The sequence below is a fragment of the Chiroxiphia lanceolata genome, chromosome 1 (genome assembly GCF_009829145.1).
Source record: "Chiroxiphia lanceolata isolate bChiLan1 chromosome 1, bChiLan1.pri, whole genome shotgun sequence".
Taxonomy (NCBI): domain Eukaryota; kingdom Metazoa; phylum Chordata; class Aves; order Passeriformes; family Pipridae; genus Chiroxiphia; species Chiroxiphia lanceolata.
In genome coordinates this window covers 29,657,570-29,793,904 of record NC_045637.1, presented here as the reverse complement: position 1 = coordinate 29,793,904, position 136,335 = coordinate 29,657,570, and the positions used below count along the sequence as shown (strand labels likewise).

At 40.9% G+C, this 136,335-nt stretch overlaps 1 protein-coding gene across 5 annotated transcripts; it reads right to left on the bottom strand.

Moving 5' to 3' along the window:
• Window positions 1-19,760: 19,760 nt before the first annotated feature.
• PAG1 (phosphoprotein membrane anchor with glycosphingolipid microdomains 1) lies at window positions 19,761-124,009 on the bottom strand. 5 transcript variants are annotated; one of them, XM_032696762.1, is made up of 9 exons: window positions 71,679-71,934; window positions 70,481-71,465; window positions 58,652-58,716; window positions 34,124-34,335; window positions 31,534-31,585; window positions 30,957-31,053; window positions 27,411-28,000; window positions 22,876-22,935; window positions 19,761-20,889 (listed from the first exon to the last, which is right to left on the bottom strand). In XM_032696762.1, the coding sequence occupies exons 4-9, from the start codon at window positions 34,246-34,248 to the stop codon at window positions 20,539-20,541; spliced, it is 1,275 nt and encodes a 424-aa protein (XP_032552653.1). In that variant the 5' UTR covers window positions 34,249-34,335; window positions 58,652-58,716; window positions 70,481-71,465; window positions 71,679-71,934; the 3' UTR covers window positions 19,761-20,538. The 5 variants fall into 5 exon arrangements, with proteins under 5 accessions (XP_032552653.1, XP_032552668.1, XP_032552660.1 ...); XM_032696777.1 differs by lacking the exons at window positions 70,481-71,465; window positions 71,679-71,934 and adding an exon at window positions 123,828-124,009; XM_032696769.1 differs by lacking the exon at window positions 71,679-71,934 and having other exon boundaries at window positions 70,481-71,632.
• Between the last annotated feature and the right edge of the window lie 12,326 nt (window positions 124,010-136,335).

Below are 136,335 nucleotides of genomic sequence, written 5' to 3'. Positions count from 1 at the left end.
AGCCTTGTGAAAGAGGGTTGGGATAATTTTTATGACATAGCTAAGTGTTCTGAAGATACTAGATACAGCTGTTATTAAGTTTGGATTGTTTTCTTTCTGTGTCTCTGTTTCTGTGGTCACATTTCTCCTTGTGTTGCTCGGAAGTTCAGCTGTCTGCAAACCCCAAACTTAGAAGACTTGGGACCTAGAATACCATTTTCCTACAGTAGCATAAAGTTCTTACAGAATAACAGACACTCATTTTAGAGAATTAACCTCTTCTGCCGCAGAACATTAGGTGAGCAGCCTGTCACATGAATTATTATTTTGAGTGTTTTAATTTTAATAACTAAAGTGTAGCATAGTTCTTTCAAAAAGGAGATTAGTTAACTGACACCATCTAACCCTGCTAGTTATATGCAAGTAGATTACAGAGAATGATACTCCTTTTGCACATGCATTTTGCATGTATTCCTTGGTTGTAGTCTTTATTTTGCAAATTGCCGACATTGAGATGAAGGGGCTATAATTTCCTAGCTTGCTTTTCTCTTGGAACACTGGTGCTGCACTGGCACGCATCCACTTTGCTGTGACTTCATTTGAATACAGCAAATTCTTTATTATGATGAACAAAGGGTTGCTCTCCGGTCTGCTTTGAATCTCAGTCTGCTCATGGAGATTAGTGGGTTTTGAGCAATGCCAAGTCACTAAATATCTCCGCTTCACTGATCTCAAAGACATTTGTGACAATGGATTTAGTAGTCATTTTCATGCATGTCTTATCTTGATGTTTATCATGTTACTTTTGTCAATGTATTGAACAAAACCTTCTATAATAAAGCAGGATCCTGAAATTACAAATTTTAAATTTTCTCCAAGGATGGTGGTCAGCATTTTTCTGCTTCCTAAAAATTTCTTAGGGAGTATTATTTTATCTTGATGTATGAGACAGAAAATGAGAAACCCTTCAAAAATAGTGGGTTAAATTTTCCAGCAGCAAACAGATCCCAAAAGCCTTGTCTTGTTACCAGGTCAAGCTGTAGACTTCTCGTTTAGTTGCTCCAGGAGAAGAGCAATTAATCTCCAAAGCTGGGACTGGTTTCAGAAAATGGATGAGCACAGTAAATTCCTTATTAAACTAAAGAAATTTACTAAACCAACTTTTTCGAAAGAGTAAAAGCAAAAATGTTCAGTTTACAGAAAATTCAGATCCACCAACACAGACAAAAAATAGGTAAGAGAAATATTAAATAATGCTGAAAAAAAAGAATTAGACCTTAATGCTAGCTTCTCTACAGTGAAGTTGATCCCTGCTCAGGATTTGACTACCACTCCATGCACAGCAAAGGATAGAATTTATTCATAGTGTTTCAGTGTTTCAGAAGTTCCTTCTATGAGAATCTTTGAAGATTTGTCGTACTCATTATCTTTACCTGCATTCCAAAGGCCTATACTGTTCTTTGTGGTACACATTTACAGTGATGAATTCAGAGGATCAGCCAGGGTCTTTGCTTCTGTACGTAACACACTTTGACATCAGCAGCATAAAACCAAAGGAGGTGACATAAAAACCTTTCAAGAAAGCGGTGTCAGTGCTGTGCTACACTCACAGGCAATAAGCCATGAAGAACGTGTTCAAGGGTAACAGCCTGCCTGGGAGAATTGCTGTCACTTCTCTCTCACTCCAAGTACCAGATCAGCCTGAGCTGAGAACCACTGATCACTTCCACCTGCTATTCGTGATGCTGAGCGGGAAAGATACCACGGCTTTGAGCAATTAAATCTAGGGCAAGGTTTCACTAGAGGCAGTGTCTGAACTGCCACCTAGCAATGTGAGGTCACCCTGCATCATTACTTGTCCAGGGATGTACTAAATCTTGCTCAGTGGGATTTGTATTGTTATAAAGTGTTAAGAAACTGGGATTTGTTTTTGTACTCAAATAGACGTTTTTCTGCAGTGGGACTCTGGTGTTTGCTGCTCAGGTAACCACTTCGAGCTCTTCTTACCAGACCAAGAGTTTCTACATACTTGTTTAGGGCTGTGCTCCACAGGGATCACATCACCATTATAGATTTACATAGCTTCCAGCACGAGTCACCCTGTAGCTAAGACATCTTTCAACTGTGGGCATTTCCATCCCAGGTGAAAAAATACAGATCTAATCCCTGAGTTCTAATTATGCTCCAGCCACCTTGGTACCAGTGTGTTGACCTGGTCTGAGGATGCAGGTGATGGCAAGAGATATTACTATTTTGGTGTGTTTCTTCCCTCAAAGCATGATTGTAAGCCACAAGTTTTGCATGTAGACATGTACCAGCAGGGGCTGGGCCTGTTGAAATTTTTCTGTTTATTGAACTTGAATTCCATTCACAATTACAGTCAGGGAAGCAGCTTCCACTGTATACATAGAACATTTGCTTGATAATGAAGAATTTAAAAACCTGTCCATGAAACTTTGTAGTACTAGATGAAGTCAGAAGGATTATTACTTCATCTACCCAAAATTCCGACTGCTGGAAAGAGCAAGGTGATTGAATAAAAGGCAAAATTTTCCAGTTTGCTTGTCAGCAGTTATGAGGAACAGAAGATAATGAGTAAGAAAGTAAAGGCATTCATTTCAGGCCAGAGCAAAAAAAAAAAACCACTGTATGCTTCATCACAGGGCTAATACTGTATAATGATTGATGATTCTGTAATCAAAGCCCATATAGAGAGAAACAGGCTGTAAATTAAATGATAGAGTATTTCACAACTGGCTTGGATTTGTAATGCAATGATCAAGAATTTACCAAGACTTTATGCCCCTTTTTAACAAGCTGCAGTGCTTCTAACAGAAATAATTAGGGTTCTGGCAGTGCATTTGTTTGAATGAAGGATTGAGTTTGACCATAAAAAAATAGCTTGTAATTTGCATGTCACATGCAGCTTTCTAGTGACACACAAACTCCTGGTCTAGTGCCCCAGCCTTCACAGCAAATTAGTCTCAATTTTACTGTATTCTTTAACCACACCAAGTGGTACCTGGAGAAATACAGTTCTTTTACTATGTCACTGCCATTCAGGTAGCTCTTACAATTGAATCATAGAATGATTTAGTGAGTCTTAAAATAAATGTCTACTATGGTTTGTACTTTCTTTTTTAGACTTAGTAATAAGGAAAAAGGAGGAGGAGAAGGAATCCATTTCTTTTTCCTTTTTGAAATCCCCAGTTTGGCAAGCCAATGGCTTCCTTGAGCAATTCACTGCAATTCCTTCCTGAAAACCTTCCTTCTCTCTGGAAGCAAAGCACCCTCCTTAGCTTTCCACAGAACTGGAAAAGTGCATATTGAAAGTAAATTACGGTGTTCATTTGAAGAAGTGAGTAGAATTATGGTTGGTAAACTGGACTAACATGAGCAAACATGCACCAAAGACTCCATATCAACTTGAGCTGAACAAAGCATGTGCTATATCCAGCATATGGGCAGATCAGCCATGCAGCACACATAATGCCTCTGACACCTCTAGGAAACACAGGGTCTGTTGTAGCCTTCCAGAAAAGTTGAGATGTCCATGAATTTGTTTTGACTGTGTTCCACATAGCACATGTAAATGTTTTATTTGGGAAATCCCACTGGTAGCAGCCCTGATTCTTTCTAATGTTAGGTGTCACAGTGCAACTGATTTCTTTCTTGAGGCATCCTAAGATGCATTACAATTGCCACTTCTCAGAGGTTCTGAACAACTTTCCAGCCACTCATCAGAAAACTGGACAGTGTTATTAACCAGCTCTTAAGCATTTGATAAACAGAAACGAATATTCCTTTCTGTGATGGCTTGTGTGATCATAGAGTCTATCAAAATACTATATCTGAGTTACTTAAATGTTACAAAATGGTCCCCCATTCTGGAGGCCAACCTAGTAGTTTCAGATGCAGAAGAAGGTAATTCCAGCAATGACTACTTCTGGGCATTCAGAAGCTGCTCTCAAAGAAGTCTGAGTCTCTGCTCAAGTTGGGGCATTCCTTACCAGTGAGAAATCCATCTTAGTGAGAAATTTATAAGCCTGCTTTTGTCATTCTGTTTTAATAATGATTTGTAACAAATTTCCTAGCTCTTAAATATGTGATACAGTTCTTGTCTATTTGTGGACAAAAAAACCCAATCCTTTAACATTTAATTCAATGATGTACCTACTGTGTTTTTGACTTTTGATGAGTATTTAATGCTCTCATGATTGTTTTAGGGCTAGAGAAAATTTTGAGGGGTGTTGAGACAACACTTTTCACACATATTCAGTTTATTTACACTGCAGCTTGTTTCGTGCATTGCCTACAAAATTATGCTTCATAGAAGAAAAGCCTGGCAACATGAGGGAAATTGTTGTAAACAACCAGAGTGAACACTCCAGCCTGTGTACAATAGACATACTAGAACTCAAAATAGCACCAGAGGAAAAAAACCCTCCCTTAACAAACAGTAAGAACATTGTTTGTTTTTAAGAAACACTGAGCTTTGTTTTCAGTTTCTAGATTAAGCCCAATTGCCAAAAAAGCCTTTGTTACTGCCTAAACCAAACTCAAGTTGGGAAGCGTAGCCAATAATTATTTCAATTAAGAATGTACCGTCAAAAACCCAAGGGTGGGAATGCAAGAAGCGAAAAGTTGTTCAAAATTAAGAGCCTCATCCTCTCCCTGTCCTTTCTCTCTTTTTTCCCAGGTGTAGGAATTGCAGCTTGAATGAACAGCAATACAAACTGAGTTTCCGAGAAAAACTGAGTTTCAAAATGGAGAGCTTTTGGCAGCAGTCCCCCTCCCCCTCTTTTTGAGATCCTTAACACATGCCGAAGTTTTCCTCTTAACTATTGCCAGGGCTATTGAATGCTGAAGTCACCGTTTTGAACTTAAAACCTCCCAGAACTCTGAGACCTCTGTGTGGAGGGTGCTTGCTGCCCTGCATATCTGCCAGAACCCAAAACTGAAATTTTAATCATAGATTCAGCTTTGCAGTCTTAGAAATGAAAATTATCTTGACTGTGTTCTGTCTCCCATCGTTTTCCCTCCCCTCCTGGCTCTTCCACCCCATCGGGCACAAACAATAGAGTTTCTTCTACCCTGTAGTTCCCACCTTCAGAACACTTGGCAATCTCTCTGGATGGCCATGCTGGTCCAAAATTGTCTCTGAGGCACATGCTTTCTTTTGTGGTCACTGGAGTGAGGGGTACATCCCTTGCAGCACAAATATTGCTCACATTAAAATGGGCAGGACCAGAAATTGTTTACTAGTGGCTGTTCCTACAAGCGAGTTGGGTGCATGTTGTATAAAATAAGTATGCTGAAGCTGTCCAAGGCCATGGATTCTGGGGATTACCTCTCTTCTCATCCATTTGTTACTGAATCTGTGCATTAGGTACAGAAATGAGTTAGGGAATTACTGTAAACTTCATGGCAAGTTTTTTATTTATGCCCCAACAGGGAGTGCAATCCATGAGTTAAACGGCCCTGAGGAAAGCTATGTAGGGACCCCAAAACCTACTTACAAGGATGATAGTACCCTCAGGAGTGCATTGAGAAGAGTATTTGAAGTTCTGGACCATGCAGAGACCACTAGTGGATTCAGAGCCAATAGTGCCAAGGGCTTGCAACTGTCTAGGAAAGAGAGAATAGTTTCTCAGTATGGTGAGGAAAGGCAAACATGAAACAGCAGATACTAGATAGGCTTTTGGTGTCAAATTCACAAGCTGAATGTAGTAACATGGCAGATGTTGGCAAAGTCTGTCTGAAAAAATTCTTGTAATTTGTTCACCTACCTTAAATTGTCCTCTCTGCCTATTCAGAAGTAGTTTAGCAGTAGCAAGAACCCCTTGTAATGTTTTTACATTATTTTTCCGTTGTTGTTTTCCTTTGTTTTTCCTTTGTTGCAAATGTACTTTACAGAGGAACAAATGAATTAACTTCATTATGAATTAACTACAGTTCAGATGGCACTGTTTGATTTGCCTGGTTTTCAGTGCTGCAACTTTATTCTTCCTGCAGTATGAAAATTGCACTGGGGACAAATCCTTCAAGATGCAGTTTCTGTTGTTATTTCTGAAACACTAGAGGGAAATCTGGACTTCACTGGAATCAATGAGAGATGTCCTGGCCTGACCAGATCTTAATCTCAAATGAGTTCGAGCATTCCTCTAAATCAATTCTGAGTGCAACCTAAAGTGTTACACAGCACTTTACATTTCTCAGCATACTATAACGGAGATGACACGTACTTTAAAGCATTGGATTTATGCAGATTTGCCAGTAGGCCAATGGTGCACAAATAGAGATGTTTTTAACTGAAAGGACATGTGCTCCCCATAGGATGCAGTCATGGTTGCTTAGTCTCTGAATGAGTTCATACTTGCACTTCTCCAGAAGAGAACATGTGCTAAGTATTTCTTCAGGCTAATTTTTTCATGCTACAAATAGTAGTTGTCATCATCTGAACCAACACACAGGTTTCAAGACACAAGCTGTCAGAACAAACTGGAATGGTTTGTGTCTGTGAAAGATGACTGCCAGGAAGTACCTGCCTATCCTAGGCTGGGCTGGCAAACCTTAATATTGTCATTTGTGTTCCTCACTGACTCCCTCAGGCAGTTTGTTCTAGTCCATTGCCTGTTTGAGACTCCTTTGAAGTCATCTAACTCCATTAGTGGTGCAAGGGTCCCAGACACTCACCTCTTAATTTTGTGTTAAGCATCTAGGGCTATGCTAGCCTCATGAGTATCCTCCATACACGTTAAAATGGTTTGGGTTTTTTTTTTTTAAAGCAAATGGAAAGTTGCTTGGCTTGGGTCCAAAAAGGAACAATTTGTATTTTGAAGGGGTTTTTTTAGATTAACCTAAAATTATTTAATTTATTAAGAACATGCCGGTACAGCCACCTCAGGCACCAAGACAGTAATTTTGGTCTTAATTTTTTCATGTATGTGGCTGAAAGGTGCAGGATAACCACCATACCATCTTCCCCTCATGACTGGGGCTGCTGTTGCTGTAGCATCTCATAGTGCTCTTGCCTTCAGCTCACACATTTCCAGTGGTAGAGTTCTCTTTTTCCAAACTCTCTTCTTCTGTGAACCACACTGACCACAAACAAACTGAAAACTTTCTCAGGATGAGAGGCTCTTCCTCCATTTTCAAGCTAGCCTGAGATTGCAGTCAGCTTTCACTATAGGCCATGCTCAGACAATTCCACATAGAAAAGTGCATTAGAAGAGCTTTGAAAAGGGAATTTACATGATACCAAACCTGTGATTCTCTCTCTTCTCCTCTTGACACACAAGCATACACATATTTAAACAAATAAAACCACCTATTTATCTCCCTTACATGTGCTAATTACCTAGTTTGTGGCCAACAAAGTTTGTAGTGCTGATGCAGCGACCTACCAGTCCCATCTGCCTGGGCTTGCTTGGCTCGGTGGAGGCTCATTAGCTGGGGCTTGGTGCTGGACCTGGAGCTGTGCTGAGGCAGCTCAGGGGATGTTACCCTGTGTGGCAGAGCTGATGGTATCTTCTGGTAACATGGGCTGCAAAAGTGGGCTGTATTTGGGCTGGGAGGCTCACTAGGCACCACATATATTCGAGAGGACTGTAGATGAACGCAGGAGGACCAAGTGGAAATTTGGAAGCCATGGAGAAAAATAATGTCACTGTTTAGAGTATCTTAAAGATCCTATTACAATGAACAACAGAGAATGGACTTTACTCCCACTCATCTCTTTGCACTCATCTGCCCAATGAGTATTTTAGCTGCAAATTATGAAAGACAGGATCCTTGTCATCTTATCTTTCCACTTCTCAGGCTTTAATAGTGTGACCTACAGATGTGTCAGAGACCTGTGGCAATTAACATCTTTCAGTCATGTACCAAATCTTTAAGTGTTATCTAGGCTGCAAAATCTGGAGAGAAAGAAACTTCAGATTTACAAATACTTTCACATACTTCATACAACTTTGTTCTTTATTTTAATGCTTAAAACTCACTGACACAGTTTCTGTGGGGGGAAAAACCCCACAATTGATCAAGCAATTAAAGACAAAGTAATTGAAAATAAGGGCACAGTACTACTTTTCCAGAAGGATCCCTTAATTTGGTGAGTGAAGTGGCTGGATGTGATCTCCTTGACAGAGTCCAATGGGACAAGGCCCTGGAGGGATCTAAGAAAGCTGATTGATATTCAGGCTTCAACTCCTCCAAGGTCAATAGGGGTCCATCCTAAGGAGCAGGAAGTCAGGCAAAAATGCCAGGAAGCTTGCATGGATGAAAAGAGAGCTCATGGAAAACTCACACACACAAAGAAGGTGAAAGCATGGACAGGAAACCTGTGAGGAATATAGCGACACTGTCCAAGCATGCAGAGACACATTTAGGAAAGCCAAAGACCAACTGGAATTAAATCTGGTAAGGGGTGTCAAAAGTAACAAGAAGGGCTTCTGTAATTATATCAGTGGCAAAAGGGAGAATGTGGGCCTGCTACTACTGAAGGTGGCAGGGGTCCTGGTGACACAGGACGTGGAAAGGCTGAGGTACTGAATGCCTTCTTCACCTCAGCCTTTGTGAGAAAGACCAGCCTTCAGCAGTACGAGGACCTGGAGACAGAGGGAAAGTTTGAAGCAAGGAAGAAATACCCTCAGTGGAAGAAGATCAGGTTAGAGAATACTAAAGCAAACTGGACATGTGTGAGTCTGTGGGCCCCAACGGGATGCACCCAAAAGCGCTGAGGGAGCTTGCTGATGTCATTGCATTTTGACTATCTTTGAATGATCATGGTGACTTGGAGAGGTGCATAAAACTGTCAGAAAGCAAATGTTACTATCTTCCAAAATAACCTGAAGGAGTACCCAAGGAACTAGGTATTGATATTTCTCTTCTCTAGCCTGAGACAGCCTCAGCCCTTTAACCCAGAACATTACTGGTTCTACTGCTGGGTTATAAGATTCATTACATTACTTGGAGCAGCAGCTGTTTGCTCTCTTCAGATCCCATCCAGACAGATTTTGCCCAGATCATTTTTTTTTTCCTTTATACTTTGCTGCTGGAAATAACCCGCACATGAGACAATAGAAAGACCTCTGAACGCTAGTTTGAGTGCCAGCCTTCAAGTATCTACTGAACAAGGCTTGACTGTCTGCTGGTTGACTGGAGACACAAATGCAGCCTAAGAAGGTTCAGGTTCAGGAGGTTGTTTTTTGTTTGTTTGTTTTTGCAGGCTCCCATAATTTCCCAGAAAAATTAAGGAAAGAAAACAGTAACTTTTAGGATAATCTGACTTTTGTAGCTCAGCCAAACCCTCAACAGAATTTTATGAGACAAAGGAAAAACACAATGCCAGTCTTAGACTTTTGCCCTTGCCAGATTTCAAAGATTAACTACATAAATATGGGGCACATTTGTGCTTCTCAAAACAGGTCACACAAAACTTTTGCATGATAGAAATAGTCCAGCAGTTTAAATATAGAGATTACTACAAGATCTTCCTTATTTCTTGTTCATCTTGTGGCAAACTGAAATCTTTAATAATAATGTTCCTTGTTATTATTATCTTATGTTATCCTAAAAATCCTTAATTACATTAACTGCTGATGGGATTTACATTCCACTTCAGTCACAGCTGTAAATATGCAGATCTTGATTACTTTGGTCAATAAACTCTTTAGCAGAAACCATTTCAGAAGTATCTGTTGTAGCTCCAATATGCCTTTTAGCACGATGACACACACAGGATCCCTATTTTCTGCCTGAACTGGCAGTTCTCTGTTCTTGCCTATCAGTCTTTCCACAAAGGCTGCACAGAAATTCCAGTTGTGTGAGTTATATGAAGGGTCAATCTCATTTATGTAATAACCAACTGAGAAGTGCTAAAGTATCGTGCTAGCTAGAGTGCTAGAAGATCATGTCACTGCAATTTTGGGCTTTTGAAACAAATCTGTCAGACACATTTGCTACCAAGTGATGTCAAACCACTCTTTAGCTCCAATGCTTTCTAGTTCTATTTAATACTATGCTTCATGAACAGAGGGTGAACTGTGAGTCTTTGAGTGAGTATGTACCCAATTAAAAGTAAATTGTCAGCCACACTTCACAGGGAATAATTCTGTTTTAAACACCAGGTGTCACTGCAGCATACTCCTGATTCCATACCGAGCTCCCATTAGGTTAAAGCTTTACTTTTAAGTGATGTCAAAGATCAGTGGAGATCAGTGGAGAGAAAGTGCTTGCACTTTCTATTCCCAAGTGTGTGCATGCAGCTATGTGATTAGCCAGAACCTGGGCAAATTGTTCAATATTTCAACCAGTCACATTTATAGTTCTGCATGGTTGGCCTAAAACCTGAAGCTAACCATTGTAATAGAGCTATTTTATGCCTGATAGCAACTGTTCAGAATGATGAACTGAAAAAAAAAGGTATCTGTGATACAGTACTCTTGACAATAATAATGCATGCATTTTTCAGAAGAATAGCCTGTATTGGGTAATATTCAGTAGTTACTTAATGAAAAATTTATACTGAATTACGTATTTTGCAGTTTCTTGGTCCATGAACAAATGTTCAATAAAAAGCAATCTTCTTTTACACTTTTGCAATCTTGAATGATTTTTCACATGAAATATTCCTTATTTTTACAAGTCCTCTATTTGACCTGTAACTTTATATCTTTGGTATTAAAATACACTTACCCAGATTAAACATTAAAGAGCCATCACTTTGACAGTGAACAGATGTTATTTGCCTGTATAATTTCTTCAGCCTCTCAGCCCAGCATAAAACACCCCTATCTGCACTGTGAATTTTCCAGGAACCTGTTCATCAGTAACTGCTTAGTACTGAATGAGTAAAGCTGCTCTTTTCTTATATGTAATTAAAGATAATGAGGAGGAAGGTGCCAGGCATGGAGAATGCAAGTCTCAGCAGGCTAGGGACTATTTCAGCCTCATGCTCTAGGGTACAGCAGCTTTCTTCCAGTGGCACATTTAAAAGATGACGTTTCTTTGTGTTAGATTTACATGCAGAATCTGTGTTACATACTCAGCTGTGGTACTAAGTCAGCTGCCTCTGAAATGCTTCAGGATGCTCTTAAAGTATTTCTACACAAATGAGTGTCTTGCTGTTGACAGAACAGTGCAGCAAATGGCTGGGGAACGTTACCTAGAGAGCTTCTTTAGCAAAGAAAAGGAATCAAATGCCACAGCAATTTCAGAAGATAATCCATAAGGCTGGTAATTGCAACCCTTTAAAAATACTGAAAGCTGCACAACTTTCAAAGGCTCAAACACAAAAATCTTATCTGCATGAAAGAGCATAGTGTCACAATATTCATGGAAGTTCCTGCTTTAGTCTAGACACAACTTAAAATTGGTGCTTTTATGTGCATGCTTGAATCTTGACTGGACTGTGGCTTTGGGAAGAGTAAGGTGCTATATAGTACAACAAAGGCTTAATATTTCTTGTCAGATAATGAGATCGACACAAAATTCCCAGAGCAAATAAAATTCTATCAAATAATGCAGATTTTAAGACCTGCAAGAGGAAGTGACTACAAGGACTGAATAAAATATTTGTTAAGAAAACAACAAAAAGAGGCACAGGTAAAAACAAACAAACACTAAGCAAAAGACAAAGCTTATTTATTGTGGTTTATTCTGTCTGGCAATTGAATTTATATATAGATTTTGATCCAATTATTTTTGCCAGGATTTCTGAATTCAACTCCTTTCATTGCAATGTAACATGTTTCCCATTTGACATAATTTACATGGATTTCCAATAAATTCAAAAGTCATTTGCTGCAAATACATTACCAGAGAAAATGGCAGAGCCTCTCTTAAAAGTACAGTACAGAATCTTACGATTTTTTTTCTACATATAAACAAGTAAATATTAGGATACCAGTGTACATAAATAAAATCTGTATTTTATATTATTGACCTGTGTTCTTAGTTTTAGATAACTGCCTCATATGTTCATGTAGCATTTTTACCCCTGAAATATTTACATAAAACTTGTCTACATTTACAGTAAATAACCATAATTGCCTACTGTGCTTTCAGCAGCCAAAAGCTGAATTGGCTAGAAACATCTGATGAAGATTCTTGGAATAAAGGTATGACTAAATTACATCAACTCCTGTATACTATTACAAAGCGTTGAGAGGAATTTAATGGCATTTGTTAATTTACAAAATGCAACTTAGTGTTGGATCCGAACTGCTCTAACAGTAGGATAAGCCCTGCAGTTACAGTCAAGCTACAATTTATGGAACATACATTCTACAAAACTACAATATTTCAGTGTCTGCAGTGGTGTTGATAAAACTGTGTTGGTTTCAAACAGGTAGCAAGCCAAATAACCTTTCATGTAGCAAACAAGCCTTAGCTAGTGCCATCTTGGAAGTCTGCATGCATTGACTCCAGCTTTATACAGCATAGTCATTTAAGCACTGAACTGCTCTCACTGCCTACAGATCTGAACTTCACAGTATATTTAACTGTATCCACTCAAAGATAGCCAGAGACAGTTCTAATCCTCTCTTTTCACAAGCTCATAGTGGTTTGAGGATGTTTTGCAGTTCTGTGTCAGTGACCAGAGACTCAAATGGTTGTCCAGAAAACACATTTTGTTGCTAGAACATTATGTAAGAGAACATTGCTGGGAAATATTCCAGTAATACATATTTTTTCCATTCTAAAACAATGGATAAAATAAATGAAAGTGTTTTTAATTACAAATACTTATTCACTATGTTCTAAGCAATGTTCCATTTGTAAAGCAATTTTATGCTGAAGCTCCTATAGCACCCAATTTTAAGTGACTCTTACTGAGTCATGATTTAATAATTAGCTATTTGACATAATTATCCGTATACTAGACTATTCTTTGTTTTTCTTATGAAACCCATATCAACTCACTAATATAATAGAAAGAAAATATATTTCACTGAAAACACAGACAAAAATACCTAGCACAAAACCAAACTTCTTCTAAACTCAATCTTAGGGCCCAATCCTTCACCCTCAGCTCATGCAAATTAAATGAAGTAATCCAATTAGGGTTGGTTTTTTGTTTCTTTGGGTTTGTTTGTTGTGGTTTTTTTGTTGTTTGTTTGTTCAGTTGGTTGGGGTTTTTTGCTCAAAACCCTCCATCTGTGCAAGTCCAGATCTACACGTGGCTCTTAACATTAGTGCATCTACATTTGTCCATGTTGGGTTTATGATTGAACAAAAACAAGTATTTAGAGTTTATTTATTAATTTCAATTCTGTTGATACTGAGACTTGATAAAAGATGATCCAACTGCATCATGTTGGGCAAAGAGGACTTGCCCCTGCCTCTCTGGGTATAGGGAATACTGAGAAGAGTAAACAATTCCATCTGTCTCCTGTGAGATTCTCGGCAACTTGTCCCTTAATTATAATCTCTTCTACTGTAAAAATATTTCTAAACAGCTGGTCTCTGAGATGGGTGAAGTGCAAATGAAAGTTAGCTTTTGTTCAGTTACCTCTCTCTTCCTAGCAGCTGCAGTGGGCTGTACCTGTCTTGCCCTGACAGTGAATGCTCTTTTCTGGGTCTGCAGGCTCTTAGCACACTTTCCTGAGGAGAAGAAGCTCACATCTTTCCTAAGTTAAAGAGGTCAGGACTGTGAAGCAAAGGGCCATTCCTAAGTAGTCATTGCCACAGAGACGAAATAGGCCCTGCTGGAAATAATGAAGGTAGTACGTGCAGAAACTCAGGAGCCACCAGCGTGACCCAGACATCATTCAAAGACTTGTCTGCTGGTAGGATGTTCTGAGGAGACTTGTTATGTGACCCTTCTCAAACAGTTTCAGATATAAAGACCAAATTTCGGTATCCTCAGACATGTGAGAAAGAAGGTTGTGCTCTTAGGTGTTTTTTTAATAATACATTTAAACATTGTGACAATTCACATTTTACATACATCTCTGAATGTCAGGTGAGTGCTTGCAACCTACAGAACTTCTTGCCTTGAAAGAAAGTGAAGACCAGACCTCCACAGCTATCCTCCAGACAGGATGCCATTTCCCCAAAACATCTGACTGAAGTCCAGGCTCTTAAATCTCATAGGTGCATTAGAAATGTCCCATTCAGAACTGTTCTGTGATGCAGTTTTTGTGCCCTCTGTACAGTTGTCATATTTCACTAAGGACAGAAGAGATACTCAGATGGTGACAGCTGAATGTAGTGGGGAAGAGCAGTTCCATAAATAAGAGGGTAGTCCAAATCCAGCCTATGCTGGAAGTTAAAATATGAGTCTCTTTGCAGACATTAAGAATTCAAAACATCAGCACTGTCATTTTTTAAGTAATAATATTTGTAAGGTTTAAAACCCCCTGGCCAATATTACAAGATTAAAAGGACAAGAGTTGATTACATTGTCTTGCAGTGAACAGGAGGCATTCTGAAATCTCCAATGAAGCATTCTGAAGTCAAGTGATACTTACATACTTTATAAATAATCTAAGCTGATTGTTGCATTATCATAAGAAATAACACAGTTGCTTTCTAAACTAACAAAAATCTTGTTTTATATTTTCTGTACAAACATATGCTAGTTAAAATTAGCCAGTGAATTTGCAGAGAAAAACCCTTGTCAGACTGTGCCATTCTAACAATAAATAAACACCACAAATGAAAGCCAATATTTAGGAATGTGCTTGGCAAGAGAGTACCACATACAGTAATCAGGCAGCTGTGCAATAACAGTGAACATGTTTACCTTTACAGAGACATCTGTATTTCTAGGCACTTTGCTATCATGTTTGTAGTGACGTGGCCAGTTTAAAACTGAAGACCTCCAAAAACAAAACCTTGGAGCTTGAAAAAACAGAACTGTAAGATTTGTATTATCTATAAAGTGGGCACAGGCCAATGGGTACATAATGCCAAGATAATACAAGCATTTGCTATGGAAATTGGGGTGCCAGAGTAAGCTATGTGAGCAGGTCAGACCAAGCATTAAATTGTTCTGATGATTCTGCTTACAACATCTGAGCTGGATCATTTAGAGTTAGGTTAAATATATCTACATTGTGTAGACACACTTGCTGAACTTTGGATTGTATGTGAAGTAAGGTTTATCAATAAATCAATGGAAACCTTGTATTACAAATAAGCTCTCTCATCTTTCTGCTGTCCAGAAGAAAAGAACAGTGTCTAGTGTATGTGATATCCTAATGTACTCCTGGAAAATTACCACATTGGCAATTAATTTCTTTAATACTTTTTGTAAGCCTGGGATTGTTTGGCCCAGGCAAAAGGGATTCTTTCTCCTTGAAGAAAGGGAACCCTGTGTTTTTATCACTGTGATGTTCCATTTGTAGCATTTATCTTTACCACGATCCTGAACATATTTTGCTAGCTAGCAAGGGATATATATTTTATATAGATTTTTTTTTCTTCCCCTGAGGCTGAGATCTGCTCTGGCAATGTCTTCAGCTGTGACCATCCCAGAAGAGATGCTACAAATCAGCTTCAGCACCAGGGTATGAAATTATATAAATAGTAATTATGTTCCCTGCTCCCAGGAAGAGACCTGCCCTTGAAAGTCTTCAGCACATCACCACATGAGCATCTGTCAGGCTGAGCATCTTTCTGCATTCTTCTGTTTTGCAATAGACTACACACACCAAGTTACTCGTGAAGCACATAACAGCCTTATCCAGGCGTGTTTCAACCTAAATAAATAACACTCATCTGAAATAACTGGTTATTTGCCTAACAGCAAAAGTCCCTCATTAGAATGTGGCCCAAATTAAAATGTTGCAGAAACAGATTTCTTACAGTCACATTGCAAACAAATGTATGTGCACAGTAGAAGACAGAAAAAAGTCCTTGAGCTGGGCTCTGGGATGTTTCCATCCCACGGTGCACAGAGAGTCATGTCTCTAGCTGCTTCCAAGCCAGATCACCTGGCCTGAATGGCTGCTTTTAAACACCCATGGCCCAACCTAGGCAGGCCTGTTACACGTGGTAACCCCACTCTGGCGGTGTGTGGGATGAACAAGAGACAGGGCAGCACTGTCAGCTTTTGTAGTCAGTTAACACTAAGTTCTGGGAGGCAGACAATACCAGAGGGAGCACTCTGTGCCACAGCTTTACACACCAGCTTTCAGAAAGCACATGGAAACCATTTATCCAGCATCTTATAAAAGCACCATTGAAAGGTTGAACAGAGAGCACCACATATACAGAATTGTGATCAAAACAGCAGACAGGAGCTGCTCAGGGAGCCATGGAGAAGCACACAGCCCAGAAGGATCCCAGCACGATGGATTCCCTGAAGGCACAATAGATGAACAAGGCAGCTGGTCATCAGCCAGTTGCACCTGTAGAAATGGTCCAACTCTGTGTGACTCATGAATATGAATCCCCACACATACTCATCCCTCACCCCATGAATCCTGCTACATGTAAGCAAGCCTGCCATTTATATTACTAGAAAGACTGAAGCAAGTAATTGTTCACAGTTGACATGGACACCACCTCCCTGAATGCTCACTATTGAAAAACTTAGGTTCTTCAAAAGAAGACTGATAATTCTTATTGCAAAGCTTAGTCATCGTAGCTACATTACTGGGCTTTTTAGAGGATGTTTGTGAGCTACTATTGCTATTGTATGGCCAACTGAGTTCCAGTACATTAAATGTCTCTATAAAGATATTTCCAACCTAGACAAGTAATTGTTGGGATTGTCCCTTTGTACTTTTGAGTTAAACACACACAGTATGGAAAAGAGTATGGAAGTACTAGCTACTTTGTAAAAAAGGCACTATAACTGATTTAACTGTGGTAATTAGGTACATGCCTGTGCTACAGGTATCTGCAAAGAATCTGTTCCTCTCTGTGACTGAGAAAGTGATTCCACACTCACGGTAGAAAGGAATGACTGGTTTATGTATGGGGTTAGTACTGGTTTAAGTATGTGGTAAGACCAACTCCCACAGGAGACACAGATTCATGGAAGAGATGTCTGAATTGCATTTCCTATTTCTACCACTTCCCAGAGGAAAATCAAAAAGACCTTTTCGCTAGTGTAGTTATACACACATTAAAGCATCTCTTGGCCCTACTGTGGCAATTTGATGTGAGATCTTATTATATAGTTATGCCAAAAAATGGAAAAAAAGAAATAGACTGTGAAGCTTCCCCCAAAAAGATCACCAGGTAACAAATACTGCAATAAAGGGACTAACAGAATAGACTCCCCTTTCTTTACAATCAAATTAATCTATTTGGGAATTACTGTTGGAAAAATCTTTCTATGTGATATATTAGTGAAAAGGAAGCATTGGCAACAGCTATAAAGGAACAGATCTTACTTCTGGGAAGAAGGAACTAAAAGAGAAGCTTGATTCTTTGTCAAGAGATGTAATTATTCACGTAAGAACCTTGGACTGAGTTATAAAATATTCTTCTTTAGCATTAGACTACATAATGGAGATTTTAGGGGAGTTATGGACTCCCCTGTCCACGCTTTTTCAGGAGGGTAATTATTTTTTGCAGCTCTGAAGTCCAACGCGTGTGTGTGTGTGTCTCAAGGCTGAAGGCAGGTACACATCCCACAAGCAGCAATCCAAAATTTGAGCTGCTTCTCCATGAGGCTGAGGGTCTGGTTGACAATTAAAAGGCTCTCACCAGCCTGAGAGTCATTTAAACAGGAAGGAGTGTGCCAGTACCACAGAACTGTAGACACAGTACCAGCTCCCAGTGTGAGGCTGTATGACACGGGTTAAAAATAAAAAACAAAGAAAGAAGAGAGGAGCAGGGATTTCACTGTGAAAAAGGGAAGTCTGGGGGGTCTCAAGGTGCAGCTGTCAGAACAGAGGAAAGAAAGGAAGGAAGGAGCTGAGTCTTGTGTCCCTTTGTCCAAACCAACATTCTTGATCCAGCTGTGAAAGACCACAGAGTGACAGGACAGTCCTCCACCATCCTTTGACTTGCTGATCTAGAGTGATGTTTGCTTTTCTTTTGCACCTTAAAATTTTACAATCAAGAGATCAGTGTTATTCTTTGCTATCAAGTGGCATTATCTCTGTCTTTGAATTGGTCTTGAAATTGAAACTGGAGAACCTGGCAAATCTCATGTTCCTACTGTTTCTCCAAAAGCAGTCATCCATGTAAAGGGATAACTACATCTTAGGTATTTGGGAATTTCAGGAGTTGAGGTATGCCTGCCACTAAGCTGCAGGAGTCATATGGAGGACTACATATATAAACCAGTGCCCCTGAGCAAACCCATAGTTAAAGACTTCAGAAATTCTCCAGACTTAGCACAGCAGATCTTCTGAAATGTGGTGCATCTTATCTTTGGCCTTAAATAGTGTGATGTAGAAGGAGAGAACATTCAAAGGCGAACTTCATGAATTCACATTCAAGGGAACAGAAACAGAAACTTTTATAAAGGTAAAAACTCTAGAAAGGAAGACCAGAGTCAGCTTTAAAGAGCACTGCAGTGGAGTGGAAGCAAAGCGTTTGCTGCAGCTGTCAAAACATGGCAGCATGGCCAAGAACAAGATGGATGTAGACTGGTCTGAACCACTTCCGCTTCTCCTCCAAGGATGAGAGTTATAGATCAAGTGTGTTGCACTGTTGCATGAGGTCAGGATTCATGAAGTTTGAATCACCCCGTGGGCAGTTTGACTGCGCACTTGCACTGCTCCTCAGAGCTATACTTACAGGCAAAGCCCATAAATCAGCACACTTCTTTGATCCGTGTTTGCTCTTTATAGTACCAAGTAATGTTGAGCACTGGCCAGTGATCCGAGAAGGACTCAATCTGGTGTATCAAAACCCAGTGCCAACTGAGCTGAAACTAAACCTGCTTTGGCTACTATGGAATAAGCCAACCTCAGTTTATGTTCTGTTTATTTTGAATTAAAAAACCCCTGCTCTTCAAGCACATGCCATATATTACATATGTGTATGTTACCAAGCTTGGACTATAATTTATACTTGTGTCCAAATTACAAGTGTATGTTTATATACATGGGAATATGCATACACACGTACACATGCATATCACACAATGCCAGTTCTCTACTGTTGGACTATTCTTGTACCATTGTACTATTTATTGTACCATTCTTGAGTAAAAATACGTACCAATCCAGTACCTACTTATTTCATCCAAGCACTGTACTTTGTTTTTCATAGTAACAGAATAACTTGGCATCTTTAAAAAGCCAGTGGCTTTCAAACTAAGAAAGTCTTGGTTGCTCTCGTGCTCCTTTCACCAGAAGATTAAGTGGCTCTCCCTGACTAAATCCCACTGTCTCTTCTGCCTCTTTTTTTCCCTTTTGGCCGTGTTCTTTTACATAGACTCCATTATTTTGAGCTTAAAAACGGAAAGGCAGATTCCACATCCTTGCTCAAGGAGACAAAAAACCCAACAAAACAACCCTAAATCAATTGTTCACTTACCCACTTCTAAAATAGGAAAAAAATTTTAACGAAAACCAAATAAAGCCCAAACAAAGAATGGGATTCTTCCTGTTACAAAAGCCAGTAAGTTATCTACAAAAACTTTGAAGATGAAAAATATGTTGTAAAAAATAAAAATATTATCCACTAAACACAGTACATAAATCTTCCCATATAATAAACTACACAAACATATTAAAATATTTTAAGTCTTAAAAAAGGGCAAAATTCTTAAAAAAACGACTCAACACTATTAAGGTTAGACTAAACATTATGCCAATGCATTCATTTGCATGACTTTTTGCAACATGACAATTGTCTGGGGCGTGCGTGGGTAGGTATTTATCTGCATGTAAGGGAAACATGGCAAGAACACTAAGGCTGACAGTTGCCATTTTCAAGTGGTATTTCACAAATAATCAAACAAAACCCCTACAAATACCAGTACACATCTCAAATACTGCAGGTCACATTCTACAACCCTTGACATTAAAAAAAAAGAAAGAAAAAGCCAACAGAATTAATTCAAGTACATTTGGAGTAGGTCCCTTGTGAAGTACTGTTGTTTGCACTTTAGTTGCAATGAATGTGGACAGAGCTCCGCAAAAAACACAGAAGTGAGTGCACCTTCCCCAGCCTTGCAAAGCAAGTCTGAGTTGAGGTACAATGATCCATGGTTTGCTCAACATTGTGGATGCCCAAACTGGAATGAAAAATGATGCTTGAAAAACACTTCGAAAAAAAATAATCTCTCAAAATGAGAAGTTAGCTTTGTGTAAAGGCAGTCTTTTTGGTATGTAATCCTATTGGGACACCAAGCATGGCACTCACTTCTTCCTGAATTCTGGTCACCTCAGAGCTAGCAATAAAGAAACCTTTACGTTGTCCTGGTCATCCTTCTGACCTGACGTACCCTTTGCCATAAGCCTCAGTCCACCATCCAGGTTAACCTAGCAGGTGTCACACCCTGGCTGAAACATACATTGCCTCTTCTCAAATTGTGTTCTATACTTAGCTTTGTTCCTCAAAAGGAGAAGCACTTCCCTCTCCATGTTTCACTTGTTCCTTTGAAAATACCAGCAGAGAAATCTGCTGCCAGAGAAGTTAAAGTCTGGTGAATTCCCTGTGGTGCTGCAAGTCCCCTATGCTCTCATAGTCATTCTCTCCTGAAAGAGCAGTGTGGTTTGTGTTAGGCACAGACAAGGTCCTGTCTTCTTCTTGGCTCACTGACTGGATAGCTTCATAGTCCGGCTCCAGCTCCCCGTTTGGTCTGTCCGCTGACTGAGGCACAGTGGTAGAATTTAGGGTGTTCTCAAAGTCTTTCACACTTGCATAGAGGCCACTGCAAATAGACGGGGACCTCTGAGATGCAATTTCTTGAATACAGGTGTAAGGAGAATCCAGTGCCTTGACGGCCTGTCCCGGCTTACTCACTGACGAGTACATGGCGGAGATCTAGGAAAAAGAGACACCTGCTGAGTATCCAAGCATGGCATAAAGCTTGTGCATCAGTCTGTGCACTTGTACCACAAGGATGTTGGTTACTTAAGAAAAGACAGGATCTTCTAATAAAAACATATCCCTTCTTAAAAGGGTATGGGTTTTTCTTAAAAAAAAAAAAATTAATTCTTACAAATCCCTTCTTTTCTGGCATGCATTTATAAATTGATTTTTTTTTTTCAGAAAAAGAAGGCTTTATAAAATAAGTTTATAAATGTAAAAATTCTTTGAACATAAATCCCTGGCAGGCAAATCAGACCTGGGCAAGAGGGAATAGCTTTGTGAGCAGGAGCTCTTGCAAATTTTGCTGTGGTCCTGGAGCCAATCTGGACTCAACAGGGAGACAGGCATCAAATGGATGATCAGGTTGAAATGCTGTAATGTAGGAGAAGGATGCTGTCTGATCCTTGGGGCTTTTAAAATTTTTTTTTGTTATTATTTTTAATGGTAGTGTCTATTTTCTGCTTTTACAGACACCCCAATGGGAGGGTAGTTAATTGTTGTGTTTATAGGCAGGACTAAGGAGACACCAAGTCATGTGAAGACAACAAAAAAATGTCTGCTCTGTTGATTACACTCTGCCTACAAAGAGGAGCTGCACCTCAGTCACTGCATATCAGAACTTTATGACAGAGAATGAAACCTCTCAGCTATAAACACAAGAGAGGGAGAAGCCAGTGTCTAGCTCTAAAAATCCCCTCTGCTGAGGTGGTACACTTCAAGAAGTGCACAAAGGTGGCGCTTCATGAACAGGTGAAGGAGAAGCCCACATCCATATATGTTCTTCTGCTCAGGGCTTATTGGGGCTGGTAATAAGCACAGGGATCAGTCTTGACTCCCCCTGCCAGTCCAAGTGGATACTAACTCTTGCACAGGGCAGATGTCTGATATTCCCTGCACTGCTTCTCTGGTACCCAATATCACAATGCAACATAGCCCTTCTCTTATGTTTGAAGTCTTTCCCAAGCATGCAAGGCCACTCTGAATTTGCATCAGCCCAGTTAAAAGAATAGATTGGCATGAAAATGTCCATTATGGTTAAGCAACACTGATGCAGATGAACCAGACTACTTCTGTTAATTCTAGGATGTTTTTTCTGGTTTGGTTGGTTGGTTGGTTGATTTGGTTGGTTTGTTTGTTTGGTTTTTTGTCTGGTTGGTTGTTTTTTGTTTGGTTGGGTTATTTTAGAGAGACATTGAATTGCAGATAGCAGTACTTCTTACTTTTTACGGATTTCAGCCAACCAAACAAAAAATGGGTTTTCTGCTCATCTAATAATTCAACCCTTTTCAGTATTAGATTACACGAACCCAGTTCAAGGATCAATTTATTCGTTAGTGTCAGGGAGTGCTTCTCCCAGCAGAAAGCATTAGCTCATTCAGCTCATTGCCAAGTTTGCGTTTACTTTTATGTCTGAGAACGTATTTACACATGGCACCGGTGTATTGGATATGATCACAACCAACCTCATTTCTGTTTAACTTTTCTGTCTTTGTTTAAATCTCCTCAATTTATTTGACCAACCTACATTTTAAAGAACAGCTTATGTTCCAGTGCCTTTATTGTGCTTCCATTTACTTCCGAGATTCCCAGCCACTTTGCTTGGGGAAGGTGGAGCATATGTTTCAAAAGGCTGCTGGTTATTATTCTTAAGTAGAGCTTGTCATCCAAATGAAGAAATTGCATTAACGATCAACTAATTGTGGCCTCCTGTTATTTTCCGACACCATTTTTAACCTATTTGCCTTATATAGACACGAGAACACTTCTGACTTTAGGAATGTGGCAATACAAACTCTGTGCAGAGAATCTTGGGTTTTCATTTTCCCTTGAAACAAATTTCACCTTTCTTAGATTCTGCTTAATCATGCAGAGCTTATGCTAATTTCTGCCTAAAAAATAGTCTCTAGTTAGTTACTGAATTTCATGCAAGAAACCTACTTCATCTTCTGTAAGAGATGGATCTTCCTCTCGAGACTTGTAAGACACTGAACTAAGCCTCTGTAAAAAAGGAAGAAAGAAAAAAAATGGCTCATTACCCATCAACAGTGTAAAACCTATAATAAAACCCTCCCATTACAATCAATACATTACATTTCATGGTCATTTGCTCTCGAGTTCATTTTACATAGATAATATCTCTAATATCCAGAGTACATCTCTGGAGATAACAGCCCTGAGGTTAGTAATGCTTTTTAATGTATCTGCTCTTGTCCTGACCTGAAAAGGGTAAAAATAATGTAATGATTAAAACAAACTCTGCTCTGCTGTATCCCAGCCTTTACACTTCTAATGAAGCACCTGCAAAGGCTTCTGAACAATTAGAAATTAGCTGTTCTGACACACCAGTTGCCCTTTCACGTGATTTTCAGATACACTTTTAGATGACAAAAGAACAATGCTCAGCTGGCACCTTCTTGATGCCTGTTATCCTTCATTCTGTGGATCCTAGAAGTGCTGCAGGGAGACACTGTGTCCTCCTCACTCCTGCCCCAGGAATGCAGCCTCTGTGCAGAGGTTCCCAGCAGCCTGAACTTACAGTCACTTCAACCTGCTGCAGCCCACGCTGAGCTGGAGCCAGGTCACACAGCAGAGGTACTGAAGGATGGAGGGCTTGGTTTGGTATCAAGACTAACTTCCAGCATGTAAAGTGTTCTGTGGAAAACAGGTCATGAAAAGTTGGGGAGAAACCATTTTGCTCTCATGAAAAACATCTTAGGACCTTAACAGCAACAAAGACCCTGGCTGCTACACCGTGGATGTGGGGTGCCTCCTCCCTGGGGCAAGAAGTCTTTGCTGGACTCCTGCTCCACACTGACTCAGAGGGAGCCTTCCAGCACTGTAACAGGCCATATTTTGGACTTTCACACAAATTTACCACCTAAAACACTTCATACCTCTCCCAGTGCAAACCAACATGGAGGAGTAGAGCTATTTTTAGCACAGTCAATTAAATACCGCTTCCAGGCACACAAAACTTGTTTCCTTTTTTTTTTTTCACAGAGGCTCATTATGATAGATTCTTTCCTACTTTCATTTACTTGGCGTTTTTACTTCTGGTAAATACCAAGCTCCAAACTCCTAAGCACTTCTGACAAGGACCATGACCCAAAGTACACTGAAGTCTGCCTGCTGCTCCCCAGGAGCTTCCCTCACATTGAAAATTTCTCCTGCTTCTTTCTCACTGTCTGGAGAACATGCTCTTTAACCTGTGTTTTGTTTACTCATAAAAAAAAAAAATACAAGTTCAAATGTATTTTGGCCTTGTATTAGATCTGCTTCACTAAAGCAATTCAGTTTAGTCTTTCTTATTTGCAGGACATTTTTGTGTTGGGGAGTAAGTTACTAATTTCATCCTCACACATTAAAACAAGTATGTGCCCACAAAATTCTTCAGTGATTTTTCTGTCATCAGTGTGTCTATAAGCACCATGTGTCAGGACCCCTTCTACAGTTTCCCACTCAGGTACTGAAAAATACTCCAGGATATTTGCCATCCTGTATTTGTTTCCCAAGGATCTAGTGTTCTTTCTTCTAAATGTGAAACCTGTGACACATCAATTTTGAAGGATATTGTTATCTTGGAAACTGAAAAAAACCCCACTTGCTCCTAAACATTTTATACCTAGCAATATTATAAACTATGCCTGAAACCTCAAAAACAGCAAGAAAAACAGCAGATGTCCTTATTTGCCTTCCACTTTCTTTTTCTTCCTCGACAGCACTCGATTTTTTACTCTTTGGTTCAGCTGCTGCTCCTGACTCAGGCAGCAGAACTAGGAGAACATTCGCCTCTGGTGCATTTGTAAGGGATACTTTGCCCATGCTCAGGCTGCGCAAGGCTGAAGTCAGATGGCAGCAGCCAGATGTACACACAGAGAGCATTTCTACCAGTGCTCACTCAGGAAAGCCCTGGGTGAAAAGGGAGACCCATACTTCCTTTTTTTGTTTTTTAATTAAAAGAAAGTACTAAGTCAAAACTGTTCTGCCTTTCCAGTTTTATTGGAAGAACTATGCTCAAGTTTTGCAGTTGATAGAGTCCTATAAGAAGCCTCGTGCTATTAAAGGTGTCCTTCATCAAAGTCTTACAAAAGATTTTGCTGGGTCACAGCCAATAACCAGTTTGGATACTTAATTTTCACCTGTTTATTGCACACCCAGCTCTTAAAAAGATGCTTTATCCAGTTCATGCTGCTATATACTAGAATGGTCTCTGGCTTGGTCCACCTAGCTCTCTCCCAAATTTGTGTGCTTCAGGAACTGGCATTGCCTGGGGATCACCCTGGCTGCCCTCTTTTCAAAGGTGAGACTGAAACAGCTTGGACATGGTCTGTTCTCTCTTGGTTGGCAGGTACAAGCCTTGGTTACACAAGCAGCCTGGCCGCCTGTCCCTTCTTTGTGCCCTATTAAAGCAAAGCCTAATTGTTGTGATGGAGTCTTGCATGACTTCCACACAAACTGTCTTCATCAGGCCCAGAGCAGAAGGTTGAAGAGTTTGGGATACAGATGTCATGTTAGGCAGGGCAGCTAAGTAGCCCCACAGAAGAAGAAGCGAAAAGAAACACCTATGGTATCTAACTTAAAAGAGTTATCAGTACAACATACATTTCCATAAACATTTTGGCTTGGGTTGCCACGTAGAGAAAAACAGGCATTGCTCTGCATTGTTTGAGGCAGCAAAATAGAGGGGAAAATTATCATGATCACAACAGAAAAACAATCCCGCAACCACCTCTCCACACAATGCCAACAATAATGACATTTATATATTCCATCAATTACCATTTCCAACTCTGTTGCAGCTGTAGCTCTCAAGGACAGGACAGGCACACGCTTCGATGCATAATGCATGTACCCAGCAGCAAGCGCGGGAATGATCTGATGCTGCCAAAGCTTTAACTCGGGATGGCTTCAGCTCTGAATAAATTTTAATTAGACAAACACTTTTTTCCCTGGCACTTAGGGGACTGCATGTGTCATCTCTTGATTAATCCTTCAAAACCTGAACCATTTTAATCAATTCCCACTCCTTGCAGTTACTGACACTGCATACATGGTGTGCTGGGGAGCTACAGAGCAGCAAAGGCTTTTTCCTTTGTATCAGTGACTGGGAAACACAATGATTTTCTGCAAGTCTTTTCACACCTGGTAGGAAAAATGTCACTGTTACAAGTTACAGCAATCTGTTTCTCTAAAAGTTTAATTAGAAATTACTTATGGCCTGAATCTGGGAGGGGTGAATGTTGGTGGATTATTGTTGACAATCATGTCTTATTTTTTTACTTGATGAGCTCATTATTTTTAAGAATGTGCACTGAAGAGTCCAGCTAAACAATTTTTGTATTATGAGTAGTCTTCAGTTTATTCATTTGGACTCTATTGTGCTTTACAGGTTACATGGTTAGTTAGTTATTTAACAAGGTATTTTTTTGCCTTTTGCCTGGATTACTGAAATACTTCAAATAAGAGAACAACCAGAACCAAGTAAAAATACCTCAGCTCTGCTATGATTTTTCCGGTAAATGTTTACATTAAAAATTGCATCTTAAAGAATTTTTTTGAAATGTTTATCAATATCAAATATTATTTGATAACTCAGACACCAAAAATCTTCTAATATCACAGTTCTTTTATTCAAAATTAAGAAAATATCTAAACTAGTTCTGAAAAACACAGACTCAATAGTTTATGAAAAGTCCATGCAATGAACCAAAAGCATTCCTTAAAATGAATTCTGGTTAAAAACTAGAGATGGAAAATAAATTGTTGAAAATGTCATCATTCTATTTTTCAAGGACTTCACCACAACTGTTCCTAGGGACAAAAAGTAAGCTGCTGAAAAAACTTAACTTTTGGCCATGAGTTCAGAAGGTAGAAATTCATTACTGTGTTTATATGTGACATACAGAATTTGACAGATATAAAAGCCTACTGCTGCAATCTCTCTCTCTTTCTGTCCCTCTCTTCTACAGAGAGAGACAAGAAGAGTTGCTTTGAGCAGGTGCCTAACACTTCCAGAGCAACGACAAGGTGGCCCAACAAAGGAGGCACATCGAAAGTCAGGGCATCCACCAAAGATGCCCTCCTCTCCTTTTTGTAAACTGTGGTTAAAAGAAGAGGGGGATTCTTTACAAGATATAGATGCTGACAGAGATACTAGATACCCATTGTAATAGCTTCCACAAGTATGTTAAACAAAGAAGCAGAGGCTGCCTATGTAATTCCAGGATAATATTTGGAAAAAGCTTTATGTAATGCATAACTGCAACGATCAAAAATATAGGCTGCAACAGAATGCCTATAATGCAAAGACTATCCTGTACACTTCCATATTTCCCTACTTTAGTCTTGCATGACCTTAAGAGTTGGTTTTTTTCTTGGCATTTTTTGTTACTAAAAAATAAAATCCTCTCCCACCCATATGTTCTCTGTCATTATTTGGCTGTTTGATGAGGACAAGTATTTGCAGTATTTACCTTCTCTGGTTTACTTGCCCCTTCTGTCACTTCTTCTTCCACTTGTTTTTCTTGCACATTCTCATTTTCATCAAGAAGTTTCATGGGTACCGGAGGGGGAAGCTCATCCTCTACATCTGGTATGTTGTCAAGAGGACTTTCTGAATTAGCACTTTGGCGACTCTTCTTATTTCGGTCAACAGATGCATATTCTGCTGATTCAATTCTGCACTCAGGAATCTGATTCTGACCTTCAGAAACTGTCAGTGAAGTCTTTGATTTGCTGTTACAGTTCCCTTCCATGCTGACTACTGCTCCAACATCTTTAATTTCCTTCACAGTTTCATACAAGCAGTCTTCAACTATGTTCTCCTGAGAGGAGCTGTCTTTCAAGACTTCATAAGGCCCTTCCATTCCGAGACCTTGGTCACTTTCTGCATTTCTAGCTGAGATGATGGTTTCCATGGTTGTGTTAGGGGGAATACTAGGTAGTTCCCGGCTCTGGTGACATTTTATAGACTTTCCAAGACTATCCTGTTGATCTGGTAGATCAGATGTCTGTACTTCTTCATAAGGCTGGATACAGGCAGTTGTACTGTCTTCGGAAAGAACTAAAGAAAATTACGAAGTATTTCAAACAAATGCATAAGTAAGAGGTCAGTGTGATTTGGTACTCTCTATATCACTTTGTTTTTGTGACACATTGGAAAGGATAAATGATACTACTGCCTGGAAATGTCTAGTGGTCACCATGGTTTTTGTTTATCAAAAAGTTTCAGTTACAGAGATATCTGCACTCTACTGCTAAAATATATTTCTCACAACATCTGAAACAGTCTGTGCGCCCCAAAGTCACATTATATGGCAACAGCATTTACTGTAAGAACAGGGGACAAGGAGGGTAGGTGCAGGTGTGCATGGATATTCAGATGCCTTGTACTCAGTTTCACCGAATGATTACAAAGCGCTCAGGAGTCTCAGATGGGAAACAGGTGGGAAGCCTCAAACCAAGTGTCTTGAAAAAAAATCCTTGCTGATTTAAAAAAAACCCACCCTTGCTAGATTTAAAAAAAAAAAAAATCCTTGCTAGATTTTCCTGTTTCCATTTTCCTATTCTTTGGAATCAAAAGGAAAGTGTTCTTGCTTCCTCCCTACCCATCCATCACCTTGTTTAATATGCTGGCCAAATTCTCACTGGAATTGCACTTCGCTCAGCCCTGCCACAGCCAGACTCCCTGCATGCTACACCAGAAGCTCCTCACTGGAAGGCTATGCCATAATTCTCTTAGTCTCGCAGCACATAATGTAGATTGACAACCTACTAACAAGCTGGCCATATGCACAAAAGAGAAGACTAGACTTCAGAACGTAGTGTAGTGTTAGGCAGAACATGTTGCTTTAAGCCCCAGAAGCGGGCCATGTGTCACTATCACTAGAGGGTATTAGGGACTGAAATCTGTGGGGCTTCTCATCTTACACTGCACATGTATGACATTTACATGCATTCAGGGCATATACATGGGCATATACAAGCATGTTTCAGGTAGTGTATGGTATGTAACTTCACCTTACACTATTTCTTTAAAAAACCACTTCTGAATAGCTTTATTTTTCTTCTTCTTCTGAATAGCTTTACTTCTTCTGAAGAGCTTTTCTGTTAGGTTCCTACAGTACTCTCTCAACAAAATCAACCCATTCTTCCATGTCCTTCCATGTATTTGACATGATGACATAAAATGTTGCCAAACCAATTAATGCCCTTGATTTGGCGGTTGCCATGGATGTTGCTTTTTCTTACACTTAGGGCATGCAGCCATGGTCAGCACCTGCAAGGAGCCAAACCCTGACTGCAAAACTCAGGATGGAACTGGAGGTATAAGATAGTAATCACTGTCTGAATGGGAGATGGGAGAAGGAAAACATCCTCCTTTATTTACTTGGCTCCTGCAAAAAACATGGGGAGGAACAGGAGACAGGCAAGTTGTCCTACTCACTGCCTGGGATGCCTGTAGATTTTCTGGAGGACATCAGGAACCATCCTGGAGAAGCTGGAACATGTTTTGCTTCTCTGGCCCTTGCTTCAGGGATTTCTGTGCTGTGCAGAGCACCGCCACAGAACCCAGACAGCACACCCCCCCAGTTCATCCTGGAGGGGATAATCAGAAGTAATAAGAGCTCATCTTTCTGTGCTTCTGTGGTTATGGGTAGTAGCACAAAAATGGTTGGTGTAGCAAAGGGGTTGGCATAGATAAGACAATGCTGGCAGGCTGAGTAAAGGAAAAAAACACATCACTTGATGGTTCTGCTTCTGTAGCCCTGCCCCTACTCAAAAAGCTAGAAGAAACAGTAATAAAAAGAACTATTAACAAAAAGAGTCCATAAAATATAAGTGAGAAACTAAAGCGCATTGGTTCCTATTATTCAGAAGGGATGTTACACAGAGTGTTAGCTGAGTAATATGAGACAGTCTGAAAACTGTCTGCTGGTTGACAGCAGCTCTGACAGCTGCACATGTGGTGACTCATGGTAGAGAGAAATCCTTCCCTTCTGCAGGGCTTTGATCTGTGCACCAAGTGCCTCTGGGAACCACACACCTACATATACAACAAGCCAATGGAGAGAAGCAGCAATTAGCTGCAAAAACTAAGTTAAAAACGTCTTTGGATACTTATGTCTGAGGGATAAAGACTGAATAGCTTAGCCTCTGGTTACAGAAGGAGATGAGGAGGTCAGCTGTAAGTTGGAGTGCAGCCCCTGGTGTTGGTGCCTAGTGTGAAGACAACAGTTGGCTCCCAGTGGCTCTGAGCTAGAGTGAGTTTATTTTTAGGTGCAGCTAAGTAAAATATTTTCCACTGATACTTCAGGGTGAATCATTCTGAGTATTCAGCAAAGCAAAGACTGAGGAAAAAAAAGGAAGCCTATTTATGTTGCGTGTTTTCTAAAATACAAAAATATAAGTGACAGCCTCTCACAGTGCAGGACTATGATCCCAAGCTGTAGTCCCTGGAGCACGTGAAGTATTTCCACAGTCTCCTGGAGCATTTCTGAAGCTCTAAGGTACAACTACATCTTCTGGTTTTATCTCAGTTCCATAGTTTGCCAAGATTACGGAATGTCAAATTCTTTGCCTGATGGTCTGGTCACTCTGCAGCTGTGGCTTGGTGGCCAAGGCCTGGTGGCCCAAGGGAGGACCTTAGCACCTTTCCAGTGCTGGCTGGCATGGAGGACTGGGACCTGGGGTGGAGGGCTGTCCCAGAGCACGCCCAGCAGCAGACATGCAGCCCAAAACACCATCATCTCCATGGGATAATCATCTCCATTGATTTACCAGCAAGGCAAATGAGTTCACAGCACTTTTTAACTTAGTCGTAAGTTCCGTGTGATCTGGTGTCAGACCTTCAGAGATGAGCAAAGAATTCAGACAAATGGCACAACTGTGTGCTTGGAAGGCACAAAGGCTAGAAACCTAAGACTGGAGGGATCACCAGTGTACAGCTGAGGTGGGAGCTGTGAGCACTGGGATGGTGCAGCTCACCCATCCCACCCGCAGGGGCTGCCGCTACTCACCCTCACCGTTGCTGAGTGCCCCGTTCTGTTCGCTGTCTGGGGGGGGCTCTGTAGCCGAACTTGTGATGGAATGGCTGAAAACCTCCTTGTCGGAAGGCTGCAACACAAATATTGACCACTGGATCAGAATAAATGTTCTCATGAATAGATATCCAACAAATTTCATTCTGATCTCTGGAGCTCTGACTCATAGGTATTACTGGCAGGAGAGTCAAACCATGCCAACTAACTCGAAGATTTATGTGCCTGTGTTTACAGATGTTAAAGCAAGTATGTCCAGAGTGATCTCCCCTGAGGAGGGAGCAGCTGACAAAGGGTACATGCACTTTCACTGCAAACAGAGTGAAGGAAAGGAAGGAGATCTGAAGTACAACAGTGGAAGAAAGAGCATTGAGAAAGCGCAGATTATCAGGACCTACATAAATTCTCCTCCTCTTCCTGTTCTGCAACTTTTAAAGATTCCCTTGCTCAACCTCCTAGAAATTCCTGAGCTATTTTCTAATCTGTGGTATTTTGCAAGGAGCTTGGTACAAACCAACCACAAGACAGACACAAGCTGCCAGAAACAAATACTTACCACATTCATCAGATTTTCATGATCTCCATTCTGATGTCTGGCCTTCTTTTCCCTTAGTGAAAAAGGCATATGAACTGTTACTATAAATTATGCTAATATATGAATGACAATCATTAATAGACCTTACACAGCTGCAGGAAATAGAACTGCAATTCACAATAATATTGAAAATGGAATAACGGAAAATTATTACAGGGATTGGTATGACATCTGTGTAAGGACACCATCAAGGCAGGATGGTGGTAAACAAAACTGAAGAGGTACAACAAACACACACAGAGCTTTTTCTCATTCAGTCTGAGATCAAAGTGAGGAGTGACTGTTGATAATTACAAGATAATGTAAATAATTACCAGAGCATGTAGAGATGGGACAAGGGGCAATGGCTTCAAACTGAAAAAAGTAGGTTTAGATTAGATATTAGGAAAAAATTCTTTACTGGGAGGGTGGTGAGGCACTGGAACAAGAGGCCCAGAGAAGTTGTGGATGCCCCATCCCCAGAAGTGTTCAAGGCTAGACTGGATGGAGTTCTGAACAACCTGGTCTAGTGAAAGGTGACCCTGCCCATGGCAGGGGGTTGGAACTAGATGATCTTTAAGGTCCTTCCCACCCCAGTCCATTCTATGATTCTGTGATAATAAAAATATTATTATATTCAATTTAATCATATCTGAAATGCTCAGATACACATGTTTTGCTGATAGACTACCTTAAACTGTGCCATTAAAAGGTGTTTATCTTATGAAGAATTAGAAAAGGCCAAAAAAATCCAGCGTACTCCCATTCAGAATGCTAGTTAGAATTAATAATAAGCATGAACAGTTCAAAAAGGCCTACAAATTTCATAGCAGCAGAACTCTACATTTTTAAAGGAATCCTGCATCACGGGGTACTTCACAGAACTCAAAGTATGGATCATGTTTCCAGTTTTTACAATTTTGGAAATACAGCTCTTATTCAGAAATACTCTAATAATAAGCGTAAAGTAATATTAGTACTTCCCCTAGAAGAAAAGGCAAGTAAAAAGTTGAGAAAATACTGACAATATGAAACCTATGCTTCTTCTAAAGTCTGCAGTCTTCTTCTAAAGTACTTCCCACATTAGCAACTGTTAAAATTCGACCTAATTGGGAAATAAGAAAACAGCAAGTAAGGCTGCACCAATGCAGAGCAGCGGAAGTTAAATGCTTAATTCCTCTCTGTAAGTATTTCCGACTCTGATATTTTAGAACAGATTTTATTCAGTTTTCCATGTTCTCATCCATTTTTGAAGAGTAAGCCAGGAAGAAATTTTGTATAATTGCATTTATGTGTAAACAACCTGCCCTACAGAATGACCTGAAACAAAAGATAAGTGTCCAGACTAGCAACACAAGAATTTATAAAAGAACATCACCAGAATGTTTCTGGCAGTGTATATCTCTAATTGCAAACACATACTCAGTGGTTTGACTCATCTTTCCAGAGATTTTTCAAGGATTGGTGTGTTACAAGACAAAACACAGAATCATAGAGTCATTTAGGTTGGAAAAGGCCTTTAAGATAAACATAGTAGCTAAATGCAAAGTTTCTGGGCTAAAGAATTTTTAAAGTAGGTTTTGACTTTTAAATAAATTAAAAAGATATATTTCTATTATTTTTTACTCAGATATTACTGGAAACTGTGGTAATAGGAAGATACTGAAATATCACCGAACGGCTTAGAAAAGCATTTCTTCTGAGTGGCCACAGAGCTGCCTCAATGCTCTCAATGCTGAAGGGTGAAAGCATATGCTCCTATAGGCATAAGCATCCAAACCACAGATTTTGCTGCTGTACTGAATCACGGATAGGGTTTTTTTTCCCCCATAGGCTTGGCTAACTGAGCTATGCTTGTAAAAGCATACAGCACTATGGACCACAGCAGTCCCACTTCTCATAGGGAAGGGTCTGGCTGGTCTGGCCTGATGGAAGGGCATCATGGACGGAGTGCAGGCTGCCCAGCTCCCCTGTGCAGTCAGCAGGGCACAGCTTACATGTCATGAAGGGGCCTTGAAATGTGAATAAACAAAGTCAGTACAAGTGCCTGTGTTGGTGAAATCGAACTCTCTTATGGAGAAGAAAATAAGGATGAGGTATAAGACATTAATAGTATCACCATTTGATTCTTCCTCAGTCTTGCTTGAGTGGCAGGATCAATTCCCTAGACTTCAGGAATAGCCAAAGCAAAGCCAAAATACATAAAATCCGCTTTCCTTTCCTTTTTATCTATACTGGTCCTGTTCAGCCCACCTAATGTTCTCAGTTTCAGCTTATTGGTGGGATCTGCTAACAGTCAGTGTCCACCTATGCTCCAGGCTTCATCTGAGGGGAAACCACCAAGCAAGCAAAACAGTGTACTTCTTTCACAGCAAAAGAAAAAAAAAAAACATTTTAGAAAGAACAGAACTGTTCCCATTCAGTTTTGCTCTGAAAACAGATTTTTTACTGTACTTTTTTATTTCTGTACCTAAGTCCTCAGTATTCTGTGCTAATTGTTAGTGAAGCTATGTCAATCTCTGCACTAAGTGACATAAGAACCATTACTGCGTGCTACGCTACCGAGCCTTACCTGTTGCAGCTGGAGCAAAGGAAGATGAGGAAGGTGAGGAACAAAAGTGTTGTCATGGCTGCCAAACTCCCCCACAGGATGATGTGGATCTGTCCACTGCCTAAGAAACCACCCTCTGGCCCCATGGTACTAGCAGGAGCTAGTGTCACTTGGGGATGAAGAGGTTACTCCTTGGAGAAGGCTGGCATCTGTGCTGCATGCACCTTCTGTTTCTGCAAGAAGAAAAACACCATTAGAGCTTAATAGAAATTTTGAAGATAACGAACCTGACAGCTACAAGTCTGGTGGGAGAGATTTTCAAATCCAGATCTTACAAAGCCAGTTTCAAGTACAAGCCAGCCAGCCAAAGAGATTTCAGCTACATTTCTGATTGCAATATAGAACAAATTTGCTAATATTAACGCAGGATGCTACCTATCTACAATCTCAATGTGAATAAAAGGTACAGTATCTCTCTACTTGTATTTTCAGGAAAAAGTTTATAAACCCACTTTGAGGGAAAAAAATCTATTTTGTGGTGATATTTGCTAATTTAATTGGAAAGTGAGCTTTCAAAACCAACTACAACTTCTGCAAATGTAAAAAGCCAAAAAGAGAGCTGCAGCAGGCAGCTTCTTCCCTCTCAATGTCTCCTGCCTGCACGTGATTTGAGGCTTAAAGTGTAATGGCAAATAATCTACATAAGTCTTTGAAAGGAATACCACAAAAACCTTTCTTGCAGCAGGTAAGTTGTATTTTCTTAATAGTATGTCTGGAGAGTAACAAGGAACTTTCTTTTTTTGCTTTCTCCCCACCTGAGTCTAAGAAACATCAGAGAAAAGTAGACAGGGTGGTTTTTAGCCACTTGAATAAACACAGCTTTTGCTACAGCAGAACAGCCCCTGGAGAAATGTTCCAGGTAAACACAATTTAGGTGATATAAGTTTTGGTATACAATATATTCTAGAATTCTTTACATATTTACATATTAATGTTGACAGGTCAAAATTAAAAAGAGGTCTTTCCTTCTGCACTTCCGAAGTTATCAGTTTCTCCGTAATTTAGGAAGAGGTTATGCAAAGTCCATTTACAGGCTTTCAGCCAGACTTAAGCATTACTTTAATGCATATACTTTCACAGATATATTTTTATATATGAAATAGTATGTACCTGTATTTTTCTCTGCAGCAGAAGCATAGTTTGTAACAGCAAATTCAGTTAGGTATACTGCATCAAAAAACATATCCCCATTTCATTATTAAAATCTCACCAGAAAAAATTGATTTCCAGAAAAAAGACCATTCTGATCAAAGGAAATCGGTGAATCTGAGAACATACTTAACAACTAAGCTATGTGACTGGGTAGTTATTACTAGTGATATTTCTGTTCCGCATAAAATGAGCTCATTGGTTTCGACCATGCAGGATCAGACTTCTGGACTCCTTCCAAGAAGCAGCAACTCTTACTAATTAATCCACAGTGCATAAAGCTTTTTAATTTTTTTTCTTTTAGATAATAATGGCATTGATATACCTTGAAATGGGAAGCAACAAACAAAAGATGGCAAAAAACATTACAAAGCACACTGTGCTGGCTGCCTTAACTGCCTTTAACTCCAAACCTTTTTAAGGGCTTTGAACAGAAAGTATTTATCTTTTCAACTTTTATTTTTTGTGAATTTTCAAAGACATTTTTTTTCTTTTCTTCCTTAGTCTTCCCAAGCAATAAAAACGAATTCAAATGAAAAAAGAAACTGTTTTTCCCACCAAAATACTGGGCAAATAAAAATATAAGAAAAAGAACAGGGATTTAAAAATTATTTTCTTAAAACAGAAACACATATTTATTTCCTTTTAAAGCAGACACAGAGCTGTCTTGAAAGATATTTAAATAATTCTACTAAGTTCATAATTTTGTACCTACTCTGAAGAACAATACTATATTCCTCTCAGAAGACTAAGCAGTGTAACGTAAGCTACTATGGTGGGAAAAATTATTATTTTATTCTAAATATATATTCTTAAGGCTCCTAGCCTTTAAATAAACACAATATTTGAGCTAAGGAAAGCTAAGGCTACATGGGAGTAGTCCCATGGAAAGCTGCATCTTGAAGACTTCAGTACAGAGTTAGTAAGTGTTGGGATGAGCAGGAGCAGATGGAGTTCAGACTGAACTTCAAAAGGACTGAGATCAGAGAGAGACAGTCAAGGGAGTTCTACGTATGATGTCAGGAGTGAAGTGTGAGATTGATGCTAGACATGAGGCATCCCACCAGGCAGAAGCCAAAATAGCAAAGGGAACGACCGAGACAGAAGATGTAGTTAATTTACAGGAAAAGAGCAAGAATTGCTTTGACTGTAAGTTGAGAGAAAGAGGTCAGAAAAGGACAGAAAAGTACAGTGGCACTTGAACCAGGGGAGGCAACCACTGGAGATACCAGTTACCTGTGTAGAATAGAGTAATAACTAGGAATGGACTGATGACAGATGAAGCCCTCCATAAAGGAAGCTGAGCAGTCAAGATGTGACCAGTGACTCCTCTTAGCTCCTTGAAAGGCAAGAGTTTGGTGTAAGTGCTAGAGGACCTAGAAGCTGTGCAGCATACAGGACAACCAGAAGTCAATATAAAAGAAAAACCCCTGGCCTTCCCCAGTACCCAAAGGGGACCTACAGGAAAGCCAGACAGAGTCTTTTTACAAGGGCATGTAGTGACAGGGCACGGGGCAATGGCTTCAAACTGAAAGAGGGTATTAGGAAGAATTTTTTTTACAAGAGGGCAGTTGAGCCACTGTAAGAGCTTGCCCAGAGAAGTTGTGAATGCCCCATCCCTGAAAGTGTTCAAAGCCCAGCTGGATGGCACTTTGAGCAACTTGGTCTAGTGGAAGGTGTCCCTGCCCACAGCAGGGGGTTGGAACTAGACAATCTTGAAGATATTTTCCAACCCAGGCTATTCTATGATTCTGTGAGTCTGCATTCACCCTCTGTGAACCCTTCTCATGTAGTGACATCAGAGGCTTACTCCTTCTGTTTAATGCTTCCCAAAAGATGAGGTTGAAATAGTATTCACTCAGGCAGGTGCCCTTAACACAGAAGAGTTTCTGAAGTAATTGAATCAGGACCAGTACCCTTCAGCTGCCCCAACCAAGCCTGGGCAGGCACCTGCCAGAGAGACACATTGAAAACACAATGGTCTGTAGTCCTCCTTGTTCTGCTAGGTGAATGCCTGGACTGTTAAAATATTAATGTCTGCCTAATACCTTGGATTTTGGGGGCTGCTACAGAGGCTAGCTTTAAGGAGAAAATTACTTGCCATGATGATGGAACACCAAGCAGCTACTTTCCAAAAGCTCTCAGAGAGCTGAAATGATTAACTCCTGCTTTACAATAAAAAGTGATATTGTGCTGCCCCCTGGTGAATCTCTCCGTTCTGGAGCTGGGATTTGTGGCTCTTGCGAGGTGGCTTTCAGAGCTGGATGTTACAGAGCTGTTGCTACAGATGGAGTTCACAACGGCCCTTCATCTGTCGGGCTGGAAAAGGTCCTACCTCCACCACCGGAAGGCTGTCAGACTCAAATAGTTCAAGCTTGCAGAAAGGACACTGCTGAGACAGAATAATGGTCAATGGAACTGGTTTTGGTTTGTGGTTTGTTGGGTTTTTTTAATGATTTTCCTGTATTTTCCTGGGGGTTTTTTTAATGATTTTTTTGTAAGATGAAGATTTCTTCCACAGATATCTCCATACACCCTTTCCGCAGATATTTCCATACAAGCTCCTGGAGATGCTGAACTCTAAATTAGAGTAACAGAAATGGGCCTGGAACATCTGAGTAAGAAATCTGGTTATTTCATCCATGGCAAACTGAAAACAGTCTATGTTCGTGTTTCAAAGTCACTATCACTTCAGAAAACTAATCCTTCCACTATACTGGATAAAATTTCTCCTTCTTGTGGGAAATTCTTTCTGCTTTTTAGACATCAATATTTCCAATTACTGGAACCCATATGACAAGTAAGACCTGTAGCCATTTCCTCAAAACTGCACTTAAATGATCAATTATGTTTGTGGTTTCAGAACAACAGATATTTCATTACATGACCCACACTTTTTTTGTGAATAATGTGTTATTTTTGCTTGCAACTGTTGCAGGAATAAAGCAGAGCTGAGGCAGTTCAGCCTAAGTTGATGGTGAGGGGAATGTATGATGGACAAGTACAAATCTGGTCCCACCTCTATGCGGAGTGAAGCAGATACACAGGCTGCTACTTTGGGGAGCACATGGAGTGTAAATTTTAACTAGTGGAAGCTGCTGCAAAAGCTTGGACTGAGACCTGAACACCTTTGAAGCCTGGGATCTGAAAGACCCAATGAACTTCATGTCCAGGGATCTGGCCTGGATTTTCTGACCAAAGACCTGCCTGAGCTCATGGTGATGCACATATAGGCTGTGCTTGCGACAGCCAGACACTGTGGCCTGGTGGCCCAGCAGGAGATGGCAGCGTGTTCCTTTCCCACCACCTTCTCCTTGGCTTATGGGTTTTAGAGCAGTTTCATTCGTCCTGCTGCAAACCACACTCAGCCCACGGCTTCCAGAGGAGGAAGAGTGGGAAAAACCAACAGCTTCACCTCTCTGGGTTTCATAATGAATTATAGATGGAGCATAGGCAAGAGAAAAATTGTTCTGACAGCTGAGCGAATTTAAATGCGAGAAGCCAAACGCGACAGGACAAGAGAGATTCATGAAGGGCTTTGGGACTGCGACTCCTTGTCCTGGGCTGTCAGGCTGTATTCGGCTAACGGGGGCATTGCCCAGGAGCTTCACATGCTCGCCTGGTTCAAGGGCTCCTTTCTCAACTGCTCAGTCTCCTACTGCTCTTCTTCTCTTTCCCACCCCTCCTATGCCCAGTGCCAAACAGATCAGTGAGGTCACCCAAGTCAGAAGATCCCCCCCACCCCAAGAGCACAGACCTAGCAAGGAGCATGGAGAGTGGGGAAGAAGGTCAGAATTTTTAAATGAGATTTTTATTACTCCAGTAGCAAGCCCCCAGAGAGCTGTGTTAAACCAGAAAATGGAGAAGTACAAGATATGTAGACCTATAAACTGAAACAGGGACTGAGAAGTATGAAACTAACGTCCTCTTGTCTACATCCAGCTGCAAATGCTGCCATTCAACCACAAAACCAGAACTGGAAACCTGGGCTACAACAAGAGACAGGCAAAGAAATTGTCCTGCACATGTGCAAGACACAGAGCTTTTTATCTTCTGTTCCTCTAAATCCTGAAAACAGACTTTCTCTATGAAGCCAGTAACCTACAGGAGACCTTCTCCAAAAAGCTCCCTCGGCAACTTCAGACCCAGCTCAGGCACCAGCGGGCACAGTGTTATCTCCAAGTGCGCAAAGACCGAGACCTCCCTTGTATGTGACACCCTCAGGCCACCCTAAAGAAAAAACCCCCAAGACAGACAATCCACAGCTCCTGACCAAACCAGAGTTCATACCAAACTACAAACTGATTTAGAGAGGGGAAGAGGACAGGCAGATGCACTTACTCACTCCAGCACTATTTTCATGTCAGGATTGTCTCGCATGCATGGAAATACCATGCCACTGGCAGGGAAAATCCATTTGTGCTCTTGGCATGACCTTAAGTGTAGCACTATGCTGAAACTGGGTTAAAATGAACTTAAAGCACCCTTCCTCACCCCAAAAAACCTTATTTAAACCTCTTGATTTAAATGAAAGTGTTTTCTGACCTTTCCACTATGTGGCCTAAACAAGCCTTAACAGCAGAGCAGCTGGAGGCAGCTCCCTGAGTGCCTCCGTTCTGTAACTTGACACAGCTGGTGGATTCCTGACGGCATAAACTAATACGGTGTTACACCCAAATTTTGTGACATCATCAGGGTTGCATTTGTTCTGTGTGAGCAAACTACTGGGCCAAACTTTTATAGGTATCTCCTACTGCAAGTCCTGTTTGGAGCCTGTCTGCAGAAGCTGGTGGGAGTTGTGCTTTGAACATTAAGGTTGGATCCATAGCAGTAAATGAAACATGTTAAGATAATTGTCTTGTACAGCCCAAGCCCACACTCTAAACTTTCTTATTCTCCATATGGTGGTTGTATCCAATTATCTTCCAGGACTGGTCTCTGACCATAATTAACTCCTCGGTGGGCCTGGGATTAGTTTTTGAGAAAGAACCTTTTGACTGCAGCCAAAATTATGCTTCAGGCTGTTCTAACTTGGTAAAACCAGATCCTTCCTGTCTCAGATTGAGCATCTGATAACAATGAGACCTTTGGACCTTGATCCCCCTGTGCTAGAACTCCTTCTCTTCTCTCAGTACTTCTTTACCACCGGACATGTCCAGCTTTCTACACACTTCGGTTTCTCTCTCTCTCCCAGTTCCCAGTTCTGTTTCCTTGCCTGGGGCAACCACCTCTGTTATAGGTGACAAAGACTACACAGAGATATCAAAATAGCAATAAGCGTGCATGAGAACCTAATAAAGTAAGTACAAAGATGTTGAAATTTTATCAAAAAGAGAAATATCAGATAATTTTCAGGCCCTGGCCACATTGAAACAGATGACACTGTGAAACAACCTGAATATACAAACAATTATCCTTGTTTTATGTTGGTGTTAAGTGAACAAAAGCAATTATAATTAAATGCTTCTGGGGCCAGTAGGGCAACAGGATTACTGTGTGGATTGACGTCCTGCCTGGCAAAACCTCTCCTAACACCACAGTGCCACTAGCATCAAGACTGTGAAGTTTCTTCAAATGCACTGTAAAAGAGTTGTAAGACTAATTTGTAATCAGTCGATTTACTGTTCTGCATCTGTGATGCCTTCTTTTGGCTTTTAGCTGTTTAAATGTAGATCCAATACTGAACTACACAAACCTTAAACCAAGATCACCTTTCTCATGCAGCACTTACTGCATTTCACTTTGGAGGTTCCTATGCACTAAATCAGGACAGATCCTTTCCTACAACAAGTTTAAAACTGTTCTGGTGCAGTTATGTCTTGAGCTGCTTGGCTTGACAGCATCCTTTTAATGAGAACAGTTCAAGATAGACATGTCTTATTCCAAGTAGTGAAGACCAAATGTGCACATAATTAGGGCCTGGTCCTGAAAGCCTGATTGCTGGAAGGAATACTGACATGGACGAGCTGCTCTTGCAGGCTGTCAGACCAAGCCTTGCAGAGACTGTGCACACCATAAGCTTTCAAAATAGTTCATGTTTTCTGCTTTGTGCAGCAGCAGAATAATGAGGTTCTGATCTAATTCCCCAGTGTATCTACTTTACGGGAAATCATAGCTGGCTTATCAAAGGATGCGTGTGGCTCTATAATGCAAAAACTAGATCTAAGACAAACTGAAGAGTCCCAAGCCACTGGTCACTTTTAACCCCTTGTAAGCTTTAACATCTCCTAAAGGGAACACAAGTCTGTCGAAACCATCTATCCATGGCATCGCAGAAAACTAAAAAAGGCTTTTTGCAGTAGCAAATGTGATCTACGTCACAGTCTGCATTCATACCGCAAACAACTCATTCATGGCCTTGTCAGACCACGTCACCTCAAGGTTAACGTATTCAAAGTTGACCTGACCTCTCCTTCTACTCTTTCCTTTCTGTTCCCAGTAGAATTTCAGTAAGTCCACAGGAGCCTGCAGTACAGGCAACCTCCCCTCCTCAGAAAGAATCTGGGAAGTAGAACGAATCAGGAAAGTTGTATGAACAATTAAGCGTGTGAATTCAAGAGCTCACGTCAAGGCAACGGAATAGTTTCTATTAAATGGTGGAGAATTTCAGAAAATAAGAGATGTCGCTAGCAAGGTTTTCTAGCAGGCTGTAAAACTAGATTTTCAAAGGAGGGTGAGCATAATTGCATGTGAACATGATTATGTCTCCGTGAGATATAGTATGCATCCTGGGGTTAATACACATGCATAATTATGCACCTCACTTGTCACGTAGCTAGCACAATTATTTCCCACATTCACAAGGTCTTTCTGCATATAAACCATATGCTCACAAATCTCTGACAGAGTAGCTTCCACTATAAATCAGGCCTTGAGCGAACAGTTTTTTAAAATAATAACTTAAAACTCACAAATTCATTCCACAGTGGCTAGTAACGTTACCCCCATTCCAGTACCAGCAGTACAAACCTCCAGAAGCACAAGCAGGGAGAAGTAGAGTATACTGAGGCCACAGCTCTCAAATGCAGAGCATCAGCTTGGCTTGGCCAGCTGCTGAGCAAGAAAATGATAATGAAGCCTCTGTGCAACAGCCCCTAGGAACACCACCACATATTTTCCCCAGGCTTTAGCAGCCAAATAATGACTTGTTTCGAATGCGACAGCAGAAAAGCTTTATCTGCTGAGTGACCATGCCAAAGATTACAGCTTAATTGTAGCATTATTATGTTCTTTCCCACACCCCCACAATCTCCCATATTGCTTTCTGGCTGCAGTGGGATAATTAGACCACAATTTCTGCATACTTTAGAGCATATAGAAATGAAAGCTGTCTTTGTGAAGTGTTTTCCAGCTCTGACACAACTACTCCTGATGGCTTTGCTTTTCCTGGAACTAGATGCTCTTTCATATTAAACATGGCCTGTTTGTAACTGTACTTTGCTGTTTATGTAATTCTACCGTGCCAAGTCCCTTTCAGTCTTTGCAGTGCAATCACATTTCAAGCAACCCTTTTGCAAAATCAGGTAGTAATAATGGAAACAGATAAGTTCCCCCTAGCCTGGGAAGTGAGCACACATAGAGATTGCCTCAGTCATCTGACATAAAAGACCTCTAAAATCCATGGCAATCACACTTGTTCTCAAATTGGTGTTTGAATCAGGCCCATAAAACACAACAAATGGATAGTACTTTTCCAGAGGCTACTTCCAATTTCCAAAGGACTCCGACTTGTAAAATTGCAAAAGATTGCAAAATATGCAGCAGCAAAACACAATGCTGTGATTGTCCCCAATGAAATGTTGCTTTTTTAAAAAAGAAAAAGAGACTCCTACTTAAAATGGGATTCCTCTTCTGTACATCTACATCTCTAAAAACAGGCTTCTGTTCACCCAGATGCTATCTACAGGGCCCCACCTGAGAGATCTCACTTCTGTTCTCATCACAGGAGAAGGCTAAATGAATTCTACTGATACTGAACTTTTAGACTGCTCAAATGTTACTATTTATACTGAGATTAACTCTACCTAAAATGAGAAATGTAAAAAATGTCTTGTATCCAACTGTCAGGACACTACAGCCTTTTAATGTGCCTTGAGTGAGATCCCAGCCAAACTGAAGCACACCAAAATCATGCCAATTTTGAAAAATATAACCAAAAGAGTTTTAAATCTAAGCCACCTAGATTACTGAGTGCCAATGCTAGGACATAATCAATAGATATAAATGTTTGAGAGACAGGAGTGTTCCAGGGAAACTAAGTGATGGTCCTTGGAGGTAGAGCACAAATTATGTTAGAAGGGCCTGTTATATTTAAGATTAAATAATCTTAAAGCAAAAGGAATAAGTAGAATTGAGCTGTGCGATATCTCACAGCAAGAGAGTCAGCAGTCATTTAACTTAGTGACAGACCAATTTTAAGAAAACAGTGTTCACCTTACAACGTGCTTTGTAACGGTGAAGAGCTATTTCAAGTCCAAAATTCTCATTTCACTTTAATTGATTCAGTAAAGTGATTTTTAACTTTTTAGCATTTGTGTATCATTAGGAATGTTAGTGCATACATGCAGAGCCTTCTTCATTTCTGGAGATGGTTCCTGTCTTGAAGAGTTTACTTGTTACTGAGATAAGACCAAGGCAGTACATGACAGAATTCCTGTGTAGAACACTTCCTTTTCATGAAAAAATGTCCAAGATAAAGAAGAATTTGGGGGTTTTTGAAGAGCTCTTTGAACTTATTCCAGATACCTAGTGTCCCCACTCAGTGCTGCATCTACATGATCTTCCTTTTCTCCTTTGAGCTGAAAACATAGGCATGTGTTCCTTGAGGATACCTTCAGTCATCTAAAAATAATCTAAACTGGCTGCCTGTGTGCCCTACCTGGTCAGTGAAGACTAACTTCTCTGCCTGTAGAGTGAGGTGTACCTTCAAAGGTAGCTGTGAAGGTCTTACCTAGTCTCTTACAGACTAGTGAACTTTCAGACACTTAGAAATAGAAGAGGAGATATCTATAAATCATGGTCAAAAGCAGGGGAGGTTAATGTGTGATGAAAAATCATGGTCAAAAGCAGGGGAGGTTAATGTGTGATGACCCACTGGGAAAGGTCCTCAGATGCATTCCTTGGAGTTGACCCTCCTTGGCTGACACATCAGAACAGACAATGTGGCTAACTAAGCCTTTGGACAGGGGGAGCAGCACTGACACAGCCTCATGTTGTTGCACAATTCATTGCAATTTCTCTCTGGACTAGCATAATGGTGTAATTCTGTCCTTTCAATTGGAAAGTAGAGTTGTGGTAAATGAAACACCACTTGCTTTTGACAGTCCAGCATATCCTGCAGCTTCACCTCCCCACTGAGGTGCAGGCAATGCCCTGCTTGGCACCTGTAGCAACATGGGGTAGGGAGGCAAAATAAACCCAACTGTTTCCTGCCACTGCATACCAATGTCCTGACATGTGGTGCATTTTATCTATCTTCTCTCCTGCTGTGGGGAGGGAAATACATGTCTCTGGGCTTGATCCTAATAGACCAAGGCAGCAGAAACTAATCATGAGTCCTGCAGGAGCGATCTACAAGCTGGGTACCCCCCCCTCCAACACACCCAAACCCCTCACTCCCTCATCATGACACACAGCAAATACAATTACAAGATCTAATCACTGCAACTAATGTAATTCTGAAAGTCTTCACAGCTAATGAAAACCAGGTCTTCCCCTTCTCGATTTAATTGAGATGTTTGGTCATACACTGCGGAAAAGAAACCCTCCATAAAGCTATGTATGAATATGCATTTACATATCCAGCCTGTCACAGTATTGGGCTTTTTTCTCCTGACTGTTGGATATCTTAATGGTAGGAAACTATCTGCGAAGAAAACGGACTTCACAAAATAAATACTTTCTCACATTGTTTTCAAGGGAAATCTCCACTCTGACTGTCATCTACTAACTTCCACTTTGTAGTCTGAACTTCGTGCAAACAGAACATTTCCTTAACATGAATAAATCATAATCTCTAGTAAAAATACACTCCTCTTGCATTTAAGCAAGAATGAGAAGACAGAATTTGGCCTATAGCTTGTAAACTCAAATTGGTTGAATAACAAATGACTAAAAGAAAATCCTTTTTTTCTCCTTCCTCCAGTCTGTTCTTTTTGCTGCCTGCTGGCATCAGTTTTTCTGCAGTTTAAGCATCACTAATGCTGCAAGACTTCCCCTGCCTCTGTTTTCCCATGTTACTATCGTTAGCATTATTTTAGCAGGAAGCTCTACAATATGGGTAGCACTGCAGAGAGAAAAATACATCATGCCTCCTGCAAAAAAAGTTTTGCTACTACTTTGTGTTACAACCTGCCAAAGCATGATGACAGAGAAGCAATGGCTGGTAGGCAGGAAAAGCAGAGCATCACATCACTTCGTGCAATCAATAACCAGACTGGCTTTGCTTCTTCCAGGTTTCTTTTTTATGTTGACCCAAATCATTACTTTTTCTCCACAGAACATGGTCTTGGTAAGATATTGAAAGAGAAGAGTAAGACTGGAATTTGATGAAAACCTGTAAAGATACAGCATAGCTGCTCTCCAGGGACAGGATAAATAATCAAGACAGACCAGGTAAGAACAACAGTCTTGCACTGGTGATGTATGAGGGAAGAGCAGAGAGCAAGCTCAAAACCTTTGTATGACTGATGAGCAGTAAGCACATCTCATTCACCAAGTGGCTGAGAGGAGTCTTCAGATATGTAGATGTGACCAAAGCATGCACCCGCACACACACCAGAGGCCTGCACCCACATCCACGTGCACGCTCACCACAAAACAGCTCCTGCCTCCACTCTTCCATGGCCAGGAAGCCTTTACTTCTTGTCATCTTGCCTCCTCCTGGTACCTTCATTCACCCTCTGCAACTCTCAGAGCCTCATTCTTTCTTCTGTGACTGCCTCCTCCTTTCCAGAGACCATGCCAGTGTTGCCTCAGTGCCACAGCTCCACAAGCTGCCCTCAGTTCTGCACCCATCTTGAGGCTTGGTGCTTCTACCACAGAGCACCTGTCACTCTGGCCATTAGCTGAGTATTTCTCACAGTGGGAAACACTTTTGGTTTAGCACTTCTCCCTTGACTGATTTTTCTGTAATAATCAAACATACTCACACAAACTCCTTATAAAACTTCCAGTACTGATAACAACATATATGATTACTTGGTTATGGCCTATTAGTACCAGGGTGCCCAAATGGTGAGAAAAGACAGGGCATGTCAGAAATACAAAGAGCAGATATGAAAATGCTCTTTCAGGAAGAGAATGAAACTATAGGAATTAAACAATAGAAGTGCTTATCTAAAATATGATAAATAACCTTAAGACACAAGACACAAACGTATACATGATAATGAGAAGTCAGCTCAAGAACATATAGAGCTATAACAGACTATCCACCCTTCCCCCAGTAATTTCAACAGCTACTTGTCTTTTACAATTTTCCATTACATCACTGTTACAACACCCTGTTCAAGTCCGATTTTCCTTCACCAAGCAGTCTGGATTTCATCTGCTTTACTCTTTCAGAAATTTGCCACGTTCAGGCCTGTTGTAACACCTTCTGAACATGGCTCATTTTAAAGGATAATGCTATATGTTGAGCAAACCTTTTTTATTCTTTTTCATCACTTAGGGAGACAGTTTTATTGCAAAGCAATCTGATTCTGCAGAAGGAAGCAGTTTTCAAAGAAACTATTCATAAATCCAGAGGGTGACCATTAGTTATTGAAAGCTGAAACACTTACAAGTTGATTTGATGGCAGCGGTAGTAAATTAATTTTTCCTTTTGTTGAAAGATTTTCTCGACTACGACGAACAGCTGGCAAACTGCCTGAAGAGCAGAGGTCATCCGGCTCTGCATTTACTTAGATTCAATACCAAATTGATGCACTACTTTCAGAAAAACAATTGTGTCATCCTTTTAGAGAGTCCTTTTTGAATTTTCATCTGACTTGAAACACATGACTGTAGACCTTACTTTGGGGCAGCTGCTAAGCTACTTGCCTTGCTATGTATTTCCATTCAACTAACGGGAAAACTGCAAGACTTAGTTCAGCTGGAAGAAAGCAAACACAACAGAAAGACTCATCACTCTACCCCAGTTTCACAAGTAAAAAAATAGCAGAAGGGTGCTAACACATACTATGTGGGTAAAAATGAGAACTAGATTGGTGACAGAAAATTTATTCTTAGAAAATCCCTCATTTGGAATGGTTACACTCAGACATGCACTGACCCAAATAGATCATGGTTCCTATGATTCCCTAGTGCATGCAAACAGATAAAATGCTGACGTGCATCAAAAAGGTTTGGGGCAAAAAAAAGCAAGCACAATCTGCACGGAAACTGCCAAAAAAAGAAAAAGTATAGCAGCTGGTACACAACTGCTAATAGGCAAAGACAGCACTGCTGGCAAATGCAGGTGAAGTGAAGGAAAGGAAAAGGCAAAATGATGTTGGGAAATTCAAAGGTCAGCCCAAAGGGATGAAGAAAACAAGCCAGTTACCATAGGGTAAACTACTGCTGTCTCAGAAGGACAGTCATTTGAGCCATTTCAGGACACAAAATTTATTCCACTGTGGTGGTGCTGCTCAGTGATGAAGCCTCAGGGCCACTGACTTCCCCTTGTGCAGCTTTCTAACTTGGCTTGATTGCCCACGTTGCCATTCTGTGGCTATACAGATAAGGCGGGAGGATTGGTATAGATCAAATCCACAGCATGTGTCACCAGCTGAGTTACAGAGCAAATATAGTAGTCACATGGGCAGCAAATACCATTTTCTCTCCTTTCTTCCTCTCAGCTCTTCTGTATTTTTTTCATTTTCTATCAACAAAGTCCCAGGCAGCACTGCAGGCTCAGTGAAATGTCACATTTGTGACATGATGGGTGGGAATCAGCCACCCATCATGAGATACGTGAGATGCCCGTGTGTGTCTATGTGTGAGTGATGTCTGAGCCTCCTGTGTTCCCAGGGGCTACCAGGCAATGGAACCTCATAAGGGATGCAGCTGACCAACACAGGAGGATGCCATTTATTGTCTAAACACTAGCTGCTAGAACCACCTGAATTGCCCAAGGCCAGCCAAGATATCTGGATGTTTATGCAGATATGCCCATAGAGATGAACAATCTGGTACATGAACTGCAGGAGATTTATGTCCTTCTAGAGTGGCAGTTGGAGGCCAAGGGGCACAGCCTATAGCATTTCAAACAACATTCAATGCCCTCCCTTTTCTGCAGATAAAACCTGAATCTGGATGTGGTTAGCAACATGGCACAGGACCTACAGAAAACTCTTATGCTTCTCCAATAGCTATTGGAGACTATGAGGAATGTACCAGGGCATCACAAATGGCACCAGCTGCTTCTGCATGAGCAGCTGAAGGGGGCTCTGATCTCCACTGTCTAAAACGGGGCCCGAAGATGCCTTGCAGGTACTTGCCTAAATTCAGGAGTTTTCATTTGCACTTGAATATCACATCATTAATGTCATGCTTAACAGTTACACAGGTATAAACATTTTCCTTTAAAATAATTTCCTACACAAGGCTGAATGCTCTTAGTACTAAATTCTTCTCAGAAAGCTGTAAGGATTTATGCAGAGATGAAAGTTTTAGTCTAATGTCAGAAAAACACTTTTCTCCAAACAGAACAATGCCAGAGCATCACACTCCTTCCAGCTGGCAGGACAAAAAATTAATGTCCAGATTTTCAAAAACATTCACTATCACAGATTCTATAATGTTTAATTATCTGATGATGCTTAGGACTCTGGGCAGAGGACTAAAAACGCAAATAAAACAACACAAGTCTAGTCATCATATGAATATTTAAGCCCCCTCTGCTGGAGCACCAATGTGTGGGCTCCTATCAACACTGTATTAAATTCCCCTATGCAGCTACAGAACACATATGTAAGCATAAAATTAGCAAGCAACCATCAAGAGACCTCTATTCAGAAAAAAAAAGTTCTCCTCCCTTCATGAACATTTTTAAACAAAGTGGGTTTTTCCGTGTAATTTTTTCCCGTTAAAATTTTATGTTACTGCAAAGAGATAGCATGCAGGGAACTTCTGACCCAATTCTGTTCCCAATTGCTCTTGTATAGTAACTGGAAGCAAACCTTGTTCTCTCTATAATATTACGTGCAACTCTAGCTTTAATTTTATTTAAGGCAACATTAACATACTGATATACAGACTAAAATATTAAACCTACACTACGGGCAACCACTTGCCCAGTAGTTCATGTAAAAGTAGAATAAATAATAAAGCCTCTTACTATCCAGTTAAAGAAACCAGCAACATTTATAAAGCTACAAGAGAACACAGAGACCTTAAAATACAAAAGTATTCCTGATGCAACAGAAAGTTTTCAGGAATTTCAAAATTCTAAGCCATGTTGACTTCTTTTGTAGGCTATTCTTGCTTTGTCTTTAACACTGGTGTGCTGCTATTAAAAAATCACTAAGTGTCCTGTAGTTAGTTCTGAGCATTAGTTACTATTTTGTGAAAGTAAGTTGCAACTTAAATGTCAGCATTCAGAGTAAATCTGCTGAGATCAAGTCTCTTCCAAGAGTAAATCTATTACACTTCAGTAAATAGATGAGATATAAATAAAGTAGGACCTCTGCAGAGTTTAAAACAGGCATTGCCACCATATTAACGGGCTTATGGCAATGTTACTTAGCGGTATTTGTTTTAAAGTCTCAGCAGGCTCATCCTGCTGAACATTTTGTGTAAAACCATCTGCTGAACAGACAGAATCGATCTCTGAGTGTGTCCTGCTTGGTTTGTAAATTTACCTACTGTGACTAAGTACATAACTCATTATTAAAAACAGTCAGACCTGGTCTTTCCTGAGGGTAAACTAATGTTTCTCATCATCCTTAGAAAAACACACAACGTGAGATAAGGAATAAGTAATTTAAATAAGAGCCATTATTTCAAAGGCTTACTCCCATGGCCTGAATCAACATGCAAAGGTGGACTCCCAATCATCTTCACAAGATAATTATAATTCATAATTGGCACTTTAAAGCGTTTTCACAGAGCTGTACAAATATTGACTAATTAGCCACACCAGAATCCTGTGGGGTAGATGAGCAGGTACACTAAGCCCCTTTTGTATCTGAGCAAATTGCTGGGAAATAAAGCCCCAACCCTCACCTGCTGCAGGGGATGAGAAGGGGGAGAGATTTTCAGCCCTATGCCCCTTGCCCAGTCCACACTGCTCCCACTAACACCATTTTACCTCTTCTGGAGAGAGGATGAGGTGAGATCTAAGGTAGCAGAGCTGGAAATAGTGGACAAACCTCAGTTCATTAACTAAAGTCCTGTTAAGCAAAAGGTCTAGATATTCAAATGTCAAAATAAAGCCTAAGGATTTGATACAAGTACATGCAGTATCTACACGAGGATGGTAGCCTCTTCTGCAAAGGAACACTCAAACAATGATGTACTGCACAATTATGACTTATTCTCAGAAACAAAATACTACACTGATACTTGTAACTAAGTAGTAGAGATACAGCTCAATACATATGGAGTAAACACTCATTACTTAAAATTGAGAGAAACCTTATTATCCACCGTGTGCCCAAAATTAAGGGTAAAGAAAGTGTGGTGTCCCATTAGAGTCTCCAAGAGGCTCTACCTTCCCTGTGTAATAAACCATGCAAGGCAATCAGTATCTTCAGTCTACAAGATGGGTTTAAAAATGGACTTAAGATTCTTAGAGATCACAGCATCTAGAAAGCCAAATACACCACAGAATATATCCTCCATTAAATCCAGCTCTTTAATGAAATTGCCTGTAGGAAAACAATGATTAGTCATTAGAGTCTCAAGTTTTCTGGTTTAAACTAGCAAACAATGGCTTTATTCCACAGCTTCATTACTGATCACCACATTCCGGATGACAAACGGGTCTTTTCCAAACAATTGCATTATCACAAGCTTACAATGTACACAAGATACACAACATGAACCATTTCTATTTGGTGTAATCCTGCTTTTTCTGTTGAGTTGGTTATATGTTGTGTCTAATTTCAGCTACAATCTTTATAAGGCAAAGATTGTGTCCCTGTGGTTTTGTAAAGCCTCATTCACAGTTAAAATGGCATATAAATTAAATAAATAATAAGAAATCATGAACCGTGGGAATTTATTCTGCATTTATCAGGAATTCACAAGTGAGGATTTACATATTTTTAAAATGGATTTTTTTAAGATAATATCTTCCAGAGATCTGGTTCTCTCCTCTCTCCTGCAGCAACTATTTAGGTAAAAATAACAACAGGAAAAATAAAGTTAGTGTGGTGACTGGTTGAATAATAAATCCAGCGTTATTCCACTCTGAAGCTCATTCTTCAGCCTGGTTCATGTTTAACTGCTTCTGAGACAAGCAGGTTTCCAGCCCTGGTAAAGAGCATTAAGATGATGGTATTTTAACTACTGCATTAATTATCTACTCTGAGCAAGGCTAGACAAAACAAATAGTAGGAATAGAACAGAACTGCCTTAGTGAGCAAAACCATTTAAAAATGCCAGACTAGAGGAGTACAAATTAGGTGGCTTGGGCTGCAATACGATAAGGGCAAAAAGGGCTTCTGTACTCAAAAGCTTCAGAGAATCAAGAAACAGTCTAAAAAAAATCAGGTTTTTTTACATTGGCACTCCTGGCCACTCATCCATGAGTCCCCTGTATGCTGGGGACAGGGGATCATGGCCACAGCAAGAAACATAGTCAGCAGTAACAAGCCAGTCACAAGCCAAAGCAAGTCTATGCTAAACCTCTGTATACTATACCTTTTTATTTTATTTTTTTTGTGCATTTTTTTCCTTTTCAGGAGAGAGGGAGAAAAAAAGCAACATTTTAATCCCAATACAGGAATATGTTCATGTAAACAATCATTCAGCCTGCTCTGAGGATGTGATGAACAGCTCAAAGGACCTTAGGAATCTGCTGGTCTCTCACACCTGGACCTGCCAAGTTAGTGAAAACACAGGGTGACTTTGGTCTGTAAGAATAAAAGACTAGAATGCATCCTTCTTTTCAGGTACACCAGTGTACACCTACAGTAGGTAAAATGCAGCAATAATGATAAAATAAACCAGCTGTGTTATTAGAAATGTTAACTGTCCTGGCCAGCCTTCTGTCCTTAGAGGCCTGCAACTTCACATGCCTGTAAGGTGAGGAGTCTGGTCCCCACAGCCCAAGTGTATAATTCCCCATCCTTCAAGATGCCAAGCCAAACTCATAATATTTCTTATTTTTCTTTTTGGTTAACAAAACTAAAACCTGTAAAGGGAAGAGCATGTGAGAGCAACTCTGTATTCTAAGATAGAAAATGCACTCATTTGCACAGTTAATAACGTCCTAAAATGGCCATTCACCCTCAAAAGGCATTAGCATGTAATAGCAGCTGCTCATCCTCTGAGTGCAGATGAATGTTGGAAAGAGGGTGCTGAGAGGCTTTGTCCTAGAATCACATGTCAGTGGTTTAAACATGATGTGTGGAAATTATTTTAATTGCCCGTATCAGTCTGGGACTGAAACGGTCTTATATTGGTAGGAGTGGTACAAATGTCCTTCTCTGGTCAGAGCGTTGTTTGAGAAGAACATGTATATACCTGAAGGTCTAGAAAGCCTCACCACAAAATAAAATTTTAAAAAATCACCCCAATAAAATAGATTTGAAAAATATTAGCTAATAATGATAGTTTTTGACACTGCAAGTCTTACATAAAAAGATCCAATTTCTTGCAAGTATGAGCACTGAAAGAGCAAGAACTGCTATTTTTGAGATAAATATTACAGTTCAAATGTCACAGGACTATATTAAAGACATTCACAATTGGCTCTGAGATTTAGAAAGAAAAAAAATAAAAGACTTACACTGTTGTAGGAAGGTTGGTGATGATCACAGTGCTAATGACCATGAGAGAAATACAAGATTTTTTTTTTAAGCATCATTATCTAGTGGCCTTGAGTGCTAATCAAAACAAGGACTATAATGCCTGCTTTAATGGGGTTTGTCTCAGTAATGCTCCTAAATGGAATAAACTACATTAAACCCAGACAAGCTACAAAGAGAGATAAATGGCAAAACAATACACTGGAAACCTAAAGATTCTTTTAATCTACTATTAACTGAGTTACCATCCATGGCATTCACAGTTAACTGTGGTTTTGTAATCCATTTGCTTAACTGTACAACGAAATGTTGCTGTCCTTCTGTTTAAAATAACAGATTAAATAAGGCCCAAATGAACCCCCAGAATGGCAGGTCTGGCAAAGACTGTACTAGAAAAGTCTGCATATCTATTTTCTTATTTAAAATTAACAAAGCAGCTCCTCTGGAGTTTTTACTCAAAGTAGAGGGAATCTGACCCCACTGAGATAGTCCTGCACATAAGCTGAGCCTCTGTGCACCACAAGGATACCCCAGGCAGACAAAGGACCCCACATACTCCCTCACCAACCACTGCCATTCCCCATAGCTCCAGTGCTGCAGGGACATACACTGAGGCTTCAGATCATCCTCTTGATGTTTACAGGAAGGGGCACTGAATGCCAGGACGATGAATTTATTGCCATCCTCCTCCTCCTCCTCCTTGTTCCTTTGGTCTTGCTCATCTCTCCTCTGCATATGCTGGCCCAATGCACAGACATGCTAAATTTCTTCAGCTTCATACCTCAGAGGATCAGTTACATTTGAATTCGTCAAAAGCAAGTAAACAGGTTTTCTAATGTATGTATTTTGCTGTATCTCTCGCCCTGTGATGGGAGGATCCACAGCAGCTGAGGGGGAATGCACACTATAGCATTTTGGGCAAATACTGCAGGAAGAGGTGACAATTTACTGATAAAATGACAGCCAAGGTATAGATGCAGTGACACTTTTATGCTCATTTAGATACAAGAATGAAATATTTCCAGGGGTCCAGTCCTGGAAGGATGGATTAGCTCTTTGCTCATGGTGTACACAAAATGTAGGATCATGCATCTTATCTTGAAGAAATTTTCAATAAAGGTGTTTACAAACTGAAGCTGTAGTTTAGGGAACATAAAATTCATTCTGTAATTAATGAGTTCCTCCCAGAATTACAGAGAAAAAATTCCTATGGTTTTATTGCTTTTGTAAAATGGTTGTTCTCCTGCTCTCAAGGGACTGCAAAAGGTCAGTGGTGTTGAATATACATGATTTATAAAGTACTCTGGGATGAGAGGTGATGTGTAAATATAAAATATTATTAGAGCATACTCTCCTTAATGCACATACACTGAAATGGAATTGGCTGTGCCACAAGAGCAAAACTAAGAAACCAAGACAGTCTGATGACAGCAGGTTGTCTAAGGCTACTGACAGTCCACAACAGCGCAACCATAAATACATCTCACAGACAGATTTATCTAACGCTGAAAGTTATTGCTGTTCATCTGGAATCAGTTATATAGATATGAATGTGAAGACTGTTACGTAGAAAATGACTAATCAGGCAGAGATCATGATGAAAAAGTGGCTTCTGAAGCAGCTGCAGGCACAGGAGCAGCTCAGGTAGCCCATCCACCTTCTGCAGAAACACTGCCTTACATAAGTCTGTTCTCAAGTATATGCCAGAGATGCTTGGGATTCCATGGTCCTCTGCTTTGTAAAGCCACACTCAGATGGCACTTTCAGCCTCAAAATATGCATCCTATTTACCCCTGGCTTTGATAGACGCTTCCAAGTTCCCCTTGCAGATTTGAACCTTGAGATTTGTTGACTTACAGATATATCCAAAGAGTCTTTCTAGAAAGCAGTCTCTCAGAGAACTGATCTAGAATGAGCCAAACTGGACTAGCAGTCCCACTCCTCTCTCAGGGAAGCATAAATTATGCTTTCACCCCACTTTTTGGGATTGATTCCAATTTCTCTAGTTTTTCTGTTCACAATAGTCTATAACACTGCAATAAATAATCACTTTGAAGTAGATTTCAAAATATTTTAACATGTGGGGCAATGACATACTTACTCCACTTTACCATAAAATGGAAGAACTCCCATTCCTCCTCCCAAAGACAGAGATTGCAGATCATATTCTGAATTCTTTTCAAAACCTAGGCCAAAAGATATCACCAGCATAGTCTGTTCCCCTTCACATGATTATTTCCATTCTCACAGATTCCTTTATCTAATTCCCTTTCAACCTGAAGTTTACACTCTCCTTTCAAAAATTTTTCAACTGCACTTCCCTTCTTAAATTTCCTATCTCTCATCAGCTTTCAAATAATGTGACTTTATTTTAGAAAAATGATGTTATGAATTTTAGAGTAATCTGTTCCTACCTTTTTCCCTGTGATAAAACACAGGATCTAATTTTAGATCCTTAAAAAAAAAAAAGGCACAATACAGCACTTTAGCAAAAGTACATAAAGTATATGAGCTTCCTACTCGTAAAGCAAAAAAATTAAGTTCTCACTTTTGACTGTATTCATGCTTTCCCATGAAAACTGATACATCTGTCTGGAAGGTAAAGCAGATTTGGATTATCTGTATTCGAGAGAACAGTTACACAAAGTTATCGCATAAAATGATTAGATTTTCTAGCAACAGAAGTTTGATCCTGTGATAATGTCAAAGTTATTCTCATCTATGCAAAATACATCTCATCTGCACAAGAAAGGGTCTTAATTTCCTCTGTATTGAAAAAAATGCCACTGTATTATCTCATTCGTGATGACATAAGTATTTGGTTTCCTCTACTTTCTTTAGATAATTTTTACTCTTATTAGATTTGGCTATAGTTAAATTGCTGTAGTAATGGCAGACAATGACACTCTTAAGGCTACACTCTCTATGATTAATCTGTGCTCCAACTGAAAGCATTTATCATCTGGGGGCTACCCTTCCCATTTGTCTTTTCCCTATGTTTTCAGTTCTCCTTTCCTATCAAGGAGAACAACAAAAATCATTATGGGTTTTTAACTTAGGGAATGACACTTTTAGCTCTGAGGCCAATGTGTAAATGTAAATTTCCAGCTGTTAGAACAAAGAAATAGCAAATGTGAGGCAGATGTTAAAATATTACCCATTGTTGGTAATACAAGCAAAAATCAACTTTAAAAAAGTCCCCCAGCTATTGCAGTAATGAAAGCTTACCCGCTTGGGCATTTACATATACCTGTGCCTGCAGGAATAAGATCTAAATAGTTTCTCACAATCCATTGAGTCCAGACAAATCCTCTGTGTCGCTTCTTCCTCTTTTGATATTAATAATCCATGGGCTAGAACATTGAGCAAATGAAATCATCTCCAGATGTTTCTTCTGCTTAGCAATCTGATGAATGCCCAAAGACCATTTACTGTATGATGAAGTCAAGTGGAATCTGGAGGATTCTGGATCCTATGTTATAGCACTGTTTTTCAGGACCATATTCAGCACCAAAAGTTAAGCTGCATGTCTGGTTTCTATCAAGTACCATTTGGATATAAGTTTTCAAGCACTTCTGAAGCCAGCATAGGCAGAGCTTATGAGCTCTGAGTTCCCTAAGAACTCTGCTTTTCTTTGAATCCACCAACTGAAAAACCCACAGCATGTCTGTGAATAAGGTGCTTCTTGCTTTATCTAGTATCTTTGTTGCCTCTACCATCTTCTAACCCTTGGAAACATCTGAATTAACTCTCCTGGCATGGTGAACACAGAATCACAGAATCAATTAGGTCGGAAAGGACCACTGAGATCACTGAGTCCAACTGAACACCACCATGTCAACTAGACCATGGCACTAAGTGCCAAGTCCAGTCTTTCCTTAAACACCTCCAGGGGTGGTGACTCCATCACCTCCCTGGGCAGTCCATTCCAATGTCTTTCTGTGAAGAAATTCTTCCTCATGTCAAAGTAATTTACTAAGGGTAGACTTGATCCCCTCATCCAGATCATCAATAAAGTGTCATAGTCAGTGGCATGGAGTAGCATGGATAGCTGGAGCATACTTACTGCTTAGGTTCCCCTCCACAGAATCTTCAGCCTTTGTCTAGCTCTTACCATATCACATCTCTCATCATCCTATCTCTCTCATCTCACATCATCCCTCCCATGGACCTCGGATCCTCATGAATCCTGTGAAGTCCTTCCTTTAAACATTAATACAGCAACGACTTCTGAATGCCTTGTGTCAGGCACATCTGTGTTTGTAATTCCTTTCACACTAGGCAATTCATTAAGGGCTCTGTTTTGATTACCAAAATGTGTGAACACAATTTTGTATCTCATCTATACAGGGTCACTCTTATGTCAGCTTGTTTCTGACTGTGACAGTCTTTTCCCATCCTAAAGGCAAAGCAGTGTTTACATTTGGTTAGTTAAAATATTTACATTGCACATTCAAATGATGCATTTTCCCAATGACAGGGCTCTCTCTGGTATTTCCTCCTGTACCTACTATGCAGCGGAAAGAGATGATTAAGATGAATATTCTGGGTGTTTCTAAACAAGCAGATTAAGGAAATATGCAGCACAGCTATACTATACTAACACTGTTGAACTCTGTAATATCCATGCAAGCTGTGTGATCTGCCCAGCGCTGGCATGAAAGCCTGTCTTTAGGACCCCAATAAGAAGAGTTCCACGTTTTCCAGTCATCATATTTCAAACAGATTCTTTATTTACTAACAATTTATTTGCTCACTCAGTGCCTGAGGTATAGTAAAACAGGACAGACATAGGCCCTGGGAGAGGAGGTAAGAATGGTGCTCTCTGCTGATCATCAGTCTGCCTGCAGATAAAAGCCTCGAGCACACCGTGTCTGCAGGGAAGCAGAGATGAAGGGAGCTGCTGCCCAGATGGAGAAGAGAGAAGGGGAGAAGGAAAGGTGACACTAAAGCTGGCAGCAGAGGGCTACAAAATGACAGTGTTTGTGGGAATCAGAAAACCCACTGGACACTCTGGTCTTAATGTAACACTACAAAGTTGAATAAAACACTGTGAGCGATGCTGCACCAAGAGGTACACCAGATACACAGCAGGAGCCTCTCCCCAAAGAGACTGTTTGAGGCGTGCAGGAGAGAAAGAGTATGCATACAAAACTTCACACAACAGTGAAATTCAACATAATTTAAGACATATCATCACCTACACGGTAAACAGTTAATTTTGCTCATGTATTTGTTACTACCAAACAACAAAGCACAACCATATGCAAGTCTTCCTGAGAAGAAATCAGATGCAGAGTGAAGCAACTTCTCACACAGAAACTCTGTAGCAGTGCAAAATTAAGAACTTAAAACCCCAGCTCTCAGTGGCTGTATTCCTTACCTTATAACATCATCCACACAGGTCTTCATATAGGCTCTCCCACTGAGGAAGCAAAAGCTTCTGGGCTGAAAAAAACGAAGAAGCTCTGGTTAAGACATTACCACGAAACCCCTGCCTGTGCTTACATCCATCACAAACTCTGCTGCATCTTTCTGTTTACAGAAACATATACAATAGACCAAAGTTAACTTTGGAAGCAAAAGCTATTTATTTTAAATTGAACCTGCCCACTTAGTGTCATATACTCTGGAGGAAACGGGTTATAAAAGTTGCTGTATAAATGAGGCACGCAGCATTCAGCAAGTGAACTTTGTGCAAGATTATGTTATGTGTGGGAGATGTATTTACTCCACTTTTTTAAACTAACAGCAAATGAAACTTCGTTTGCCAGTTAAAACACAGCAGTAAAATGAAAGTAACAGGCTCTATATCAGTATAAGGCGGTGTATTCACAACAATAAATAACTAATTTTGATTTAGCCTAAAACACATTTATCCACATGTATTTTTATTTCCTGATATGAGTGCCTCTAGTAAAGTATCCACTGAGAAACTTTTGGAAATTGCAATCCTTTTAATTATTCTGGCTTAATTTTTTTTCTTGTGCAGACAAGCAATTCGGGATTTCCACACTTGCTTGCCCCTGACAAGCACAAGAAAATCAATGAAAGACACAGAGTCGAATACAGGGTCTCACTTCTCTCTCTCATGGAGGTAATGACCATAAATATCTCTCCTTTGATAGGTTAAAAAACTCTTAGGCAGGTCTATACATGCTTATTATTACTTTAAAATGTCCTTCTTTACTGTAGCAGGTGTTGTCTAGAACCTGTCTCCTTGATGCAAAGGGCATTGTTAAAATGTTAAAATGGCAGGATGCAGAATCCAGCATCATCCAGGCCTGCTGCCCAACGAAGGGGGGTGAGGAGCGAGGATTTGGCTCCCCAGTGCTGGAGCCCCCAGTTACTCTCTCCCTCAGCAAGGAGGGGTGTGTGGGAAAACCACAAAGAGAGTGAACAGGCTCATTACCTGCCTGCCTGGTGCCTGACACAGCCCCACTGCCAAGCAGCATGGAGGGTGCATAGGGATTAGTGGGGCAGACACTCCTGCAGAAAGGGGATGCCACAAATCCCCAGGCCAAGGGCCAGGATAAACCTAGATACTGCATTTTGAGCCAGAGATAGCAGCCATCCTTGGGGATACACAGCTTGCAACTCCCAGCCTTTGGCTGGCCAGCTCACAAAGCCCTGCCGTTTTTGGCAGAGGGACATCCAGCATGATGGGCAGCGGCTGCCGCTGTCACTAGCAGGATGTTTTCTGGAGTTTTTCCTACAAGGCAATGTGTTTATTCTTTGAAACAGTTGCTCCCTAAAGATTAAAACTGAACAGGAGCACAAAAGCGGTGTGTGTCCTCTGGGGCTGCTACGTGCCATTGGGCAAACAGGAGGTACAAGCTATGTTCTCCCAAATTACATGCAACAAACGGTGCTGCACTGACAGAACAGCATTCTTCAGTACACAAATTAATACTCTCTTCTTTTTAACCCCTCCTTAGAAAAAAAATCAACAAAAAGATCCCCCAATATCTTTCAAACACCATTTATGAAATTAAGAGCTCCAGATCTGGAGCTGTGTCGGGGAATCTCCACCTCAGCTGAGCCCATTCACCCCAAAAGCATGTCAACCTGGGCACACAAATGAACAACAGCCACTAGGCTTGCACTTTTAAGACTATGTTCGTTATCATCCCCAAATAGCAGCCAGACACTCTCAAAAAACAGACTTAAAAATTACAAGGGACAGACAGCAATAAGAGCAGCAAAGAGACCAGGAGAAACACTCAGACAAAATATACCTTTACTTTAAAATTAAAATAATAAGAGTAATTTAAAACTACTCAAAATAGGATTGAAGTAGTGAGAACACAGGAGAAATACCTGCACAACAATGTAAAATCTGTTTGGCACGGTCTGTGTAATGATAGTTATTGCAAAGTGGCCAAAAAAACAAATGCAACAATGGTTTTTCTTTCTGCTGAGCTGTGTAGAGCAAACGTTAAATTTTTACCACTGTATAGGATTCTCGGTACCCCAGGGAGTGCCTTGAGAGGTGAGGAGTTGTCTCTGGTAATAGGAAGAAGTATTTATGCTGCCTCATAGCTATATGTGGATGAATTTCTATTAGCAAAATTAATTTAATATTGCATATACATAGTAACTTCTGGCTTAAAAAGTAAGAAAGATGGAGAAGGAGACTAAATGGCCTTTTCGGCCTCTGATAGGAACACATACAGATTTTCTCATTACTGGTAATGCAAACTAAGCCCACATAAAGAGAAACAGACAAACTTTAACAACCCTCAGCTGCAGCACAATGCCATCATGAAGCTTTATTCTCCTAAGATGTACAGCATACTTCACAACTTTTCTCTCTATGGTATCACCCTTATTTTAATTAATAACCGAATAGCAGCAATCGCTTCCACGCTCCTCTAAAGATAAAAACATTACCTCTGATTAACAAGGACTCCTCATCCTAGTTCGCACTGTGCAGAAGACACCAGGAGAAGCTATCAGTGGTCCTCTGGAACTCCCTGCGGTCGCTAAGGCAGCTCGCAAGAGTTTCTCGACCCCTGTCCCCGACCGCTCACCGATTCCGTATGCGCGGCGCAGATCCACCTTCTCCGGCTGCCAAGCCGGGCACAGCTTGCGAACAATGCCGCCTCTGTCAGCCCGCCGAATGAGCAGTGCCACAAAGGCACGCTCATCCACAGACCCGCGCTTTTTTTTTTTTCCTTCTTTTTCTTCTTGGAGTACAGGGCGATGAGAACGGATGGGAGAAAAATGCTTATGTATTTGTGGTTAGCCAAGGCTTCATTCCCTTCAGGAGTGAGACGGTGTCAGTGCACGACGGGCAGCCCGGCGCCGAGAGGGGAGATGGAATCTGCACTGCCGAGAGGGCTGCCTGCCTCGCTTCGCACATTTTTGTTTCAAATCTGTGGGTGGCTGCATGAGCAAGCAGCCGAAACAGGGGAGGAGTTACATGAAATGCAATTTAGGACTTGGAAGCCTTGTCTGCCTTTCCGAGAGCAGGACGAAGAGGCGAGATCGCCGGCCGCTGACACAGCAGCGTGCCCTGCCCACCCCACCTGCTGCCACCTGCCTCACCGAACTGCCCGGGAAGGCGCCTCTCCCTGCCTGGCCGTGATGCCCGGGACAGAGCACAGAAGCAGCAGCTGCTCTCGACCTCTCGGTAACCACACTCGACAGCCTCTGAGCACGCTGGCTGTTCACTTCCGACCCACAGTATTACCAGATTAATTTTCAAGGAGGCACGGTGCTTCATGAATTTAATGAGCAACTATAGGAGGAGACAATGAATGACATCCTCAGCAGATGTTTACAGCTGTCACTAGGAAGAGGAGATGACAGCAGCATCTCAAATCTGTTTTCTGTAAAGCTTTCCTTGGAAATCAGTGAGGCAAAGCTGAAAGTTCTTTTAAAATCAGATGTCCATAGTTTTCTTCTTTTGAAAGGACTATCATGTGCCTATATTTTGTGCAACTTCAGCTCTGTTTTCGTTCCTATCAGAAAATGAGAAGCAATCTGGTCTGGCTGAAGAGGAGACAGTGATGATCCCTGCTGAACCCTATTAGAGTATTACAGTTTAACTCATATATTCCCAAGCCAAGCTCCACGATAGATGAGCTGTTTCACATTCCTCCACATTAATTATAGTTCTGATCTTAAAAGATTGCAACTGAATGGAGCAGCAAGCAACAATATGCTTTCTTCTTGAAGCAAATACCAAGAGACACACAGCCCTTGGGTGCAGCACAGCTATGAACTGATTCCAGGTCCCTGATGAACCATCGCAGCCTTACAGTAATTTCCCATGCAATTAGTATTAATTGGTGACTTGCTGGCAATCCTCCAGGGGCCCTATCTCACCCTTTTAGCCAGTCCTACTGGATCAGGCTTGAGATGATCATCAGGGCCAGGCAGCCATCACTTCTACCCCAGCTCTCAGGACTCTTTTTTGCCCCTAACGTTTTGGGGACTTGGCAGGGGTTATCCTGAGTAATGAACAATCACAGATATGCCACTTCCAAATTAACACATATGAATTTGTACCGTGAGACAGCAAAGGAAGAGGGAGATTTCCAGAGGGAATTTATAAACATTTTTTAAAATATTTTGTTTCAAAGCATTCCACTAAGGCCAAACTCCAACATAATTTTCAGGACAACTGAGCACTACTATCTGGTGTCTGGATAGTAACAGACCAGTAAAACTTTCCATCTCGTATTCAAAATTACACTGATAAAGGAGAGCTCTAAATGAGCAACCACCTCTTCTAATTTTATGCTTTAGTAACAGTTCTTAAGGATACTGTTTCCTTTTATCTATTAATAAGATCAAGTTATTTGTCTTAAGCATCTTGTCAAATGGACTTAAGCAGGATCAGGATTGCTTTATATCAGCAGAGCCCCACCACTCAGTGGCAATAAACAAAATCAGATGTTCTTTGGCAGAACATTGTAAACATCTAAAACATATTCCAGGGTAGCTTCCAGGGTCAGTATCCCAGCTGATGGATCTCTTTTTGCAGGAGTACATAAATAATGTCAAAACTCCATATACCACTACCCTTTAAAAACCACTGCTGAGGCAGTTATTTAGAGTCAAAAGGGTGCCCTAAATGAGAACTGTGCGGGGGCCAGCCTACACACACCATTCAGTAACTAGTAATGGTAAAATACATTAGGAAATGCTTGTTGCTAGAGGCACACAGCATTACTTCAACTAAAACAGGTCAAGTATAATCAAGAGCAATGTCCTACAGGCCAGCTTTGTTCCTCCTCCCTTTTCGGCTACTCCTAAGTTTCCAGTCCACATGAATAAGTCGACCTTGGCATTACTCTTCTTGAATCACTTTCACCTTTTACTGTACAATGTTTGGAAACCACAACACAACATCAGCAGGGTCTCTAATACACGGTGTATTTTGGCTTGGAGGTAGTTGAGAACATTAACTATGGTTATTTCTCAAGGAAATCTTGTGTTTGGAGGGGAGGAGAGTGCTACAGCCTGCCTGTGCCGTCTCACTTCATCTCTAAAAATTGGTACTCCTAGATTTTACTTAAGGGCTCATGTTGTACTTAGCATACACAAACTCAAGTGTGAAAACTGAAATTCAGTACAGAGATTCTTTTACATATTTGTGGTTTATATGACATAGTTTAATGACTTTTTTTTCTTGGAGATCCTTCTCTCTGATATTACTTGATTATAATTTTTTAAAAGGTGTTATTGTCTTTTTTCACACATCTGTGGCATATAAAGATCCAGCCATTATTTGTCAGTGCCAAATGAAAAATGGATGCTTTCAGACTATTCTCACAATTATTTCAGAAGTACAGAAGATAACCTCACTTTTGCTGGTGTAATTTCACAGTAATTCCATTAACGTCCAGTATCTTTGAAGGTACACCAAGCATCTGAGATATCCCTCACCTCTGTCTCACACATCTTTAGCTCTCAAAGAGTATAAAACCACAAGGATATTACTCAGGGCAGTTTAGGTGGCAGAAGAGTTCTGTCGGTCAGTGCAGGGATGGATTAAGGAACCACAGAATGAAAGTTTCAGGGAAGATCTTTTCTGTGAAATCACACAAGAGGAAGGAGCACAGCACACACGCTCTGGTGGGGACAGTAAGGTGCAGTATGTGTCTCTGGAAGTGTAGAAGAACTATTAGATTTCTCAGTATGATGCTATTCTGAAAAATCTGGTTTGCTTACAGGCTTTTAAAGCACACATGTTCAGATTCCCACTTTACATCTACAACTAACAGAGAGGGATGAAACATTCAGTTTTAGAAAACACAAGACCAAGAGATTCTTTCTCCAATGAAATATGCTAAGACTTAGTCACTGCCACTCTAATACCCTGATAGTAAATTCACTCTTTCCAAATACAAAGCAAACATCTTTAAGGAAATTATGAACATCTCTGGCCATATGGATAAGACTTACACTTGTAAATTACTTCTCTAAATAAGTGTTACATCAAATCTCCAACTAGTCACGGATAGATGCGTTCAGCCTGCATCAGGTGATAATGAAGTCTGAACTCAGTTAAATTTCGATTAGCTGTTGATGAAAAACAATTTGTTAACACTGCTTATTCTAAACTCCCCTTAATTACAGTTTTTCCAGTCAAACTTGTCACTGCTATTCCTTCTTGCATTAACTTTCTAAGGGCATTACTGCCAGTGACAGTTTTATTTGTAGCGCTACATGGCACTGGTGCGTGCTCCTCATCAGGTCCTTCTATCTGCCTGAGCCCAGTGCTGGATTGTACCAGGTTCTCTCCATCTACAGGAGGCTAAACACAAAATAACAAACAAGCATCACCTTTTGCTGTGGCTGGGAGCTTGTCACTGTACTTCCCAGGTACTTGCACATGTCCTATGCATACTGAAGACACACACATGCTGGACTGTCTCCACTGCTAAGAGGGGCTATATGTCATTTTGAGCTCTTGATCTGAAGTATTGCACTTGGACACAGACCAGTTGGGTCTACGGTCTGTTCTCTGCTAAAAGCTCTTGAACTCTTGGCTAACTTAGGCCATGTGGATTTTTAATTTAGCATACCTAGCATGTGTCCAAAGCCCCCTCTTAGAGCACTCAAGTCAAAGCCTTACAAAGATTTGAAGTGTACCAATACAATCTAAGTCAATATTCTGTACTACAGCAATGCAAATAATTTTCTTAAATCTTTTTTTTTAATGGAAGTTGGTTCGCAACATTATAGTAATTATGATTCAGCAAAGTATTTAAGAATAACTGATATAATTTGGAAATTTATTTCTCACCTGTCTGATTAGCATAATAATGGAACTGAAACTTTCTCCTCATCTGCTTCCAGTATTTATCAAGCATTTGAGCATGGCTCTTTGGTTTCCATTTGCAGTAATCAGAATTTTCAACTGTTTTTTCACCCAAGTATTTGATAGATTTGGGCTTGTTTTGTCCAGACAAGACCAAATGTATTCAATCCGTTACAGTCAAGACTAAATACTTACATATGGTTTCCTAATGCTACTCATTAGGAGATGGATGGCTACAAATGTGCTTCCTTCGACTTTTTATTCTTCCCTGCAGCTTGCTCATTTTTATTAAGAATGAAGAAAGAAATCAAATTACTAAGTTCTCATTTTCCACTCTTTCTAATTTTCAAATTTATCCCATGTATGAGGCCCAACTATTATATGACAAGAACTTTTTACACCATTTAACAGGAGCAAAATCTTGAATGAACAGGGATTTCCTTTTTTGTTTAATCCTCTCCTGATCCCACCCACTTTTCCTATTTTCCACTCTTTAATTAAATTTCAGGTCAAAGATCACTCTGACTCAAAACATTCAAATGTTTTCATATTTGGTTAAAAAATTTCAAAAATCCATTATCCTATATTGTCATAGCTAACCATGAGAAACTTTCCTGAATTATTTGGATATATGGATGAGATCTGATTATCTAAATCAAATTGCTAAATTCCAATGCACAAGGGAATATTTTTTTTTTTTTAATCCCAACAAATCTGATTAAAGTATGCTCAAAATAATTGGCCAGACTGTACAATACTAGCGGGCAGAGGTTCTGGAAATGAAGTGACACCATGCTAATTGGCAAAACAGCCAACAAAAGATACAAATCTATTTACAATTTGAAGATTTAAGTTTGATATTATAAATATAAGAGACAAAGAATGACATGCTCCTGTCATTTGTTGACAAGCTGCAATAGAGAGAAGCAGTGTCACTATTTCATCACCATACACGACTGCTCTGCATCCTGCTTCCAACAGCTGACTTGCATTTCCAAGTCCTGATCCTGTCAGACATGTTTGAATTATTCTGGCTTTGCCAGATGAGTGGTGGCATCCTACTCAGCAAAAGCATACCAGACAAAACTGTTCGTGTTCAGGAAATTGCATTATATAAAAAGTAACTATTAGGATGTAATTTTCTCTGTACAAGCATCTGCACAAACTATACAACTCCTCTTACCACAGCCACTGCTCTGTATAAACTGTGGAAGCTCATTTAAGTATTGAATCAGTGCTAAAGGTGTAGCATTTGTTTATTCATAAAACAAGGAATATTAAAAAAAAAGAAAAAACCCCACTCTTAGAAACTTTTGTTTAACCACGGTGATTGATATGGTCTTTAATACTCAAAGTTTAGTTTCAGGAAAAACAGGATGGGATGTAGACTGTCAGCTAACAGTTCTTGGTCTCTGATTATCACTGTATATCTTTCACAATGAAAACCAGGAAAAGCAGGAAAAACAAGATGAACAACTTCAATTCCCTTGAAAACATAAAGTTCGTTAATTATGTCAAACATTTCTTAATGCAACCAAGGTTGTTTGTGTGGTCCTCCTAAGATCCCACAAGAAAGAGCAGGGAACTGATTGCCTCTGCATCTACTTCACTTGGCACTGGACTGAAATCTAGCAACATTGCCCGAAGTTGTTACTGGTATAAAAGAAAACAGAAACAGCTGAAAGAAGCTGCTGGCCCCTTCAAATTCATACAGCTCCTGAAGAAGGTGAACAAGAGTAAGAGACAGGGTTTCCACCTTCTTTCTGCCACTGTTGTGGGATTTTATGTTTTCTGCCTGGACTCCACACTACCCGTGAGAGATCAGACCCATTTTTTTATCTAATATTTTACTGTCCTTTGATACTTTGTTCTCCCTTGGACATACTTCCCGCGGATAGATTGGCACATACCTGAAAGTCTCACTCAAGTTTGGTTCACAAGGCCAGACTGAAAGAATTTAGAGAGTAATTAAAAAGGAACTAAAAAGAGCAAATCTTTCAAGGCTCTGATAAAGCCATGGTTGCGCAAGGGTGCTGAGAAACTGGACTCTGCCCTGACTTCAAACAAACACTTTCAACAAACACTTCTGGGGGTGAAGTGGCCCAGCAGGCCAGAGGTGTCTGCCCAGCAGGGCTCTCCTAAATATCTGAAAGTGTCTGCTCGTAAAGGCTCACACAAGTCTGTGACAGAAGTTGGTTTGCTTTTTTTTTTTAAATAACTAATAACAACATAATGAAAACTATCTTGAGCATCAAGAATCAATTACAGCTAGCAAGCAGAGGCTCAGCCTTTGGAATGCCTCTGCTTTGGTATATGAAAGACAGTATCTGCACAGGAGACTTTACTCAGTAACATCAAGGCTCTACAGGACTGTGGCTCAACAAAGCAGGCAATGCCAAATCCAAGGTGGAGGAAGACCACCACCAACGAGCCTTCCCCTACCACAATGCCTCCATTGCAGTGGATGAGTTCTGAAAGTACCTGCTGTTTGTGTGCCATCACTTACCACCTTCCTCCCGTGCATGGGAAGTGGCAGGCAGAGTGGACTGATGGACAGAGAACGCGGACCATCACCACTCTGAGCAGTGCCCCAACAAGGAGGACTTCCCAGAACATTTGTGTATCTCTCTTTGGAAAACAACCTTTTTAATCACTGCCAGCGAGAACTGAACACAATCTTTAGGGAATCCTGCAGTAACTTGTGGATGACAAGATTTTTTTTTAGTCTTTGAAAGCAACCTCTTTCATTTAAATAAGTAGCTGAGATGGCCAGAGTTAGAAGCCTATTCCTCACCTCCAGACTCCATGCTGGACAAAATACAGTGGAGAAGACAGGAAGCAGTATTGCCTATGCCAACTCATTGAACTGGGAGAGATGCTAGCATAAAATCCTAAACCAGATCAGAAATAGGATTTGCTTAATCGAGCAAGCTTTACTGTAAGATGTCATCGCAAACTGCAGAGGATTACATTAGCCTTTTAGAAAAAAAACCACACTTAAACAAATCCTGAAATTCTGCTTTGGAATTTGCATTAAATCCATGGGAATTGTATGGGTTTCAGTATGTGTTTTCTCCCACACCAAAGCAGCCAGATGGACAGACAGGGATGTGAGAAGAACATTTTACGCTAGCCTGAGGGGAGACGAACAAGAAAAGAAGCCCCCATGTGCTTCCCCCTGTCCAAAGCATACACCCCACCCCCCCTACCAAGAGCCTGGCTTTCCCAGAGCTTTCTTCCCTTGATTGTGGAGAAAGCAGTGGCTGGGCAGCCAGCAGGCAGCAGTCCTTCCAGCACCTCTCCCACAGATGGGAAGTATTCCTGGGGTGCTCTGTGCTGTGTGAGAGCAGGGAGAAAGCCTGGCATTCTCCACCTCCGTTGCCCTCCATCCAGCATGGCCCTTGACCTCCAGGGCTCAGCCTGTTTTACAGCCATCAGTTATTGCACCACAGAAGGTGGCTTTGTATAAATAGCTTTTGTTCTACTAAAATACATCTACCCTAGCTTGTTTCCTTCCTAACAGTTGTCAATGGATTACATTACAGTTTTTCTCCTTTTTCATGTACATTCCTCACTCCACATTGGAGCAGCTGCAGCCAGCTGCGAGCTTCCCCACCAGGACCTTGACTGCTGCCTCTGAGATACCAGTGACAGGCCCATGACAATGAAGAGCATCTTATCTGCAGACAAGATCGCTTGCTGCTGCCGTGGGAATCCAGGCAGCAAAGCGCTGCTCACATTACAGCCAGGGAAAAGGTAAGTGTGCCTTACACACTGCAAGCAGGACGAGCACTTCATTTGAAATCAGTGGGGCAGAGGAAACAAATTCATCATGCAATATGTTTAGGAAAGCCTCACCTTCTCTGAAGTGTTTCAGGAATAATGTTCAATAAATGGTAATTATACCCTCCCAACCTTTCCTTTTACTATCTGAGGAAGAGAAATTCCTCAGATAGAAAAAGAAAATATTCATTCCCTTTTTCCATCACTTTTAAAATCTGATTTTTAGGGTGGCTGTCACCATCCTCTCTGTATTAAGACACCAAAAATCACAGTAAGTCAAAGCCTAAATCTTTGGTCAGACAAATCTCCTGAAAACATCAACTTGGAAAGCATGCCCTGGGAAATCAATCACTGTGCCCTGCCACTGGAAGCATCTCAGCCAATAATCCCAACTGGGCCACTTAATGCAGGTCTCAATACAGGTCTCTTCATTTTTTTTACTTTCCTAATTTTATAGAACATAGAGGAAGTAAATTCAGATTCGGGTGGGTTATTTCATATGTGTAGCCCCTTCAAAACTAAGACACAGACATTAAGAATGTCAAATACCAGTCATACACAGATCTTCTCCAAGAAACCCTGTGAGCACAGAGATATGACTGGGTTGGCAGATACACTTTCAAAAATTACAGGCCTTGTACACACAGAGAAATCTCCTTGCCCCTCTTCATCAAGTAGCTTTTTTTGTTTGTTTTTTTTTTTAAGTTCAGTCTTTCAATTAATTCCAAATCCTAATAAAACAAAAGTTATTTTGCTTGGTCATAAGTTCATAAAACACAAGAGCAGCTTCATGTAAAAATGTGAATAAGTTTGGAAGTAATTTAGATATTTGCTTATTAAATAGGAGGCTATTCTTTGCATGAATTTAACGTTGTCAAGTAAGCACAGGAGGCATCAAATAGTTTGGCTTTTATTGTGCTCCTTACTGATACAACGATAATTGCTAATAGCTCCTTTATAAAAAAAATTTAAAACACTCACTGTGCTATTTGGGGTTTTTATAAAAATATTTAACAGAGGGGAAGGCATAAAAGGACAAGCACCTGAAGTCATGCCTCCAGGCAAAGTACATATTTACCACCCAGTATAATCTATGTGCAAAATCACTGTTCACAGATACAAAGACGAGACCAGTTCACGGACTGCTCTTACCTGTGACCTGTTCTTCCGCCACCCCTTTGCTGCAGCTGCATCCCTGTCCTTCCCCTGCCAGCTGTTCCAGCCCCTCTCCAACAATGTTAGCAGTACCACTTACAGCACTGGATATTGCCTACTTGATTCATCACTGAATCAACACAACATAAATCCCCCAGGCACACCGAAGCGATACTACATTAATGCTTCATCTATGCTGCAAGAGCATCTCTTAAAATGCCTAGAAAATCATTTAAGATGACCATGGCTTTGTTCTTGCTGCACGCTGGCCAGGAAGTGGTTAAAACAAAGGGGGAAATCAAAGCAAATAATCTGAAAGACTGTATTCCCATCATGCTTGCCACTTTCAATCCGATTTTTTTCATATAAAAATCTTTGTGCAATATTGCTCTGTTGAAATCATTAGAAACACTTTCGCTTTCTGCAGGTAGAAAAGGCCAGAACCTGATCCAGCGTGCAGGAGCACCACCACTCCACCCACCATGAGCCTGTGGTGCTGTGTCAGTCCTTTATTTCTCCAGACATATGCCTGCTTAGGAATAAGCTTTTACATTAATTGTTTTAACTACATTCTGTCCCATGCAAGTGGGCAGCCAAAAAAATTTAAACCCTGTTCTTGACATAGTCTTTTTCAATACAGACAGAAGTTAACAGGAATCATTCGTCTTTCACATTTGTGTTTTCAGCTTTATAATTTCCATTTGCTTTAGACCCTTGTCACATCTCATTTTTATTTTAGTGCTAGCCCTAAAAGAGTTACAGATATGCTTATTTTGACTTGGCATCATCTCGCTATCCTCAATTTGCCTTAGCATAAAAAAGACAAAAGCTACAGCCCTACCCCTCCATATAATTTTATGTTCTCACTAATAGTGTCTGACAGGCAGATGAATGTGTGAAAACAAACTGCACACGTGCAACGTGAAGGTTTCATATCACTGCAGAGACCTCATCTTCTCTGTTTTCCTGACTCTGCAGTAACCTGGAGACAATCCCAAATGGTGACAATGAGCTTTGCAAACAATTATTTTTAAAAAGCCTTGCAAGGAACTATTTGGTAATGTTAAAGTTTTTCTCTCTTAAACACACAATTATCCACTGCAGGCAGATAATGTGAAGTAAAGTACCAGAAAACGATGTGGCTTAAGATTACACACAGTCAGTTGGGCTGTCTCTAAAGAAATATCACACAGACCCTTTACAGTTTGCGAAGCTGAGTTTCTAGAAGCCAAAAGAAGCAGCGTGGAGTAGCTGAAGGCTCATGTCAAATATCTGCATGTCAAAGGACAGCAGCAGGCAGGACCCCACAGAATGAGTCTGCATTGCAACCGCACTAAAACTCTCCTTACATAAAAGGGCAGGAGTGATAAATGGGAATGAAAGGGAAGATTAATTCCCAGTGGCTTTTACAACTAACAGCCATATTGTTGGGGCAGCATCATCAGCCAGGAAGTTTTGGTCCCGATGGCTAAGTTGGTCACCACTCCAAACTGGGACCTTGACTCTGTGACATCACAAGCAGGACACCCTGCAAACACTACAGATGAGGAGGCTTCAGAGAACTGAATGTGGAATATATATAAGCATGATCCTTGTTGTTTAGGATACTTGATTCTGGCCATTGGACCAGCCCATCGTTTCTCCATTGTCAGTCTGGAAACATCTCTTGCAGGCTCATATTCCATGGCTCCATGGCCCACTGTAAGAGGGTCTGGCAGCTAGAGAGGGAAAAGATGGATCTTCAAGCCTCTGGAAAGATGAAGGCAACTCAGGATAAGCAGGTTAGATGTATCTGTGCTAAAATGACAAGCAGTGAGATGAATATACTTAGTGAATATCCTGGATCGCCACCTGAGATTCGCTAGGCTGGAGCTGTAGTTTTCCAGACATGGTTTAGAAAAAAGTGCCTTGAAACAAGATTTAATATCTTTCCATTGAAATAGAAGTTCAGAAACCTCAAGATAACCTTGCAGCAGTTCCCTTTCTCCAGTGAGATCCAGCTTCTGTCTGGTAAACACTCAGGAGCTCCACAAGGCCACAGCTTTCCTGTTGTCTTGTGGAGCCTGTATTGGGAATTTTCTAACAGAGCATGCCTATTTCAAATAACTTCATTCGTGGCTTTAACTTCTGAAAGGAGCAAAAATAAAAGCAAAGAAATGATACTAGCGATGGTTGCAATCACTGTCAAAAAGAGGAATCTACAATATGAGCTGAAAAATTACAAATATAAGAGTTTAGGAGTGTAAAAAGAACTAGGTGAAATCAGCTAAATGTGTCTTGCAACAAAGCTATGAAGAGGATAACAAACAACTGGCAAAAATACAGGTACATTCAAAAAAATAAAATATTTAAATCATCAAGTTCAAATTAAAACTACTTAAGCAGCTACAGGTATTAAAAGAAATACACCTATAATGAAGCAAATAAAGCATTATGGACTTGACAAGAAACATAACTATGCTAAAATAAAGCCATATAAAATTCCGTGCAAGTTGAAAAGACTCTTCAACCTTTATTTTTTTTCACAGTAGAGATTGTGGGCAGCACACAGTAAGAGTCCTGAAGCCCTGAAAAAATCTACCAGAAACATCCATGCTCTCCCTAGTGTCCCATAGCACAGCCACACCAAGTTCAACTCTCCTTATGCCACTGAAATGTTTCTGAGCAAACCAAGCAGCTCCACATGGGGAGCTCCAGGATCCCTGAGGAGCTCACATGTCTCCACTGACATTGTGCTCCTCAAAAGCACCAGCAACCAAGGAACACATCTGTTAATTTTGGCCCTAAGGTCACCTAGGGACTTAACACAACCATCCACACAGTCTTGCAGAAATTAATGTCCCTTGTGGACAGGCAATGGCACTGCCACTGTACCCTGGCACTGCCTCAGGAGCCAGGCCATGCTCCTCGGCAGGTGCTGGGGGCTGACTGCCCAGGACATACAGAGAAACTGAGACAAAAGTTCTCTCCTCATTCTGCCCTCTACAACGGTCAGGATCTTCACTGTTTGTGGCAAATTGTCACCTTTAAGTTTTTTGTCCTGTCCACCCCAAGCACTGCTACTGTGAGTACTTCCAGGCTGAGGACACTGCTGCCACATCAGTATTCATCGAGGAGATCCCGAAGAAAGTTAATTTATTTTTCAAAATTATTACAGTTAATTGGAAACATCTGCTACAAATATCTGTATGCCAGAACCATCCCAAACCTCTAGGCAGTCTCTGCAGGAATACCCACTCTGTCCTTTCTGGATAAGTTTCGCCAACGGCATCTTTATTGTCAAAGAAAAGACACCATAAGACTAGTCGGCCAAATGCAGAGTTTAAATTGTCTTGCTCATTTTCACACAAAGCAGTAACATATGTTGTGCTGTCACAGCTGTGAAAGATATTTTCATCTCCACGTTGGCTTTTAACTGCTTTCTTGCAGTGAACCAGGTCAAAGAGTTTTGGGAACAGTGGTCCCCTCTGATACCGAGTAGCATCCTTAACCTAATACAGTGCTGCAGTAAGAATATCAAAGCACAAGCAATCAACATTTTACATTTATATTGAAATTAATGTCAATATAATACATGAATGTAAGTACATTATTTAATGTAATGTGAATGTTAAATATTTGTTGAAGTATTTATGTGAATAAAGGATAACTATTTGAATCACCAGTAGAAAAACGTTCGTGTTGGGATAGAATACAGCCTAACTAAGTATTTGCAAATCCCAATAAATATTCATTGAGACTACTGAAAATCTGGGCTGGAACTTACATACAGAGAATTTCTAAACAAGCTGTCAATCATAATGAAAAATGTAAGCGCAGACTGGACTTTCTAAGTATTACTAGCCTTCTGTCTGACTCTGTTGTAATTTTCTTTTTAATACGCATGATCATTCTTAGGAGAAAGATTCTGTCAAAACTGTGAATAACGAATGAAAATCACAATGTCAAATTTATTTTTTTAGGGAAAAAGATGAAAAAAGACATTCATATTAAGGAGTGAAGTGTGGTTATATCTCTGATGAAGTCACATGAAACTACACAATGTCTACACTATGGAGCTTGCCCATAACAGCTGGAGACTCCTTACTGGCTATATGAGGCAGCATGATGGAAAAACTTGTTTAAAAAGGGCAGGACTAATAACTCAGAACTTCCAAAGACATCTTGGAAGCAGATGCTCTTCCCTGAGATGCCAAACTAGGAAACTTTATTATGGGGGGGGGGGGGGGGGGGGAAAGCAGATTTTGAGCCAGATTTTTTTTTTAAATTGAATTACTGTAAAATTTTCATGCAGATAGTCACTATGAATTCTCATCCCAAACCAGATTAGAAACAGATTTCCTTTCTAGATGAAGAGCACAAATCAATCTTCTATAATAAAATCTTCTTAGGTCCTTGCCCACCCCAAGGGTAAGAATAGCCACAAATTTCTTGTTTAACAGTGTGGGAATGGACATTTGTTTGTTGACATTGTTCAGAAGTTCCAAATTATAGTGATAGAACTTGAACTCATTGACAGACAGAAAAAAATGAACTGTGAAAAGCAGAAGACCACGTAATGTCTGGATACACATTTTCATTTGGCAGAATTATGATGCTAATAGTAATAATACAAAAATAGTAAGGCTTCTGACTGTAAGAGCAAGTATTCCCTTATTGCCTGGAACAGAATAGTTCTCACACTACATTAAAACTGCAGCAAAAATTAGAATGTGAACTTTAAGGCCAGTTTTCTTCATTTTGTGTAATGAGTTTATGAGCACCTTCATCACTTCATTTCTCATGTTTGAACAAACTAGTTCATATTTTTCTCTGCTTTCCTCAAGAAGAGGCAATGATAAGGCTGGCAGTGATTATCTGTGAACATCAAGAGATATTAAGTGAACAAACCCGTGAACCTCACTGTTCAGGTTACAGTTTGATGCTGGTTAAGAAGTACTCTTGAACCCTCATGATACTGCTATATAAAAAATAATACAACTGCTCTACAATTTTAAGGCATAATCAAGTAGAAAATTATACAGTGAAGTGTATGGTTCCTGAGCATATTCATATGTCTTTTTGCCATGAAAACTAAAATTATACCCTTTCAGTCATTTGTACTGTAAAGCAGCTTTTTCTCAAAGAAGTGGTGGATTTGGTGGACAGTGCCACAGCTTCCTCTGTCCTCTTGAGGAAAGCCCTAATCAAACTTTTTTGGACTCACTGCAGAAATGCAGAAGCTTTACTCACAGGGAAGTGGGAGATGTGCCATTTCTGTTGGTATTAAACAGAACTAGATGACAGAAAGAAAATCACACATTCTTGTCTGTAGCATCAAGTCAATCTCGATTCTCACATTTGTTGGCTTGCCACGCTGCACGTCTGACACAAAAGACAATCTTATTCTCAAAGCACAGTAAATCAGCAAGAAAAATTTTTGGAATAAAACAGTGAAATCTGTCCAATACTTTCCTAAAAATGCGTATTAAATCTACTTCAGGCATGGAAATTTGATTAATGTGTTTAATATATTTGGAAGAAATAATCGTTTATGTCAAGGGTAAACAATGTAAGCATGGAAACTGGGTGAGAATAATATGAAGAAAAAAAAAAGCACATGCTTCAGGATACAACCCACTACTGATAACCACTGTCACAGCTAATGCAAAAAGCAAGCTTCATGTGCTCTAAGTAGAATAAACTGTCACCTCTACTCTTTCCTTCTGTGACTGTTAAAGCAACATGAGCACACATATGTACTAATACACACATATGTAACTAATGTCTGGATTTCCTGTGAAACCTTGAGTTTTGCTTTTTCAAGATTAGGGAGAACAGAAATCAGGACATATGCTTTCTCCTGAAACCCACAGAGCCCTACAAACCTCGAAGGACCATGTGCAAGGAGAGAAGATGAGCAGCAACAAGAGCACAGAAGAAGAGGCACCTGCTCTGACCCAACCCAAGCACCACAAGCATGGCCCTAGTGCTGATCTCCTACTCTGGGCCTGCCTGTATGGCTGTGGGCTGATCCTGGGGCTCAGCAAACCACCCACTACATCCTCCTCTCATGTTCAAGCTCCCTCCTTCATGCATCCAAGGTCCTCTCCCAATGGCAGTACTGAAGCAGCAGAGAAGCCATGCTTTTCTCAGAGGGCTTATGGCACAAAGACAGTACCTAAGGGTACCTGTATATGCCTGCCCTTGGCAGCATGAGCTGACAGAAGTTGGCACAGCAGAGCTGGTATTTACTCATAGTGTGCCTGCCATGGAAAGTCAACTTGACCAAACAATCAATTTAAGAACTCCAGCTTGCCTTTGGGAACTACAAAAATGTTGGACATGGCATTTACCTCACCGTCAGGACTCATCTATCTCTTGTCTCCTGTGCTTCGGCTACCTAAACCTCATTCCAACCAGAAACATTCCTGCAATTGGAATCTTCCCATCTAATGTTTGTCTGTATGATTTCAACACAGTTCTACAGAGAAACTTCCACAAGTAGAAGAGGCTACCTCCCTGAAGATATTCAAAAGTCTGGTGAACCAGCTCTAGGTGGCTCTGCCTGAACAAGGGGGGCTGGACCAGATGACTTCCAGAGGTCTGTTCCCACCTCAACCCTCCTGTGATTCTGTGAAGTTTCGTTCACAGCACAAGTAGTCTTCCAAAAGTAAAACCTATGTGCTGCAGAAAGGGAGTTTTCCTATTTCTCTGCAGGCAGGTCAATATTTAGGTTGTGCTCATGAGCAGTGATTGGTGATCATCCCAAGAGGAGCAGAAATTCAGCACATTCCCCCAGCAGCGAAGGACCTGGGATAAGCGGATGTGACTGACAACCATCCCTTCAGGAGTTGCAGAGTTTGCTGCCTCTTAAGTCTTCCCCTTTCCTGCTGTGCTGCAGCTGTGTGCATAAGAACACATCATCCTTCCCACTGCTTGCAGCACATAGACACATACACCACCGGGAAATGCTTCAAATACATGGAAGCAGCTAGCAATTTAATTAAAACATCCACACATAGAGAGGTACATGCACATCCAATTCCTCATGAGAAACACTTCAGATAAATACAGGAGCACAGGACTGCAAGGGAACTCCTGAGTACCTTCCATGAACCCCATGATGCTCCATCCTAGAGCTGCCCTTTATTTTTACCTCTGCTACACCTGCAAAAGGCTGTTCACAAACCTCAGAGATAATCAGAAACTGTATTTTTTGCCTGGCCTTGCTTTACCCATAGGAAAAGACATGGTCTTGTACTTTGCACAATTACATTTCATGCCATGTGTATCATACCAATCCAGAAGAAAACGTAACCCTTTTCGTATGATGCTATGATCCTCTTCTGAAGTGTCAGGGACTCTTACCTTTGAGTCACCTTTAAATTCATAAGAATTCTGTCGCCTGTCAAATTCATAAGCATTCTACAATAATAGGAAAATACTAAACATGTTTCATCTCCTCTGAGGAATTTAATTAGCAGGCTCCCTTTGGCCCAACACTCACATTTCAAGACAAATATTCACATCTCCTCTTTATTCAATTCTCTACCTATTTAAAATTGCTTCTATAAATTTCCTTTTTTTCTTACCATACTGAGAAACCTCCATGTGGGCACCACATTCAAATTCTTATCAAAATTGAGATGGACCACACCTATTGCTTTTATTCAGGCAACAGAACTGAAGAAGATGAAACAGTTTACCCTTGGCACAAAAATATTTATTAACAAGTTTTCATTTTATCTCATTTTCCATTTGCTTCCCTGAGTTTATTAACTTGTTCAACATTTGTTCTAAAATATTACATAATTTAGAGGCTGGCCTGACAGGTTGTTACTTTCCAAAATTCACTTCCCCTGGCACTATCTCATAATCTGAAGTATACATTTTATATTTCTCATTCTTGTGCCCCATTGTTCAGTACATTCATTAGAAATTCTGCAATCTCATGTAACAATAAATGGCTTTCCAGGGAGAAGCAGAAATGTTTTTAGAAGTAAAATTTGTTGACCTCTCGTTGCTAGTCTCTGGAAAAGAAGTGCTGTATTATTATGTTTCTCTACCTTGTCTCTGAAACTGCATTGCTGTTCTTAATGTTGTACTGCACTGGTTTTCTTTAATAGCTAATATGGAAAACATGGTTCCTTTTAAAGAGGCCTCACAAATCAAACCTAAAATCAAATACCTCCCCATAACTTAATTTAATAGGTTAAAAAGGTCAAGAGTCTCTTCACCACCAAAGTACTTGCCCAATTCTCAATAAGAAATTTAATTTCTGTCATCTGGAGCAAATGTGTATAATGCAAATGGCATTCAGAAACTCTACTGCACTTTGAAATTAAACCCACTTTCTGCAGCTGCTGTTTTAAACATCATCATAGTCTGGAAATAAAACAAAGCCTTGTCTCACTGACATATATCCCTGCATTAACATGAACTTCAGCAAATGAGTTAAAGTGGGTTTGGCCACCAACTGTGGAACTCCACTGTACATTTCAGTGTACACTAGCCTACAACCTAATTAACAGCCCTGCAAATATTCTGGATATCTGCTAATATTATGCAAAAAGACCTAATTAGAAGTGTGTGTGAACACAGATATGTTTGAAAAAAAGAGAACAAATGTGCAGCTCCAACTGATATCCTTATTAACTCATTCTCAATGGTAGTATCATACACAGGGTTAGCGTGAGGTTAATGTATAACCCACACTGCGACCTTTCAGACTGAATTTAATTGCATCCCTACCAAGGATAGAGAAAAATGATAAGGTGAACCCCGATTGATTTTCTTCCTTGCAGACCACAAGAGCTCATTTCAAAACAAATCTTGCCATTAAATTTACAGCACAACTGAAAAAGAGTTTTGAATTATATACACCCTAATCTAATTTTTGAAACTGCTATATCAAAGGCTCTCCATCATAAGCTGCAAAATCCCTATTTGCCTCTTCTGTAACCTTCTACACTGTGTACAGCATTATCCTTCAATTGTTACTGTGCTTAAAATGTGTGTCTAACACTGTCAGAGCCATGCCGTCAAGCATTAAAGAGCACTTTTAGGTATTCTGCCCCTGTAATCCCTGGGGACTTCAGTAACTACAAGCCAGGGGAAAATCAAAGCAAAAAGACAAGACAGGTCATCATGAACCTAACTGCAATGTAATCTTATGATAGACATTTCTCCTGTACATGCACAACACATTTAGTTTCTACTAGAATTTTATTATCCTTACTTTAGTAAAGCTGGGACGAGCATCTTTATTAACATACCAGTGCATGGTGAACTACCTGATCTGGAGAATTTTGTCAAATATTTTATACACTGTGATTACTGTATAAAATATGATAGGCTCATTATAGCAGGTTTTATTCAAGACTTAGTTTCTTTTCTTTGATACCAACCTAGATTTTTTGCTTATTTTTCATTATTTTTTGAAATAAATTTTTGTGATATTTTCAGATATTCAATGCTAAGACTATATTCTCCATTAAAAATGCCATGGGAAACTTTGAGATATGTGTCTGTTTTAAGCCATTTCCACTTGCAGTGGATGAAATTAACAGCCAACCACACTGGGATTTCAGAGATTTTTAAGGAGATGATGGCAGGCACATTTTGTTATTACAGTATAGGAGTTGTAGCTATTGCACTCTTCATTACAGTCAGAACAGCTCATCTGCATTAAAGTACTGAAGAGCACTGTGCACAGCTGAACCATTACTTAGATCAGTTGTATTTAGAGGAATGGAAACTTGGATGAGCCCCAGATTATGGGTAGACCTAACACCTCATTTGCCAACAAATCATCTGTATCAGAAATGACTTTAAATGACTGTACTAAAATGGAATTTGTCCCATGTTTAACATGCTCGTTAAAAAGAAATCCTTCAGTGCCATTCACCGAGGCTCAGATGCGGATGGTCACTGACCATGTGTTGGCCACAGCCACCCTCAGCAATATCCCTGACTTTGATAATCTCCAAATGCTGTGGAATGAAGGATAAACTTGCTCACTCAAAAATTCACCTTTACAGCTCCTCTATTTCCACAAGTCTTTGATGCACAATGTTAATGAGAGTGCCTCCAGGAGCCTCAGAAAACAAAACTCTGGGGAGACTGGCTGTGTAGCTGAGAACACAGCTGCGCTGGGCAGGGCACGTCTCAAGGATGAAGGACGACCACCTCCCTAAGATCTTGCTTTATGGTGAACTTGCCACCGGCTGCCACAGGAGAGGAGCCCTGAAGAGAAGATACAAGGACTCCCTGAAACAACATCTCAGCCTCGGCCATATTGATCACCATAACTGGTCTACTCTGGCCTCCAATCGGGAGGCCTGGAGACACACCATCTATAACGCTGCTGATGCCTTTGAGAAAGCACGCAGGATCACTCTTGAGGAGAAAAGACAACGCAGAAAGAATCGTGGTCTTTGCAGAATATTCCCACCTAAGGAGTATTTCTGCTCTGCCTTTTGCAACCGGAAGTGCCTGTCTCGTATTGGCCTTTTTAGCCACCAACGTGCTTGTAACAAACGTGGGTAGAGCCCTTCCCAAATCTTCATTCGCAAAGCCCAGCCATGATGAGGAGACTGGCATGGTCTGGCCTATACAAGATTTTGTCACTTTACCAAGACTCAATTTTAATTTCACAGCAAGGCCAAAGCAGTGCTGGAGCCTCCTGAAGTCTTCAATCACTCCTAGCTTCCCATGGATGACCCGCAAGAAACAGAGCACAGTGGCAGCAGAAGGTTGGTGGGGCCCGGAGGGCGGGTGAGTTTCACAGAGCTCTAACAAAGCAGACTCCTGAGAGCCCACCATGAACCCAAACTCTTAATTTCTCATTTAATTCATCAGAATGCAAGCTCAGTGTGAACAACTCCACTAAGGCAAAGACAGAATTAGCCTCATCACACATGCAGCAGCATATGTCTCTTTCTAAGTGCACTGCAAAATAGATACTGAGTGGAAAACAGATGATTTTAACTTCCTATTCTGTCTACCGGTAAGAAAACATTCTCAAACCCCTGCATATCTTCATGTAAATTACTCTGTTGCAAAGATAAATATCAAAGTTATGTGAGATGCTGGATAAGTAGAAAGAAAGGCTTAAAAGAACAAGGAAGAAATAAAAACACCTACAAAATCTCCAAAGACAAAAATAAATAGCAGTTTATTTGTGTTCCCAGGAAAGCCCAAAGCCAAACATTAGCATTTTCTTGTGGAGGCAACTTTCTGAATATTGAAAGCCAGCTTAAATAAACGGCTTGCTTTTCTTCTTAGAATATTTGGGGAGTCTGCAAATTTTTTTCTCCTTTGAGAAAATAAACATGAAAACCAATGCAGGAAGAACGTCACACAAGAACAGTGCAGAAGAAATTCAAACACCTAGTTATGATTAAAAATGAGATCTTGGCCAGGCAGAAATGCACATGAAACGCTGTCAGGTGCAGTGTTTTCCAGACACCCTTCAGAGCAACAATCAGACAAGTCCACCCTTGTCATCTCCTTGTTGATCTCGTTTCCCCACCCTTCATGCGTTTTATACAGATTTTCATTTTTATTCCCATATTTCTCTCTTAATCTTACCTTAGCCCTTCCCCTGCTGGATCCCAGGGCTCTTCTTTTGTATCCCAAAAATCTCAGCTGAGGATTGGCTGGTATCTAACATTAGAGGTTCACGGGCTCCAGTCAGTTTTAAGCTGCAGACATTTTTTTCTACTCTATAAAGCTTGAAGGGAAAGTTTTTTTCCTTCCTTGATAGATAGTGAACATTCCTCTTCCACTGGGCAAACAAATTATCTTCTGTTGTTTATAAAGACACTCAAACAGTACTCTTGTTTACCTTTATAAATGTCTTTGTGTTATCCCAAGTCTAGCTCAGGGAACTGAGCCAAAAGTGTTGCAGCTAACATACAGCAAACAGGAGTAAAAGCCTGAACAACCAGAGAAATCTGGGTACAACAAAGTACAAAACCAGTCACTCTGAAGTCTGAGTTTGGGATAAGATAGCAGCAGCAAACTGGATCTCAAGACAGTATGTTTGGTGAGCAAATATTAATTTACTCATCAACTCAGCAGAAACATGGTTTTCTGCCTCCAGGGAAAGGGTTGCAACGTGTACTCATTAATGACTGTTTATACAGATCAACACTACTGCTGTACTAATTTCCCACCACCACCACCACCTTACATTAGACATTTCATGATCAAAGTATTGAAATCAACACTGCCAAAGCAACATTATTTGAGCAGTCAAGTTAAGCGCATGCACGTTTGCAGGATCAGAACTTAATGAGGTTTTATGGTTGGGGTTTTTTGGCATGAATACAACAAACACTGCAACACAAATATAACTCTGCCCACACAAAGTACAGAGATCTCCTCATGCAATTAGCATCTACAAGCACAAGAAACTGTTTGTAAGAATCAGACAAATCATTAATATTATTATATTATTTCATAAATAGACCAATTAGGTCTGAAATAGCTGCTTTCTTAAACTACGTTGTCCATATGTAATCTGTTACCCTTCGTTTATTAGTTTCATTGAAATGAATCCTACAAATCTGACTTAACTCATTAAAACCAACATATGTTGCTCAATCTTTGCACGTGGCACATGAAACTCAACACATCCAAATGTAAACCACTGTACTACCATTCCAGTCATAAGGCTGAGGACACAGCCGTACCTTTAACTCGGTCATCACAACCTCAACTGTTTGATGTGCATCAGCACACACCTTAGAAAATGTAAAGCCTGTTAACTCATAGGGTCATTCTGAAAATATGAAAAGTCATCCACTTCTCACCCAGGTTAGTTGAAATTACCCAAGCTGGCTCTAAATTACCAAATACAGTTGTAACTGGCAACCGGAGTGTTTTGCACTAATATGTCACTTCCTAAGAAGCTGATGTTAGAAATATTTCCCAGATGTGGGTTAAGATTTCCAGATGAATAGAGAGAGCAGATACATGTTCCTGGCCAAAAGCTGCTGACTGTCTGTATTAAACAGCAATTGCCCAGGATGTGTCAGACAAAACCTGAGGCCTAGGCTCTTGGTGCTGCAGGAAAGTGCCTGGCCAAAATACACTGGGCTGCTCTGGTAGAATTTCTCCCTATATTGTTTCATTAATGTTTCCAAAGGCCCAGTTTTGCTTCTGTTTAAAAAAGAAACAAAACCAAAAACAAACAACCACAAAAAAAAACCAAAACGACACCCCCCTCAAAAAAAACCCCAAACAAAAAACCCCCCTGCAAGTTTCAAATCTCACATTTTGCTCCAAAATAAATTGGGTGTTTGGACCAGGCACAGCCACAGGCAACCAGGCTTCCAGTGCATCTCCCAAATTACCAGTGCACAACAGAAACTTAGTATGAACTTTTCATAACATTTAATATAAAAGCTTAAGTATCTCCTATAAACTCTGATTAGTATCTGCCATATCTCAGATTACTTTTTTTATTTTCCTGTGCATTTTCCACATTCAAAAACATTTTATGGTTTTGGGTTTTTTTATGGCATTAATAAGCAACATGAAGAATTAGGCAACAGACATGACAAAACCAAATCTAACATAAAAGGTCTCTAAAATATACTGTAATGCTGTCAGAAACAGACAGTAACTACAGAAACATCATGGAAATAATACAGGCAATAAAATGAAACTATGTGAATATTTATTTTTATTTTCAAGACAACTCCTGAAATTATGAGATCAATTTGGCTTTGCTTTTCTCTCATTACTTTTCCATCTTGACAGAAGGAAGTGCAAAAGCACTGCAATCAATACTCTCTTGCTAGCCTGGATTAATAGATTTATGTTAATTGCAGCTGTCTACATAAAAACATTCCATAGCATTCTTCTTCCATAGGACTTTTACTGAGGATGAAGTTCTGACCACACAAATAAAATACAAATAAATTTTTTACTTTATTTTTTTTTTTAAGGAGAAAAATTACCTTGTAGCACACTTTCAGCAAATGTCATAAGAAGGTCTGATTGCTTCCACAGACTTTGATCTTGCTATCATGCAGCAGCTCCCAACTGAAACAAGTGACCTCATGGAGACTCAGAGGGAACAGGGATCACTCAGCTCAGAAAGGGTCTCCTCACATCAGACATGCTTTTTCATACTCTATTTACTTTCAGGCTGGAGCTCCAGCTAATGGGATGGGAGTTATCAGCTCCTCAAAGGTTCACACTTCTCAGCTGTGGACAGGACAGTGGGATAACTGCTCCCACTGAGACTCTGCTGATTCTGGTAGGGTGATGCTGAAATTCACCTCAGTTCTCTGAAGAACATCCAACAGTGAAATAACTGAAAGAAAATTAGCCAGCATACATCACTGACAGCTTTCAGACATGGAAAACACTACAAGAAAAAGCCTTAGCCAATGTATAGGGGTTTTGTGACATTTGCCATTTCTCTCAACAGTATGAACTAAGCCCCAGTAAGCATCAAGTGAAGAATGAGTTGGTTGTCCTGGCTAAGAACTGAGCTTAGATAGAGGGATAGAAGCTAACAAGAAAAATTATTGAAAATGCAGCATCTGTTGACATTTTCCAACATGCACTGACCTTTCCAGTACCATTACATTTGGCTTTACAGCACAATTACACCGTTTCAGCTCTACGTATCGATAAGATCCTCATTATCTGAATCCTATCAAAATCTTTACTCTTTTAGGGAGAACAGAGAAAAAGACCTTATGTAAAAGGTCTGTCTGACACAATATTCAGTTCAGTGACACCACAAAGACCCCCAATCTGATGTTGGGCTTAATTGTTCACACCACTGCACTGTAGCCTAGCCAGGTAAGTAGGGTGCACAGACTGACCACTAACATGAGGATGACTCCTGATGACAGTAGCAGATTAGCTAAAGAGTACAGAATGCAATACTCAAGGACAAAGCCTAGAAAATGACCCTTAGAATCACAAGCACATCTGCAAACTAGAAATCATTTAATGGTATTTGAGAAGAGTTCAAGCTAATTTATTACTCCAATCACAAAACCCCATATTATCCCTTGTTTAACTCACCTTATGAGATTATAATGATAGTTTGTTTCTGGAAACCTATAAACTTGCTTTGTTTTCACTTTCCCCTCCTCCACTTACAATTGTTTAATATGCAAAGGTAAATGCATTTTATTGAAGAAAATAAGGTAGATCTGCATTAAGTCATGTCTGCTTCAGAACTCAGTTGACTCCCCCCAGATGGAATCTATTATTTGATTAAAAATGCTGTTGTGCAGCTGCCATGCAGCACGTTTCACTACCCTGAGTCTAGGTGGAATTAAATCCATACTGAAAACGTAGTCTAGCATGAATCAGCCTCTCTCAATACTATGCCTACCTGGAAAATAAAGCATATAAAAAAAATGAACCCAGCCCTCCTAGATCTGGCCACCCCAATCTCTAAAACAGAAGGTGTTCAGTGGGGAAAGCTTCAAATTTCACATATTAAAAGGTAGTAATTTCACAAGGCAACATCCTAATTATACCCTCAGGTTTGTTTTTATAAGAATGATCATTCTTATAAAAACAAACCTCTTTGAACAGAACCAGTCCTGAAATAAAAAAGTTTCTCAGTCTAAAGAATTAAAAGCTCTTGTATCTCACTAATACAGTGAAGTATTTACTAGAGGAGGGTAATTATTAGAGAATGTGCCCAGAGCAAAAAATAATTTATAGTTAAGTATGTTACTGCTAATTCAGTTGGAATGAGAGACTGTGCAGGGCAAAAAGCCCATGGAATTCAAGAGGGATTTTTGCCTGATGTGAACTGCAGGAATACATGCCAAGAGTGTATGCTGTGAATAAGCACTGAAAATGTTGCTCAGCTTCTTGCAGTGCAAGAACATTAAAAGCTTTAAGGTAATTATTTGCAAAGGTGTGCTTACAAGACCTGTAAATAGAACATAGTGATGGTATACTGATAGGACTGATTCTTCCTGTTTTTCTTTTTCAGTTACCTCAAAGCAAGTTGAAGACTGCAACTTCAGTAGCTCTGAAAAATCCATTTTAGCTCTGAAGAAAGTTTATATTCAATGGGATATTTGAAGGTTTCTCTTGTTCAAATGGATGGCCAAAAAGTTAAAAGGTTTTGATGGCTTCAGACAAGATACAGTCTCTTAATACACAGACATAGGAACATGCAGAGGTAAGGCTGAAAGCCCAAGCCCACATCCATTCCTGGTGCTGTCAAGACAGAGACAGAGTGCGCAATACTTTATTTAGAAGAATTAGGTAAGTATTATGTGGATATTTAACTGGTAAACTGATTAACAGCAGTCAGTCTAAATTCCCAAGTGCCAGTTACGCCATGTATAAAACAGCTTGAAGAGAATACAGCAGGCTTTAGTCACAGTACTGGATGTAATTGAGGGGTCAAGTCACTACTGACCCAAGCTGCTGTGACTTGATGGTTGCTTAAACTGAACGAATGCTCTGAGCATGGCAGAGTAGCCCAGTGTCTGCACTACAGAAAGTGCTATCATGATGAGAAGCTTTGCTGACAGTGTCTGCAGGGAAGCAAGCCCCTGCAGCTGGAGTCCCACACGTACTGAACTCCTCTTGAACCCTGAACGTGGATGTCTAGTTCCGACTCTCTGGTGAAACAAAAATAAATGAAAGTTGTTGCATCTCAGAGATCTTCCTTTCAAATATATTTTAATTCAGTTTGGAAAAGCTTGACCTAATACTTCTGATTTTGTGGTTTTAATTTATTTCCATTCCCTGATGCATTATACGACCTCCTCGATAAGCAAGAAACGTATTATTTCACCTATTTTTAGAGACTAAGCTTTGTATATTTTAACTTTTTACCCAACAACCTCTTTCACAACAGCAGAAAGTATTGTAGTGTAGCCCTCTCTCTGTTTGTTCAAGACCCAATTAGAAATGCATTATGTGTGCACATACTGACAAGCATCCCATAAATACAGAAGACATGAAAAAAATGCTTATGCAGTTCTCCTATTCACTATCTTTTCTGGCAGCATATGCCATCAACCTCAATCCATCATCATCAAATGAGTCAACTCACCATGGATGCATTCCTCTTGTCTATCATGCACAGTGGAGATACTCGCCATGCCAAAGACACAAGTACCTGACCTTCCAACAGTACCTGATTTATTGAGAATACCATGGCACATCTAAAGACATCACATAGGTTTTATACCTCTGGAAAAGAACATTAGTTTCTCCTGGGTATACTTGTTTCAAGAGCGTCATAGACAGTGACATTTAAAATCGTTATGTTCATATACACATAAAAAACCCCCAAACATTGAGATTTAGCATGATTTTAGGAAGGGAATACCACCAAACCCTGTCTAATAAGAGTACAATGCCAAGAGAGACATTAAAAAATAGATTACAATATTCATATCCCAAATGGTAGCTAAAACTTTATCCTACCCTACATTGGCATGTACTGTGTGTAGGCCCTACATTTCAATAAAAGGAAGCAAATGCTTTTAAGAGCATACTGGAGAGCTTTTATGAGGTATACAATCTACAGGAAGATTATTGTCCCTCAATAAATATTTGATGACTAAATATGCTATTTCAATTACCATAGCCCTTATTGAATTTAAAAAAGATGCTGAAATTTAACTTAATTTTTTAGAAAACTGCTAATGAGTAACAGCCGTAAGGTATTTTATGTAAAAAAATTCATGTATAAGTATATTTATATTTCAATAGTACTGATGTAAAAATCCTCCATACATGTTGCATGCAATTCCAGCACAAAACCACTCAAATCTATCCAGGCTGATGCTCTCCCAACACAAGCAGCCACGTTGCCTCAGCCAAGTGCTGTGGCAGTGCATGGAGCCCACAGCTATGCCACACACACATGCCTGAATGTGTCAAAAACCACGCTGCCCTGAAAGCACAGTTCCTGACACCTGTGGTACTGCTTCAGTCTGTCATGACAGTCCAGGCACGCACCATGCCCTCATGTGAAAGCTGATGGCCTTGCAGTGGGTGTGTATGAATGGAGGTGTAGGTGAAGGCTACTATATTACTGATTTTCTGAATATTGCCAGCCCATAGGATTGTGTTGCCTTTCGCTCATAATCTGGAAGGCATAAAGTCACTACAGCAGAAGACCTAAGAAAGTGTTATGATTAAACTGGTAACATAGGTTCTGGCAAAGAGCTCCTACAGATGATTAGAAAAACACTGAGGAAACATCCTATTCATACTCAAACTTCCCATTTCCCAAACTCCCGACCTGCAGCAGTGCTGAACATATACCTGCAAATGGAAGCTCTGGGAGATCTGATACGAAATACTAAAGAATGTCACAAACCCTTCTTTTCTTAAGAAAAAAGATACCTGTATTTCAGCTCATACATTTCAAAATTATTAAAAATATTTTAAGAACATTCCTTATTAGGGACATAGGCCATCATTTTTCACTCTTGCCATATGATAACAACATTTATTTTCCTCAAATGGTGGTGTAAAAAATCCTATGACAGTTGTGAAGCAATGAGCCATCACAGTTATTTTCTCTTTATTGCATTATGGTAACACAAAATCACAGAATGACAGAATAGCCTGCGTTGGAAGGGACCTTAAAGATCACCGAGTTCCAGCCTCCCTGTCATGGGCAGGGACACCTTTCACTAGACCAGGTTGCTCAGAGCTCCATCCCACTGGGCCTTGAACACTTCCAGGCATGGGGCATCCATAAATTCTCTGGGAACCTGTTCCAGTGCCTCACCACCCTCACAGAAAAGTATATTTTTCTAATATCTAATCTGAACCTACTCTCTTTCAGTTTGAAGCCATTCCCCCGTGTCCTGTCACTACATGCCCTTGTAAAAACCCCATCTCCACCTTTCCTGGCCACAATTAGGTCACCCTGAAGCCTTCTCTTTTCCAGGCTGAACAACTGCAATGCTCTCAGCCTTTCCTCATAAGAGAGGTACTTCATCCCTCTAATCAATTTGGTGGCCTTCCTCTAGACTCATTCCAACAGGCTGGTATCCTTCCTGTGCTGGGAACCTCATCTAGCAGTCCCAGGCCAGGGCAGAAGCATACTGGAGGTTGGGCCCAGTGAGAATAAAAAAGATGATTCTTGCCCAGAAAGCCACATTTTAATATGAAAAAAAATGTTCAAAAGTGGATACGGATGGTTGACAAGGAAGTAGGAAGAAACAAAGAGACAGCATCAGTCAACACAAGAGGCAGTGCTGTAACACGACTAACCTACTTTTTTTTTTTTTTTTTGCAGGGATTATGGCAGAGGAGATTTTAAGAAGGGATTTAAAAGGAGAAAATGAGGTTAAGTGTGTTGATGTCGGCCCACAGCTCATCCTTAACTTCGACGCAGCAATGAATAAAGCCCACAGATGCTGTTTTGAATACACAGTAGGGCAGTGACAAAGTTGATATTGCAGGTGAACTGGAGGGCTGTGTGGACGGCTGGGCCAGCAGGGCTTTGGATATGAAACCAGACTGCTTCTTACTACCATTATTTTAAGACAGATACACAAACATTACAGAAATGCTCACAAGAAAACAAATTTCTTTTAACACGAGGTTTGAACAAGGTAAAAGGTACACAAGCTATATGTGGATCATGCTTGGCAGGGGACTGAGGGGGGTACTGCTTCATGGCCAGAGGCACCTCTAGGGCTGGTTCCCAAACACCTCTCAGTCACAGACATCTCTGGAGGAAGAGGCACGCCTTACTCAACAACTTTCACACTTTATTTTTTAAGACCAGGGCACTGTTAACTATGTTGGTTGTTTTAGTGAGTTACTATCTTCTAGTGACTCCTAAAGTATCTGTATGCAACAGTTGGGAACCTCTGTGTTCCATAGCTATTTTGGTCTTTTATAAATTGATTTACATACGCACTAGCTATTTAGTTCTGTTAGAAAATATTTAAGGTAGTATTTTTCTGTCATCTCCTTAGTTCACCCATTTACCAAGTTAAAAGAGCAGCACCTAAGGGGTCCATTTGAGCTCAGGAGCAAACTTAAAACACATTTGCCTGTCAGCAGATGACAGTCTCAACAGCAGTGCAGCGCATTATCCAACTGACCCGTGAGATGGACTAGTACTTGCCATCCTCTTACTAAGCCTCTGAAAATATCTGTTTGTTTGGTAAGGCTAGGTGTTTTACCAAAGATATGTTTGCATTAGGTAAATTATTGTCTAGGGAACAAAAGGTAAAAAATAGAAAAAGGCAATAGACATCACCTTCCCATACAAGAACTTTTTAACAGTGGTTTCCAATTCAACAACTTTTCATCAAAGGTTCCAGCAAAGCATCAGAAGAAATTAATTTTAGGAACACAATAACATCACAAAATTAAGAAACCTCTTTGTGATGTGCTGTACTGTATTCACACAAACCTTAACAAAAAAATGCCTGTTAAAAATATGGCCTATCTTTATTCTGCTTAGTGCTCTTCACTATATCCTAAAAATTAGTAAGAATCAACACCCAATGGAAAGCCAGTCGGTAACACACCGGCTTGCTATGTATCTTGCTACTGTCACAAATCACTATAGGCTGGAAAAACCCACCGAGTCCCAGCATCCTGATAACATGAATACTGTGCCCCATCCAGCCCACTCTTTCATCTGTTGTGAGCGATTCCACCAAGCAGCACCTGGCTCAGGGAGACTGGCAGTGCTTTCCAGGCTCCACCAGCTACAGGGATGATGTCCCCACTGGCTCAAAGAGAGATGCTGTGCTCACATGAAGACCCAGCTGCTCAGAAAGGAACTCAATGTGCACGTGTCAGCCTGAAACCGAATTCCACCCCACAACTGGGTACTTACACTCCCTTCACACTACAGCATCTTTTAAGCTTTTTGTAAGATGCAACTTACTGTACAATAAAATAAGACTCCAAAATATGTTAAATAAACCATGTCCTAAAAGTAGCCACTTTCCCCACTGACTAGAACTGAGCCTTGGGTGACCAGCTCTGGTCCACACATCCTCCATCTGAGTGTCCTGAAGAGCACTCCGGGCTGGCGAAGCGGAAAATGAGTGTATTCATGTTTTAATGCTTTATCTGGGGGTGGGTACTCTTCTGCTGTCAAAAACAGAGTGATGTTCCTGACAACAGTAATGATGCAACTAAATTAAAAAAACAGAGTTTAGAGAGGCAGAGAGATGCAGCTGAGTTTTTGATGAACAAACCTCATTAACCGAATGGCTACCAGCTATCTAAATAGATTAAAAGAATTATTATTACAGCTGTAGTTTAATAGTTTGGAAAAGTGACATTTAAAGTCACTATATAACAGTCATCTGTAATGCTATGCAGTAAATTTGTTATTTGAAACCTACTAATAAATACATGGTAATTCTTGCAAGTTAATGGCAGCATTCAAAAGTATTGGCAAGAACAAATACAAATGCATTTTTTTGAAATTAACTTTTTTTATGACTTCATGTTTTCATCAGAACATGATCATCTCTCAGGCAACTATAAAAAATGTGTCCACTACAACATGTATAATAGCCCAGAAAAATGTCATTTTTGCTACACTTTCTTCAAAATGAAATTGGATTTTCAAATTCATGAAAGACAGGCATATGAAACACACTGCTACGCTTTCCCAATGGCATCCTATGTCAGAACACTGAACGTGAAAGTTCATAAATTTGATTTCCTAGAAGATACCAGTGAGGTATCACAGTTTGCTCTTCTTTTCAAAGCCCTACCATTTCCTGGGGAAAAAAAATTCAAATGTCTGCATGTTTCAGGCACTCCTGCTTACTCTGGATAGACGCAGATTATGCTGTCCTAGTTGAGTGATTTAAAATTGCATTTATTGTGATGCTTCATGATTGAAGAAGTCAAAGCCTTCCCTGGGGAAAACAACTATAAGGTGCTCTGCAATCCAATTTAAGGAATACATGTGAATTTAGCTTCATGAGGTCAATGTGTGCCTTGGTTTCACTGTAAATAACACAACCTTCTTATTAACCAAGAGAAAGACATTAATTTTCATGTCTATAGAGTAGAAATTAATTAATTTCTTACATTTCCCCTCCCCACTCAAAATATACAAAGCAAACTTTGAAATTCCCACCCCCATATATATATCAAAGAACATTCACGTTCAAAGTCAAGTCCTAGAAAGTCAAGAAATGCCAGAACAAATTTAGTTCAGTTCCCTTATCCTTATACATTAAGATGAAATATTTAATTACATGATAGCATGCTATTTTTTGACTGCATTATCTATGTTTTAAAGAACAAGAAACAAATTCCATAGTGGCCTGATCGGACCAGATGTTCAAATGTCCATCTCATTTCAAATATAATACTTCAATAATCATTTATCTTGCTGAGGAAAGTATAAGGGCAGACTAAAATTTTTCAAAGATTACCTGTGAGTTTATCGTTTTCAGCAGAAAAAACTTTATTGGAAATAAAATACATCTTCCACCAGAAAATACTGCTTGATAGTAGGTTGTGATCTAATGTTGAATGAACAAAACCAGAACAAATCTCAGGCAAAAACGTTTTGCCTGATTTTTTTTTCAAACGGGTCTATCACAATGACTAGCTTATCAAAATATTTCAATTCACATTCTAAAAATACCAGCTATTTATTATTTTAATCTGCTGTACAGACATCAGTCTAACACTCAATTAGAGTAAGTGGTGATGAATCATGCACATTTTGGGAATATCTTGGCTCTCTGAACAACGTTTGGGTTCTAAATCTTTATTGATAGAAATACCTTACTTCCAACAGAAATCTACATACAAATGTGCAAATCAGGGCTGGAGCAGCAAGCTGGTGTTATGGCTAAGGGGCTAGCTGCCTTTAATACCTACTTCCACCTTGGCTCAGGGAATTGGAATAAAGATGAATGAAAATTTAGGCCAGCAGTTTTAATAGTTACTATTTGTTATTTAAATTTCCTGTTCCACACTGAATGATTGCAAGAATGTGTGCTCAGAATTAAAAGACTATTCTTTAGTATCAGCACACTGATTTCTTGGGGTCCTTGCAAAGCCTTTTACATTGTTTCTGGACCACAGCTCTACACCCCTCTAACTGCCTGTCAGACATCATTTCTGCTTTATGAATAAATAATATGATGCCCAGGGGAAACGTTGGGCTAAGACAAAAAAATCAATATGTGTCTAGCACGTATTAGGCAGTTGTTCAGCTGAAGTCTTGTCTCAAATATGTGGAGTAATTTTAATAACAAAACAAATTCTTTCTACTCTGAGCTTTAAAAGAGGGTTATTGAAAAAGCACTACCACTGTGTCACTGTGTATCCTATTTGAAGAGTAATAATATTATACTTCTAAAATATGAATAATTCTGATTGCAAAGTATTTGGTGATTATTTCTCTACAGATTCCAAATATTCATGTTACAGAAAAATGGTAGTAAGTGATTTTTTACTCTATTCCTCTTGGAGTAGTGCTGGGGCACATCTGCATAGTAAAGCTGTTATTAGAACTGACATTTTTTATTTTAAGAACACCTTCCAAAATTGCCTTTTTTTTTTTTTTTTTGCAGAGGGCCTGGTATCACAACTGAAACAAAAGCAGGGTAAATTAATCATTCATGCAGCTCTATAATCATCCTAGTCTTTCCTGCAACATAAGCCTATTTTTGCAGTCGGTGCAGTTCTTGGTTTCTGGGTCCAGACACCCACCACCCACAGATGCAAACCCATCGCAGGAATGTTTGAACCGCTCCACTTCTACAGGATTGGTCTAAATAAACAAGCCTAACTCCTGTCACGAGGCAGCTCTTAAATTCCTTTGCATTATGTCCAAGAAAGGCTGGTTATGTTAAACGTACCATATAGCAAGCAGCATCATAGTAATCGCTGCTCACTTGCTTTACCACACCTTATTTGCACAAGCTTGTCTCCTACACCTCCTTCCTTCCATGTGTCCTTCATCACCAGGAAAGCTCAGGCTGTACCAAGCAGCAGCACTCAGCCCCTGCTGACAGCACATCACTTCCCTTCCCTGTTCTCGGATGCGCAGCGGGGCTGAAGTCTCACCGATCCTCTCCTCCTCAAAAATGTCACATTACCACCATGTTCCTTGAAAACATAGACCTCATGCTGGAAAACTGTGAGGAGATGGACAGGTTATTTTGGGACAGGGGGCAAGCTGCCAGTGCTGCTAGCAACCCTGAAAGCCACACGCACCCCAGGCTCAGCAGTACGCCCAGGCAATCAGCAAAAGGGGATGAAAATGAAGAGGGAAAGGCAAGCTACCATGCTGCAGTCAGACCCATGGATGACCTCCGAGATCCCTGGTTCCAAGTCACCAACATCCAGCCCAGCAACATTGCTCTCAAAGGGTTTTTTTTCCACCCCCCTGCTGTTCTGCAGACCTTTTAGTGCAGATCCTCCCCGTGGGAGCATGCTGACAAGGTGGCTCCTCCTGCTATGTTCAGTATAATGAAAAGCACAAACTTCATGTATTTATGACCCTATCAGATTGAGAGGCTGCAGCTGAGTGCCCTTGCCTGGGGGTGCTTACTCCTGCAGGAGAGCTGGCCATCTGGAAGGGCAATCTAAAGAAAGCAAAGGGAAAACCTGACATCTCAGGGAAGGAAACCTGCAGACGTGCAGAAGCTGCTACTGATAGTGGCGGAGATATGACACGTCTTGAGGCTCACACTAGCCAATGTGGTGGAGCCCATTAGCATCAAAAACGATAGAAAACGCTTTTACCAACTCAAAGAAAGTGAAATGATAAAGACAAGGAGAGGGGGCTTTTCAGAAAAAAAGAAACAAAAAAAATTCCAGCAAGCCCATTAACAAACAAAAAAAGCCAACCCATCCCCCAATACCCACAAAAGCAAAAAGGAGAAGGCTCAGGCTGAAAATTGTATGGATTTCTATTTATGCTGAATATTTACAAACCCCAGGCCTTCAGTGTTCAGTGGGAAACAGCCAGGATGGAAACTGAAAGCAGAACGGCTACTCCTGCGTAACTTCCAACACAGGCAAGCTGCGAATTGTACACACCGAACCATGTGTCCTGTGCACCGAAGTCACTCTGAGAGAAGTGCCCCTTCATCCCCTCTTGCTGCCTTCCTGTCAAGGGGCACAGCCAGGTCCCTGACAGCACTCCCTCCCTCTTCATGAGTGCTCCGATGCCAGCAAGCCCTCTCTGACTGGAACCCGGCTCACGCATTTTCCTTCAGCCACAGGCCTTGTTTGCCTCTGCCATGCCAACAGCAAGCCACACAAGCCAGAGCAGAGACATCAGGAACATGGGCAGACCAGGGTGATGCCGAGCCATAGCCACCACACATGTGAAACAAACCAGTCCTGCATGTTCTCATGGGACATAAGTTGCAGGGGAGGGACCTGCAAACACTTCAGCTGTTCTGCTACAGAGACCTACCCGAGAGACCCTGGCCCTGCTCTGTAGGAGGTGTGTCCAGGGGTGCAGGGGAAGCACCCAGGGCAGGGAAGCCCAGGGGACATGCGCCCGGAATAAGATAACCCCATTGGTCACAAGTTCACATGGTTTTAAGGGATAAAAAGAGCGCCAGGTTTGAATAAAGTATCTTTGATTACCATTGCATCGGGGAGCAGACTCCATTTCTTTATTATATAAAGACCCCAAGCGACACTGCTCTTCAGCCCTAACCACACCTACAACAGTGAATCTGTGTTAGACACCATTCCACTGCTTCTAACAAAATGACTGCACAACATGTATTTCTGCCAGCCCTCAGAGGACAGGACCACTTGACCTTAGACACTTGAGCAATGACCACTCGACTCGCACTTTCTTATCCTTTCTATGCTATTTAAATGAGTAATTATGCTTCCTCAAACTGACTGGCTGTAACCTCTTAACCGTAATATTGAGAGCCTTACTAATCTCAGGGAGGAACCCCTCAGTGAAACACCCAAACACATCTGTGCATGCAGTGCCTGTTCCACGATGACAACCTGACTGAAGTCCTCAATTCAGCAACCTCCTTTATCATCAGTCACACTTGCCTTCCCCATCTCCATCTCAAGGTACTTCTTTTGGCCACTTTCTAAACCCTCATGGGTGAAGTGATCCATGGAAGGGTTGTTTGTTTTCTACACAGTCCAAAATCTGCCAGGCTAAAGTTTGATACTATTTCACCACCAACCAGCTGGTTGAAAGGATCCTGTCCTCACTTTCCAGCCTCACTCAAGAGAAGTACATCTAGATTTCTGAAAGTTCTGAAAGACTCCAGAACCCCAATAAAATCACCTTTTTTTCAGGTTTAAGATTCTCAGCTTTTTTGAAATGCAAGGATAATGCTCATACAGTTGTGCTCAGAAGGCACTGTATTGCTGCCTAATGCTGATGGAGGATTACATAGCATGATAATGTCTGTTCACAAGTTCTGATTTCCTGTGCATGAGTTCAGGTTATCCAGGTCCTTCAGACATGCATCACAGTCATCAACACATTTTTACTGCAACAGAAAAGAGAGAGGGAAAATCCTCACCTTTCAGAGATGTTTCATTTCCAGATTTGAGTCTCTTTCAGAGAGAATGAGAGTTCAGAACTAAAATGCTTCATCTTCAACAGATTTAAAGACAACTATCACTGTCATTTGGCGACCACAAGCATGAGTGGTATTAAATTGATTTTACATTAATTTTATCTCTAAGGTGTCTGGTGAAGCCCGTGTTCTATGTTCATTTTAAAGACAAGTACTCCCAAGAAGCAATGGTTCTATGAACCATATGTTTGTTGTATTTATGCCTTTCTCATGAGCTCAAAATCTGTGGCTGAAGCATCTCTGTACTCCATACAGGCAACAAAAAGAGACTGAGAGAAGGACTCAGAGTAAATCCACAGAAACTTATAAAACCAGACACTGTAGCTCAGGAGGCAACTGATCAGACAAGTTGTGGTAACCACGTACATTACCAGAGACATGCTCTCCATTTTGCAAAGGAAAAGTTAAACCTGTCTGAGGTTAAAAAATTAAGCTTGTCTGAGTAAACCAAATTTCCTTTAGGAAAAGATATAAACATGCACCAGGTCAGCTAGCACAGTGGGATTACCCTGAAAATGCTTTGTTTGTAGTATTACCAATATGCCATAATAAAGACCCCCTGCTTAGTATGCAGAAGCAAAGCACTGATTCCCCATAAAGTTTCAATGCTAAGAAAAGGACTTGAAATCTTACCAATATTTCTCAACTCAGGCACAAATTGTGTGTGTTACATAAAACCAGGTCAGGTCTGGTCTGGTACCACATCATGACGTGTTAGTAACAGCCACCCAGCAAGGGCTGGGACACTTGGAATAAAAGATAACTGCAGTGTTTGAAAATTCGCCATCTGCCAAGGGTTGGGAATTGTTAATTATTTAAGTGGCAACCCAATATAAATTTGGTGTTGCTCAAATCTCATCAGACCTCCAGTAAATGAATATGAGCAACACCAGTCTACATCCTGAAGGCTGGATCTTGTTGGTCTCCAAGCAAAAGTACCAGCTATGCTCTGCAGACTGCATGCCCATGCTAACTTCCTAAACACAATATTCTTTTCTGCACCCAGTGCAGTGGAATAGCTTTTTGTAACTTGAACATGAAATACAAACCCCCAGCGGTCTATTTTGTTTCGTTTCTGTGCATACCCATATGACCTCATTAGCTATGCTTTAAAACAGGCTTTGAAACGAGCAAATTGATGTATAGATCTGTGGCATCATCACAACTGCAACAGCAGAAACAGCTTTTACAAACCTGGCACAGTGAGCTAAGATGGTAATTTCCAATGAGGTGGTCATTGCTTTGCTTGACCAAAATATATACACTGGTCAAATCTGGCCATCACCTGGGGCAGGAAAGCCTGTGCCAGCGCTGCAGGACACATGATGCCTCTCACACACTTTCAGAAGACAACCAGCTAGAAGACTCGGATTCTGAGGGATAAGGAAAGACTTTCTGAATGACCATATACAAACCCATATTCAGCTGATTTTACCATTCAGCTGGGACTGGTAGTGCTGCTTTTTTAAGGCACAAAAACAACAACTGCATTTTCAAAATGTATGACATCTTTATTTTATTCATGCACACTGGCACACAGCTCATCATGGATCACAATGTTGTAAACAGCAGCTTCTGTAAAATATATTTGTAACATTGCTGCTACCCAGTTTAATTGCTTAGCACTGGCACTTCCATAAATTACAGGGGTCTTCAGAAAACTGAACTAAAGCCAAGCTGACCAGCACAGGAAACAGAAAGCACTTGCATAAACAATTATCTTGGAGTCTCTGTAGGGCTCGATGTTCAAATGAGATACAGTATTGACAAACCTTCCTTCTCGGCAAAAAAAAATAAAATTTAAAAATCACAATTTTGAATTCAGCTATGCCACATGATAAGAATATGACAATATACATTATTCTCTGGTTCATCAAATTTAAAATCATATCGAGAGAAAAATACTTTAGGAAAAGGTGTTCTTCCCATATTTAAAATACCCAGGAGGAACTAATACAGTCTTTAAACTCCTTTTTATTATTTTTGTCTGTAAACTACCTTCTGGCTTTCAAAGACCCGATAAAGAAGTTAGGCTGAGAATTAGGATATTTTTATTGTCTCACCTATGCAATGTTGCCAATAATACAGATTTCATAGACCAAATAAGAATTAAAAGCTATTATATGTAAAGTTAGGGTTGTTTATACTCCTCCATTTGACAGTATCTTCAGAGAGATTTCTGTAACTGCTTGGGTTTGATGAGTAGAAACTCATTGTTACCTAGTAATTGTATTGGTTTACTGTCTAAAGAGGGAGTGTCCAGGTCAGTGATGAGAGATTTACCAGGAACAGAGAGAGGTAAAGAGGGTGCAAATTTTCCCTCAGCACCAGCCTTGCAACACATACTTTTATTTACAGGATAACGGAGTGACCATGTGGTGGCAATTTGTCCTGCAATGGCTACATAATAAAAATGACTAACTTATCAGACAGATTTTTTTTTTTTATTTCCTACATGAAAAATTAACTAGTTTGGTTTGTAAATCGACTTAGGTAGAAGAAAGTACCTTCTGTTCCTTGGATGTTTATTTCAGATTTAAAGGGTCATACACAGTTAACTTTGTAGGGAAGTAGCTCACTGTGGTATTGCAAGACTGGTTTAAACCAAAGTTAGAGCAATAAATAAATTAGGGTTTAAAGTGCTAACCTGTAAGATTAGGAAATGTAATTACCACCAAAGTAAGCAGAAATAGATATAAAATAGATTATTTCTGAAGGAATATGCTCTTTCTTCTACCCCATTAATTTTCAGTTTCTAAAGCAACTTAAGAAATCAGAGAGACTGTCAGGCTATCTGACTGTTTAGACCACAGAAGGATATACTGATTCAATTACTTTCTTTTGATGTAAGCCCAAATTAAAATCGGGATAAGCACATATTACAACTCAAACTTTTTCCACAAAGAAATCTTTTTTTTTTTTTTTTTTTTTTTAGGTAAACATTAACCAGTTTTGCTCATTCATATCCATGTGTCTCCTCCCCTTACTGGCATACTCCACTAAAAATAAAGCGGTGTATGCTCTTGGAGAACTGTTGCTTAGCTACATTCTCAATTATCACAATGCTAGCCTTACTCGCTCAGTGTCAAGGTCAAAGCAATTGTTTCTTTACTTTAATGATGGAATTTCCTGTTTATAAAAATCTTATCTGTTTCCTACTTGGTAAAATATTGCACATTCAGTCAATCATTGCTGGGTAGCCCTCCAGAGAGACACAGTGTGAAAACATAACTGGTAGTGTTCATTTTTGCCATTAACAGAGTGGTTTTTTCCCAACTCCACCCCAAATGTCAGCTGTCTCACACTGACACACAGGCAACCAATTATACCACTTTTTTTCTTTCTTTACTGTGGCCAGGCAAGTACAGCAGAAATGCAGTAGTTGTATATTTATTCTTCCTCCCATGCAATGACATGCATAAGTCAAGTTTGCAATTTCTAATTAGCATGTCCTATAGCCAGTGTTGTGGGAAGCTAAAGAAAATAAGGAATTTTTAAACTTTTAAACACAAGAACTTTTAAACACAGGAACTTTTTGGTTCTTTTTTGCCTTTGAGGGCAGGTGTTTGGCTGCAAATACTGCAATTCTCCCCAGGCTAGTCTGGGCTGCTGAATATTTCATAGCCCCTGAGAAACGCAGCTGTAATCAACTTGCAAATAATGAAATGGGCAGTGATAATAGAGCAGAGGTAAAGCGCACCTTTAGAAAGCATCAGTGCTTTGACTGCTGCTGCAGTCTTGCTGTACCAATTTATCATGTTATTTGATAAAATAATAATGCTATCAACTATGAAATAAAAATGAACGTTACGCCAAAAAAAAAAATTACGGACTGTCTCAGGCAGCCAATGTGAATAGCAAAGAGAAAAAAATCAGAGAGCATACCAAAGGAATCACATTCAAGACTGAAACTCCATTAAATTTATTAATCACATGCCAGTTCCACACAGCCATGTTAGGGTATTAATAGAAAAGTAAATTTACAGAAGTTACTTAACTCAGGAAAAGTTTTATAAATATTAAAATAAAACAGAGAAAATATTTAAGAAGCAATAAACATTTTCATCTCAATTAAAGCTTGTAGAGTAACCCACCTATTGTCTTAACTTCTTTGTAACAGGATCCTGAGGTTTGACATTTGGAACCTTTGCTGTTTACGGTGTACCCTCTGTTATTGTTTGGTGCTGGTGAGCACTGAAAGACAGCAAAAGACCAGCAGTGGGATTACAGCAACAGCATTTCCTGAAGATATGACATGAGCTATGATTAAGAATTTCATGTTGAAAAACGGGATTGAGCAAGTAGTAGTAATACAGGTAGTAACGGGGTGGATAGCAAGATGTACCTGTGAATTATACAGGGAGGCTCCACAGAAAGCAGTTCTTCACTTCAGAAACCCTGCCCAAAATGTGACTGTTCCTAATCTGCCCCAGGTTTCAAAGGAACAAAGCACAGACTGCTTGTACAAACGTAAGTTAATGTCACAGATGAGGCTACAATAGTTATGTGGTAAAGGGGGCCAGTTCACATACAGTGATCCATATGGATGGACAGTGAGACAACCTACCTGAGTATTTTCTATCAACAAGAAGATCTCTATACATATTTATGAATTTGGATGGAGGTGTGACACAAACTGTCTACCCTGATGTGCCTTGATAAGCCTGGATAAGTTGGGAAATATATAGTCTACATGTATGAAAGGGCTACCTCAAATGGCTTTCTCCTAACCTTCTCCAGAGCAAAGGGAATGGTGATTGAGGCAAATATGGTCTCACAGAAATGACTTTTGTCAACCTCATGGTCTGCTGTGCATCATTAGCACATTCCACTGTATAGCCAGCATCCAAACTGTAAAATATCAGAAAGAACCACATATTTCAGTTGAAAGGGACCTACAACAGTCATCTAGTCCAAATGCCTGACCAATTCAGGGCTGACCAAAAATTTAGGGCATTGTCCAAGTGTCTCAGACACTGTTGGGGCTTGGGGCATCAACCACCTCTCTAGGAAACCTGTCCCAGTGTTTGATCACCCTCTTCATAAAGAAATGCTTCCCATTGTCCAGTCTGATCCTTCCTTGACACAGCTTTGAACCATTTCCCACATATACTATCACTGAATACCAAGTAGAAGATATCAGCAACTCCTTCTCCACTTCCCCTGCTCAGGAAGCTGTAGAGAGGTTGCCCCTCACCATCTTTTTCTCCAAACCAGACAAGCCCAAAGTCCTCAGCCACTCCTCATGGAACATTACTTCCAGCCTTTTCACCAGAAAACTGCCAAAGTTGTAGGCAATTCACAGAAGGTGCCTCCATTAGTTAACTCCTGATGCTCACAAGAACATGCTCAATGTTATTCCTAGAAATTAAAGGAAGGTCTGGATGCAGGACTGTTGGTAGGTTCACATGGAACCCTGCACACTGCAAAGAGAAGTCTTGATGGAAATGTGAGGTTGGTCAAACACCTATGCAAGCAAAAAGCCAACAACAGTGGGAAATGAAAATTGCTACGCACTTTGAGAAAGAATCTCTCCATGCAGAAAGTTTTCAATTTATGTCAGTCTAATCATCTTTTACATGTTTCGAAAAGTAGTTTGTAGGAACTCAAATAATCTAAGCAGATTGTGAAAGAAATATTAATCAAATCGATAAACATATCCTCTTCCTTTAGTCCCTTTGCACTTGCTATGTTCTCTGTAAGGATACTTTGTATTTTCGTTTCTTTCCCCACCAGCAACAGATACACAATGTGGACAAGTTTAATACTGCCAGAGAAAATCTGGTGTACACAAGTTCAGTGCAGCAGGGGGAAATCAGCTCTCTCTAACATCCCAGAAACATCACCTGTCACTCTGAAAGAAAGCGGTGTCTCAGGGTGATACTGCACTAGAGTAATTCCCATGCTTTGATAATTAAAGTACTCCTCCTAGTGTTATCTTCCATCTGCCAGAGAAGAGATCACACAGATAGACCTTCCAGCCAGACGGAGCCACCAAAAATTCTCTTTATCTATCAGAAAGCTCAAACATAACTAAGATGCCCTCATTCATATTCTCCTACTCTCCCTCCTGCAAATACCCAAAGATAAATTACTCAGACAAACTCCAATTTGGACTTTAAATGTCACAGGCAAATCTTATGTAGCTCATTTTTCCTTTCACTTTTTTTTCCCCGCATGAAAGAATTATTATTAACTCCCTGGGGATCATGTCTTCATTCTGCTACCTCAGAAAAAGTACATGATAGACAGACCTTGAACAATATAAGGCTGGTGGAACTGCTCTTTAAGTTTATCCATTAAAAATTCAAAAATCAGCTTCAACAGCTGTGAACTTTCTGTCGTACCACCAATCCTTCTCCAGATATCAGCATCCCTGTCTGACCCTTCTATAAAATGGTAAGACCATGGTGATACAGGCTCCTGTAATTTGTGAGGTGTCTTTTATTTTTTGATTTACATATATAGAACCAGTCTTGGAGGAAGGATGATTAGGAGATATACAAATGCACATGCAGTCCTACCATGAAGGGACTCACAAACAATTCAAACTCCAAAGTCGGGCTCTCACTCCTCAACTAACTCTTACAAACCAGCAAGGCAGGGAGCAGTTCACTGCTCATGCATCGCCTCCTCCTCGGACAACTGACTCTACTGGGAGCCTTGTAAAACTTGCAGCATCATAGTAAATCTTTCCAAGACTACATATTTGCCAACATGTTGTGAAAAAGGACTTTGAAGACATTCAAAGTCAAATTGGCATTTCCTGATGTGAAGGAGGAGGTGAAGCTGGCAGTGGTGCTGCCTGCTGCAGCTGTCAGGTACTTTCCCCCTTCCAGATAATTTTCAACTGTTAAAAAATGCAGCCTCGTGCTAAATGTAATTTTGGGTATCTCCACTAAAACAGTGCATATGTTTCTGAAAATGAAGCCTAAGAAAAGCACTTTTCACTGCCAGAGTTAAAAGGTCTTGGCATCCTTTTTCTTTGAGAAGCTCAAGTATCTCTACTCTTTGAAGACAGAACTTGACATGACCTAGGAAAAAGCTTTATGTCAGAGAGATGCTTTTTACTGCCTTCTGAAAAGAGAAGGGCATACTCCTGTGAGAACAGGAACAAGAGTAAGGAAATGGAAGAAAAGTAAGGAAAAGCAAGGAAAACTGGGATTGAGGAGGCTGTGATGAGCCAGCTACAGCTGGTCAGGGTACTGATGTCTCCCATCATAGGAGTGTTTTCCAAGTACAGCCACAGGGGTGGAAAAAATGACCCTCACCTTCTGCCAGACAAGACAGGGACAAGGTTGGCAAATTACATGAGATGGGTGGCCAGATCTTTTTGGTATGACTGAAGAAGAGAAAACATCCACTTAAGTAAACAAATGTTCAAAACTTGCCAGAAATACTCAGGTGCTCTTGTCACCGCAGCTCTTCCCAGATTTCCAGAGGCTGGCAAGCAAAGCAGGGGGTGTGTGGGCTCCCTTGGAACCCCACATCCAGGTGCTATGATGCAATGGAAGGAGTGAGACAAGGGCTGGAACACCTGCCCCACTCTCACTCTGATGTGTCACATGGACTGTATACCCAGATCTGAGTGCTCATGGACCCACTAGGCTAGGTGTGCCCTTAATTATTTCCATGGTAACTGATAGGTACACAGCCACTCCCTTATGCTGTGTTCTCTGTGCAATTTAATACACAGAACTGGTGTGCAGAGCTCAGGAAAAATCACGGTGAGATTTAATACTTTATTGAAAAAGCTGCAGAAGTAATGCTGCTGATGGTTGCTGCTAGATTATAGATGCATCAGGGTAAAATACTGCTCTGAAAACCTTTCCCGTGACCCAGTATGGAAGTAGTTTTTAAAGTGTGCTGGTTTAAAGGTAAATCAGCAGAGGAAATGAACCCAACTCAAAAAGAGAGATTATAAGTCAGAATAACAATTTAATAAAATAATACAATAAGTACAATTATACAAACAATTGGTTTCAACCCACAAAACCCAAATGTATAACCCAGCACCCTGGGGCATGAACAGAGTGGTGTTCCTTGGGCCCCCTGAGTCCAAAGTAAAGGGAGAGGGGAAAACCTGTTGGTGAGAGTGCTGTTGCAGTCTAGTTGAGAGTGGTGGTTGCAGTCCGGTCGAGAGTGGTGCTTGCAGTTTGGTTGAGAGTAGTGGTCTGCAGTCTGGTTGAGAGTGGTGGTCTGCAGTCTTCCTCTGGATCCCACAAGTGGTTAAAAAAGTTCCAAGACTCCAAGATTATATATTCTCCAGTTCAGGTAGGAATGCCCAGTACCTCCCTCAGGGTGGGGAGTTCCACAATGAGTGTGAGGACAGGAGCATCCTCCTATCTCGAAGGCCTCTTAACACCCAGTTTATAGCCTGAGGAGTCAGGCTGCTCTGTGCAGATGGTGTAAATGGTCTATTGATAACAGTTTCTGGGAAATGGCATGGAAGGCTATAGAATACACAGTTTTGGGTTACACCTATACAGTGATGAACTGGTCCCAGCTGTTCTAACTAGGACATAAAGCAACTCAGCAACACACTTGGATGACAAAAGCAGCCTCTTAGCTTCCAGAAAAAAGTGGTGGTGGGGGGAGATTTCACCACTGCCTGATGCAGTCATTTCAATAAATTCTAATTCCATATAATCAGCTAGAGCAAGTTGAAGGGAAGATTCTGGGTAGGGGAGAGATAGGAAAGACAAGAGAATAAGCAGCAGTCATTCAAAACCATAAAAGTCAATTTCCTGGCATTCCATCTACCCATGAACTTGAGGGTTCTGTGCCCAAATCACCCTTAAAGCCTCAGGCAACATTTTTTTCAGTCCTCACCTTAGCTAGACAAGTACAAGTGACAGAGATACTGAGACATTTGATACAAGAAGGTATCCAGCAAGAGTTTACTACAGGCACACCTTGAAAGAAGTGCAGGAGAATTTGAGCCTTGCCTCCTAACACTGACCAGTATAAACACACACCATTAATAGTGGTATCTAGTTTATGGGTTTTTCAGGATAAATCAGAATAAGTGTGCAAAAGCTTTCTCCCAGAATTTCCCCCTTTCCTGCAAAGTACACTCCCACAATGTGGGATCTGGTTCACAGCTCTTGAGGCAAACAGGTGAGGTTAAGGCCTTGTATCTCCAGAGACCTTTCTGTAGCAATGTCCCAGTAAATTCATACCACTTGGGGCTGCATGGCTTAATTCTGAAACAAAGACACCAATTTCAAAAGACCCAGTACTTGTAAGCATATTTTATATCAACTGGGGATCAGATGATTTCCTGCAGGAATTCAGGAATACTGTTGCTGCAGTTTAGACCATTTTTTGGCCCTTTTTTTTCTACTCTCAAAGGTTACTTGCTACCTCAGGCTGCTCCTTTGCCTCCACAGTCCCAATGTAATGGTAATAAATATGAAAGACTGAAGGTCTCCAGGTTCTTCTGTAGTAATCCCCCATACTAACTGCATTTTAGGATACTTTCTTTAGGAAAGAACTCTCTTCATCTCAGAGGAGTTAGTGGGCTGCAAATTATTCCTTTAAAAGTGAGATACAGCAAGATGCAAATAATAAAATGGCTAGTAGCATAACAGTCAAAGTGCTCTTCCCCTTTAGTCTAGACCCAACTGCAAGGCATCAAGGTTGGCCCCTCCACTTCCGTTCTGGTCTTGTTTTTGACTTGTGTGATATATTAAGAATAGTACCCACACACAGATCTTTACTGTCCTCCTAAAGGCCAAGCACAGACCACTGCTAAGTTGCCTGTGGACCAGAGAGCACAGCAGATCATTGTCACATGCCAGGATCTTAGCAGACTTGCCTTTAATCAGGCACCACAGTCCAGAGCCAGAAAAAAAGTCATCACTAAGAAAACACCCTGCATCTCAGCCACAGAGAGCTCGCTTCAGGAAATCTGTGGCCGAAGCTGAAAAGGTAGCAATTTAAAACAGCAAAATTGGACAGTAAGAGCATTTACCTTTTATCTGAATGTGATTCATGAGACAGCCATACAAAGTGTCAGACAACAGCAAAGCAGTTCATCTTCTATTGATAACCCAGCATTCCCAAGCCATCAATACTCATTTGAGTACTCCTAAAGTAAATTTAGCTTCATCTTCATTTTTTTCTGTATTGAAAGACTGAGGACATATTCATAGATGTTTATGCAATGGCAAGAGAGCACAGTATTGTATGTTTTATTACACTAGCAAAGCAGAATCTCGTTCAGACACTGCTAGCATATAATTTCTGTCTTTCTTAAAGCTAGAAGGCAATCATTAGCATGTTGGATCTGGCAAGTTCATATTATCTATCTGGTAATTACAGAAAGCTGTACAAGCCTTCAAAAAATACCCACCAACTTCGGCATTTACTACACACCTGATCAAAATACTATCTTCATTACCTAAATTAGCAGATATTCCCATAAACCTTATTCAGAACACTAACATTCTTATAAAAAACATTAAATAATTATTAGAGGCCATATCATCTATTAATTTATCTTCCTTTCCAACTTCAAAATTATAAAACTACGCAATGGCAACCTCAATACAGGAAAACATCTTACTGATGGTGATGACAGACTAAGCTACATGATCCTTTTTCAGGCATTACTAGGCCAAATGAACATTAGAACATAACTCTAAGTTTCCAAATATATTTACCATTAGTCAATGCTATTCACACGGTGGCAGCAAAAATGTGCTAAATACACACCAAAAGATAATCCCATTCTCCAGAGACTGCTGCAGAAAAGGACAGAAGGATGAGAGACAAGGGAGTGGGTGAGGGCATACATATGCATATGTGTACAAAGTAATTGGGAAAACTGGCCTGTGTCTCATTATTTCAGTTATTCATGCTTTAAGTAAAGGGAGATGAGGAGGTGCCAGGAAGATCACAGAAGCTGGGACAAAACAGGTACCAAAGGAGCTGGAAGAACAGAAAGAAAAATCAAACAGAGCAAGGAAAGTGAGGAGAGGGAGGAGAGACCATGAATGAAGAGGGTCAGCCAAAAAGAGTGATTAGGTGCAAAAATACAAATGCAGGGCCAAGACTATGGGGAGCAGAGGGGTACAGTCTGTGAGATGCTTGGTTGCTCTGTTCTCAGCCAGGGGCTTCACACAGCCCGGCACTTCACAGACCCCCATCAAGCCCCATGTCATAGTCTGAATGACATAAACTGCAATGGCAGGGCTCCTTATCTCCCTGGCTTACAAACCACTTTAATCACACCGGTTGTTCGGGCCCTGGGGTTGTCCCCCACAGGGAGGGGGGCAGCCTCCTGGCTCAGGACCAGAACAGATAACCAGGCTGCCCCCAGGGAGCCCCTGGCTCTTGCCCCAGCCCCTGTCTGAGCTGCAGAACTACCGACCCCCATACCAACGTTTTCCTCTGGTTTTTTTTCAAAGCAGCTTTAGGATAGGGTAAGGCTACGAAGGCTGCAGTAAAAGCATGTCACAGCACATGCATCTTGCTTCCTGATAATTCCCCAAACTATAGGAACAAACAAACAGATTCAATTACCAAGATAGACGCTAGCCCAATTCAAGGGGATTGGTACATACATTATAACAAGATGCTGGAGCTGCAGCCTGATCACATTTACATGAAGAAATCATTTTATGCAAATCTCTCATCCACGGGTGAAGGCCGTACAGGAGAGGAGAAACAGCTCTGAATGGAGATTCATGATGCATGGCAGATGGGCAATTTAAGGTAAATCACACAGTTCAGTTATAAAAGACATATAACCTGGGGAGAAAGTACGTGGCTTCAAAGTCGTAAATTATTTATAAATAATACAGCCTTCTCATGAAATATCCAAAAGGACAAGCACCCATTCTTTCCATTATTTTTCTCTCCTTTCACAAATCAGAGGGAAACTGAAAATTAATACCTTGTAAAGAATGAGTTTTCTTTATAAAGCCCATTGCTCTATAAGATGGACTTGGGGGAGGAGGGACTTAGATGGTGGGCTTGCAGGGGCTTGCAGGCAGGACAACAGGAACTGAAGGCAGCGGGGCTGCTTTGCTCACCCAGTTGGAAGGGAAGCAGCAGAAGTCAAAAGGAGGGAGCTGGAGTGGGCTGAGGAGAAAAACTGTCCACCTGGTAACTCATACCCTCCCAGTACTGTCACTGCCAGCCAGTTCAAAATCACCACCAAATTTCCACCAAATATTTCAGGGTTTTTAAACTGAAATCCAGTTGCTGAGGTTCAGCAACTGGTGTGTTTTCTGTCAGCAGCACTGCCTCTTCAGAGCACTGCCCATCCTCCGTACAACATATGGTCACACCTCTGTATTCTCAGCATTTTTGTTGTGACACCTCAGCAGTCTGACAACTTCTCGTCTTTGTTACTCAACACAACACCTGCCCTAATTCTCCTGCAATGACTTCTCATTTTTCTGATGTCCTGTCAGGTGACCCTGCATGCCTACCAGTGCTCTTACAGGTATCCACCTTTTGACAGATATATACACAGCTCATAATTCTCTTCTACATTGCAGACTCTTTACCCTTCAAAATCCTTTTCAGATCTTCATGCTCAGCTTGCATTCAATTCAACACAGTCTGGCTGGGTTTTTTTGTTTGAATCATTAGGGGCAGATACCCATCTGCTCAAGGATATTTTTGTAGTCTGAGCAACTTCTAACATTTGGGCTTTCAGCAGACCACTGTTTGCTTGCTTATATACAGATGCCTTAAGTGACTTTTGCAATGTGTTTAAGCAGCTTCCTGTGCTGAGCCTGAGGATATTAGTTTTCTTTCTTCTGACTTTTTTCAACTGATCTACTGGTTTTTTGGGTGTGGGACAAGTACTTCAGTGTCTAAAAAGCCCTAAAATTTAAAAGATACATTTTTACATACGTAATTCAGAACTTTTCTGAAACTCTTCAAAGTCTTGGTGTGTATTTTCTTTGTATTACAAGCGGTAAGTTTGCCTAAATGCAACAGCAGTGCTATTCTTCAGTTAATTGCTGATGTCACAGTATAAGGAAAATAAAATATACATCATAAAAAAACCCCACTGATTTATTTTCTTATTAGCTACAGATATTAGCATCTCTTGTATCAATTAGTTGCAACAAAAAGACAGAAATACAAAAATATTTCTTCTCAGTTTTAGATCTGCAGTATTTTTACATGAGCAAAACTAAAAATAAATATATCTCTTGTATGATAAAGAGCAAATGTAGCACCAAATGTCACTTCATCCATGCACTTACCTCTCTGCACCAGGAGTTTGTAGGTATAATCCCTCCAAAGCCACAATGGGGCATGAAAATGCAAATTCAAAAGTGGCATGAAATCTACATTTTCAGTTATCATGGAAATCTCAATAGCCATTGTTCATGTACACCTATGCCTGTCAACATTTGCAACCTTTTGGTTAACAAAGAGGTCTGTTTCTGAAATTCCCTAAATATTTTTAAATGAACTAAAATGCCATAGGAACTCCAATCCCCCAAAGCATTTTTCTTACTACACCACAGACTTTAGGTACCAAAGTCAAAGAACAAAATCTCTTTTCTGGAGGAAGGGATACCTCTCTTGGCTAAACTTGTTCCTACCTAAGTCTACATCCATTTCCTAGGTCAGATGTTAAAAGAAGTTGTCACCCATTTGGCAGCTCACTGAGGTCTCAGCCACTTAGCCACTGTCACACATCCAGCTGTTACTCTTTTGAAGTCTTTGCTATTGCAAGCATATTTAAAATGTAAATGGGAACTAAGCTCTTGTGTATGCCTTTAATTGGGGAAGACCTGTGTAAAGGCTTGGATTTCATCCTCTCAAAAATGGGAACAGTCCTTCTCCTTCGGGAAAAATCAAAAAACTTACGTTAAAGCCTGCTCCTCTTTTGCCTCAAAAAACTATCCCTGATGTGGAAAACCTACTATGGCCTCCAAGGATTGCACTAAAGCAATTGTACTGACACTGAGAAGGCAGCAGCAGTATATCTAAGATCAAATTCTTTGTGAATTTTTAAAATCATGAATACGAAATAAATTTACATGCAAAATGCTTCAGTCCTTATTTTTCAAACAAAGACTGAGGTCATAAAAACAAATTGGACATCAGTAGCAAAAGGATAACTCTTACTGCTGCTGTACTGTTGACAAAGATTAAAGCTATGCCTGTAATTAATACAAAATGAGCTTGCAAGGCAAAGGGAGAAGGCTGAGGTCACTGATAACAGCTCCACTGCTCCTGCATGCATCAAAAGCCGCACATTTGGTGGGGTTTGTTTCCAGGTGGCTGTTAAATCACCAGGAGGAGGGACCATGCAGTGACACACCAAACCATTGTGGTTTACAAAAGCCCTGTCTGTAGGCTTGTGTCAATAAAAGTCTCCTGCCTTGAGTTTTGAATATGATACTTCTTAAGGCCTATTAATATGACAGCTAAGCTCAGCACCTCATCTGCTATGCTGTGGAGGCACATGGGACATGATGCCAGCTACAAATGGCTCAGAAATTAAGCTAGTAAGAGCCAGGCTTTAAAGGAAAGGAAATACTTCAAAAACAAGAGAAGGGGTTTGCACAAGAAGCATTATTTGTCCAACATTTACAGGCTTAAGTCACTATGAAGAATTAGATTTTCCCTTATTTTTCCCATACGTAGTCAGAACAGAGATGATATAACTGCTCTTTTGCACCTATCCTGCAGGAATAGGAGACAGCAGATACTGTGTCCCTGCTGTACAATCCAGGAAACATAGAAGAGATTTTATCTTTTAAAAACTAAAGGTGAAAAAGTGGGAGCAAATTGAGAAGCAGCCATAAGGTACCAAGAGTATATCACTATACTTTTTTCAGTGAGAACGGAGAACCTCTTTCAGTTTTTTAAAGAATAAACTAGAGAACTGTTATTTTAGAATAGGCTCTCTTCAAAAAACTTTGCCTGCAAAGAAGGTGGCACAGTAGTAGTCCTACCACCCATTCAGCACAGCTGTTTAAGAGTTGTAGAATCACAGAGTGAGGTGGGAAGGGACCTTTGGAGGGCATCTAACCCAATACCCCTGCTCAAGTAAGGCCTCCCAGAGCCAGTTGCCCAGGACCATGTCCAGGTCGGTTTTGAGTATCTCCAAGGATGGAGACTCCACAACCTTCCTGGGAAACCTGTGCCAGTGTTCAGTCACTCTCACAATGAAAAAAGTGCTTCCTCATGTTCACAGGGAATACCTTCTGTGTTTCTGTTTTGCCCACTGCCCCTTGTCCTGTCACTGGGCACCACTAAAATGAGCCTGGCTCTGTCTTCTTTGCACCATCCCTTCAGGTATTTCTGCACATTGATGAAATTGTCCCTCAGCCTTCTCCAGGCTGAACAGTCCCAGCTCTCTCAGCTTCTCTTCATATGAGAGATGTTGTAGTCCCTTCATTGTCTTCCCGGCCCTTTGTGGGACTCCCTCCAGTACATCCATTTCTCTCCAGTACTGAGGCTTAGTACTGGCCCCAGCACTTCTGCTGTGGCCTCACCAGTGCCTAGCAGAGGGGCAGGATCACCTCCCTTCACCTGCTGTCACTACTTTGTTTAATGCAGTGCAGGACACCGTTCACCTTCTTTCCCACAAGGGCTCGTTGCTGGCTCATGTCCAACTTGGTGTCCACCCAAACCCCTGCACCTTTTCTGCCTTCCAAATGGTCATCCCCCTGCACATAATGGTTCATGGGGTTGCTCCTATCCAGGGGCAGAACTCTGCACTTCCCCTTGCTCCCACTGCCTACCACTGACAAGTTCAAACTTTGGATGTGGGATAACTCCAATCTGCTCTCTGCAGCAGAGCAGAAGGTGACATTCCCTGGGTACAGCACTGATCAGCTGGGACCAGCCACAGGTACAGCTGCTGCAGCAGAAGCCAGACTCTTGTGAGCATATAACCTGTGATCCCTTGATCCCATGTTGGCTACATGCTCCAGCAAAGTCCACTTTACAGTCTGCACTGTATCAGCATCTCCTTATTTCAAGCTCCACAGGCACTGAATTGCCAGGCTATGCTTTTGAAAGTTAACCCTTTCCTGTACCAAACACCCATCACACCCAGGGCTGGGGGACCACTGGAGAGGATGATGCAGGAGAGTGAGAAAAGGCAAGTTTAAGTTTGCAGTGCATGCCTTCAGCCCCAGCACTCCTCCACTGCCAAACTGAAACACCAGGTGCAGGAAGGAAGAGAAAGCAGTACTGCGCTTCTCCATGCCACCAAAACCTCGCTCCTTAGCACATAACTAACTTAACAACATTAATTTTTTTGCAAGAGCTTGCTCCTATCTGCATACAGTCAGGCTGATGCAGACACACACACCACAGGTACTAGAGTCTTAATAAAACCCAGTAGGTAAGTGTTTAAAAGGTATAAATCTCTTAGCTCTGGTCATTTACCTACAGCAATGTTCATACTTATTTTTTCTGAATTTGATCTTTCTAAGTGTCAGCTGCTGATGAACTGCAGGAAGCATAATTTTTATTAAATGATGAACACTAAAATATCAGAGTTATACCTCTGAAAACCAATTTCCTATTGCCTATTGACAGATGCCTTAAGCCCAGAAATTCCCAAGGGGTTTCTGTGTGCACTGTTTTCATTGGTTTGGGTTTTCGGGTTGCTCTTGTTGTTGCTTGGGGTTTTTTTCCTTATTTCTCTAGAATCTAATGAAAAAAAGCCTGTTCAGTTTAAAGTGGTTGTTTTTTTTAAGCATCAGTGTAATTAATTACACAAGTTAATATTTAATATAAAAAATACAACTGCTCTGTGGAGCAAGGCACAGTTCCAGCTGGAACACGGAAACTGCAGACTTCGAAATTCTCCTTCTCAGGGAATCACACCATTGCAACATATAATTTCTGCCTAGCTCAGAAAATCAAGGGAAAACAAGTTTTCTTGTTTACTGTGTTTCCTGAATAAAATATTATTTACAACTGATTAAAACCAACAACTTGTGCTAATTTTACCACTGGCCAAGAACACAGCTGGGAGAAGCAAAAAAGTGACAAAAATCAATCAAGAGTTTCCAGGTTCCCAGACAGCCAACCATAAGGTTGAAACCTCCAGGGCTTTGGTGTCTCAGGGTAGCTGCAACAAGCTCCTTGGGCCACCCCTGCAGGAGCCTGGGAGTTCCATTACCCATTTCATAAACTGGGCTTTTCCTCCCCCACGAGCTACAGGTGTTGATGTGCCTGTTGGGAACCAACTGCACCGTGTTACCTGTGCACGCTATGCCTGAGTGCTGAATAAACAGGAAACACACACAGGCTGAGTTATTTGCTGCTTGCCTGCTTCGCTGAGTAAATAATACAGCTAATTTCCTCATAATAATGACTTCCCATTTTGGTGGGAAACCAATCCTCTGTTCCTAGTTTGCTTTCTCCAGTTCTTTTCCAGGTCTGGTTTTAACCAAACCTGTTGAGGAGGATGGTAACAGAATCACCAGGAAACCAGCATCTGTTACTTCAGCATAACTGGTCAGACCCCACACCAGACCCAGACATCACTTCTTTCTCTATAATTTACCTGACTGTTAATGCTAATCAATTCCTGGTGTATTACCTTCACAGAAAGGAGAGGGACTTGTCAGGGAAAATTAAAGATGGAGTCACAAGGAAGGGCTTCAGGGTTCACTCACAAAAATTAAAATACACAATTGATACTGAAATGTAAATCAAGGGTATGAAATTAAATCTTCAAGAATGGAAAAAAATTAATTCTTGCTTTCAATTCAATCAATGTAATTGACTGGAAGAATTTAAAAGGTTTGACAGACTGTCCACCAAGACACCCCAGAAAATCAAACTGTTATACCTCTACATTACTTGCATAAAACCATTTCCCAATGAACTGGCAAATTTCATGTACTAAATTGTCAGGAATATTTTTTTCCAAATTCAGTTACACTTATAACCCCAAAAGGTGACTGTATGTTTGCATCCTTTTTGATTACCAAGGACATAGTTAAGAAAACAGATAAAACAAAAGGAAAAGAAAATCATATTAGAAAAATCAAAGTGCATTACAGATAATGCACAGTACATATTTCAAGTGCACATTCATTATAGGTGATCTATAGGTAACTGTTTATCTTAGGTGCACATGCATAATGTCACATACTGCTACTCCCTTGTGTGGTTAATTAACCCACACAGAAAAGCTCTGCGGCGAGTCACATCACAAGTCATGAAATGGAGGTCACTGTGCCAGCCAGCAAATGACACATTAAAAAGAGGGGGAAAAAAGGCAGAAAATGCTCTTTATACTTTCCACTTCACAATGAACATGAGGGATTTATTTTACTAATCCATAGCTTGCAGTGTCAGGGCTACTTGGAGCTGCAGAGACAGAGAGAAATATCCAATTTTCGAATCCCCTCCAGCTACATGAAGGTAAGCAAGAAGAGCACATCTGCCCCTACTGTTATTGCACCACTGCTGGCGTTAGGACAACATCATCTTCTAAAAAGGCTGAACTAGAGGAAGGCACAGTAATTAGGGGAGTCAATTAAGATGGCCAAGAGAGTGCCAAAATATAACTTTTTATGGTGTGTTTGTTTGTATATTATTTTGCCTGCCCAATTACAACATTACATTCCTATATGAAGAGTGTGAGAGGAACTGCACAAGTGACCTTGCCTATCCAAATATGAGCTTACTCAGACTATTTAACCATTAGGTCACCATTTACCTTTCTAAGGGCAAAGTACATTCCTACAAAATGTACTAAGAATGAGGCAATATTTGACAGCATCTCAAAGTGTGAGACAGAATACACACACATATCTAATTTGGCCTTTCTATATTTTCTTCTTTTTCCTTAGGCAAGCAAATCTATAAAGCCTCTCATTTAATGTGTTAGATTAATACATGATGAAGCTATAAACAAGAGAGCCCCAACCTTCTATGATACTTGTTCAATTATTTTGCATTTAACAAGATTAAAGGACAATTAAATTCGTTTAACCTCTGTAATTGCCAAACTAAATGACACAATCTTGCCTATTATAATAGGTCAAAACAATACATTTACATTTACCAAGTTGTTGTAAAAAGTGTAATTTTTAATCCAAATAGTGCTTTGTGAAGTATTAGCTTCCATTTGTGGAAAAGTAACTACCAAATGTTGCAGCAGAGGTCATGGAGGTTTTGCTTTTTCCCACAGCTAGGCTCAGGATCAGAGCTACTTTTAAGCTAAGCTCTATTACAGCATTTCAAAAGAAAGTAAAATTGTATGTTGGAATGTGTTTGGTGAATATCCTCAACTAAAATAAGTCTGGAATCACAGGTTTTCTAGTTTCCAGGCTCTAGCAATCCAAATGTTGGTCTACCCACTCTACTAGAAGGAAAAGTAGCTGTTATTTATTGAATGAAGAAACTTCTGCAGGCAGTGCAGTTTGTTAGGAAATCACCCTCAACACCATCTGTAGCAAATTCTTTAGCAATTTCTTCCTGTCTCTTCCTTACACTCCAGTCTCTTAAATGTGCCTGGGTGGCAGCCTGAGCAGTGGCAGGTATGAGAGCATCGTGCAGGCACCCATGCTCCTCTGCACCCCTCACTGCCCAACCTGGTCTGGTCTTCCATGGCTCTTCCTAACTCCTACTCTCATCGAACCTCCTCATTAACTCTCCCCCACCACAGCACAATCCCTAGAAGAGGACTTCAGGTCATCTTTCTCTGTGTACTTTTTCCAGTTTGAAATCATCTTGCTTGGACATGAGGAACAGCCTACTATCAGCAGCATCCCAGGTAAGCTTTCTCTGCAGCCCTGCACAGTGGCATGAACCCTTTCAAATGACTCTGGAATAGCCTGCCTGAGGTAACTGAACATTTGCCTTTGCCATTTTTTGTGGGCACACCCCAGTGGCTGTGTGGCAACAAGCATACACAGGGCTTTCTCTCCCCTTCAGTCACTTCTGAATGATGAATCTCTAATCCCTTTGGCTTCAGCTGCAAAATTCCCATTGACTGATAATGGATTTTCCACTGATGTAGAATCAGGCACTTCAACTACACCACTACGAATTAACAGAAGAGAGCTCTGTTAATCCTTTATAAGCAAGCTTAATCTTGTGGTTTATAGAAGAAGCAAAGGCTCTGTTCTGTCCAATATCAGCCAGAATATGATTACCATTTCAGAAAATCTTTCGCATTTTCTTTGATCGAAACCAGTATTTCTTTGGAAGACACAAATCCAGACACCATCACAGATGCATACTTCTGCCAGGTAAAAAACGAAGAGTTTGAGCTATGAATCCTGAAGCTGAAAGCTGGGATCAGCACTCTGGCACTTCCAGTTACTCCATAGAAAGTGCTGTCATCTGGAAACAGCAGTCTGACAAAGCCTTTATAGCATTCACCTTTCAATTAAACAAGAGTAACATCTGAAACCTCACATTAAAATACCTGTAAGATTTGTTAGGGTTCTCAATGATGTGATTTGAACATTTCCTGTACATTAGTAATAGTTAAGGCTATTAAATGCAAGCAAGTATTAGCACCTTTAAAGACTGCTACAGAACTTGGCTAATAACTCTAAAGTAATCAAGTCATCAGAAAGATGAACTGATCTTACATTAAGACACTTTTTCCACTAAAATGAGATTTTGTTAGATCAACTCAGACTTTAAGTCAGTGGGTAGCAGAATGGCTCCTCTTTTTTTGCAGGAAAGTAAAATCATCACTGAGCATCAATGTTTGGTAAATAGGAACTCACACAAACCCTTGCTCAAATGAGAAACCACTGCTTGCCAAGACTTGTCCCATTTGCAATAAACAGTCTGAGCTAGGATACTTAACAGTATCCTTAGCAGTAAAATCATGGAAGATCAAGCCCAAATATTACAGCTATAATTGGTACTGCACAGCAAATGACCCTTAATTTGATGTCCTGTCCTGCAGCACACCAAATGAAAACATTTAATTGATTTAGAAATTCATCATAAGCACTGCCTCTACGCTAGGATGTAAAGAAGTCTTAAATACAGCAGCTTAGTGGTTCCTCTAAAATACTGGAATGCCACATATCTCCATAAAATGTTTATCTTTGTCAAGCATTTTGTTGCTGTTGTTTAGCTGGATGACCTTTGGAAAGGAGCAGTGGAGGCTGACGTGCACCTTCATTAAAGCAGCACCTCCTTCTTCCCCTGCCAGTGAGAAGGACTAGTGCGGGAGGGAAGATGTGAGCAATCCACAGAGTAATGAAGATTTTGTTTCAGAGGGTTATCAATTATTTATGAGTAAATCCCCAGATGAACACATCTGAAGCTGAACAATTTTTAGTACATTTCACTTCTGTGCACATGGCAAAACACAACCAGAAGCAAGCTAAACTTGGTCTGACCATTCAAGGTGTCAAACAGTGAGTTGAATTTGGACATTGGTAAATCATTACTATGTTTTTCGAAGTACAACAGTCTCCTAGATTTAAATCTCTTCCACAAAATTCCTCTAACACTGACAGAGATAATTCTTTACAGTATTTCCTACTCATCAAGATCTCAGCAAAGAAAAAGCTCATCCTGAAGAATTTCTGTAATTATGCCAGCATAGTTATCTAAAAAGTCCAATACTCAAACTCTTATAAAGCATATTGCCCACCTTTGCATGGAGTTTCATTCTATAATGGATCTGAACTTTTCCTATTAAGATAAGATAAGATCAAGTAAAGATCTTTTTCTCCAGAACAGGGGTCAAAACAAAGCACTTGTCTTTAAAGTAAAATCGTTTTACAACTGTGCTTTTTAAAGAGAAGATCCATGATTTCCATATCCATGAAATGGAAATACATATTGATCTTCTTCACAAAGCAAGGGCAGTGAAACCAAACAGTTGTATATGCAAGACACACTTTGCATAAGAAACTATTAATCTGTTCCCAAATGCTACCATTGAAAACAGTCATCCTGCAAGTCTTGAAAAGGAACCCAACCCACTGTCATGCAGTAAACATCCAAATCTGCAGAACTGTTCTTTGAGCTCCACTTCTTCAGTTTCCAACCAAGACGACTCTGCCAAAGTCACCACAACCACTGCAATCACCCTTGTGTCTATGGCTTGCATCTCTGGCTATGTCTATGGCAGCTGTCATGATGGCCTCGAGGCCACCTTTAATACCCAACTCAGGCACTCTATGAGCCAGGACCCAGGCACTGCCTGGATGTGTCCTGCAGAGCAAGCCCCCCAGGCAGGTTAGCACCTGGCCAAGCAGTGGCACATCATGCGGAGGAGGCCCCAGAGGCAGGTGGCCACTCATCCCGTATTTGGACGGCTCTCTTAGTGTAGCCTGGGCTGAGCTGCACCCAAGGGGGAACAGGCAGCAGCCCCTGCAGGTTTCCCTGCCTCTCAAAGCCTCGCCTACAAGCTGCCTTCCAAAGGGACTTGTCTGGGGAGACACTCATCAAATACCATGTTTTAAACTACATATGGAATGAGCACTTCCTGCCTTTACTGCACAACAACTGCAGGAGAAGAGCCAGGTCTCTCACGTTCCCTCTGCCCTCTCCTATTTAGGCCAGCATTTAACCTAGCATGCTCAAAGCTCCAGGAGCAAGCTCCACTCCCAGCCTAGCCCAGCTAGAGTAAACTGCTCCAACATCAAGACAACAACAAAAAAAAGCCACTTAGAAATCCATTTTAGATTTGTTTGCCTTACTTTAGAGGGTTTGCTATGTATTTGGATGAAAGAAGCCCATTAAGTACATCTATATTTACTTCATTACAGCGTGGCTCTTGAAGTTAGATGAAAAGATTTACCCTGGCCAAGTTTGTTTATTCATCAGCATCAGCTAGATATGTTTTCAAAGGCTCATCCTCATCGTATTTACATGAAAGCACACTGATTTTTTTTTCAAGAGTTGTATCACATTCTGAGAGCTGGAAAAGGACAAAAGAAATTTTAGTGAGAATTACAAAATCAAAGAACAGTAGAGGCAAATTCCTCTCATTTCCTGTTATTAATGGGGGTGGAAACCCACTTTTCCCCACCTGAAGTCATTCTTCTAAGCCTGCAGATGTATCAACAGCAACAAACTGTATCTGGATGGTCAGTACCCATAACAGCACCTGGCACACTGCTTACCCAGGAACACCACAAGTGAAGACTTTACCCCTCCTGAAGCACAGGAGTTTAAGCAAACACAGCCTTCCAAGTTTCTACTGTTTTTATCTGCATGTTGACAAGAACAAATCAGATTTTTTTTCACAGGTGCCATTGAAGAAAGGTTCTTCATTACAGCTAGCAAAACATTACATAGAAATACAGCCCCCCACTGACGAATGCCAACTGTACAAGTCCTAGTTATCTCTGACAGGAACCCAAACATGACTTTATACTTGCATGCCTTTAATATCAAAATTTTATCCTCAAGTTATGTAAATTCACCTATGTAAATGCCCATTTATGGGCATTATCTTTCCTCATGAGTTTACATTTTCCCACGGAAGACTTCCAGAGTGATTAACAATGCTGATCTTTATCCTTCACACTGACTATTCATTCATCCTTTCTAAAAGGAATACTGCTTACATATGACCCGAGAGGGCTGTAACAAGGCAGTATTTATCTACCCTAATAATCTACTGTGGATGCTTTAATTAAAACTTGGTTATATCACATCTATGAAGCAAAGGCACATCTCCCGTCACTCATCATCTCCATCCAACAGCTGTGCTTGGTGCACCTTTGCAGGAGCAACCTTTGGAGCTCCCACCACCCTCATCCTCCCCTGCCCAGGTAACTGCAGGCACAGTGTTGCCAAAGAGCTTCTTCACCACCAAAGAAAAGCAAAGTGAAACTACAGAGGGGTTTGCAGCTTGGGGCCTCGAGTGAGTCACCGTGCAGGCTGGCATTCACCCCAGCTCATGAGCAGGGCAGTGTTGCCAGCGTGGCACAGGGGAGTTCTGGGAGGTGAGGGGCCAGGGGGAAGGAGAGACCGACGGAGAAGCTGTGGCACAGCATGGCATTCAGAGAGTGAGGGATACCAGGATGGAGATGGGGGAACAGCAACCACGGCTATCTGAACTACCTGCAGTAAATTTGTAGCCAAATCTTCAGACTTCAGCTTCCTAATCCATGCTGCAGCTTTCACAGGGCTTCCAAAAGCCCACACGATAGCGTAGGGATTGCAAAGCTTAGAGTTTACGACTAGCAGTATTACACAAACAAGCATGCACTGCTTGCCCTTTCCATGCTTTACTCAATGTAAGTAGTTATCTGATTATATGAACTTTTAGAAATGGACCATTTTCCTAAGGAAGAAGCTGTCTTGAATTTCTTCCCTCACCAAAAATTATACACAGTATAAAACCTGCAACTGATAGAATCCTTGTGATGTCAGGATGGGCAGCAAGCAGCCAGGGCAGCCTGCCTGGAAGCTACAGGCTGTACAACCAGGGCCTCATCCAGCACCTATTTGCTGCTGGTTCCATACAGGGCCTGGACCAGCAGTTGCCATACATTCAGCAAAACCTCAAATGTGGGAGGGGGACATTCCTGGTCCCAGCTTGGCACCCTGGGGATGAGGGTGAGTGGCAGCACACTGGATCCCTTCACCCTGCCTGGGCTCCCTCCCAGCCACAGCATCACCAGGTTGCAGCACTCCTGGCCCCTGCTGCCGGTCTGGGGCTGAGCCACTCTGTGCCTGAAACCTGCTCCATTCTCAGGAGCTGGAAGCAGAGGCATTGCTATAGGAGCCTGGGTAATGTTATTTGAGTGATCAGTTGTTTCATTTAATATTATAAAATGTTTTTGAGCCTTCTTGGTCTATAAATCTTATTCTTACATTGTATTTTGCAGTTATGAATTCTATGGTTTTGGAACTACTTTGAAAAAGCCCCTCAGCTTTCCATCCCCATCCTTACTGGACAGAAAACTACTGTGTCCTGTTCCAGCCATTGAACTCTACATGGGCACTTTACCATGGGCATCAATGAGCTGATAAACACATTTAACTCCTTTGTGTGTCAATGAAGTACACTGTGGCCCAGGAAGGAGTGTTCCGTAACTAAATGCCACCACACGGCCAGCAAGAAAAACTCAATTGCTTTTCTCATGGATTCCTCCATGATTCTTAAAATATAAATTAGCTCTAGATTATCGAGTGTTTCTTATTTAGGACTTGGAATCCAGTTGCTACTTTCTGATCAATATAACTTTAATAGTGGAATAAATTTAGAACTAAAGTTATCTAGTAGTAGTCATTTGTATACAATACATGATCTAAAGCCACATTCATGTTCACATGCCTGGCAATGAGGCTTATGAGGAGCACTGCATCTTCAAATGCAATGGATTACCTGTTTCTTTTCCTCATTAAATGACATCTCATAAAAGGAACCAAACAAAAGATAGGTGAGCTTGCCAATTGTCATATCCCATAACCTTTACTCATATGAGCAATGCACTGCTTTCAGATCAGGTTCTCATTTGGAAGTTGCAGATCCCCATTGCTGACCTGAAAATGGGTTTTATGTTAATAAAATCCTGTGTTGAAATGCTGGTTAAAGATAAAATTGCTCTTGTAGTTCAGACCTGAAAGGTGTTACACATGCTGTACTATTTTCTTTGTCGATGAGGGCAAAAGACACTCACCCCTCGCAGGAGATGCCCCACAGGCTCAGAATCTGCACCTCACATAGAAGTATATTTATGAGGACAAGATTTTTAAAGATGTAAAATAAAACCCACTAGAATTTGGAATGTCTGCTTCTGTATCATCTACAAAAAAATAAATACAATGACAATGTATTTCCATTACTGGGTATCTTCAGCAGTGTTTGTTTCTGCAAATTCTCTTAACAGATGCTGCTCCGATCATCACTTAACTGCAACACAGACAGACTTCAAGAGCACTAGGGAGGATTTGCTTCTGGTTTCACACAGTACACTTGTTTCATTAAAGTTTAATTTAATAAAATAACAACTCTGGATAAAAGTTAATCAAGCATGGCTTCTAGGTTTCCTAGGCTGCTAGGAAAGGGAGAAATATTTTCTGCCAAAATTTTATCATTGGTCTTTCTCACTTTTTTTTCTGCATTTATTGCTTAATGGCTCAGTATTATTTCAAAGGCCATTCCTTTTACAAATGTAATCAACTCCACAGCATTCAGCACCACAGATTATATATTACTCTCCTTAAACCCAAATCTCTGAGGGATAGATTAGAAAGGGAGGTTAAAGAGCTCCATCGTTCACAGCATTATAGTTCAGACACCTATAAATCACTACGTTTGTTTATTTAGATAATTGGCCCATTAGCGTCTGTAGCATCTCAAGCTACACAACTTTCTGGTGTGACCATGTGCCAGTTTTTCCTTTTCCCTCTCCGGAGCCCCGAAAGCTCCCCGCAGTACACAGCGCGTTAGGGACAACCTGCGCTTGCAGTTCTCTTTGAGGAGCAGCCCCCTTTCTCCCCAGCGACCCCTTCCTCTTAAGGACTTTCCAAGCCCAAGAGCAGATGCCACTGTGAAACAAACTGGAGACTGTCACCACATAATAGGATTTGAACGGAGACACAGTTACGGGGCTGGCTGGCAGCAGCGGGGAGGCGCGGTAACCCCGCGCCGCGGAATGCCGCACAATGACCCCGTCGGGGACGTGCCCCGCACCTGTGACCGCTGCCGCCCCGATCCCCCCGCACATCATCGCCTGTGCGCCGCGCTCGCCCGCAGCGCGGACCGCGGCCAGGCAAGGGCAGCCCGAGCCCCGCAGCCCTGCGGCGGCCCCGCCGCCGGCTCCCGCTGCGACTGCACCAGCACACGGGTCCCCCTCACCTCCCAAACACAGACATGGCAACTTCGCGCCCCGTCCCCAACTCACCGGGAGGCGTCGGCCCCGCGCAGAGCTGCTCCCGGGGATGGCGCGTCCCGCGGGGCGCACCCGCAGGGGCCGGGAAGCGCGGCCAGCGGAGGGGAGGGAGCAGCGGCAGCAAGTTGCGGCGCGTCTCGTCGCTCTCCTCTCCTTTCTCTCCTCTCCTTTCCTCTCCTCTTTTCTCCCCTCCCTCCTCCTCCTCCCCTCGTTCCCTCCCCCTCCTCCGCCCGGCAGGAGGGTCGGGGGGGGCGGCGGAGAAGGGTCGGAGCGCGGCCGCGGAGCGCGGCGCGGGCAGGCGCGCGGCACTGCGCATGTCCCGCGGCCGCCGGGAGCAGGGAAGCAGGAGCCGGGAGCCGGCCGATGGATGCGGCGGCGGCGCCGCGGGCCGGCAGCGAGTGCAGCGCAGCGCGGCCCCGCCGCCCCCTGCGCGCCGGTGCGGGGGCTGCGCGGGGCTCGGCTCCCGCCGCATCGCCCCGCGCCGCGGGGGCGGGCGCGGCGCGGACATGGCAGCCGGCTCGGGGCTGCGCACCTTGCGGCACTGCCGGGGCCCCGGGGGGCTCGGCCGTCCCCGAGTAGCGCGGAGCAGCTGGGGCCGGGCCGGCGCTGCGGCGGATGCTGGAGCCGCCGCCCCGATTGCTGCACTGGGGACTGCGCGGATGAAGGATGCTCTGGTGGCCGGCCTGGAAAAGGAGGAAAATGGATAAATCCAGGCTTGCCGTTATTTTATTCTTTTTTTTCCCCGTTAAGTGAGCATGACTCAATGAAGACAGGTATTACGGCCAAAGGGACCTCCGTTATTGGTGACTTTGTAATGCTGTACCAAGGTCTTTGAGAAATAACCGTATTTTTACATGATGTAAAGGACTCACGAGGACTGCGAGTGAAAACCACTGCAAGAGCAAAGGCAGGAAAGGCTGCAAAAGCAAAATGCCTAACTGAGATCTCTGGGGATTTTTTTAGGGAAATTGCACAATTACTATAAGTTTCCACCCAGATGTAAGGACTGACCTAACACCCAGTGAGCTCTTACTTCCTGAGAACAAGTTCAAACCCCATATGCCATTCTGCAGCAGCACTGCTGTCACACGTGTTGCTGGCTCAAGGTTTGAGCCTGGATCTGCATTTGGTGTTTACCAAGCAAGGATCTGCTTATGCAGGAAAGTGCTGGTTGGTTGGTTGGTTGGTTGTTTCTTTCATAATCCAAATACAGCGGTACTATCAGCATTTTCATTTTCACCTAATCTCTAGCAAGATTATAGCTCAGTTTATCTCCATGCACATCCATCCAATGAATCCTCGGAGCTGATCCTTTCTTCATACCTCCTTTTAGTATTGCCAGCTGTTGGGTTCCTCTGTTGATTTGCTTCCCTTTATTTTTTTTTTTTTTTTTGAGCCTTCTTTAAGCTCTTTTGTCTAACAACTTCTGTCTGCACTGGGTGACATAATCCATGTTTAGCAGAGTCCAGCCTGTCTCAGTTTATCCACATGGCCCCTGCAACAAAATGCATATTATTTTAGCATGTAACCTGCCAGGTCTTGTACTATCTAGCTGAGGGTTGTCATTTTACCAGTCTGGCATTGCTTTTTTTCTCTGTTCCTAACATACACACTGGCACATTGTAGCTGACCTAATGATATTTTTCTCAGACTCTGTTCTCTGGTTTCCTTTACCCGTAGTTCTCGCAGAAAGTTCCCATCAAATCATTCCATTAGTAACAAGCAGGCTTTGTGAAACCCCTAACATCTGTATCCACATCCCACATGGTGACTCTGCAATGAACCCAACTATCTGAAAGATTTTAACTGTTTCACCTCCAACTGTGTTGGTTCCTGTAGTAAGTGAGGATCTGTATGTGTGGAGTCTTGAATAAGCACTTTCATTTTACCTCCGTCTTCCCTCTTTCTACACCAGTGGTTCCCCTGCTCTGGTCAAAGATTGTAGATGTCCTATAAGAGCATGGTAGGCCATCATAGTCATTTGGTGCCTCCATAGTGTTTTCAGTTTAAAGTATGAAATCAAATTTTTATTTGTAGGAAATTGTGGAGGCTAACAGTAGTGTGTAGGTCCAAAAAGACTGGGAACCAATGTTCTAGCAGTTACTCCCCTTCAGCTGTATCTTTTGGCACAGTTCGGTGTCATCAGCAAAATACAGTTTTCATCGAGTCTTTTCAAGTGATACACAAAGCATGCCAGTACACTGAAACCCGCAGAACTTTCATCTCTTTAAACCTACTGTAGACATTCCCGGTTCCTCCAGATAGTTAGTTTATTTGGATTTAATTAGGTGAAAAAATCTTTCAAAAATCATAAGCTAAATCAAAACCATATACTTGCTTTTGAACAAGAGTCACTACATATGGTATAAAAGGGTATTACTATAGCAATTTATATTCTCATCTTAACCTGTACTCCTGTTGAAATGTAAACAAAGCCAAAGACAGCTCCAAAGGAGTGGAGTGGCTTTCGTTCGCCTCTTCCTTTCTTCTCTCTTGCCTACTATCTCCCCTTTGCCCTCCAGCTCCAAGGTTTAAATTATCTGGCTCTGTATTTAAAAAGAAAACAATTATTGGATGCTTCTCTTTTAAATTTGGGGAAGGGGGGTTTGCTTATTACCTAATCTTTATTTGCAGCCCTAGTCGGCAGACAGGCAAAGGTCAGGAAGGAAAGGGGAGATGTAGAGAATGAGGGAAAGGAGGCAGCCTGCAATCTCTTGACAAAAGGGAAGGATCAGACATGGAGTCAAAATGTAGGAGTAGCAGGGTGTGTAAAAACAATGGGCAAAGCTGGAAGAGATGGAGAGTTAGGAACTGTATTGACAAGAGGCAAAGGCAAAGGCCTTCAAAAAGGCTGGCAAAACCCAAGCATTCTTAGACATGATTAGTTCTGCACTCCACAAGAGTGAAACTATTCCCTCCTGTCATTTCTGTGACAGGTGCTCCCAAAGGACCCTCTTGCTGCTAGAGCTCCATTATCTCAGGCATTGTGCTGGCACATCAGTGACACAGTCTCTGCCACAAGGGCCTTACAGTTTAGCATGAACCAAAATGCAATGAAGGAATGCAGAACATAGCATAAGAGTTGAGGAGAGGAAGGACAGCTGAAACCTCGGAAGCCTACACTGCAGTTTATGTTATGCAATGTCATGGTTATAATCATAGGTAAATAATACACGAATAATGTATACACATAGTAGTGACTCACCCTCCAGCTCAGGCATTTCCATTGCTTTTTCTTTCCCCATTCAAGAACCAGGAAAACTCAAGCACCTCTTGCCCAAGAGGCTGTTGTTGGCAGTAGTTAGGGCAGCAGGCTAACACAGTCACAGCTGAAGCACAAGGTGTACGAGCTACCAGAGGTCACAGCCCTTGACTTGTAACATTCTGGGAGAGCAGTGGGAAGGAGCAACTGGACACATACAAGCTTTGCTCTCATGCAGGCTAGAATAGCCCATCTCTGTCCCTTGTTCTGCCCCACATTGTACCACCACAACTCTTTGTAAGTGAGCTGGGTACAGAAGTTACTTTTCAGCTGGACCAGTTCCCAGCCCAGCTCTGGGGAAAGCATACAAATATCCTGGCTGCCCAGCCAGCCAGCGTGGGAAAGAGCATCAGGGCCAGGCAGGGGGGCAGCAGGGCTTGTACAAGCTGCTGGAGGCATTCTGCTTCAGAGGTACAGGACTGGCCTCAGCTGTGCTTGTGTGAAGCAGCTGGCTTTACTAAACTGCATTTTCAGATGACTAAAATGGATTTTAGTGCTCATGTTTAGACACCGTAGGTTTCAGTTTCCTAGGGTGGTAATCAGTAAACCAGCAGTTCACCTCCAGCAAAATGAGGAGGCCCTGTTCCCAGTCATGCAATCCTGTCATCTCTTGTCAGCCCTGCCACCTGTGAATGAATGAAGCCCTTCAGTCACCAGTGCTGGTCACTGACCAAGCAGAATCTTGGCCCTGAAAGAAAGAGCTGCCTAGTTTTCTGCTGGGTCAGTGAGTTGTATCAGCCAGCAGGCAAGTCAAATAAGCTCCAGAGCCACCACAACTGAGAAGGCAGGGTCTTTGGGAAGAGGTTTGGGTTAGAGGAGAAAGAAAAGGAGGAGAAGGAACAAGACTTCCCCCTTATGGCAAGATCAAGCCACTGGATGTGCGTAGGTGCTCATAGATGCTGCTTTGGAGGTCAATTTACATGTGTTAAACCAGGAATGCACAAACTCTGCAGGAGCCAGCAGCTCTGCAGTTTGCTGCAATCCCTAAATTCACTTCTATTTTATATAATAATAGCATGGTCCTAGTTCCACATCTCTTATTCATGTAGAAATACTCATTAAAGAAGTTTTAGTAAGTAATTGGAGAAAAATCTGAGTTCTCAGCCTGCAGGGTTCTGCGGTTTGAGGAAACAGAAGTATCTTTTGAAGATATGTTGAGGTACATTCCCTAATTATAATTTGTGTATAGTATAAGCAAAACTCATTATAAACAGAATGCAACTTTAAACCACACAAGTGTAAATTTCCCATGAGTTACTAATGCAGACAAGTACCACGGGTTTAAACAAGCTCTTCCAGTGTCCCTCACCTATGTGGTGTAGTGTGCTCTACCTGTCTGAAGACAGGGCAGATCCTCATCCTTGCTAAGTTCCCTCTCCCTGTACACTGGAAAAAAGAAATTTGAATGGACTGACGTGTTTCTTTCTTCACAACAACCCTGCATTGCTCCTAACCACTCATCCATCTAGTGTGGACTTTGTCCTCACTTAACAGAGTGTATTATGACATGGCCTGGAGCTGCCTACAAAGATAGCAATTATCCTTCTATATGTACACTGTTGGCCTGGTTTTCAAGAAGTCTGAGCAGTCCTACTTCTTTAAAAAGCAAAAGGGCCTGAGTGTACCATCACCTCTGGAAATCAAGCCATTAGGGATAGGAAGGGGACTTTAAAGGAGTGTGGAGGCTTGTAGGAAAGCATTACTTCCATTCAAAGAGCACATCAGTAAGAAGCTGCCACCATCAAGGAGACAGAATAAATAATCTAATAGAACTTTCTTACATGCCAGAAAATCCTGTGAAAGCCTGGATGGCTGCATGCCACATCTCTGAAATCAGTGACAAATCACATTATGGTTGAAGCACATAAAACAGTTCTGTCAAAGCAATGGCTCTTAGCGTGGCCGATTTGACTGAGACGGTCACTGCTAGTTCTGCTGCCTGGTTAATACTGAGGCCTTGAGGGCAAGCAAACTACCTTCTGACTGAAGTGTTGGCCCTAGGCTTTCTCCAAAGGAGAGAAGTTTACTAGACGGACAAAGTCATTCCTTGTGATGCCGTCATGGGGGAAGCTCACTTCCATACTTTTCACCAAGGAGGAAGGAGAGAAGACCAACGTAGTTGCTGTATCTGCTGAGCAGTGCCTAGACCCCCAGTCAGCCTTAACAAATAACTGATCATCCCCACCGTGGGGTGCGCTGCTGGTGCCCGGCTGCAGCTTCCGACTCGCCTTGCCAACCTTGGAGTGCCTTGACTTGGTTGCAATTACTCTTCGGGAGTACAGCTACAGGGGAGTGGAGCAAGGTCTGCAGTGCATCTGCCCAGCACTTTTCCACACATGGCTTTCCACCCAGGAATCCTATTGTCATGAGACACTACATTTTTTTAGGCTCATCAATTCTGGTGACACAACCCAGCAATTTATTTTAGAGAGAGTGAGCAGGTGTTCATGGCAGCATTTAGCTGACAGTGCTGCAGTATTGCTGTTCAGGAGTACCATGTTTTTCTTTGTATCTTGACTCATTACTAGAAAATATGGTTATTTTTAATGTTTTACCTGATTTTTGCTTTAGGAATGGCCTGAATGAGACAAAGGAAAACACTTGCACCCTTAAATGGACTTTCATCCATCAGACTTTCAACATGCTAGTAGGAGAGTGGAGAAGTGGTACTAATGATTCATCTGTAGCATTGATTGTAGATGATGGTTGGGAAAGAGAACGAAACTAATAAATTAAAACTAATGACCGTGACAGATTGAGAAAATATTTTGGTTCAGAAAATTACATCAAAATCAGAGGTTTTTTTCTACAAGTATTAGAAATCTGCATATAAATTATTCAGTCAGAAAATTGGTTGCTAGTATTAAAATAATGTCCATCTATATTCACAGTTACAAACTGTTTTCATTAATATATTTTTTTTTTGCATAGCTACCTTAAATAAAATCTTTAAGGCTGCTGTAATATCATCCTCTATCAATATTTTTAAACTGCCACTCAAGAACATGTAGGATCATAGAGCTCATTTTCTAGGAGAAACAATACAGTGAGTTTGATCCAAGCCCATCTGAATGTAATTACTAGGATGGCAAACTCTTCTAATGACAGTCACAAGCCTCATGCTTGAATCTACATATTACTTAGTCTATCTGAACTCCCACTCTTTGTATTTGTATTTGTACCTATGCCATTTCAGTTTGCAGCAGCAAAGTTCAGGACATATTGCTGGCTTTGGGGAACAAAGGACCAATTTCCCATCACTAAATATGGACAGAGATGCTGCTGCATCATATATATAGAGATTGAAAACTCTGTCAAGAAATTCCAGCCATTACCACAGAGGAGCCCATTAAAAATATCTAGCCTGATCACAGGGCAGGTATTTGGAAGCAAATCAAAACCTGCCTGAGGAACTGAGTAAAAAAAAAAATTTTTCTAATTCACTAATGCTCATCTCAACTAATAGCCCACCTTCCAAGTGTAACATATCTGAACATATTGTGGCCATTAATGCTCAAAAGTAGCTTTTCACAAAAAAAACCCCAAACAAATAAAAAACCCCAAACCAACATTATTGAAAGGCAAATCAATGCTATTGCCACTCTGCCACACAATGAGGTAAAAGGTTGGTTCTTGCAAAGACTAGAAAAATTCCTTTGCCTTTAGGTAAGAATGATTAATTATTACTCACAAGATACCAAAAAATACAGAGAGCAGAAAGGAGGAGGGCTGAGGTCTTAGTCCAGAGCAAGAGCTGTGATGGTGCAGGAAGTGAATTACATTTCTCAAGGTGAAAATTATCCTGCTCTGAGATCAGAAATTAGTGGAGAAGGCACTGCAGCCCATTCCCACCCCAAATGGGAAAGGGCAGGGCCTGTGTAATTGGTTCATGATCTGATTGAGGAAAGGCTCAGGTCCTGGAGAGCATGGAAAGAGTCCAGGCGAATGCTCAATTTGAATGACAAATACTTCACCAGTGTATGACTTCACAGCTGACTGCATTTAGGAAGAGGTTTGAAGGATTACAGCCTGGAGTGGTTGATCTTTCCCACCTCCCTTACCAGGAAGCTGGAGGTCAGATTACAGGTTCAGAGTCCCACGCTAAATGTCTTGGGTGGGGTCAGGCTCATGACTATCTACCTCAAAAGAAGCACCATCACAAGGGCTACAGGTGGGAGGAGTGACCACGGGGGCATCAGCTCCTTGGAAAGCAGCAGCAGCCCACAGGAGGTGAGCTGAGCCAGTGTGACAAGAGTCCAGCTCCATACAATCTTTTACCTTTGAATTCTGTAATAGTTTGTCTTTCAGGCTTCTCCAATGGCTTTGAATTGTCAGGCAATCAGAGGAGAAGCCTGGAAGAGCTGAGAAAAAAATGAATAAATGTACTTTAAATGAAACCTGAAGAATGATTTTATGGCTATGTATGTCTCCCCTCTCTGTTGATATCTTACAAATAAGAAAAAAGGATTTTAAAAATAACTTTGAAGTTAATTTTTAATACAGGAATCATAATTAATTAAAACTGCAGAAATTAATTTTTTAGCTAAATGCATACTTCAGGTGCCCTAAGATAGGGATGTATTTAAAATGACAAGCAAACAAAATCAATTATATAGACAGAAATTACAGACAGAATAAAATTTAAACTAGTCATTATTTGAAGTGCAAAAATGTAATATATATGTTTTAAAATAAGTTGAAATATTTTTCCACTTTCTTTTCCCACCTTTTTAAATCTTGTGGAAGGAAACATACCCCAGGCAAATTCAGGAACTATCTCCTTTTTGATAAAAAAGTCTTTCTGTTTCAAAGGCTATCTGCTCAGAAATACAGCTAAAGCTATTTCAAATTCAGGAGGAGTAAAGCTTTTGATTTAGTACAGTGCTAATGTTAGGAAAGACATTTAATCCTCAATTTTCTGAAGTGTCTTTAAACAACTGTCAGATACTACCCTATATCAGTATGCAACATTCACTCTCAAAAAATGTCTGCTACCTTTTTTTTTAACAAGGTGAATATAAAATGAAATAAGCCAACTTATTATCTTGGTTAATATTAACTCACTTCCAAGGGACCTGTTAGAGGGGGTCAGTTGTCCTGTGTTGGCTGGAACAATCCTGGGATGCAAACCCTTTTTATGACATTTTCAGACACTTCCATGTCTTAGAAGCCGTAGGCTGCATAGCCCCCCTCTGCGTTTGACGCCTTGCATGCTCCATGGTGTACCTTCTGAGATACTTTTGGGGGGTGTTTCAACTGCAGTAAAATCTGATCTCCCCACCTCTAACTTATTGGTATTGTAATAGAAGAAAAATTCATAAAAGCTCATAAAATCATATAATCTGTTTGGCATCTGCCATGGTGTTTCCCCTCCGAATTGTCTGCCTAACAGCTCTCCCTGTGCCAGCAGATGAATTCCGATGCAGTATTAGTCTGGACAGGGCCTGGAAATGATGGAAGGGGGACAGAGGGAGAGAAAACCTTCCCTCTTCCATATATCAATTGTCCTAACCACAGCAAAGGGGACACAGAGACAGAGGCTTTCCTTCTAGTTACAGCTAGTGGCAGCAAGCCACAGCACTGCAAAAGCACTCTGCTCCCTTATTCAGTGTTGTGCTGGTGCTACTACTTTTTGACTTATCATAGGGTCTGTATCAATTAGCACCGATCATTATTTATAAAAATGTGATTACTTTTACTGTTCTCAGTTCCTTGAATTGGTGACAGATCTCAAGAACTGATGAAGAAACAATATGCCATTCCCTATATATCTGTCAAACTACAGTGTAACTGCTGAATTGCTGACTTGTGGCCTTTTTTCCTTCACTAGATCCTTTTTCTCCCCTTCCCCACTGGCTCACTGTGTAACCATACCACAGAGATATTAATGTAATTACTGGGCAAGACAAATCAATGTGGGTTTTGAACTAACTGGGTTTTATGTTCATGCCCTCTTTTCTGAGGCAGCCCTTGTACAGCCGGTGCAGGGAAGCAGAAACATGCTCTCTAATGACCTCTCCCAGTCCTCAAAGGACTAAAGCAATGCAGGAGATTATTTTACCATTATAGTGGTAGTGATACAGCAGTTGAAATGTCTGTCTGAGCTTCTGCTATAATATAACACATTTCAGGAGTTCCCAATGCAGCTACAGAAAATGTTGCTCTACTTTTCACTGAGGCTGATATCATAAAATCAGAAGCAAATCCTTAAAGAGCTTAAGATAACAATCTGGTTGGGTTTAATTTACGAGAAGTCTTTCTTGTAAAGAGAGCGATTAAGGATTTGCTTTGTATAAGCTCCTACATCTCTGTCTGCTGGTATCATAGTTGGGTATTCCTTTGTCTTCGTTTTAGGGTGAGAAGCCCGTGTTTCCAGTCCTGGTGTGCAGCACCACCTTGTTTGACAGCAATCATCTACCATGTGCACAGCTTGAGGGGCACGAATGCAAACAATGGTAGAGGGTGTCTGTCCTGGGCTTTTACCACCTTCCTCTTAGGATGGTAAATATTCCAACACTGCCCTCTTGAGAAGCTGCCTTTACAGGGAGCAAGGGCTATGGAGAAAGCTAGTGTTATTTTAACCTCAAGAATTGCTATATGCAACTGAGATAGACTGTGCTGTGCAACATTTAGCTGGTATAATTCTATATACACATAAACCTGGTTTTAATAAAGCTGCTATTTTGCAAGATGAAAGAAAAAAAAAGGGTGGGTGGGAACACCCAGAGTCTTCCAATAACTTTTTTACAAAAAGGAAAACAGCAGCAGCAGATCATCAAAGATTATAACATATCTGGGGAGATGCAGAGACTGCCCTTTGAGACATATTCCCGTAGAGCAGTTCCATGTCAGCTTGTTTCTTGGTGTGCTTGTTATGAAAACTATCATCATTGTTCCAACATTAAGAATTCAAATTCCATTTTGTGACTTCTTTTTGTATTATTTGCCATTTCAGAAGATGCTATATTCCTGTAAAACATTACAATTTCATGGTGCTGAATTGCTAGAAGGATTTGTAGTGACTTTCACCAAGCCACCTGAAAAGTAGGTCAGTGGCTATACATGTTCAAGAGAACTGAAATGCTATAGCAGAAACTGAGTTAATCCTGATGTATACGATGAATACACCTCCTAACCTTGCTGCAGAGGACAGTGTGGACATGAATATATCTTCATTAATCTTTTCTCAAATGGTTATTTCTAGAGGGAAAGGCCTCTTGACATTTTCATTAAATACCATGGGGCAAAATCTGTTGAATTTGTTGGTTCAAACAGAGGCATCTAAATCCAGATTTAACCTATAAACTCTCATGAGGGGCAAATAAAATTTCGTGGAAACAGAAGAATATGTCATAAAACTTAGTTTAATTAATGTTTATCTGGAATTCCACTTCCCAAAGTAAATCTGCAATTAGCTGTACTTACATAAAGGACAAACCTCTCATGGTGATGGTTCAGCTAAGCAGCTACACAAAGATGCTGTTCAAACCCTGCAGGAAGGCCCTGGTGTATTCTGACTTAGTGAGTTTCCCTAGAGCAGTTTTTCCCTGCTGTATTTCATTTCAGCCTTAGTTTGTTGCTTTTAAATGGCTATTTTTAAAATTCTGAAATCTCTTTATAGCTGGCAGGTAGAAAGCGTAGGCTGCAGGCAGAGAAATGGGTAGGGAAAAGGAGGGAAGGAGGGAAAACAGATCTGAAGTATGTCAGAATGAATGTAAACATTACATAATGTAACATGTAAATTCTTTTAAACCATATTAAAGCCTTTGCAGATAGAGCTGACACCAGAGGACAGAGCACGGACAAACACACTAAGCTCACATATAGTCCATGGAATTGCCCTCAGAACAGTTCCCATTGAGCCACAAACCCTTGGACTAATGTGATGAAAAAAGGCAAATTATGTGCCAATAACTTAAAATAAAAATAGAAATATCCAAGTAACTATAGGTTGTCTTAGATGGGGACTGATGGGGGCAGAAGAGGGATTGTACAAAGTATTTCAGTGGTCTCCTAGGTGGTGGGTAAACATGAGCTCCTGGTGAGATGTGTGGCTTCAGGGAACTAACAGTGAGCTCAGAGAAGCAGGAGATGGACAGGAAGAAACAGAGCAGTAACAGACCCATCACTCAAATAGCATCCAGACTTCGAACGGGTGCTGCTGCTGGGGTGATCAGCAGAGCAGGCAGTGGTGAGGGCAGTGACAACCTGGTGGCCATGAAACATTTTGTCATGATGGGGAGGGGACTGTGCTGGTGAGGAGAAGCTTCTGTGCAGATCAGAAGACACTGCTGAGAGATAGAGGCATGAGGGAGAGGACCACAGTTGTCCTCCAGGGCTTTTCTTTTGGTGAGAGAGGTAGAAATATCTATTAAAAAAAATCTAATTAGTTTGTAAATGAGAGGATATCTGAAGTGATCCATCACAGGCTATAAATAACACAGTTCAAAAAACAAAGTTCTTACAAAGATTCAGTGGGTGGAAGCTGAAACTGGGTAAGTTCGAGCTAAAAATAAAATGTAGATCTTGACCAGTGAAACAGCTTATGACAGGATGCAGTTAGCTTCTCTCTCACATTAAATCTCTAAATCAAGATTAGATTTTCTTCTGCAAAAAATGCTCTCATTCAGTCAACAGAGAGGAGTTCAGCACTGTGTTCCCAGGGTAAAGGGTAGAATCCTAGAGAGTTATGCTGAAGCCTGCAATGATGCACCCTGGGCTTAAAATCTGTGACTCTAGAATAACCACCCTTGAGCAATATGTGATTAGAAGGGTTGAAAATGTGTATTAATTAACACTGAAAAGTTAATCAAAGTGGTTTGGTAAATCAGGCAACCATAAAGGACAAACTATAAAAACAAGTTAAGTTTCAGCACTAGAAAATATGTAGGAAAGAAAAGTGTTTCCAGAGAGTAATATTTCTCCTTTGACATAGCCTTGTGTAAGATAATTAATTTATTGTAGCTTTCTGTGGGTAATGCATACTTAAATGTTCCTCACTTGTGCATAGGTACATGAATTGCAAAAAGTCCATGGAGTGTAGGGGGCTATGTGGGATTACAGAATTGCCATTAGGCTGTATATTTTGAGCACAGTCTCACACTGAAAGCAGGGATGGGACTTGGGTCCTTCTGCACAGCAAGATTTTTTCTCTGAGTGGAGGATGTCGGCTTCTGTGAGACACAGCTGAATGGCTCCAGCTTTGACCAACTGAGAAAGGCTGCAGATGAATTTTCTACAGGAATGTAAACCTTAGGA

Bases quoted from the DNA above. Each gene is read 5' to 3' on its own strand.
- PAG1 (XM_032696777.1), bottom strand. From the start codon at position 34,248: ATGGGGCCAGAGGGTGGTTTCTTAGGCAGTGGACAGATCCACATCATC. The intron at 28,001-30,956 runs GTGAGTAGCGGC...AATTTTCTTTAG, and splicing joins GGCACTCAGCAACGGTGAGG to TTCTTTCCGAAGACAGTACA. The intron at 22,936-27,410 runs GTAAATACTGCA...CCTTTTTTACAG, and splicing joins GGGCAAGTAAACCAGAGAAG to AGGCTTAGTTCAGTGTCTTA.